The sequence below is a fragment of the Eumetopias jubatus genome, unplaced genomic scaffold, assembly GCF_037043125.1.
Source record: "Eumetopias jubatus isolate StellerSeaLion01/CBP00866 unplaced genomic scaffold, mEumJub1_p1.0 scaffold_11, whole genome shotgun sequence".
Taxonomy (NCBI): domain Eukaryota; kingdom Metazoa; phylum Chordata; class Mammalia; order Carnivora; family Otariidae; genus Eumetopias; species Eumetopias jubatus.
The window spans coordinates 120286327-120430505 of NW_028274817.1; the positions used below are offsets into that span (position 1 = coordinate 120286327).

At 48.9% G+C, this 144179-nt stretch overlaps 1 protein-coding gene across 1 annotated transcript; it reads right to left on the minus strand.

The window, feature by feature from the left end:
- Nucleotides 1-3291: 3291 nt before the first annotated feature.
- WWC3 (WWC family member 3) lies at nucleotides 3292-119065 on the minus strand. The gene is made up of 23 exons (XM_088028878.1): nucleotides 118779-119065; nucleotides 80345-80454; nucleotides 75140-75343; nucleotides 65069-65145; nucleotides 63877-63956; nucleotides 51753-51882; nucleotides 48776-48922; nucleotides 44981-45054; nucleotides 31041-31283; nucleotides 28345-28434; nucleotides 26209-26774; nucleotides 20694-20814; nucleotides 19841-19915; nucleotides 19299-19385; nucleotides 18070-18262; nucleotides 16751-16921; nucleotides 16224-16375; nucleotides 15207-15372; nucleotides 10997-11161; nucleotides 8465-8557; nucleotides 6600-6827; nucleotides 6022-6149; nucleotides 3292-4405 (listed from the first exon to the last, which is right to left on the minus strand). Exons 1-23 carry the CDS (start codon nucleotides 119063-119065, stop codon nucleotides 4339-4341), a joined length of 3654 nt encoding a protein of 1217 aa, XP_087885004.1. The 3' UTR covers nucleotides 3292-4338.
- Nucleotides 119066-144179: the final 25114 nt, after the last annotated feature.

A 144179-nucleotide genomic window follows, 5' to 3' on the forward strand; every position in this document is an offset into this window, starting at 1 on the left:
TCCAGTATTTATTCGTTGAGAACAGAATTCCCAGGAACGTGTTAAGCTCCACCACAGGGAGCCGATCAGCAAAACCCAGAACACGGGAGGCTCTGAGAACATGCAGTCTTGTTTCTTCAACAAATTGCCCTGCCGTGTTACTATAGATCCTGTAGATTGAAGACAGACACAACTACACTGCGGGACCACGTCCCGCCTACACGGGTGGCCACGATCGAATGGACACGTGGTGGTCAGGATGTGGAGAAATTGGAACCCTCGTGCATTGCTGGTGGGGATGGAAAATGGTGCAGCTGCTGTGGGCGAACAGCCTGGCAGCCCTTCAAAAGGTTAACCACAGAGTTACCGTCCGACCCAACAATCCCACCTTTAGGCCGAAGAGAAATGAAAACATACATCCACACAAAAACTTGAACATGAATGATGGTGGCAGCATTATTCATATCACCCAAAGAGTGGAAACAACCCAAATGTCCATCGACTGATGAACGCATACACAAAATGTGCTCTATCCACACAATGGAATATTCTTCAGCAATAACAAGGAATGAAGTCTTGCCACCAGCTACAACATGGATGAACCTGGAAAACCCAGCGCTGGAAGAAGGAAGCCCGACACAAAAGGCTACATATTGCTTGATTCCGTTTATATGCACTATCCAGGATAGACAAATCCACAGAGCCAGGGAACAGGTGAGTTGGTTGCCAGGGGTTGGGAGGGAGAATTGGGGGTGACTGTTGATGGGTCCGGGGTTTCCTTCTGGGGTGATGAGAAAGTTCTACAATTGATTGTAGTGACACCTGCATAATTACAAATATCCCCAAAACTGACAAATTACATGCTTTAAACAGGTGAACTATATGGTATGTGAATTCTATCTCAAGAGAACTGTTACCAAAAAAACCCCCATAGGCATAAAAAATCCCCATAAATATATATTTGGATTCTGTTCAGTGAAAAAATGACACGAGACAGTTGGAAAAGTGAACCCTGGATATTTAACGACATTAGAAGTTATTAAATGTTAAAATGTGAGGATTCCGTGCATGCTTTTCTCTTTTAGCAATACATACTGAAAGTATTTACAGCTGAACTGAGAAGGTGTATGGGATTGGCTTTGAAACACAGGAAGGGAGACAGGTAGGGGTGTAGACCAAACAGTCAGCCATGACTGATCCATGTTGAGAGGGGGGAGGGCTGCATGTGTGTTCGTTTTACTATTCTACTCTTATATCTTTGTTTTTATGTTAAAAAAAAAAGTAGTACTTCTAAAAAAAGATTTATTTAGAGAGAGATCACATGCACGGGGGATGGAGGGGTGGAGGCAGAGGGAGAGAGAGAATCCCAAACAGACTCCACACTGAGCACAAAGCCCAACACGGGGCTCGATCTCACGACCCTGAGACCATGACCCGAGCTAAAACCAAGAGTCAGACGGTTAACCGACTGAGCTACCCAGGAGGCCCGAAAAAACTGGTATGTTCTTATATATTTAAGTCCACGTAATTACATTTTTCTTAAAAAGAAAAATCACACATTTCCATTCTGTTCTTAAGGCAGGTTAGTTTAATTTTATAGAAGGAATACTTTCAAACAATACAAATGACACAATTAGGGAAGAGTTGACAAAAACAGAGATGAATACTGATTATAACTTATTCCCACGACAGGAGGTTACTTATTTCAGCAGTGACAATTTAGTGATCGGATGACGTGAAGACCAAACTCCCTTTGACTCATTGCACTGCTTCTAAAGAATCCTGGTGGCGGACTTGGGATTGTCTCTGGGCCAGAAGTGCTGGTCAAACACGGCAGCTTTCTTATCCCAAAGCACGGTTATGGGCAAATTCAAACAGACGATGGAAACAGCCCTTCCGACAACAGGACTTCACTTTTCTGACGTGTGGGCTATTCGCTGGGGGGTGGCGGTCTTCACTAGAAAGAAGTTGCAAAACCAGGTCGGCAGAGAGAAGCCAATCATGGGACTTCTGTCTGCCCGCTGCCGGCTTGGCTGTGTCGCTGTCCACGGGCGCTGTCAGCCCGGCCGGCAAGCAGCACAGAACCCATCACCCTCTACCTCCCCCATCTGTCTGGCTTTTCTCTCCTGCTCACTCTGGTCCCATTTGGGTGCAAAGGCAGACCCTTGCAGGGAGGCGGGAGAAGTCAATTAGAAGTGGATCTGGTGGCAAATCCAAGTACTCCTCAGACTGCCACTGGAGTAGGGACTGTATGTGTTTCTGGTGGGGCAAAGAGCTTTTTTTTAAAACAAAACAAAACAAAACTCACACACACACACAACCAAACTCTGGGGTGTGGGGGGCGGGGGAAGCACCCCAGACAGAAGCCTAGATCTACTGGGCAGTGAAGTTAATTGAAACCCCTGGGTGGAGGGCCTTCTGTATTGGCACAGTGGATGCCACCCCCCCCCCGCCCCATTGCTGCTAATAGGGGTCGGCAGAAAAGTTGCCTCGAGCCCCCATCCCACGCAGAGAGCGCTCCACGTGGCAGGTGCTAAGGAGCAGCCACCAGGCAACGGTTCCCGGGGACCTTTCTGTAGCCAGGGGGCAGGGCGCCTGAGAGGTGCATGATTTGCCCTCCACACGCCCAAGTCTGGTGGCAGTTCTTCTTTGGAGTTAAAGGTATCATCGGCTGGGGGCACAGAGGAGGCCTGCCATTGTCCTCACCTGCTTGGCAATGCGCTCTGCTGGGGGGGCCGTTCTGGCAAGCTCTGGGACTTGGCGCATCTCTACCTCTGTTGGGGGTTACGTACCCAGAGAAATTAGCCAACAAGAAGCAGCGCGACTAGAGGCGGAAAGAGAAAGCCAGAGCTGTGTGCTGTGAGAGCACGGTGTCTTCAGTCCTCGCGCCAGGGACAAACCCCGTCTGTGACAGGCCCCGTGTCAATGAAACGCTTGTACAAAATTCAGTTTTAACAATGTAAAAAGGCAGGCAGGTTATACGAGGGGGCGGTTACAGACTAATGAGGAGAGAGAGAGAGACCCTGATTCAAGGTGGGCATTTCCCAGGGAGGGGCAGAAAGATCTAGGAAGAGAGTTCCGTCTTCTTGTACGGTTCGTGTGACCCCCTCGTTTCCTTGTCTGAGGCCTCGGAAGGGCGAGTGCATTTCATATATAATAAATAGGCGTTTGGCAAAATATTTAGATCATTTGACAATTTAAAAGAATATTGGTATATTTTTATTACATTTTATTACATAAAATTTTTTTCCCTCAAGAACTACTTCTAAGATTTCTTAGGAAATACTGGGTAGACTCCAGTATGGGGGGGGGGGGGGTGGAGTTTGATTTAAATCAAATACTCTCCTGTCAGTGACTCACTGGGTAACTGCCGGTTACCCGCGCATGCTTGCCTCCTTCCACAAACAAGCGCCTTCAAAGGCCATCACGTCTACGTTATAAGCACTACGTCCATCCGTGGACTCAAGGATTCTCTGAAAACACGCGCTCCTAGTTCTCGTCACTTCCCTTCATGACAGAGTCATAGTGCAGGAGCTCCACGCTGCCTCGCTGGTCATGATCGGATGGGGCAGACTCAAAGCGGGGGCTGCCTGTGGTCTGGTGAGGGCAGGCAGTGTGGCCAGCCACGCTGGACCGGCAGGCTGAAGGCCGGGGGCCTGCCTCAGACTCCCAGTGAGCACACAAAGACGCACAAGACAACAGGAGAGGCTGCTGGTGCGCAGTCCGCGTGGGAGACAGCTCGGCAACGCACGCGTGGCAGGTGAGCGGCCCCTGGGGCCGCTGCGGGTGGGGTCAGAGGCGAACGCAGAGTGCGGAGTGTACAAGATACATGGTAAATACACATGTCGGAAACCGATACAAGTGACGAGTTCAGCAGAGTGTTTGCGTTTTGGGCGTCAGAAACAAAACCGGCCCCAAAGTTCCATTCTACTGCATGACAAATACTGAAGCACAAAATTTTAGTCTTAAAATACATCTTAAAGTCAGTATTTTCCTTCAAGGAAAAAAAAAGTACTATAAATAAATTACAATACAGTGAATTTGCCTGAACTCACTTTGTTTCTGTCTTCCAGCCTTTAAGTCAAATAAATCAGCGTAAAAACTGTACACTCTTAACACGATAGTTGATCTTTTATAAAATAACCTGTCTTCAGAGATGTCAATTTCACAACAAGGAAAAACCAAGCCCTGTTGCCGTCACTATTATAAAATATATATGTATAGATATATGTGTGTGTTTTTTACAAAGTGTGTATATTAATAGCTTTGCACAAATATTTTAAGGACAAATTTAGCTAGTCTAAAACTTCAAGAAAATAAACCAGGCAGATAAATACTTCATGTGTACAAAGCACTATATCAAACATCGTCGGCAGGCAGAGGAGGTACGTTAATCCTTGGTCTTGTAAAAAATGCTATCTTCTCCCTGGGATTGGAAAGAATTACAGGTTAGAAGTGGATATAAATGCAATGAAAGCTCTCCTATCAATGACAGCTTCTCTTACTCATACAAAAAAATTGAACTTCAATTCCTAACAACACATCTGTCTGGGTACGGATTCTCTGAATTTTAACAGACGTCAGGAAGCCCCATGAGGGCAAGGGTTTGTCTGCAGTGCCTGCCATATAGTAGGTGCTCTACAAATATTGGCTTTGTTAACGAATGAATATGAAAAGCTATACAAATGAAGGAGTTCTAAATCATGACTGAAGGAAGACAGTTACAGTGTTGTAGGTTCCTTTATGATGGGGATGTGAAAATTCAGGGTATAAAAAAAATTTAGGCTAAAAGACACGTATTATTCAGCCATAAAAAGGACCGAGGTTCTAACACACACTACAACACAGATGCACTTCGAACACATTATCCTAAGTCAAAGCAGCCAAGCACAAAAGATCACATGGTGCGCCCAGAACTGGCAAAGCCAGAGAGAGCGAAAGCGGCCTGGTGGGGGCCAGAGGCTGTGGGGACGGGGAAACGGGGAGTGGCTGCTTCATGGGGATGGGGTTTCCTTCTGGGGTGAAGGAATGTTCTGGAACTGGACAGGGGGGCGGTTCCACATCACTGTGACTACACTAAACGCCATGGAGTCACTCGCTCTATTGATTTATTTATTATTATTATTTTAAAGATTTCATTTATTTATTTGACAGAGAGAGACAGACAGTGAGAGAAGGAACACAAGCAGGGGGAGTGGGAGAGGGAGAGGCAGGCTTCCCGCCGAGAGCAGGGAGCCCGATGCGGGGCTCGATCCCAGGACCCTGGGACCGTGACCTGAGCCGAAGGCAGACGCTCAACCACTGAGCCACCCAGGAGCCCCGAGTCACTCACTTTAAAACAGTGACTTGTATGCCATGTGAATTTCGCCTCGATTTTTTAAAACGTCAGACACAAAAGAATATAGACGTCGCTGTTAATTCTCCTCATACGAAAAACAAAAACAGGGAAAACTAACGTATGCCATTCAAATTCAAAACTGTGGTTATTCCGGTGTGGGAAATCAAGGGGGGGGGGGAGGCGCCGATAATGTTCAATTCTTGCCATGAGGAGTTGTGACGTCTCACCGAACTTTCATACGTACAAAACGCACGCTCTCCTGTATGTCTGTCATGCTTCAATAAAAAGTTAAGTAAAAAGGCAAAGGTGATACGCGTGAATATATATATGTAAACCACTGTGTTGTTCACAATAGCAAATATTTGGAAAGAAGGTTATAACATAGAGTAGTTGGGCAAATTATATCTTAGATGAAACATTACGGCCAAAAAAGACAACAGATTATGTGGAAACACAGGATATTTTTATTTAAAAAAAAGCAAAATGCAAACTCGGACCCACGTTATGATGACAAGCAGCATGAACAAAACCAGAACCAAAAAGGATCAAAAGAAGAGAAAGTCAAAATGCTAACAGCAGTGGGGATTCTGCTTTTATTCTGAACTGCCCGTGGGTTTTTTTAAATACTCACTTTACTTTTTATGACCACAAAGGTATGACAGTATAAAAGGGAAGCAAGGAAGTGGGCCTGCGGCCTTCCCTACCTGAAGGTCTGCACCTGGACGGGCTCTCTGCGCTTCTGCCCACGCAGCTGGCAGACCCCTCTGGAGGCCTTCTTCAGCATCTTCTCAGCTGCCTGTTCTTGATGGAAGTCAAGTTTGGTCTGTCTTGTCTGGAACGGCACCATTGGATGAATGAGACATTTTTACTTCTAGTTTTAAGGAAGAAGGAACAAAGCTACTCCCAGCCCTGGGCTCCCGAGGGGAGAAAGGCCTGCCCCATCCACACACACGCCTGCTACAGGGAATCTTCACAGGAGCTACTGGGGTCCTTGGGGTCATGCCTGGCAGACACCGGACCCAGAACATTCCACTACAAAGCAGAGGGTGGCCATGCCAGCAGGAGGGTCTGGGGATCCTTCCCTCCAGCAGCCCCCCAACCTGAGGCAGCTGTTGGTGCCACTGGGAACACCAGCTGCCGGGCCCACGGAGAGAGAAACCCAGCTCCTTCAGACGAGCACTCGGAGTGTTCACGGTACAGCTCCATCGTCATGACCAGGCGGGCCCAGGACGCCAGAGGGACTCCGTGGCAGGCCCCTCCAGGCAGGGCCCCGGCCTCTCACCTGCCTCTCTGCTTCCTTCAGCAGGCTCCGGAATCGCTCGTCCCGCAGCACCCAGTGGGGGAGGTCTGTCTGGCCCCGGTGCTGCGCGTCTTCTAAGCGCTGCCTCAGTTCACGCAGGGTGCAGATCTCCTCATTCAGCTGCCTCTGCCGCGTTCTGGAGGCCTGGAGATCCAGCTCCAGGTCCAGGGAGGTGCGGGCCATGAGCTCGGCCAGGGAGGACCTGCAGGGCTGCGGGAGACGGCAGCTGTGAGCACACACGCTGAGCCGGCACCGGGGCGCCGCGCAGCCAGCGAGCTCGGCCGCCTGCGAGGTCCTTCTGCAACGAAGGCGGACGGGTGTCTCTCTACACGTGGCCGGTGTCAAACAGATTTGGGCGAGATTAATAAGTCTCCAGTTCAATATCAAGTTAGTGACGCTAATGGTCTGCTTTAATGGTGACCCGTGCATTTGCAAAAGTGTGGAGAAAGAGACCATCCCATATGGAGCTGGTGGGGTCAAAAACGGGTATAATCTTACAAGTAAATAAATAAAAAATGGGTACAGTCTTTCTGAAGTTCTACTTGACAATAGACATCAAGCCACAAAATGTGCATTTTCTTTGGTTCTGAAATTTCATTTTGACTTGCCTTTGAAAGGCACTACTCACGACATGCAAAAGTGATCCAATTCAAGTTTAGGACAGAGAAAACCTAAATATATAACAAGAGAAAACGGATTAAGTGAATTATAAGGTCAGCATAAAATACAGCCACTGTAAAAAGTAGAAAAAATATATTGGAAAATCTTAAATGATCCATGGTATAAAGGGGGAAAAGCATGTCGTAAGCCATCTGAGTACTTTTTGTTTAAGATTATACATTCACACACACAAGCTGTCAAAACCTCTCCTCCCCATATAAGCCTCAAGGAAGCAAACCTGCAAATGTTTAAGAAAAGTCCTAAGATGAGAGAAGGCTTCTTTGTGTGGCACTGAGAAAAGTATTTCCCATCCACCGGGAAACGACCTCAGGAAAGGCAGTTAGTGTAACACACACCAGCGTTGTTCAGTGGGCTGGAAAACTGTAGGCTTTTTACACGCACGTGACACTATTCTGCCCACGTACGGAACTGGAATGCAAAGATATGGTATGATTTAAGAAATACAAGTTCACTTAAAAGCACTGCTCAATTCATAGGAGAGCTCGGCGGTTCTCAACCAGGGATGGCTTGGGCCTCCAGGGGGCGCTAGGCAGTGTCTGAAGACACGTTTGGCCGTCAAGGGGCGGGGGGCGGCGGCGTGCAGGGAAGTCCCCACAACAGTGACCCAGTCCGAGGTGTCAACAGTGCTCTAAACACAGGCACCACACGGACAGCTGGATCCACTACTATCTCTTTAAAAGAATCTTAGCCTGAAAAAGACAAGGAACTACTCGCTTACAAACAGAAAGCAGCAAAACTCTGTAAAGTGACGCCGTGTGGAGAGAACACTCGGTGGGTAAAGTAAATGCAAGCAGCAGGAAAGGCCTTTGTAGAAGACTGCTCTATGCTGAAAAGCACCAATTTCTCAACTATACATACTCCCTCGTCAAAAGAGAACCTTTTTTATAGGTTGGTTGGCTGTTTGTTAATCTATTATATTTAAAAATGTAAAGATCATGAGTTATCTTAGATCATGATGTTATCCTAGGAAATTAAGAGTGGTAACATTTTGACATTATATAGGCTTCTAAAAATTATATCTCAATAAACAAGGAAATAAATACCTTAAAAAAAAAAACAACATATTACCTTTAAATTAATGTTACCTAAAATATTACCTTAGGAGTTCTGTAAAAATAGCTCCCAGGGTAAGTCCAGGCTCTGTTATTAGTTTACGTGGCACGCACCTGCTTATAGCGAAGGGTCCGTCTTTCCAGGGTGTTTCGGACAAACGGGGACTTCCGGGGCAGTGTCGAACTGTCGCTGTCACTACGATAAAGCTGTGCCAAAAAGAATGATGTTCAGAAACACTTTCTCAGAAGTGCAACCTTCATTCTCTCTGTGTAGCTGAACTGCAGGATTTCGCTCCTCCTCGCGGGTCCCCGAACGCGCGGACGACGGCGGGCACCTCTACCAAGCCTTCCGGCCTCAGTGAGGACGCAGCGTTCCCCACGCCAAGCATCAAGTAAAACTAAAGACAACCCCGAACAGACCAAATACGCAAACCGACGCCCCACCGCCCCTCACGTTACACGTCCTTCTCATTCACTCTGTTCCTGGCTTTGCCAAGAGCTGGGGAAAAGTGACTTTCCAAAAAGAGACCCCGCTCCTGGTAGGAGGACAAGCCAGCACCACTAACGCCCACTCTGCCAGTCAAGGGAAAAGGTCTGCGTCTAAAAAGACAAATAAATAACACCTCCTTTATGGGAGCCAAGACCTTCGGCGGCTGGTTCTTGCTTCCAGATCAACGCGTATCTGTGGGAAAGGCAAAGTCCTTGCCTTCGTGGCCTTCTTTTCCACGCCAACTAACCCCAAATAGCCCGGAAACGCCGTGGCACGGCAGCGTATATGCGCCCTCACGCCACCGTGACCGACAGACGAAGACTAAGCCTCTACCAGCGTCCCCTGTACATGCAGGCTCTTACGCAGGGCACAGAACCCCGCACAGGAGCCGGAAACCTTCCTCTGGGGAAGTAGAGGACTTCCTCCTCCACGCACCACCCTTCTGACCCAGCGGACCCGAGCCCACTCGGTGGTGGGTCGGCAACAGCCCACAGTGGGGAAGGGAGCTGAGGGCAGCCCTGGGTCTAGCGCCTCCAGGTAGGTGTCTGGTTAAGCATGAGCCCCCCATGGGGCTGCAGCCTCATGGGGCAAGGGTGCCCGAGCCGGATGCCGTGGGACCCAGGGCAGCCACGACGGGACACCTGGCTTCTGTGGGGAGACGCGCAGCAGGTCTTGGAAATGACCCAGGGGCAGCTTGGGGCCCCCCCACTCCCGCCATGGGGTAAAGGATTAACCTTGCTCCAAGAAAGGTTTGGTCCTTGCCCAGCTCCTGGGAAGTGACCCGTAACCCCCTGGGATGTCCTGCCTGACTGTTTACCTGGGGACCTCGAGCCAGGCCACACAGTCTCTGCTAACAATGTGACTTATAGTGGGGGCCTTAGGCCCCCAGCTTGACCTCTAGAGACGAAGGTTAGGCATGCAGGCAATCAGCTCTGCCTGTGTGACCAACCTCCCACAAAACCCCAGGCTGGCAATACTCCATGTGCGGCCTCTCCCAGCAGTGACAGGTGACCAGAGCCGTCCGCACAATCCCGCTGGAAGAGACCCGGAGGCCTGCGCCAAGGTCTCTCCTCAGTGTTGCCCGATGTGCCTCTTCCCTCTGCTGACCTTGGTCTATATCCTTGCACCGTAATAAACCACAATAGCGAATCTAACGGCTTTGCCGAGTTCTGTGGGTCCTAGCAAGTTCCTGGGCCTGAGCACGGGCCAGGGGACCCCTGAACCATACTCCCGGTGTGTCTTGCACACGTCTCAGCCCGTTTCTCTCGTATGACCGAACTCTGGTTTTGCCCAACCGGAGCCAGCTCCTTGGCAGTCCCCGTCAAGGGAGCCCAGATCGGAGGCGGGAAGGGTCAAAGCTCTCCTCGATCCAAACAGTCCCATCAGGCCACTGTGTCATGACCACTGACCCTTCCAATTGCCTTCTCTTTCCTAATCCGTCCTGTCACTGTCACACCACCACTGCCGGCCAACCTCCAACCTCCGTCCTGTCCTCAAGGACCACAGCGGGGTTCTCAGCATCAGAATCATCAGGGGTCTTCCCCGAGCTCCGATGTCCAGGCCCCACCCTGACCCACAGTGAATCTCGGGGGTGGAACCCAGGCACCAGCATTCTGTGAAGCGCCCACCTCCACTGCCCGGCACAGCCCAGGCTGAGAACCACGCAGTGTCTCCTGCCATCACCCTTGGGGTGAGAATTTACGGGCTGGGGGGGTCAGAACCCCGTCTCAGTGCCCCGAGTCTTCAAGGCTGCCGTCCACCCTGGGACCCGGCTAAGCTACACTTCAGGACTTCCAACCACTCAGTGGCCTGACTTAACAATCTCCACCCGATTCGGGATATTCCCTGTTCCAACCTGTTACTCCTATTCGCCCAGTTTCCCGCGCATGAGTTGGTACACATACAAACCGAAAATCCGGGGAGAAATGTATCAGAATCTTGAAGAAACCCAGAGTGAGATACGCACGGGCGAGGGGTAGACGGGCCACCATACTGATCGCATAGCCCCCCACGCGGCGTGCGCATTATCGGCACTTGGGGGAACACACAGGTCTTTCAGCATGAACAGTAAAAATAAAACATGACAAAGGGAAAAAAAAGAAGAAAAAAGAAAAAAGAAAACGTTCCAGTCAAGAGGCAAAGGAATTTCAACTTACTCTGCAAACGTACTGGCTTCGTGCTCCAGGGGAGAAGGTCTGCGAGCGCACAATTGTGCTACTCCGAACGAAAGGCGACCCGCGGGCCCTGCGGCTGGGCCTCTCCTTCGGAAGACTCGCTACTTCTTCTGGGAAGACATCTTCTGTGTTGGTTTCTTTATCGACCTAGAGAGGAGTTCATTATTACCATGACTTTTTCTAGAACATGAGCAATAAGCTTCACATGAACCTCCCTGGCCTTTCCCACTCAGAGTTCTAACTGGCATTTCACGCTGACGTCCAGAACGATTTTTGATACCCCTCCCCACTACACACGCATCTCCTCCTATAAGAATCATCTCTACTCTCCAATTGCTCGAGCCAAAAAAAAAAAAAAAAAAAAAATCGTCGTGCCATCCTGGACTCTGCTCTCTTTCATACACACTGTATCTGGTCCGAGATCAAATCCTTCTGGCTCAAGGTTTATGATGAAGCTTGTTTTTTTGTTTTTTGTTTTTTTAATTTTATTTATTTATTTGACAGAGAGAGAGAAAGCACAAGCAGGGGGAGCAGCAGAGGGAGAAGCAGGCTTCCCGCTGAGCAGGGAGCCCAGTGCAGGGCTCGATCCCAGACCTGAGCCGAAGGCAGATGCTTAACTAACTGAGCCACCCTGGCGCCCCATGAGGACGCATGGTTTGACCACTTTTCACCAGACTTCCCTTTGGGTCACCATCATCTCATGCCCAATTGGCACAGGAGGTTTCTGGCCAGTCTCCCCAATTCCACACCTCCTTCCCCCCCTTCAGTCTCTTCTCAATCCAGCAACACAGGAGATCCTGGTAAAGCCGAAGTTAGACCCAGCAATTCCACTCCTAGACATTCACTCAAGATAACTGAAAATAGGTGTTCAAACAAATACTTGCATGCAAACATTCACAGCAGCATTATTCAGGTAGCTAAAAGGTAAAAACAGTCCGAATGTCCATGCATAGATGGATGGATAAACAAAGGGAGGCATACCAATCAAGGAAATACTACTCAGGCATGAAACAGAGAGAAGCTCCCAGAACAGGCAAATTCCTAGGCAGAAAGCAGATCGCTGGTTGCCAGGGGCTTGGGGAGTGACAGTCTCATAGGTGCGAGGCTTTACTTAGGGACGATGGAAATGTTTTGGAACTAGACAGAGTGGTGGTTGCCCACATTGTGAACATACTAAATGCCCCTGAACTGTTCACTGTGAAATAAGTTCACTTCATTTACTGTAAATTTCATGCCAAAAAATTATTTTAGAAAAAGAAAAATCATGGGGCACCTGGGTGGCTCAGTCGGTTAAGCGTCCAACTCTTGATTTCAGCTCAGGTCGTGATCTCAGGGTCAGGAGATCCAGCCCTGCGCTGGGCTCTGCGCTCAGTGTGGAGTCTGCTTGGGCTGTTCTCACCCTCTCCCCCCCACCCCACCCCCACCCCCTCGCACGCACACTCTCTCAAAAAAAAAAGAAAAGAAAAGAAAGAAAGAAAGAAAAGAAAGAAAGAAAGAAAGAAAGAAAGAAAGAAAGAAAAGACAGAAAAAGAAAGAAAGAAAGAAAAAGAAAGAAAGAAAGAAAAGAAAGAAAAGAAAGAAAAAGAAAGAAAGAAAGAAAGAAAGAAAAAGAAAGAAAGAAAGAAAAGAAAGAAAGAAAGAAAGAAAGAAAAGAAAGAAAGAAAGAAAGAAAGAAAGAAAGAAAAAGAAAGAAAGAAAGAAAGAGAAAGAAAGAAAAAGAAAAATCCACAGAAAACCTTAAGTCAGATCACGTCAACCCTGGGCTCAAAACCACCCACCACTTTCCCAATCATCTCAGAGAAAAGGGAGAGTCTGGAGCGGGCCCTACATGATCTGGTCTTTTCCCTTCCCTCCGTCGTCGGCTCTGACAACCCCCTGCCCCACAACGGTCTCGCTGCTGCTCTCTCAGCAGTCGCCCACACCCCCACCCGTGGGTCTGCACTTGCAGCTCCCCGTACCTGAATGCTCTTCCCCAGCCCCGCACAAGGCTCCTGAGACTCCTGCCTTAAGGCTTCTGCTCAAAAACTGCCTTCTCAGTGAGGCTTCCACGACCTTTCATTCTTTTTTATTGTAGAAAACACGTGAAATTTACCTTAACCATTTCTCAGTGTATCGGTCAGTAGTGTTCAATACATTCACGTGGTTGGGAAACAGAGCTCTAGCACTTTCTCAATCTTCCCAAACTGACTCTGAGCCCATGAAACAACCCCCATCCTCCTGCCCCCTAGCGACCACCCTTGTACTTGCTGTCCACATGAGTCCGAATACTCAAGCGACCTCCTGTATATGGAATCACACAGCACTCACCCTTCCGTGGCTGGCTTATTTCACTTAGCACAGTGTCTTTAAGGTCTGCCTATGTTGTAGAATATAAGAGCATTTCCTTCTTTATATAAGGCTGAATGATATTCCACTGTATGGACAGACGACCTTTCCTTATCCATTCATCCGACGATGGCTTCTCGGGGTGCTTCTACCTCTAGGCTATCCTGAATAATGCTGCTAGGAACGTGGGCGTGCAAATATCTCTTGGAGACCCTGATGTCAATTCCTTTGGACACATATCCAGAAGGGGGATTGCTGAATCATACAGCAGTTCTGTTTTTAAATTTTTGAGGAACCTCCATGCTGCTATCCACAGAGGCTGCACCGTTTTACAATCCCCATCTAAAATATTAAGTGCAAATCTAGATCTCTAAATATAAACCCCTTCTAAAATAGGAAATCTTTCTAAAAACGCAAACCCCACCTTCCCCACCGACTGGTCCTCCAGCAGCCCCTCTTCTCAAGGCTGCTGTGGGTTCCCGAGTGATGCTGTTGCCCGCCTCCCCCCGCAGGGCAGCATTTCCCGTTTATTTTCTTCACCATCGCATCCGCACGGCCTAGCGCCTACCCACGTGCGCACGCAGAGAGAGAACACAAACGTGGTCAAGAGCGAACAGCTGGGGAGCTCCGGTGACGGGCATGTGGGTATTTGTTCTATTACTCTAGCAACTTGTCTGTAGATTTGTTTTTTTTTTTTTTAAAGATTTTATTTATTTATTTGAGAGAGAGAGAGAGAATGAGAGATAGAAAGCACGAGAGGGAAGAGGGTCAGAGGGAGAAGCAAACTCCCCGCTGAGCAGGAAGCCCGATGTGGGACTCGATCCCGGGACTCCAGGATCATGACCTGAGCCGAAGGCAGTCGCTTAACCAACTGAGCCACCCAGGCGCCCCTTGTCTGTAGATTTGAAGTATTTCAAAATTAAAATCGGGGTTGGGGCTGGGGATGACAAACTTGCCTCCCACAGCCCCTTCCCCCATCTGAGCCCATGCTTTTAAAGGTCTTAAAACGCTGACCACCAGCAACCACTGGGAGGCTGGGCCGCAGAACAGCTCCTCTAGAGGGCTCGCACGCACGTGTGCAGCTTGGGAGGCTGATACCACGTCTCTCGGGACGTGTGCTTTGGGGTGACAGTGGGGCCCATGGTGATAAAACGTTTCGAGGAGTTGAACAGTTTGGGGAAAAAACGTCCCACAGAGCACGGATTCAGCGTCTCCCAACCTCACAGGCTTCCTCAGACCCCGTCACGGCAAACATGAAAGACTTCCTCGCTGAAGATGTGGCCGTGAGCACAGCTAAGATTGGGGGAACAGAGGGGGCGAAGGGGCACTTTGTAGGCGCCTAATGTCGCAAAGGGAGCAAAGAGATGAGACGCTTCCAAGCGATCACACATGAGACCTCCTGAGCCGTGTGGGACCCTGAAGATGGGAACGGGCCATCACCAGGACACGCGGAGTACCAATCTGCCCTTTCCAGCTCTAGCTGTCCTTTCTTTTCAATTGAGAGTGGAGAGACAGGTCTATGGCACGTGCTGTGCCCATCTTGAGCCATTTACAGATTCAGCCCTTCCCTTCCTTCCCTCGGCTCTCCATGAAATGCCCCCTTGTCTATGGCCCCCCGATCCAACGGCACGGTCCGTTTCACACCACACCGTCGCCACGGCCACTGTCACGGGGAGTGTCTGCAGGTAAACCACAGCGTTCTACTCTCACATTGGAGCCTGTCAGCTTCATCTCGTCCATCTCCTCCACCCATTCCCCTCCCGTTTCGCGTGGGGGGGGTGCACACGCCCTCCTTCCAAGGCCGTGCCCGGGGTTGGGTGGCAGAACATCAGGGGGCCCGGGAAGTCCCCTGACCGTTTCCACTTACCTTCAGAGGTGGAGGCTGAAGTTTCTCGGGGCTGTAAGGATCGGCCTGGCCAGCAAATGCATGTCCATGGAGGGGGTCGACGCCAACGCAGCAGGGCTCCGGGTGCGGGGGGCTGGTCTGGGCGCAGCTGCTGCAGCCGCTATCCACCGAGTCAGCTTGCCAACTCCTAAAGGCAGACATTGCAAAAACCCACAACACGGGTGTCCAGGTGGCCTTCTTTCCCTTCCTCTTCTCCTCCCCAACTTCCCCAGTCCACGCTGCCTTCTGTTCTCTATCAGGAATTCTCCACTGAACTGTACTAGAGTGTAGCGGAACCGATGCTAACAGCTCTCCAGGATTTCGTGTTTGTTTTGCATTTTGTGGATCCTTCCCTTTCCTCCTCCTCCCGTGCATAAAACGTTCTGCCTACCCTCCACTGAATTTGGTCCAAACCCCTCTCCAGAACTACAGTGTCACAAAAATAAAATATTCTGTTTCTTACAAAACTCAAAAAAACAAAGTGCGCATCACGGAACCAGGTGCCCTGCCGCACGCCACGCACGGCCGCGGACGCACCCAACGAGACCCACGTGCTGCCAACGATCGCACACAGGCGCTCTTCCCATCGAGTCAAAGGGCCTGTTTTCTAGGGGACACCACGTGACAAGGCCTTCAGTAAGACGGTCTGTGTGTCTGTACCAGCCAACTGCAGCTGCTGAAGAGGTCAGCGTCCCGAGCCCTGGCTCCCAGCCCCGCCTGGCTTCCCGCCAGTCCCCGAATACCATACTCCACCCCTCGGCCATGCCCTTTCCCTCCCTGCAGTAAATTCAGGCAAAGGTATTCAGAAGCAGCAGGAAGCTTTGGGAACAGGACGCACTCCGTGGAAAAACGGGGAAGTAAAGCAGTACCACGGTGCCTCCAGAAGGGATCAGACAGAAGTCCGTTCCCTCGAGGCGCTCGCCCATCTCCTCTATGCCGCCGCCGCTGCAGGGCGGCCTCTACTGAGCACAGGCTTGGCCGACGGGCCGCTTCGGGTACCTCTCGGACACGGCCTCGGCGAGCTCCTCCTTCCGCTCCATCTCGAGGACCTCGTCCTGCGTGTACTCCAGCTTCACCCGCTCCTCGGCCAGCTCGCGCTCCACGGCCTGCAGCTGGGCGGTGGTTCTGGCCAGCAGCGCCGTCACCGCGTCCTGCGGAGGGGACAGGGGCGCTCCTGAGCCGTGGCTGGCCGCCCTCGCGGGCTCTCCAGGGCCAAGAAGCACATGCCGCGTGCCAGCAGGACGTGGCCGGGCCACCTCGTGCAGCTCTGAGGGCGCAAATTTTAAAACCACCCGTGTGTCGCTCCCAATCACTAGCTCGTCTGCATTAAAGCCACCATCACGAGCGGCCATATATATATCGAAACCTCCCGCTCCCGTGCCTTCCCTTGAACCTGCCTCTTGGACACCGCTACGCTCCCACACTAAGTGTGCAGAGACGCTCGTGAGAGACGAAGCCCCGGGACAGTGGGTGGCGGCGGCGGGAGCGCAGCGGCACTCAGCGGCGCGCGAGGCGGGCACACGTACCGTCTTTCCCGCGGCGGCGGCGGCTTCTGCGGGGTCCCCGGCGGCACCCCCCGCCCACTCGCTCTCCCTCGCCCTGGGCGGCCCGCAGCTGCTGAACACCTGCACCGCGTACCAGTGCAGCTGCATTTCGCTGGACCCGTCGTAGTCGGCCAGGTTGATCTGAGCAATGCCCTGCACAAGTGTTTAGGGGAAAAAAAGGCAGAACTGAATGATTTCACCTTAACAACCGAGGGGAAGCTTGTAAAACATCGACGTCGCCCTTCAGTCGTAACCGGAAAGGCAGAATGTGTCACTGCTCTTCAAAGGACTGCAGTAAAATGAAAGTGGTAGCAGAGGATCTTCTTGAGGGAGGCTCCTGGCCCACTGCTTCGGCCCCATGGGGAGGTGCCAGGAGGCGGACAGGGGCAGAGCGTGGACACCCTGGGGGAGGGGGGGAGGTCAGGCTCAGGGTCTGCCCACTGATGAGCTGTGCAGCCGCTCAGGGATTTCTGAAACAAGACAGGGCTGGTTGAACGCCACCATCTAATTCTACTGCCAGGGGTGAGGCCAAGGGGAGAAATTCCAACCTCACAAAGAAACCATCCTGGTCTCCAAGTCATGGACCCGGCCAGTGCATGGCTGGGGCACTGAACACAAGCTGCTCGTGCTCTTAGTTCAAGGAGTACCAGATAAAATACATAGCAGCCAGTAAACGTGAACTGCAAATATACAATGGATTTCTTTAAAGCATTAAGTATGTCCCAAATATTGCATGGGACATACTTATATTAAAAAAGAACCCATGGTTTATTTGAAATTCACATTTAACGGACCATCCTCTATTTTTATTTGCCCAATTTTTCAACCCCACTTAGTTCCCTCAACTGGAAGCAATATAGGGCGATAGAGAAGTCTTGCAAGTATTAGTTGAAATAATATATTTAAAGTACACCGTACTTGGCAAGACAAATCCCTTTCTGTACTCTCAGCTACAAAGATCGCTTCACGTGATGACAATGTCTAAGCAACCCACCACAGGAAAAAGGCAGGAGGGGAGGGAGGGCAGGAGGGAGACAGGAAGGAATGAGGGGAGGGAGAGACCGAGACAAAGAAGAGAGAGAGGCAGGCAGAAAGATAAAGGCAAAAACAAAGAGAGGACAAAAGATGGAGCGAGAAGAAAGAATGAGAGACAAAAAAAAAAAAAAAGACAGGAAGACAAGACGAGAAGACAAAGGAGAGAGACAAAGACTGATGGGAACACAAGGAAAGGAAGGGGGGAGGAGAGCAGAAGGGAAATGGAGGGGAGGGCGAGGGGGGGGGAGGGAGGAGGAGGGACATACCAGCAGTTCTTCCTGCAGCTGCTGATTCACCGAACATATATATAATTGAAGTGACTTCAACGTCAACATGCTTGAATGCACAGGGATTCTGAAAATTTCATTAAATACCAGGGGGGCCTGGAATTCCAGAGCCTTAGAGCAGTAAGTGTTTGGGGTGCCAGAGTCGATCGGCGGCAAATAGACGCGGATGTGTCTGGAACCAGAAAGGGGGAAGAAAAAAGAGAGAGGTGACACTTACTGACGGATCCGTGCGATGAAATGCATGAACCACACACACATATACACATGTATGTTTCCCTGTTCGGACGCCCACGGGCAGAATCTTAAAGTCTTTTGGAAAAAGTCCTTTTCTCAACTAAGAGCAAGCCCAAAGAGTTTACGTGCCCCTGGAGATCAGGAGGGAAAAACACTCACAAAGAGAAAGGCTTACAAGTCAGTACTTAGGACTTTGGAAGGAGTCAAACAGGTCTTGCTTTCACCAGCTTTTTGGGAAGCCACCTGCACTGCACTGATCTCTCTCCATGGCCTCTTGGCTCCCTCTTCAAGCTCTGCCTGCCTTGCCTCCAAGACCATTCACACCAGCCTGGGCTTCCTGCCCTGTCCACTCTCAGCAGGGAACAAACGAGAAGCTCAAACACTGGCGAATCCCTCAAAGGACGCCATCAGGGTGAGCAAAATCCCAGGGTGAGCCCTCAGCCACTTACAACCTTGGGTTGCTCCCAAGGCCTCTGGCCAGGGCCCTCTTTAGAGGACAAGTTTGTAAAGACTCATGGGAGGGGACTGCACCCTTGGGCTTGACTGGCCCATGACTGGTATGCTCTGCCGCCTGGTGAGTGGGACCCGCTGGGCAGCCCTCTTGGGCCACGGAGCTCACAGAGGTCGCGCCCTCCAATGGCAACAACGCGATTTTCCTTCTCCTTCGCTCAGACAAGGGCCCCTGGTCCCGGCCAGAAGCCTTTCCGTTCACTTCCCAGGATCACAGAGCGGGGCGCCACTCCATCACCCACTCTTCTTAAAACTTCCGATCCTGTCAATTCAGACACTGCCTGGTATTTTATTAGGAATAAACTTTGGACCTCAGCTTCCCAAACGGGCTTTGCCCTCCCGCAAGTGCCGAGCGGAACAGGTGAGCGAGCCGCGCCATGTGGAGGTGGCCCAGGAGCTGCCACTGCTGACCGGGGGTGGTCCCCGGGTCCCCGAAGCGAACCGCTGCCACCAAGCCGGCTTACATCTTGCAGTCTTCCTTCATGACCAGCCCTGCAAAATTCTTTAGTTGGAGCACGTTCACAAGAAGACACTCGCTGGCGCTGTCGAGCCTAGGAAACAAAAGAGAAGCTCGTAGGCTGTGCACCGCCCCCAGCGGGAAGCTCCTGGTGACTGAGCTCCGGCAGCGGCCCTCCACTGCACGTGCTCCGTGCGGCCACGGACAGAGGCAACTCCAGGCCGGATGTGCGGCCACTGCCCGGGGCGTCCCGTGCCCCCTGCTTATGGCCCCGGAAGCCCAGCTCCATGAGGGGACAGCTCCCAGCCGTGACCCTCGGTGTTGGAGGACGGCAGTGGAGCCGCTCTTCCCCAGCCCTCCTTCCTGCCACCTCCGTCCCCTCACGTGAGCCACCGAAGCGGGCAGCGAGGGGCGTCGTCCAGGCCGGGAGCGCCACCCAGACCGCGGGGGTCCCTGCATGCCTCCCGGCCTGCAAGTGTGGGTCACTGGGTGGGCGCCGAGCTACCGATCATCTGTAGGAGCGACAGGGTAGGAGTGGCCTGTACTCACAAAAATCCAACGTGGATCTGGGGCCCTTCATTCCCACAAGCGTCTCCGTGTGCAGACTCGTCAGTATCTTCACTCCTGAACAAACCAGAGAGTCACCGGGGTTACTCCACAGGGAGCCGATGACGGCCGGTTTGGCAGAAGCTCTCTCGTGCCGGGGCGCTTCTTACCGAGAAGAGCTTTCTTACGTTGCGACTTAAATAAATTCTTTATGTGACTGAAAGGACACAGCAGGCCCACGACCTACCTCCGTGGGTACCTGCCTACAAAGTGCTGTTGTTTTTGAGAAAATGACTCGGGATACCTTTCAAAACCCCATGTGCTGCTCAGGACAAACTTCCAAACTAACTCTTAAACCGTGTGCAGTAAGTGAGATGTCTGACAGACACCTGAAAGGAAACGATGACATCAAACTTATGAAACCGAAATAGAGCCCAGAGTCCCAAAAGGTGTTTTGTCGTTACAAAGTGATTCCTCTAGCTTAGGAAAGAGGGGAAGGAGGGAGAACATTCAGTTCTAATGAATGCCCTTTCTAGAAAGGCAGGTCTCTCTTGTCCACTGGCTCTCCTTTTCCGGCTCTCATGGGCTTAGGCCTTCAAGTGACCAGGGCCAGACAGGAGGAAGTCATCCTCGAACCACGGAAGGAGGGCCAACCTCCAGAGGCCACACAGAAGCCAGAGGAGTTTTCTTGGCGGGTCGCTAAGGCCCAACCTACCAAAGTTGAGAGAAGCCAGGAAGAGATTCTAGCCTTGGAGCCCCACACAGTTTCAATATGCACAAGTCCCAGTATGCATACATTTTGTGCTTAACAGCAACACTGTGGGAAGTCTGCGGAGGGAGAAGATCAGCTTCTAACCTTTTGGTTGGAGGCTCAAATACCCCGCTATCGCTGGCTAGTGAATAATCCGACAGGCATGCAGACACTCGGCGCGCTCTCCTCTCCAACCTCTTGGCACTGTCTTCTCGAAGAGTCACTGCTATAAACAAGAGACACACCTGGGGTCAGGAGGTGACAGCATGGGAGGCCGGGGACCGTGATGCCAAGAAATGAACACTCTAAGTTACAGCACATACAGAGTTACTAAGTGTTTCAGAGACACGCCATTATATATACGTACGTCATATACACATGCATATGTTTAAATATGCTGCGCTCAAAATTTTTTTTTAATATTGAAAAATTGGAGAAATAGACTTCTGGCTACTTCTTCAAAAGCTCCTTACTTTTTTATTTTTATTTTTTTTAAAGATTTTATTTATTTATGGGACAGAGAGCGAGCACAAGCAGGGGGAGCGGCAGGCGGAGGGAGAGGCAGAAGCAGACTCCCCGCTGAGCAGGGAGCCCCACGTGGGGCTCGATCCCGGGACCCTGGGATCATGACCTGAGCCGAAGGCAGATGCTTAAACGACTGAGCCACCCAGGTGCCCCTAAAAGCTCTTTGGACAGTCACAAATCTCTCTTCACCTCCTTAGTGAGCACAAAGAACAGAAGATGATGGGGGGACGCCCCTTCATGTCACACTTTGAGAAAGACCACCAACCCTGAAAGACCGGGAAAGCAAGGTTACCCCAAATGCAGACAGCACCTGTTACCTAAATGTATGCGAGTGGTAGGTAGGGGTATTTTTCATTTCCTTCTTTATGCTGCTTGGTATTTCCCATATTTTATACAATAAACATAGACTCTATATTTTATAATCAGAAAAAAAAATTTTTTAATTATCCAAATAAACCCTAACAAGACATGGTGGCTTTCAAGTCAGAGGACACGGCTGATCCCAGACTCAGCCTTTGGAAACAGCTCCTCTGATGGCAGTATCCTCCCAGCAGCCCTGGGGCCAGTTCTAAAATTGCTTTCCTGGGGTTAGCAAACCGCCGTTACTAGGCAGCTTGTTTTTGCCTTGTAGCTCTTTTAATCGAGAGCCGAAAATAACCGTCGACATTCTTCCTTTTAGCATTTCATCCACTGTCATCGCTCCTTCCCTCACAAGTTCCTTTTCCCAGAGCCAATAAAAGCAGGCACACCATCCTCCCGGGCTAGGTGTGAACGTGCACACAGGAGTCTCCACGCTTTCCAGACAGGCAGACTCGGTGAGAAGACAGAAATTAACCATGGAGCCCCGAACCGAGCCTTCCTCTGACATCGTGATCCCTTTTGTTAACAGCGCGGGTCCCTCTCTGTTCTCTTCGTGCTTCTCTTTGGCCATCTAAGCTCCGAAGACAAAACTCTAGGCACCTGTGCATCACTACGTTGAGGGAAATGTCCAGGCCACTGATGACCGGCTCGCTTTTCAACCAAATCATTATTCACACACCGATTAAATCCAAACACGCTAGACAACATACAAACAGACGGGGCTGCGGTCCCTGGTCTCACGATCTCAACTGCAGACAAAAGCTGTCCTTCCAAAGGTCTGCAGTGCCAAGGGTGGGCAGCTACAGACTCCTCCCTGACCAGGGACTGAAGCTGGCTCCATTCGGGGGTGGCTGGAGGCGCGGACTCTCAAAGTCCAGCACTTCCTGTCACTCCTGCCACATGGGAGGACCCAAAGCCCCCAGCTCGGAACCGCAGACGGAAGCTTTTTGTTGCACGGATCTCCGGCCAACGAGGCCACTCCCTATCTCCATCCCTAGCCCTGACCCTCAGCCCGGCTCCTAGGCCCAGCCTTGCATTCCTTCGAGGAAATACCACCAAGCGATGATCCCAAGCACTTCCGGTGAACCCGACGGTGCAACGCTCACAACGTTTCTCTCTCACTGCAATGGCAGTCTTGGAGGAGAAAAAGGAAATGAAGGAATTAATCCTCAGTGATCCCAGGCTTAGTTACCGCATTCACGGAGCAAGTCGCACCTGGCAGCAGGTGTCAGAAGGGAGTATGATCAGCAGTTGCCCTGGGTGAGAAAAAGCGCACAGCAGATCCCACGCTGCACCCCCTGCCATCTGCCCCGGGGCTTCAAGACGGCGAGATGGAGCACGGGGGGTGGGGGGGTGGGTGGGCAATGCCAGGGAGGGAAGGAATAAACAGTCCTCCAAACATTCATTTTAAAAATCTCTGATCTTTCCATCATTAAAGACAGACAGACAGACACTGAGACCTAAGGACATCAGCACTGCTTGACGAAAAGAAAATATAATGAAAATCACATTTTGGGCAAAGCTGCCAGTTGGCATATAGTAAAATAATAAAAGCCACTAAAGTCTGGGAAATCATACACAGGAGTGAGTACTTCAAGCTTTTAGAAAAGTTCTTGTACAACTTTAGTAGCCATAAGTATTAATGCTGAAATAATAATAATAACAATAATAACAATGGTAAGTAGCGAGCTACGTTAAAGTACAACTATGCGATATGCCCTTCTTGGCCACACCCCTCCTGTCCTGAACACATTGATTCATTACACAAAGATGTGCCTGCTGCCTGACCAACAAGGTGAAGGATTCCAAGGTCACTTACAGTGAACGTTTCTGTCGAGCCGCATGAGAAAGGAGATAAAGAAAAAAAGCACAAAGTGAAAAAACTGCAGAATTTAAGCCAACAATTTTAAACAGAGTACGAATATCATAAAAACGTCAATAAACGGATGAACTAAATCAAGGTTTTCCCAGATTTAGATTAGCAAATACTAATGGGAAATGAAAACAGGAAAAGATTTCAAAAATCATGACACATTTGGCTTTTTTTTAAGATTTTATTTTTAAGTACTCTCTACACCCCACGTGGGGCTTGAACTCACAATCCCGAGATCAAGAGTTGCACGCTCCACGGACTGAGCCAGCCGGGTGTGCCGACACATTTGGCTTTTAAAATTTGCCTAGTGCTGCTCGTCGGCCGCAAGCACCCTGGGGGTGCGGGAATTCACAGAGGCCCCAGGACCCCCTTAGCAGCCTCTGACTACGGGTAGTAGTAGTCAGTAGTAAAAATATTAAAAACATTAAAGATTATAGTCTATTTTCCCACTCCCCTGTCCCACCTTCTGCCTCCACAGATCGATTTAAAACACAATGGAAGAAATTATTCCTAGAGCTTCCTTCGTAGGTTTGGGCAATTCTGAATTTCAGCTTACCACAATTCTATCTTTCTAAAACTTGCCGGAGGTCAAACTTAGACTGTGTTGTTCCTAAGGAAACTAGAAAGTCGGGGGGAACTACATGACGGCAGGCATCGCAAACGAGGGGTGGAGTAACATAAGGAGTACAAAGATCCCTGATGACTCTAGGCTCAAGCGTTCCCACAAACATCAAGAGAGGCAAGAAGTCACTCTGTGTCCATGCCTGAAGCTGGTTACCCAAGCCAGCCTTCTGGGAGCACCCACCAGGACCAGCGCATTCACTGAGTTAATTATTTCGAGTTTATAAAGACCCAAGTCAACTGACAATGTCATACAAGAATTGACCACGAGGTGGCAGTAGCTGAACGTAGCATAACCAAATACCGCCCCGCCTAAGGAGTCTGAACCATTGTAATGTCACTCAGAGTGGGAAGAAAAAAGTAAAGCAATCAGGATCAGAAATTAAGTCAGCTCTTCTCCCTCTCATCCTGTCTTTCCCCTGGCCCAAAAGGGCTCTTGGGCCTTGGGGTTTTCTGCCTAATGAGACTGATATTCTTGTGTCTCAGCCTTTAAAGACAGGCGGGCAGGGAGGTGAGGCATTGAGGGCAATCAGCTTAAGCAACAACAGATGTGCAATTTGGTCCCGATTTTGTGTTTTCTTTTTTGAATTAAAGGAGTAAACATGGAGCACTGACCCTGTGATTATAAAGAAGAAAGGGAATGAGGGGCACCTGCGTATGTGAACTCCAGAAACCATATACCTGGGGATGTGATAGGCGTGCTTGTAAACACAGAGAAGAAGACAGCAAAATCACCGATGCCAAAAAGCCACAGGGCTGGCCTCCCGACCTCAAAGATCTCTGGTCCGGCATGTAGGTGCTAACAGAGACCATTCTTCTATTATAACTACAATAACCATTGTGGTCATATACATGAAACTCAGGCTAAGAGAACAGTGGTGAGTGAAGACCGCCTTGTTCACGGGCAGGGAAGCCAAGACTCAGCCAAGTCCGGGGATGCACTCAGGGTCACACGGCTAGCCAGTCAACAGGCCAGGGAACAGGATCTGGGCCTCTAAGCTGCGAGTCTGAAGCCGTTTCCACTACACCGCCCTGGCTTGGTCCTCACATTTAATTTCTGCCCCCTGCTGCTGAACCGCTCACCGGTACGCGCGGCCAGGTTTCTCAGCCTCGGCACTGCTGACATGTTGGCCGGATGGTTCCTGGAGGCGGGGGCTGTGCCGGGCACCGCACGATGGTGAGCCGCATCCCCGGCCTCCACCCACCAGATGCCAGCAGTACCCCCTCCCACAGCCTTCACTTGTGACAACCCAACACCGTCTCCAGCCATTGACAAGGCCCTTCCAGGGTTCAAAATCTCCCCTGCTTAAGATCCACTAAGCTACACAAATATCTAGTGTTTGCCTAAATGGAATGTCTAAAACCTTTCTGCTGTGTAAATAAAAGTTCAGGAACTTCAGGAATGAGACCTTGCTCTTGGTCCTCTTGGAAACCTAAGGGAGTTAAAGTTGCTGGAGCTTGGCTCAGAAAAGCACATGGGGTCAAGATGAGGACGGTCGGAGCCCAGGCCCTGCTTTGTGCATGAGCCATCAGCTGGAATATTCTTTAGAACACCAGTTCCGTTTTCTACGTGGGCTACCACCGGACAGGCCCAGGCACCAAGGAGAAGCTGATTTAACACGGACCAGATGCACGAAGTTCGCCTTGCTCGATTTGAGGACCACCAGAGAAATCGGTTGGGTAGAAATGACGGATGCTTACTGGCATGTCTTTTGAAATTACACCAATCATTTTCATTCCCATGTTTGATAAATTACACCTTTGAAAACTGTAAGGACAAAGGCTAAGAGACGAAGTCACGGGGACAAAGGAAGTAGAGGTGCGCACCGGGGCGACAGGCAGACCCAGCCTAGTGCTGCTCGTCGGCCGTAAGCACCCTGGGGGTGCGGGAATTCACAGACGCCCCAGGACCCCCTTAGCAGCCTCTGACTACGGGAAACTGCGGTGCTTACCGTCCTTTTCAGCGATGAAGCACGTCCTGAAAACAAGCCAAAGGCCTGGGAAAGATGACTTGGCCATCTCCGTGACCTCTCCAGGCCCCAGACCCCACGGCCCCACGGAGAGAGCACGCAGACAGCAGGCGTGCCCTGCTCCTCACCCTACCAAGGCTGAAACCTACAGCTGGCCATGGAATTGAAGAGGCGGTGGGCTTCAGTGCAACTGCACGCGATTTCTTCCCCGAGCCCCGAAACCCTTCTTCTCCCGGGATGGAGAAAACCCACAGCACTCCTCGGTACTTACTTGCAGCCGTGGGAGCGGCGGTCACTTGGGGTCCTCGCTCGCGAGGTCCTTCCCCATCCCCGGGGAACCCGTGCGGCTGAAGGGATGCCGTGCCCTGCAAGTCTTCGTCCCCCAAAGCACAGGCCTGAGCCCGCAGTCTGTCGAGGGCGCCCAGGCCGGGCACCTCGAAACTGTCCCCCAGTTGGGCCAAGGGGGAGTCGCGCGAGGCCGGGAGGAAGGGCGTGTCCAAGGGCGAGCTCGGGGGAGACAGAGAGGACAGGGAGGAGCGAGAGGACAGCGATGCCAAGGACTGCGGCGTGTCCAGGGAGCGCCTCTGCTTGTGGAAGCCCGAGGGGACCGCGGGGTCTGAGAAGGGGGCATCTCGTCCCAGGGAGTCGAAGGGAATGAGATCGAAGCGCAGAAGCTGGCCACACTCGGTGTCGGGTTTCTCGTACTGCGGGAGGCCGTAGATGTCGGTGAAGCTGACGGAGCTCAAGGACCCGCGGCTGGAGGCGAGCGAGCCCCGGCTGGAGGCCAGGGACCCGCGGCTGCTCCCCGAAGACACAGTCAGGGTGCTGGCGGACAGGCTGAAATGAGAGATAGCCCACGCTCGGAGAAAAGCGGCCTGAAGACCTGTGCTGGAGCCCCGCCATTCTCCACGGCAAAGCCGAGCATCTGGTCTGTTCCAGAGGGAACGAAATCCTGCCCCATCCTCCCATTAACCAGAGCACGTCTTTAACCGCTCACAAGCATTGATGAGGCACCTTGACTACTACTTCCTTTGTTTCTTTTGAATGTCAGTAGAGAGCGATAGGTAACATCAGAGACTCACGCCTAGACGTCAAGTTCCAGCTCAAACACGGACTAGCTGAGCCCACCGCGTCAAGCAATTTGCCCTTTTGGGAACCCCCACTTTCTCCCTGGGGGCAGGGAGATAATCATTCCTACCTCGTGGCATTTTTAGGAGGAATCACCGAGAAAGTACATAGAAAGCCGTTAATATTACGCTTCACAATATACTAACTACTTGAAAATGAAGCTATTACTGAGCATCCAGTTCTTACTTTAAAAATATTCATATCAGGCGCCTGGGTGGCTCAGTTGGTTGGGCGACTGCCTTCGGCTCAGGTCATGATCCTGGAGTCCCGGGATCGAGTCCCGCATCGGGCTCCCTGCTCGCCGGGGAGTCTGCTTCTCCCTCTGACCCTCCCCCCTCTCATGTGCTCTCTCTCTCTCATTCTTTCTCTCAAATAAATAAATAAAATCTTTAAAAAAAAAGATTTTATTTATTTGACAGAGAGAGACACAGCGAGACAGGGAACACAAGCAGGGGGAGTGGGAGAGGGAGAAGCAGGCTTCCCGCGGAGCAGGGAGCCCGAAGCGGGGCTCGATCCCAGGACCCTGGGGTCATGACCTGAGCCGAAGGCAGACGCTTAACGACTGAGCCACCCAGGCGCCCCTTCCTATCATTTTTTAAAAAAACAAAATAAAACTATCCATGTGCATAGGAGATGGATATATACACTTCAGAAGCTGTAAATTACAAAATCATTAGACGAATTTGACTTCAGACTCGTTATTCTGCAGCCAAGCTCGGTTCTCCTCATGTTCCCTGAATCAGACATTAGCAGCTCCTCTGAAAAACACAATGTAGCTGCTTTCCCACTGTGTGTGTACAACCACCTCCGGTTCTAAATTCTGGTAGGAGAAAAACAAGCTAAAGGGAATAATGAAGCTCATGGACACACCACTATAACATGATAATTAGGTATAGCTTTCTCTTTTAAAGTTACCTGCCTTTTTAGGGGTGCCTGGGTGGTTCAGTCAATTAAGCACCTGACTCCTGATTTCGGCTCAGGTCATGACCTCATGGAGCCTGCTTCACATTCTCTCTCTCTCCCTCTGCCCCCAACCCCCCAAAAATAAAAATAAAGTTACCTACCCTTTTTTTTTTAAGATTTTATTTATTTATTTGACAGAGACAGAGACAGAGACAGGGAGAGAGGGAACACAAGCAGGGGTAGAGGCAGAGGGAGAAGCAGGCTTCCCGTGGAGCAGGGAGCCCGATGCGGGGCTCGATCCCAGGACCCCGGGACCATGACCTGAGCCGAAGGCAGACGCTTAACGACTGAGCCACCCAGGCGCCCAGTTACCTACCTTTTTAACTGGGACTGGAGATAGGACGTTAGGCGGGTAGCTTCTTCCAGCTGCATAAGTAGACAATTTCTTTTTTCTTGAAGTAGAATCCTGTAGGTAAGAAAATTGTCCATTGGTGGATTTCAAAGAGAGTGAGTTTATATTCCCAGCAAGAAATTCAACTGTACATTTCCCCAAGTGATTTAGGTTTGAATGACTCAATTCTAGAAAACACATGTAGGCCACAAACACCAAGATAACAGAGACTGTTTTTGTCTTGCTTGACACTGTCCCCCCAGCACCCTGACCAGTGCCTGATACGCCGTAGGTGCTCCGCAGATGGGAGGGTGGGTGGACGGACGGGTGGGTGGGTGGGCAGGTGCATGAACAGACAGGAAGGATGAGAGACTAGACTAGAAGATGGCCTCAAATGCAGAACACGCAGTACTCTGCTGGAATTCCTTAGAACAAATCAGAGTCGCTCGCTTAAGCCCCACTCCAGGCAAAAATGCATGGGTCCTAAAATCCATAGAATTAACATTAGACACAAATAAAACAAAACAGCAACTGTCACAGGGTTGAAGGGCATTTTTTTCTCTTCTTTCCACTTTCTTCGACTTTAGGACTTCTGAAATGAACTCTGTTCACTGCACTAAGTCCCCTGCCTCGAATGGAGCCCTACACGTACAGGCACTCAACACTTCCTGAATGAATGAATGAATGAATGAATGAATGAACGAATGTGTTTGCCTCAGAACAAAACAGTCCTTGTTTATAAATCAAACGATGGCATTTAACATGTGACCAAGTAGGCACCCTTAAAACAGTCACTCTGCCCTTTGACCGGGGAAAGGCTTGACACGGTGCCAATCCCCAGTGACACTCACTACCCCAGCACAAAGCTCCTACCTGACGATGAGGGCACCGGGGTCGAGACAGGCAAAGACTGGCCAAGCAGCGGGCCCATCTCAGCCCCAAGACGCCACTCTCAGTCGCTTTGTTCCATCTCGACACCGGGTCTCTCTAACGCCCCTCAGCCTGCTCCCAGGGAAAGCCGCCCACCTCAGGGGCCCATGCTTCTAATTCAAGCATGCATCCGATGACAGGAGGCACACAGAGAAAGAGGCCTGCCTCTGCCAGGCCCAGAACAGCCCGGCGGCAGGAGCCCTGGGGGGCACTTGGCCCCCCTGCCTCACCGTGCAGCACAGTTGCAGACAGAGACCATTTGCAGAAGTGGCAGGCACGAAAGTGCTTGTCAGCACAGGGGGACAGCCCTCCCTGCCCAAGACCGTTTAGTGGCAGATTCAGGAGCCACACGTGGGCCAATTCAGTCCCAGTGGAGGGCTCTGCATCCCAGGACTCAGCTCCTGGGCTGGTCCCACAAGAGACTCCATCAGCTGGACGAGCTTGGCTGACCCGGTCCCTGAACCCGGGCATCGAGGGTCACACCAGCTCCACGGGGTTCTGTGGATTTGTACCCTGGGACCCCAGCACTCACATGTGCTGGGATTTCCACGAGGCAAAGGCAAAAACAGTCAGGGGTGCATGGGTGTGGGGTCCTGAGAAGCAGGGGGCATTCATGGGACAGAGTCCACCCCCCTTTAAGAGACAACCAACCCAATGAACTCCCAGGCCCTTCTACCCAGAACATATACAACAGAATACCAAGAGGAGAGCAGAAGCACAAGAGCACAGACGAAAACTTCAGTTCGTGGTCCCTTTCCAGACTCAGGATCAACTCCACGTTTATTCTGAGTCAAGTGACAGGGCACGCGATCATCCCAAGCAAACTAAAGTTCACTCCAGCTATTTCTCTGAGCTGGGCTCTCCCAATGCCACCACTTCCGGCCAGCACTGACATCAGCCGCTAAAGTCACCACACAGACCTCTATCTATTAAGGATGACTATCCAAGCACTGATAACCCCAGCAGTACCTCGGTTGGGTAAGCTCCCATGTGATTAAATGACAGGCCTAAGGGCATCTGTACAGATGCCCTTCACCTATTAAACTCTACATACAGAAGGCTCATACAGACACAGTGTATGGTCCTCTTAACACACTGAATTTGAAGGTCCAGTAGATTATCACATGGGGGGGGCTCTCCAAAGCTCAGCTGATACCCATAGACACTCCTGACAGCCGTGACATGGGGAACACAGACCCAGCCTCCGACGCGGCCCGTGACTGCACGTGGCCAATGGAAGCCGGCAGCCCGGCATGCGCCAAAAGGCCGGGCAACAAGGGATTCAGGCTGCTTGGCTGGCCTCACACCTCCGAGGCCAGCGGAGAGCCCAGGACAGAGTGTGGAGAGGCGCCTCTGGGGGCGGACGCATGCCAGGCTGCCGGCTTCGTGCTGCCACAGAGCCTCTCCCGGGGCAAGGGAGTGGCGGGGGGGAGGCCGGCGCTAAGCAAGGGGCTCCCAGCTTCCCTCACTTCCTCCCCTTCTCCATCCTGTCCTCCTTCTGAACAGGGAACAGGAACCCCGGGAGCCCTGGGCAGAGCCGGCACCTCCCACAGAAGGGAAGGCACACGCTCCCTCCACCTTCTGCCTTCCCTCTACTCGGCCAGGAAACACACCAGGCGGCCGATGCCCTGCGTAACAATGACCAGGACCAATCTCAAGTCACGTGCAAGTTCTCCGAGTTAGCTTTTCCGGGTGGTTCTTCCCCCGAAGCTGAGCCCTGCATGCTCCTGGACCCGCGGAAGCCAGCCCACCTTTCCGTGGCGCCCTGCGCCGACGTGGCCCGCGCTCGCTGGATCTCCTCCTCCAGGCGCCTCCTCTCCTCCTCCAGCCGGGCCACATCTTCCACCGGCCTTCTCTGCTGAATGATGAGCTGCAGCTCTTGAAGCAGGGCTTCCTTCTCCTTGAGGAGCTGCAGCCGGTCCCTGTCGGCCTCGGCCAGGCCCGGCCACGACTCGTTATCAAGCTGGGCCAGCTGCTGCTGGATCGTTGACACTCTGCAAGAGACGGGCCCAGAAAAACCCGTGAAGTCAAAATATCACCACCCATTCTCCACACCATCGCACGGATTCTAGAAACTCACTCAGCTAAGTGGATACTGAAATTATTGAACCAAGTGAAACTTAAATGACAAAAACAAAACACCAGGAAAGGATGGGTCATAAAAAGAACGTGGAGGTCCCCTACATAACCCCCCCCGGGCCTAGGAGATTTGGGATGGCAGTAAGCGTGGCACGCTTGCTTCAAAGGATGGACAGGAAGGCTGGCATCCTCCACACCCCTGCACTGTGTTGTTACAGATTCGTGCTTTCCTCCACGGCACTGTCCCAGAGCAGGACGGAACCAGCTCCTCTCTCCACATCCCCCATCAGCAGCAGCTAAACACAGTGCTGGATACACAAGAGAAGCTTCTGGCTTCCTGCCTGCTCTGCTGTACCTAACTGCCAACACCATGCGGACAAAATGACAGGAGAGAAATGCACCCATCACGGGACTTCTGAACAGAAACCCCCCAAAGCCTGGCGATCCACGTCTTCCAGCTCTGTTTGCTCTCTCCAGCACCAGGGACCTGGAGCACAAGTGACATTCAAAACGCCTTGCAGAGAGCAGACACTCAGCAAAAGCTGAACACGTGAAACTGTGAACAAGCACGCCAGCAAATACACGGGAGCATGAGAGTGAGCCCTGCTAAGCGCGGCCACCGGGGGCGTGGGGGGGTGCAAACCAGTCAGCCTCACCAAACGTATCGGCACAACCACCCTCCAGGGGTAGAAGTACGGGCACTGCTGTCACCTTCCACGTGCCTACACTTCCACGTGTTTGGCACACAGACTGCATCGCTTTGTGCCCTTTAATGCAGATTAAATGGGACGGATGTGGCTTGTATTTGCAGAGCAGCCTTTCACGGGTGGAGTAGTACGATTTCAGCCCTTCAAGTGTGGCTAACTAGGAGGGCTATCTGTTTTCAGACAGAAACGAGCGACGCCAGACTCGCCCTGAACCCAGCACTGTGGAAGGCAGATGTTGGTACACATGCCCCAAAAATGAAATCCAGAGACTCCTCTGAGGTCGCAGAGAGCTGTGAAGACAGGGAAGTGGCAGGGACACATAGCCCTGCATCCTCCAAGGCAGCGATTCTCAAAGTGGGGTCCCCGACCGGCACGCAGCCTCTGCATTACCAGGAGCTTTGTTACAAATGGAAATCTCAGGTGCCACCCCAGAGCTGTTGAATGCAACATGCTGGGGATGGGGTTGGGCGACCTGGGTTTTAACAAGTCCTCCAGGTACTTCTGATGCTCACTTCAGTTTGAAAACCCTCTGCTTTCAGGCAGCCCGGCCTGGTCTGGAGGATCCTAATTGGCCATGGAGCTCATAGGGGCCTGCATTAGGCTCCAGCGTGATGATCCTCACTAATACAGGAACGGCAGGAGCACTCCTGACACCACCCTGTCCCCTGCCCAGGACACACAAACTAATCAAAGCTGGCATCCTGCCCACTAGGTCCAGACCTCAGAATCCTTCTCAACGCTGTGTTCCCTGCAGATACTGCCAATCAGCTGGTGTTGGCCCACATGTTAGAGCCTGTTGGCCAGCCCTGCACCGGGTCAGGCTCCTCTTGAGCTACACATGAGCATGGGGACTAGTCAGCCTGGCTGGAGAGCTGGGTAAGATGCCTTCTTCAAGTACCAAACCAATCAAAAAAACCAACAGCTTAAAAAAAAAAAGTGTAGGGGCACCTACATGTGATGCTTAACAGCATCCCCTAACAGATGCTGTTAAGCATCTGCCTTTGGCTCAGGTCATGATCTCGGGGTCTTGGGATCGAGCCCCGCGTTGGGCTCCCCATTCAGCAGGGAGTCTGCTTCTCCCTCTCCGTCTGCCCCCATCCCTGTTTGTGCTCTCTCTCTCCGTCTCTCAGATAAATAAATAAAATCTTAAAAAAAAAGTAAATAAGTTATAGTTTAAACGTGCACATTTTACTCAAGTCCAATTCCCCGAGAAGGTAAAGAAAATAGTTGAATGTCAGTCGCTGTATTACGCAAGTTCTTTTCCAACTTAAAATTAATTTCCTGAAAATCTGTTGGAAAATGGTGCCAAATCATGTCACTGAAAAATACTACAGGCAGAGGTGGCTGACCAGGACTACGAATCCAACCGGGCTTGAGCGTCCATCTATGTCTAATTAGTGTGATGGAAATTTATGGCAGTCATATAACTGAAGCCCAAGGAAAATACACTCCAAGTCGGCCCATCAATAAGTTAGTGCCAAATCAGACATTATACCCAATGAAATTTCCGGAACGTTCTACCGGAGATCAAGACAAGTCAAAAGTAAGAAATAAATATGAAAGAGGCAAACAACACACACTGAGCAAATCCATTGTGTCCTCATAATTTTTCATTACATTAATCTGATCAAGTCGCAGGAAAGCCTCTCTGAACCCAGCTGAAGTTCGCGGTATTACTTTGTAACATATACTAATTCTCATGCATATACTACATGCACCCACATTTTTTTTAAAGATTTTTTATTTATTTATTTGACAGAGGGAGACGGCGAGAGAGGGAACACAAGCAGGGGGAGCGGGAGAGGGAGAAGCAGGCTTCCCACCGAGCAGGGAGCCCGATGCGGGGGGGAGGGGGGGCTCAATCCCAGGACCCTGGAATCATGACCTGAGCCGAAGGCAGACGCCCAACGACTGAGCCACCCAGGCGCCCCCAAGCACCCACATTTTTAAAAGCACTCCCTCTGAGTTTTCCGAGGTGTACATGGGAGGTGATCAAGATTGCATCTGAGTTGGCCAGGTGCTGGTCAGCTGGAACTCCACAAGCATCCAAGTTGCTGAGGGGGCAGAAGATCCGACCCTAGATAACCCTAAGGTTCCCAGGCAAATCTCAAGTAATGTCCGCTACCAGAAAACAGAACAAGGGAAGAAAAGAATTATAGGCGGGAAGAGAGGCAAAGGGCCGACTTCAAAAAGTCTGTCCACCGAAGGCATAAGAGTACAGCGGCCCAAGTGCCACACAGTACTGTGACTCTGCTTACAGGACAAATATGCACAGACACACGACATGGCAAGGGACAGCCTCTGCAGCACAGACAAGATCGGGATAAAGCTGACTTCTAGAAGTCCATCTAGAAAAGGTGTTTGGGCGATACTGAACACGAGGCAAGCGTTTCTACGCTGAAGAACAGTGCTTTTTCACATAATTAAATTTCACAAGGATGTAAATGACTGCATGGTCGTCTTAGAGCTATCTATGAACCCAGAAGAATATGGATATATAGTGCCAAGTGCCATTTCTTTCCCTATATCCACATTCCAGATGCAGACATTCGGGGCCTGCTCTCAGCCAGGTTGAGAGTGAGGCACATATGTCTTGTCTGTCTGCACTGGAAGCCAAAAGCTCTGGAAGGATTCCTCCAGTGATTTCTTGTGCATTCACCAAGGGATAGACAAGACGGCTTTGCCTGTGCTGCTGGCCTAGAAACAAGCCGTCTGCAAGGAGGATGCTTTGTGTGTTAGGTTCAGTGGAGGAGACAGACTTTGTGCCTAAGGCTAAACACAGACGTAGAGTTACAGTGCCCCTTCCTCCACAGCCACACCATGTGGCTGACCCGGAGGCTGGGACCCCACTCCTGCGAGTACCATCATTCCAATTCTGAGCAATATGAGAAAAACAATCGAAAGGCGTTTTTTTCCCCCTGAAATATCATTTCAGTGAAATTAAATACATGAAAGCAAAGTAAGGTCATGATTAAAGTTGGCAAAAAAGAAACTTCCCCAAGGTCATTTTTATTTTTTTACTTTTTTATTTTTTTTTAAAGATTTTATTTATTTTTTGAGAGAGAGAGAGAGACAGCGAGAGAGGGAACACAAGCAGGGGGAGCGGGAGAGGGAGAAGCAGGCTTCCCGCTGAGCAGGGAGCCCGATGCGGGGCTCGATCCCAGGACCCCGGGATCATGACCTGAGCCGAAGGCAGACGCTTAACGACTGAGCCACCCAGGTGCCCCACCCCAAGGTCATTTTTAAAGAAAACCTGAGAGCAACTTAAAATTGGCGAGGGTTTTTTTTTTTCCTATAAGTCAACCGTAATCTGCACTGATTCTAATTTTTGACAGGTAATACATTTTATGGCCTATATATAACCTCTCACAAATGCCTTTAAAAGCGTTAAAATATATGTCCGTGTGCTCATGACAGAGAAGAAACAAAAGGGAATCCTCAAATCAAGCATTCAGGTTTCATATTTATTATGTGACCTCCAAATTCTATTCCCTGAACAGGTCTAATGCAGGCAGAAATAAGATATGAATCATTTTTCCCTCACTATTTTTGCCCGAACACATCTTCTGTTATAACCCAGGCACCATTAAACCATGCATGGAAACCTGCACTGATGCTGCAGAAACTACTGAGACCCTCACAATTCACACAGAAATCCTAAATGTGATTTGCATTTTTATTGCAAAAAACGCACTTCTAATATAACAGTTTTGAGGTATATTTTACATATCCAAAATAATCCTTAATTATTTGCATTTATACGTAAAGCCTGCAGTCTACCATATAATTTTGCATGTTCCTAAGATATGGCTGCTTTCTGGAAGGGAAAAGGAACTCCAGGCAAGCCACGGTCCCATCTGATGGTTATGAGACATGACGGGACCCCAACAACCACAGTCTGGGGCATGATGTCAGCTTAGAGCCTTGTGCCTTCAGATTTCAATTGCAGCTACAGACTCGATACTTCTGTTGTTTTCTCTCTTTAGTTTTCTTTTTGTAAATATCCATGTAAGTGAAAAGCAAAAGTTCAAGAAAACCTCAGCTGAGATCGAGGCCAGATGGGTGATAAAATCACTTCAACTGATTGAGCTAAATATTGATAAACCGGTGTCCATTTGGCTCAGCTCTCTCTAGTCTACATTAGAAATCCGAGAAATCTGAATCTAGAATATGTGATGGAGGAAGGGTCTACTCACACCCCCACACCCCTGCCTGCCCTCACGTCATTTCCCCTTTGAGCATATAGACCTTCGGAGAGCGACTTCCTTAAATGAGAAGCAGAACACCTGCAGGATTCTTCCCCTTGGCCTGAGTGCGGAAGGAGCCACAGTGGCAAGGATGCATGCCCGTATTTCCCCCAGCTGCGCCTCACCCCCAAACCCAGACACACGGTCACTGGAAAGATGCAGGAAGACTCTAAGCGACTGATCAAATCCAACTGGAATCCTAACGCGACACTGATTCCTGACACCAGAGAACAGCAGGACCCATCCTGGCAACGAACACTAAGACGCAGGGAAACTGGACGGGGCAAATGTTTTGTTCCTATCTGGACTGTGAGTGTTTCTATGGAAACAGCAACAGTTTGTGCACAGTTCTGGAACAAGTGCTCTTAGGTTAAAAATAAGGAACTATCCGCGTCACCGGGATTGCTTCAAGACTTGTTCTTCCAAACTGGCTTTGAAAAATTCTAAAATTTTGGGGCGCCTGGGTGGCTCAGTCAGTTGAGCATCTGCCTTCGGCTCAGGTCATGATCCCAGGGTCCTGGGATCGAGTCCTGCATGGGCTCCTTGCTCAGAGGGGAGCCTGCTTCTCCCTCTGCCCCTCACCCTGCTCTCATGCTCTCTCTCTCTCTCTCACTCTCTCCCTCAAATAAATAAAATCTTAAAAAAAAACATTCTAAAATTTTTAACCAATAATGTGAAAATACTCCTATCATAAGGTCTGCCTTGAGAATCCAAAGTAATGTTCCTGAAGGGAAACAGAAGCAGTTGTTTGGGTACATTTCCCATGACCCGGAGTTGAAATCACAAAACTAGTCACCATGAGAGTGGTGGTTTGGTCTAGGGAGTTCTCTAGCAATCACACCACCACTTGGACTTACGAGTCCCACTTCCATAACTTCCTTTAAATCTGAATACGTCCTGCTACTTCTCATTGTCCAGCACTGCATTTCGACGATTTCCCGACTCTGAAAAACAATCTCAAATCTAGATATGCAAGACAAGACTTCTCTGAAATACACACACACACACACACACACACACACACACACACACACACACACACACACACACATTCTCCCCCCACTCGTAAGTGGTAAAGCTCAGGAGTTTTTGCAGAAGGTAGGCAAGCTGAGCTGAACTCGGGGTGGAATGATTTTGGGAACGGGAGCTGGGGGACTGATGTCCACAGGTAAGGTAGCAGAAATGACAAAACCAAATGCCGAACTGTAGCACTAAAATAATGCAAGTCCAGCAGCAAAAGAAAAGGCCACCTGCCATTCCCAGCCTCAGAGTGAAAGAGCAGGGAAGGATGCATTGTGTTCTTCTTTGCTAACACTGCCATTAAAAGTGATGCACTTTTGGGGCACCTGAGGGGCTCAGTCGGTTGAGCGTGATCGAGCCCACATCGGGCTCCCAGCTCAGCGGGGAGTCTGCTTCTCCCTCTGTCTCTCCTCCCTGCTCAAGCTCTCTCTTGCGCGCACTCTCTCTCTCAAATAAATAAAATCTTTAAAAAAAAAAAAAGTGATGCACTTTTCCATGCATTGGTGGGTGAACGAGGTACATGCTCTCTTGTACGTAGGCCACCCTCCTTCCAGGGATGCTCATGGGGCTGTCATGGAGGTGGCCACGTGGAGCGTTGTTGCACAGAACATCAAAGCCACTGCTCTTTGACTGTGGTCTTTGCTGCTCGGGTTCTGAAACGTTAATGCTAGTTCTAGATTTAGTTCTTGGGGGAGAACTGCTTGCCACCGTGCAAGCAGTTCGGTGGGACTTGGGAGGACCCAAGTCTATACTGTGCTCATCGTGTATCTCATTTGGGGGCAGTCTGAAAAAACAGAAACGGCAACTGGAATAAAATCCCTGTCATGGCTCTGGATGATTCCACCCCTGGGACCTGATGACACCGACCCCTCCCTCAATTCACATGTCTACTGCGGTGGAGACGTGAGGCTGTCCTGACTGTGACTCCAAGCTGTGTCCAGCCGAGCGCCTTGCCAGGTGTGGCTGGCAATCACATGACCTACGGCTGAGCAGGTTACAAGTCAGGCCCTCACTCGCTCACCAGATCTAGAAGCCAGATCTAGAAGAATTGACTTCAGTGACTAGAGGCAAAAATCAAATTACTCCGCGGGGACTGGAAATGTACCCTGCAGCCACCTCAGGGGACCAGAACCCCAAGTGCCTGACAGAGGGCACCGCTATCAATGGCTCGGTGAACAGAGGTTGAGGATTCTGCCGACAAGAATGCTTCACATTTTATTTTTTATTTTTTATTTATTTTTTATTTTATTTATTTGACAGAGAGAGACAGAGACAGAGAGAGAGGGAACACAAGCAGGGGGAGTGGGAGAGGGAGAGAGAGAAGCAGGCCTCCCGCGGAGCAGGGAGCCCGATGCGGGGCCCGATCCCAGGACCCCGGGATCATGACCTGAGCCGAAGGCAGACGCTTAACCACTGAGCCACCCAGGCGCCCCGCTACACAGACATTTTAAAGCAGCTTAAAATCCAATGAGAACAGAAACTCATTATCAAAACTCAAGGTCCACCTTCTAAATGATCCTCGGCCATAAAGGGAGCCTCTGAGAACTCGCTCTTCGGGGCCATTCTCCTTCTTTAGCTCCGGTGAGGGCTATCTAGGTCACACTCCTCATGGCCCATGCCACTTAAGGAAGAGGGAGGGGCTGGTGTAGGGCTGCCAACTTTTTATTTTTCCAAGTAGAGATTTTGAAAAAACCTACTCACATCAACTATCACCATTATTTTGTAAAAGAAAGCTATTTTAACAGAAAAAAAAAAAAAGAGAGATCGATCAGAATAAGAGTTCTTTAAATGGAAAAAAAGCAAGTCAGCATGATAAAAACCTGGTCCCAGGACCAGGGGCACTGTGGGCGGGTGGTGCGGGGAAGCAGAGTTCTGCCGGCCTACTGCTGTGACTTCTCGAGTATCTCCTCCTCTGCTGTGGGTCCCTGGAGGTGAGTGTCTTCTGAGGTTTTACTTCCTCTTCTCTTTTCTGCTCACTCCTAGCCAGACTCTCTCGGACTTTTTACTTCCCTCCCCCGGCCAGCCTCACTCTCGCCAAGCCAATAGCTATGGGGCTTTCTTACGACTCAGTCCTGAATTCTTTTCCTTTCTCAGTGCATGTTCTCTCCCAAGGTGAGCTCAGCCACTCCATGATGTCCGTACCACCTCCAACTGCCCTCCTGGATCTCTCACCATTTGGATGGCTCACACTGACCACTCCCGACTCAAAAGTCCTAGAATGCCCGGCATTTTCAACTCTTTTCCAAGGTGCTTGTGGTCCCCCGTGACGCAGACCTGCCTCCCTGCTCGCGGCATCCTCCATCCCCCCCGCCCCCCCGCCCCCCCCCCCCGCTTCATTCTGCAACTACAGGCTGGTCCAGCTGCCACAGACGGACCCCCCACCTCCTCAGAAACTTGCGATCACACAACTTTCCACCCTGATCCCTGCTCCCCTCTTGGTTGAGAAAGCCCTTCCCAAATGCACGGGCAGCCGTAATCCCAGCATCCTTCAGGGTGCAGATCCAAAATGGCAGCCGTCTTCTCCAGCATCCAAGAAGAGAATTCATTATAGAAAGATTCAAGATCATGAGCCTTTTCAAATGTCCATGAAGGCCCAAGAACTGTAAGCTGAGCTTGGTATGATTATGTATCATGCGAACACAGTTCTTGAAATGAAGAGACCATGCCCTGCCTCTGTTAGAACCCTAAAGACATGCGTATCTTTGTTGCCTTTTCTGTCCTCAGGTCAAGGGGCAATATCCCAAGGCCCACAGCGGGCCCTGGGGAAGGGAGCCAGGAGGAGAGCCAGGACCTGGGCCCCGAGGACTCCTTCTGCTTGCCCACTGGCAGAAGCAAGTGCCAAACAGCAAGTGTGACCAAATGGGGCCCTCATTTACTCATTCAATAGATATTCAGTGGGTATTTAGCTCCTGGAATTACAGCAGTGACCTAAACGGACCTAAATCCCTGCCCTTGTGGGGTTTACGTTCTCGGAGGGAAAAACAAGTGATAAAGAAGCAAACACGTATATAGAGAATGGGTTAGGTGGTTACATTTGCTGGGAGGATTGGGGTGATGGGGGCGGGAATGGGGCATGCTACTTTATTCTGAATGATCAGGGAAGCGTCTCTGACAAGGTGACCAAGAGGAGAGCAGAAGCCATCTGACAAATTGAGGCAAAGCATTCCATTGTTGGCAGAGGAAACGTCAAAGGCCATGGCCACTGTACGAGTTTCCTCTTGTTGCTGTAACAACAGACTCGGTGGCTTAAAACAGCACACATTATTCTTTTTTTTTTTAAGATTTTATTTATTTATTTGACAGAGAGAGACAGCGAGAGAGGGAACACAAGCAGGGGGAGTGGGAGAGGGAGAAGCAGGCTTCCCGCCGAGCAGGGAGCCCGATGCGGGGCTCGATCCCAGGACCCCGGGATCACGACCCGAGCCGAAGGCAGACGCTTAACCGACTGAGCCACCCAGGCGCCCCAAAACAGCACACGTTATTATATTATAGTTCCAGAAGTCAAAAGTCAAAAATGGGTGGGCAGGGCTGTGATCCTTCTGGAGGCTCTAGGGAAGAATCCATTGCGCTGTCATTTCTAGGGGCTGTCCACAGGCCTCGGCTCGTGGCCCACACCACTCTAATCTCTGCTTCCCTCCTCACATCCCCTTCCCAGACTGTCCCTTTCTAAGGACCCGAGTGATGACACTGAGCCCCCTTGGATCATCCGGAATCACTGCCCCGTCTCAAGGTCCTTAACTTAATCCCATCAGCAAAGTTTCTTCTGCCACGGAAGGCGACACAGCCACCAGGTTCTGGGATTAGGACGTGAACATCTTGAGGGGCCATTATTCTGCTGACTCCAGGGACTAAGTCAGGAGTGTGCCTGGCAGGTTTGAGACCCGGCGTGTTTGAGGAACACCGAGGGGTCAACCTGTCTGGAACAGGGCAAGGATAGACACGGGGGAGTGGGCTAATGCCCTTAGTGGAAAACCGGCTCCTGTGGGTCCTTGTCCAAACACAGTAGGGATTTAGAAGCAAAATAAGAAGGCCAAGAGTAAGGTTTCTCAGCTGAGGCACTGCTGACGCTCCGGGCCACCGCAGTCTTTGCTGTGGGGCCGTGCTGTGCGCCGTGGGCTGGTCAGCAGCATCCCTGGGCTCTGCCCTAGTCATGAGGACCAGAACTGTTCCCTAGGGAGCAAAAGTGGCCTCCTTCAAGGTTTGAGAGCCATGTGGAACAGGGGAATGATAGCATCTAACATTTTCTGAAAGGATCACTTGTCTGGAAAAAAAAAAAATTCAGACACAGCAACTAAAAGAACCAAAAGTCACACAAAATTATGTTGAACAGCACCAGGAAATGTACCATTCACACCAGGGAGAAGCACATGACAACTGACAGAAGGCCTTTGCCTGTTACTCTAGTAAAATTGACCAAAAAATGAAGATGTTTAATGATGCTCAGCAGATGTGAAAATCAGGGCTCTCCATCGGCGCTGGTGGCAGCGCAAGGTGGCTAAGTCATTCTGGAAGGCAATGTGGGGGTATCTATCAAAACTTTTTTTTTTTTTTAAAGTAGGCTTCATGCGGGGCTCAAACTCAGGACCCTGAGATAAAGACCTGAGTTAAGATCAAGAGTCAGATGCTCAACCGACTGAGCCACCCAGACGCCCCTATAAAACCTGTCAGTGTATGTGTGTTAAGATCTGTACATTTCATTGCTAAGTACTAGTCCAAGGAAATAGTCATTTCTGCAAGGCGGGGGCCTAGGAAAAGACGTGCACTGTTTGTGAAAAGGAAAAACTGCAACCATCTAAGATGTCTATCCACAGAGGGATGCTTATGCATCCTAAGCTATGCATCACATACTACATTTAACTATACTGGGCTTACTTTATTTAAATGTTTAGATAAAAGCCTGGAAGGTGTCACGCCAAACCATGAATGATAGGAAGTGGGATCAGAGAAGGGGAAAGTGGGTGGTCTCTACTGATTGTGCCTGTGACAAAAACAATGTATTCGTGTATTATTTTTGTAATAAAAACAAAGGGGAAAATACAAGTGTGCATGCACGCACGCACGTCTGTAAACAGGCACATGCTGTATGTGTGTGCACATACACACGCACACAACCCCAGCAGGTACTGCCCGGGTGGGGTAGGGAGAGGTCCTCACCCTCAGGCAGAGCCACTGATAAACCGACATATTTCTGTTAGTTGGGGAGGAATTTATATCCCAAATAGGTTAAAGAGCATATGTGATCGCATCGCATAACCCACACAGTTTTTTTGAAATGTCCAGAACAGGGCAGGTATTGCGTAGAAAGAAGTACAATGTCCCATTCTCCCAGCAGCTTCTGCCCCCTGCAGAAGCTGGGGTGGGGTGCAGATGACACCACTGGGGTCACCCATGCAGACCGGCCGGCAGAAAATCCTGCAGGGATGGCCCCGCTAACACACCACAGTCCTCCAGCCAGAGCAAGGGTTCTCGGCCTCGGCACTGGTGGCATATGGGGGAGTCACTCTCTGGGTGGGGCCGGCCTATGCGCCACAGGATGTTGAGCAGCGGCCGTAGCAGGGCCCCCAGAGTCGTGACAACCAAACCTGCCTCCAGACATGGTCAGAAGTTCCCTGGGGGTGGTGAGGTCCCCACTCCCCAACTCTGCCTACTGGGAACCACTGTGGTAGTGGGAAAAGGACAAGACGGTCCGGGACATCTCCACAACGTGTCCCTGATACTCAAATGTGGCTGGTGCGGCCCAGAACGGCGTTTCTGGCCCACAAAGGCTGAAGCACGGGGGGCAGGGCTCCCCCCCCCCCACCCCGCCCCATGTAGCTGCAGTGTGTCTCCTGACAAGGTCCTGGCAATCTTGAAATAGTACTGTCATTTAAAAGATGCCAATGAGGGCGCCTGGGTGGCTCAGACGGTCAAGCGTCTGCCTTCGGCTCAGGTCATGATCCCAGGGTCCTGGGATCGAGTCCCGCCTCGGGCTCCCTGCTCCTTGGGAGCCTGCTTCTCCCTCTGCTTCTCTCTCTCTGTCTCTCATGAATAAATAAATAAAATCTTTAAATAAATAAATAAATAAATAAATAAATAAATAAATAGTAAAAGATGCCGATGAAATGCAGTGTCCTCCCCTGAAAAATTTTCTTAAATACTTGCCTTTTCGCCCAAATGTCTTATCTCAACATTTAAAAGGTTACTCACTGTGTACCAATACCATCTCTAGGAAACAAAGAAATCACTTGCTATGTTTAGTAAATGTCGCAGCAAAACATGTAACAATTATGTCCCTAAGCGCAACAACCAACTATTTTCTGCATTTTACTACAGCCCAGCAGATTCCAGCACCCACACTGTGCGGTCCAGGAGAAACACGCAAGAATGAGCAGAGGAATATTCAAAGGGGACAACAGCCCCTGACAAACGGCAGCGAGCCCAGGAGAAGGCATGCACGACAGACGGAGAATATGACTGCAGAGACAAGCAGCACGGCTGAATGCGCTCGGCAGCGGTCGGTGTGGAAGCGTAAAGCCCACCGCAGATACGTGGTGAGAAGCCAGGAAGAAGCAGGCATACGAGCTCTGAGCAAACAGAAAGCCCATGTCAGCTCATGTCGGCCCTCTAGCAGGGAGTCATGTGATCCGCTTTTGTTGCTATTTTTACGTTTTCTAAAAAGGCGACAAAATGGATTTCCAGACATCATGAATGATAGAGTATGTGGAGCAGAGCCAACTATTTCGCTTCCAGAAAGGACCCCCTTACCCCACCTGGCATTCCACTCCTTCTCCCCGACCCTCCAAGAAAATAGTTCATATGTGACTAAAGAAACTTTTTTTAAAATATGCTTCATAGCTTTCTCAAGCACATATCTGGAAATAATTTGGTTTTAAGGCTCTCTTCAGAAGACACAAAAGAGAGAGGGTCTCCAGAAAGGGGACACAAAAGCCAGGGCAGGGTCAGAATCCTGAAACCAGGGTCCTGCAAACGTGGGGAGGGACGTGAGCTGCTAAAAATACTGCACTGCCTCTCAGTTCTGCCCTTGTCCAATGCTTAGGGCTGGGAGAGGGCGACAGAAAGACAAATCCTGAACAGGTACAGACAGGGTCAAGTCTTGATTTTCCGAGGGCAGATGATTTACGGCAAAGGTCCACACAAAAGGCTGTGCTGCGAGTCTCTCCACCGAAATCCAGCGGATGAGGTACCGCCAGCACTTGTTGACCTAGTCCTTGTGAAACTGTCTTTTAAACCAAGATATGTGACTATTTCCATTAACCTCTGGAGTTGGAAACGACACATGTAAACGATAAGGCAATTGTGTTGAAGCAGGTCTGAGGGGCTACTGCTGGTTGGGAGGCGGAGTGGGTGGGAGTCCTGAGCTATCTGAGAGGAGAAGGAAGCCGGGAAAGTCTTTGTCTTTATTAGCTCATGGCTTTAGAACTGGTCACAACAGTGAGACATTCACGTCTTAAATGCACATGAAATTCTATCATGGGCATTGAGAGGCTTACCCAGAAAGGAAGATCGTGGATTTTGTATTCTAGCAGACACCACTTTCTGATGAAAAGTGGACAGTCCCACACTGGAGCGCCACAAAACCTCTTTCCGTGGAAGAAAGGAAGGAAGCAGAAGGCAAGATTTGAGAAAGGAGCTTCTTACCTCTTTCTGGCTTCCTCATACTGCCAATTAAGCCTGACTCGGTCTACAAGTCTTGTTTTATCATCAAAGACAAACTTTCCGGAACAGAAGGAAAAAAAAGGGGGGAAACATATTAAACACATATTTTCAAAATCGAAAATTCATTTCAACTTTCAGCGACAATGAAGAATATTTTAATTTGTCTTTAAATTTCCATTTCTCAAGGGTCTGGAAGGAAATACACCAAACAGTGCTCGGCCGCCACCTCTGACTGGTGGAAGCTGCAGGTGGGGCTGGGAAGACTGCCTCCCAAGCACTGGTGGATTTGTTTAACAGTGGAAGTGTATTCATCTGTTGTGTAATTCCTAACAACAACAACAACAACAACAAATTAAAATTTAAAAACACAGGGAATTATTTAGTAAAAGCTGACACAAAGGCAAAAATATTCATCCCATTTTGTACAGTATGTTCTCTCATTCTTCAGTGAATGCAGAAGAATGATGTTCTCTTAAGAAGTCGCAAGATCTGAAGAAGGTGGACTAGTTCTGTGAGGGATGGGCTACAGGCCTCCTTCGAATGTTACGCAGCATGTTAAAGAACTAAAGGTCTAAAGGAAAGAAAGCAAGGTGTGGAAAAGCCTGAAGGCGGCCCATCACCCTAGGAGTTAGAATTGAAATGTGGCGCTCCCATGTGATCACTAGCTGTACTTAAATGTTTCCATACCAATTACGCTGAACTAAACAAATTCCTAAACAAAACCAAAAAAAGACCTGTATGGGAGGTAACCGTAGCTCACCTTGGTTACTTCTTCCTTCATTCCTGGAAATATACGACATTAGTTCATTGAATCAATTGTCTCTGTAGATCTGACCTTAACTAGACCCTATGTTATAGCCACTAAGTCTTCTTTTTTTTTTAAATAACCTCATGTCAACAAACATTTGAAAATACTCTATTTGAATGATTAGAGCTGAATTTATTGATACCAGTTTTGATATATGTCAATAGGAATTTCTTTATATCTCTATTGCTTTGAATGAGGGATGGAGCGAGCATTCTCTGATGAGGCGTGTCACCACTGTGGGCATTTTAATAGCCTCATCCAAAGCCCCTCTCCACGGTTTCCTCAATATAAATACATTAAGGCTATAGCATCACATCTCCAGAAACTGTCTACACTGGGAATGAGCTATTTGTCACCTCATCATCTTGTTTGTTAGAGACGCCTGCAGCTGACCCCTCATCAAGACAAACAAATGTCATTTCCTAAAACCTCTTCCCGATGCTGTCTACAGATCCCTAAGCTCTGTTTCTGCACTCTTCCTTGAGAACAAAATGGACATCTTAATCGAAAAAGGAGAAATCTACGGCCCAATGGATTCAACAGGTTCCTGTTGCACAGTTCTTATGTAGCCTTAGAGCACGTAAGTGATAACTAAGTCAGGTGTGCAGATGTCTAAGATGGTCCCCAATGGTCTCCACCTCTTGGGATTCAGCCCAGGTGAAATCCCCTTGAGAGTGCTCTAGAGCCATGATTTGGCCGTAACCAGTAGAACACAACAAAGATGATGGGAAGCCATTTCTGCGATTACGTTACAAAAGACGGTGACTTCCACCTTGCTAGCAGACTCTCTCAGTCTGCACGCTTCGATGAAGCAAGCTACTGTGCTGGAGAGGTCTGTATGGTAATGAGACAGAGCCCTGAGTCCAACAACCTATGAGGAAGTGAATCCTGCCAACAGTCACGTGAGCTTCAGAGTGGCCCCTTCCCCAGTCGAGTCCTCAGACGAGACTGCAGCCCTGGGTGACACCTTGCTTGCAGTTTCAGGAGAGCCCCTGAAGCAGAAGGCCCTGCCAGACTCCTGAGCTACATTATAGGTCTGAGATAATAAAAGTGTGCTGTTTTAAGATGCTAGGTTTTGGAGTAATTTCTTAGGCAGCAATAGCCAACTAATCCAGTTCAGCCCTTCAATATGCTTTTTTTTTTTTTTTTTTTTTTTAACAACTGCATGAGGTAGTAGAAAGCACAGGGGTTTAGGCATCAGAGATGTTGATTCAAACCCAGGCAGGCCTGCCTCTCCCTGGCTACATGACCTCCGGTGACTTGGCACCTCGAACCCCTCACCTATCAAACAGATATGGAAACAACTAACAAGATAACAGCCATGAAGCTGTCAACCCAAGGCCGGCCCCAGTAACCTCACAAACATGACAATTTGTGGCTCAAGTTACTGCAACAGCATAACCAACCACTCTGCACCTGACATCTTTAGAAAGCCTTACCTAGATCATTAGAGAACCTTTGATCTTACCTGTTTCTCTCAACCTAGTTGAAACCTATGATAACAGCAATAAATTATTCATGGAATTCAATGAGTCTTACACTTCTTTCCTTCCTGCATGCCAAAAATCTTTAGGCAAAAATGGCAGACATCTCTGACTTACAGATTCTTCTCTGTGTGTTATATAGATGGGGACCATATTCTTTAAACCAAAATCGCCTGGTCAAAAATGTCTAAGTGTAAAAAACCAAACAAAAATGTCTAAATGCACCTTTGAGAGTGACAACTGAAAACAGGACTGTTTCAGAACGTCCAAGACCAAAAGAGTCATTATTTACCATATTATACTCAAAGAGATACTATTTATCCAAATTTCAAAATATTAGCTAATTATTTAAAACCCAGAGTTTTTTGTCAATGGTTTTTTCCTTTTTCTCTACTTAATTCTGGGGAGGACATTCCACATTCCATTGATGTCTCCTCTTTACTTAATAAGCCCTAAGAAAAAGAAGCCATCTTTTTTTCATTTGTTTTCCTTTTGTAATAAATTTCACTCAATAACATTATAACAGTAGTGTCTTTAAGCATTCACTACCCTACTTCAGATGATGACTGCCAACTTTGTTTTTATAGCTAACTCAAGGCTTCAGTAATTATCAAAAGGGGCATTATGAAATTCTTCCAAGTTCCAAGCAAAATTAATTTTGATTCAATTCAATTTCCTGACATTCTTTTAGAATAAGAAATAGCACCAAAGTATAACCTAAGGGTGAAACAGACACAAAGCCTCTGAAAATCACTGGTCTAAGTCAAAGATCAGTAAACTATGACCCCCACAGGCCAAATCCAGTCCTGTTAAATAAAGTTTTATTGGAACACAGTTCTGTCCATTTGTTCACATATTGCCTACGGCGGCTTTTGCACTATAACAACACAGTTAGGCAGTTATAGCAGAGACTGCATGGCCTGCAAAGGCCTAAAATATTTACTATCTGGACCTTTACATAAAAAGTTAGCTGATCCCTGCTCTCAAATGTCCTATGTTGGGGTGCCTGGGTAGCTCAGTCCTTTAAGCGTCCAACTCTTGATTTTGGCTCAGGTCATGATCTCAGGGCCATGGGATCGAGCCCCAGGTCAGGCTCCATGCTCAGTGTGGAGTCTGCTTAAGTTTCTCCATCTCCCTCTGCTCCTCCCCTCCTCACACTCTCTTTCTCTCTCTCTCTCTAAAATAAATAAATCTTAAAAAAAAAAAAAAAGAACACATCTAAACTCAACTCTCAGAAGGATTCTGTTGTTTTAAAGAATCCAAATCACAAGGACAGAGGTACTAAGCAATTCAATTGTCTTCCATGCCATGGAATCTTCACAGCTGGATTTTTCCTTCAAACTTAATGGCACAAAAGCCAAAACATTTCTGAAGAGAAAGTGGCAAAGTCAAACAAATGAGTGATGGCAACACGAAAGCAGCTCTTTTCTCTCTGGGCACACTCGGCTCTCGGCGCCCCCCCCCCGCCCCCCATTCTTGGCATACCTCTCCAATGATGTCAGTCTGAGACCCAGCATCACAGAACTGTTGAGGTAAAGAATCGCCAAGCACACCTGGATTGTGAGGGAACTCTTGCGGAGGGTCGCTAAGAGAAAAGCTGTTCTTGAAGCCATCGGTCAGCTTGGCCAGGCTCTGCAAGAGAAGGCAACGAGTTACTTGGGCAGAGGTGGTAATGCTTCTCTTCCCTTTAGAAGCAGTCATGTCATCGGCTCCAGGGCGGCCGCGTCAGCACCGGGGAGCTGGCCCGCCCTGCGTCCCATTCCCGTGAGACGTAAAAGACAGGACCCTCACCACCTGCACCTTTAATCCAATGCACAGTCATCTAAATCAGACAGTGACGGAGTCCTCCTGGCAGCATGAGAATAATAGATAATAGTAGGGAACAACTGTGGTACCATTTTTACTGTTTTTTTTAAACCTTTCTGTTTCCTAAAGAAAAAAACAAGCATTCCCTCCAAAAAAGCCAAACTCAGAGAAACAGAGTGGTATGGTGGTCGCCAGGGGCTGAGGGGTCAGAGGGCACAGACTTCGGGTTATAAGATGAGTAAGTTGCGGGGCTGGAATGCACAGCACTATACTTAGCAATATTGTGTTGTGTATCTGAAAGCTGCTAAGAAAGTAGATCTTAAAAGTTTTCATCACACACACAAAAAACAAGGTACCCATGTGAGGTGATGGATGTGTTAGTAATCATTCCACCTTACATGTGTCTATCAAATCACCAGGTTGTACACCTTACATTTATAAAATTTTACCTGTCAATTGTACCTCAATAAAATGGGGGGGGGGAGCACTGCCGTCCAAAATGTTGTATCAATAAATGAGTCTGACAGAGATGAATGTTGCCTTGAGATTTTAATAAACCACACAGAAGGAAAACCACTCCCAGATGAGGTTTACATATTTATATAACCTGATTTTTCAGTCATAATTCTACATGGTCAAGAGTCATCTCATACAGATGTTAGTTTGCCAAAAACTAGAGCAACTATGTCTTCTGGTGTACGTAACTCCTTTAGGGGGAGGCCAAAAAGAAATGAGATTTTTCTCCAATTTTTTAGAAGACTTTTGAATGTATTTCTCTCCAGCAGACACCAGAACGCGCAGGTGCAGCGTGACACGTGTAGCGGGGGGCTCTGGATCCAGACGAAGGCATGCTGGAATGGGCCAATATTGTTAAGGTCATAAAAGACAGACAGAACAACTTCTTTCCTTTTGCTAGACAGGATGTTGCCCAGGCCTCTCCCTGGAGCTTCTCAGAGAGGATGCTGGGGTCTGAAGTTTCTTACAGAAATTCCATCTCCACCTCTGTGGTGGGGAACCCACCTGAGGCAAGTGGGCGGCTTGCCCCAGCTCGGCACACCGGGAAAGGCCGGGGCAGAGAAATGAGCTCAACGTCCTGGGGCAAGGTCTCCAAGGCCCGATGATGGAATACCACGTGGTCCACCCCTGGGGGTGGGGCTTCGATTAGATGCGGCAGGTCCACACGGCACCTCGTCCAATGCTGCACTCAGAGGCCCCAGGCAATGGCGGGAGCTGTTCCTGCCACCATGTACCTCTCATGACCTGGGAGAGCACCTGAAAATACAGGTTGGTGGGTCACATCTCCAGAGCCTAATCTAGCAGGCCTGGGGTAGGGCCCAGTAAGGGGCAATTGAATGACCACTGTGGGGACACTCCACAAGTCTCCTGAATCCTTGACCTTCGGGAGCGCTGCCGTGCAAGTGTGCACCTGTCTCATCTGGCCCACAAGTCCGAGCTCTGCTTCAGACGTGCTTCTATCCTTACATTCTGCAGAATCCAGACACACGCCTGCCAGGCACTCAGTGTGTTGAGCAAAAAAATGAAAGCCGTAACAGAAACATCTGAATGCACCCCAGGACCAGGCAGAAAGACCAGTGGGCATCCATCTGCAAAAACTCAAGCTTTTTCTAAGTACAAGAAAATCTACAGAAGTTCAAGGGACAAAAAAATAAAGCAGTATAAAGCTCCAACGATCCCAGCCATATAACTAAAATCTATCCACGCAGCCATACCAAGGAATGAAGTAGCTTGTGCACAGATCCAGAAAAGGGGACGGGGTGTTACTGTCCCGTGAGGAAGCCGGGGCAGAACAGCGGCAGGCACAGCCCTAGCTTTCTGTGGGCGCAGCTGAACATGTGCTCACCCTCTCCTGTGTCTGCAAAAATGCTGGCAGGGTATACAAGAAGCTAATAAAAGTAGTTACAGGGCAGGACAGAATGGGGTGGTAGCAAGACTTCTCATCACAGACCTTTTAAGTTGTTTTGATTATTGAACAATCTGTATCACCCGTCGTTACGGCTTAAACTGTGTCCTCCCCAATGATCTGTTCAAGTCCTAAGAATCGGTGAATGTGAGCTTATTTGGAAAGAGGGTCCTTGCAGGTGGAATCAAGTTAAGGTGAGGTCATACTGAATTAGACTGGGTTCGAATCCAGTGGTTGGCATCCTTATAAGAGAAAATGTAGACACAGAGACCCAGGGAGAACACCATGTGACGACATGGCAGAGATTAGAGCAGGGCATCTACAAGCCAAAGAATGCCAAGGATCGGCAGCAGCTCCCAGAAGCTGGAAGAGGCGAGGAAGGGTCCGCCCCTAGCGCCATCAGAGAGAGCGTGGCGCTGCCAGCACCTTGTCTGTGAACTCCTGGCCTCCAGACTCTGAGAGAATCGATTTCAGTGGTTCTCTACCAGCTTGTGGTACTTTGTCATGGCAGCCCTAGGAAACTAACACCCATACTTTCAAATATTTTAATACACATATGCAGAAATATATACACATATGGCAGGGACACATGTTTTAAAATATATATGAGCTGTATACATAACAAATACATAATATATACTGTAAACACATATTTTCCTAAAATGTTAACAGACAGATGGACACGCAGGCAGGCAGACGGACGGACACGGGATGTGAAGAGTGCCAGGCCCCTACCTGCATCAGGTCCCGCCTCTCCTTCTCGCCAGTGCAAATGGCTTTCTTGATGGTCCGGAGCTCACTCATTATCGCCTGGGCCTCATCCAGTTTGTAGTTGGTGTGAGCACTTGACATCTTACGATCAATCCTGGTTAAAAAAGAAAAATCAGAGTCATTCCATGCGAGAGCCTAACAATACACGGAACAACAATGAAAAACTCAGAAGCTTTATAGAAAGGTGGGAAACAGTTAAACACATTGCTTCGGCAAAGAAAAATAAAGATCCCATAAAACCTTCCTGGCTTGTGAGTATATACGCAGAGATGAGACTTGACCGGTGGACGACTTCCTTTGCTCCAGGAACATCCAATGCAGGTGAGGACTTGCGAATCAGGATTCCCACGACCTCTAGTAACGATTAGGCAACCAAGAGTGGCTTAAGTAACTTCCTGAGATTTTAAACTCCTCTCTGAGAGGAGGATCATCTCATATTTGTTTATCCCCCGCATCTGGGTTAGTGGTCAAAAATGTCTATTAAATAAAACATACGAGGGCGCCTGGGTGGCTCAGATGGTTGGGCATCTGCCTTCGGCTCAGGTCGTGATCCCAGGGTCCTGGGATCAAGTCCCGCATCGGGCTCCCTGCTCGGTGGGGAGTCTGCTTCTCCCTCTCCCTCTGCCTCTCCCCCTGCTGCTTGTTCTCTCTCTGTCTCTCGCAAATGAATAAATAAAATCTTAAAAAAAAAAATATGAATGACATCTGTGTGCACGAACACATGGGAAACAGCAAGAAGTTGTGAACAATGCAATAATGATGCCTCATATAAAACTGCAAACTCTATGTCTCCTCTATCTTTCTTTTATCTCATTCCGGTTCTAATTTCTCTCTATCTCCCCCTACCATGCACCTCTTCAATTCTTTCCTTCAATCCAAACATCCATTCATCCTTCCTTCCATCCATCCAAACTTCCTCCCTCCCTCCGTCTCTCCTTCCGGCCAGTCCGCCCCTGTGCACACAAGGCCTGGTGTGGGTGGTGGAAGCGGAGTGCTGACCAAACCAAGGCCTGCCTCCAGCCCTCACAGAGCAGGCGGCCTCCTACAGCACACCCTTTGTCTCACCTCCCCTACCTAGGTCGTGAGCGTTGGAAGCCCTCCGGGCTAAGGAGGTTTGAAATACTTTGGTCCAGAAATGGCATGAACTCCTTCTCTGGAAAGCCATTAGCAGGCCTTTCAGATTCCAGCTCCGCCATTACACGGGTCCTGGGGCTAAACTGTGACCGGGGAATCTGGATCTTTAGCGGCCAGCCCAAACTCCCTGATTTTCCACTCACGAAAGCATCCTGGCAGGCTGGTGAGTACCAGTGACACTCCAGCGGTACAGCGGGACCCTGGGCAAGTCCCTTCAACTCTTTACACCTCAGTTTAATGATTCCCCCATTTAATGAGAAAATGTCAGGAGAAGGCTTACTTGGGAGGGCGTCTGGCATGTAATGTTTTCGGTGATTAGTCTGATTGTCAGGACAATGCTGAATCTGCGTACTCATGGGAGACAAAGTAAAGAATTCATCAACTCTGGTACTCTAACCCCAGACCTTGGAATAAGAGAAGGACAAATAAAACACGCAGGAACCCATTCCTACCCTCTGGAGTCAGGCCTCAGGGCTCAAGAGCATCTCTGTGACTGCATCAGCTACAAAAGATATATTTATGAAAACTGGTGGTGAGTCCTCTCCCGTGGAGTGGATGCAGGCGCATCATGGGTCCCCACACATTCCAGGGTGACACCCCTACATCCCAACATGGCCGGGCCACGTGTTTTCCCTTTTTAGCTGTTTTACAGAGAACCAAGAGTCTCTAACGGAAGGCAGAAATAGAAGGTCATCCGTCTCATAGCACATCAGCCAAAGAAGTGGCCCAACTTTTCTTGCAGAGAAAATTTAGACTCATTCACATAATAATGTCTCCCTGTAGTCATCTTCTCATAAAAGGCTTTCCAATACATCTCATTTAATGTCACAGCCAACAACCCACAAAGGCTGATGAAGTCGGTAGAAAAGGGTTACATCATTCTCAGACAAAAAACCTGGGGCCAGAGAAATCGAATTTCTCTCTAACAGTCAATGATCAGCCCCTCTGCTAACCAGGTCTACTGCTCCAACAAGTACAGCAAATAGATCATCATCTGACACTGACACCCATATGGAGAAATGAAACTCCACTACATAGAACAAAACTTTTTCAATTGCTTGAAAATCAAAGCTAATCAAACAGCCACAGAAGTACAGACACACACAGCCAGTGTCAAGGCTGTGATGCAAGCCGCTACGCATGTCAGCCCCAGCTTTATACTTAAGTGTTGTGACTTCCTTATGGCTTTTAGTAGCGATAAAGCCTAAGTGTGGCCACCAGTAAACCCAGGGATGGGGTCAGCAGCCTGTCAAGGCACCAGGTTCTATGATTAGGCCCCAAGTCCCCTCAGGGAGGGGGATCAGCAGCCCCGTAATTCATCCCACCGCAGACACTGCAGAGCAACTCGGAGAACGAGAGTTCAACGTCAAGGCCACGGACCTGCACTCTGAGCTCTACCCAAGTGGCTCTGAGACCTCGAAGAGAAAGCAGATTGGCCTAGAACAGCTGTTTCCACTCTGTTCTGAGGGTGTCTTGGTGTGGAGAGCAGGAGCAGCTAAAGGGAGAGCCTGTCTGGGCTTGGGGACCCTCACCCCTGCTTCAGCAAGCACCTCCTCTTTGCTCCATCTCAGACAGGAGATGTCTGAGATGCGCAGATGTCCTTTGCAGGAACGGAAAGGGAAAAAGATTCCAGTGTTTAAAAAAAGTGTGAAAGCTACTAGGGAACATGATCTTCTTGAAGTCCTAGTATTTCAGAGAGAATACTGTTATTTATTTATATTTTTTAAAGATTTTACTTATTTATTTGACAGAGAGAGACAGCGAGAGAGGGAACACAAGCAGGGGGAGTGGGAGAGGGAGAGGCAGGCTTCCCGCCGAGCAGGGAGCCCAGTGCAGGGCTCGATCGCAGGACCCTGGGATCATGACCTGAGCCAAAGGCAGATGCTTAACGACTGAGCCACCCAGGCATCGCAAGAATACTGTTATTTAAAAACAGTTATATATTATTATTATATAAGTATACATTATATATTATGTTAATAATATTGTATATTATTATATAAGAGTACATAATCATACAAAAGGATTATTCTATATTGTGCAAATATAACCTTATACAGACATTTTATATAGCATATATTATTTGTTATATAATTATAGGGTATAAAGCATATATTAAAATAGTTCGATGCATCAAGCACCTACTAGGTGCCAGGGTCTGGCTGCATGCTTTGCATTTGTCACCTCCTGGAATCCTCTCAACAGCTTTATGGGATAAGCATAACCTTCTCGGATTTTATAATAAAACACCTGAGCCTCAGAGAGATGAACTAAGTGGCCCAAGATGACAAGCTAAGATCTGGCAGAGCTGCCAGGGTTCAAACCCACCTCCCCCAATTCTCAAGTCTGTACTGGCTCATCAAGCGCAGAGAAGCCCCTTGATACCGTAGGCGTGCCCCTGCTCACAGTGGCCAAGGTTGGGCCCGTATGCTTTTATAGGGACAAGCAATGTTTCACAGAATTCACACCACTTCCAATTTTCAACTATGATAAATCTTCATCTAATAAAAACTTCAAAGAGTAGGAAACCCCTTCCTTTACATCTGCAAAATTCATTTCTTTGGGAGTGTTCTCCCTTTGCTCAAATTCCCCCCTCTAGAACTTTGGTCAAATTCAGAGGATGTGGTCAGTGATTCGGGATTTTCTAAAATACCAGTATATTCCATTTCATAAAGAAAATAGTAACATCTGTGACTGCCAAAAGAACAGTCTTTTCTTAATTTTAATTAAGAGCCCAAGTGAGTATTTATACATCTGAAATAAAATGGTAGAAAAGCAATAACCGCTCGATGCAAGGTGGTACTAATAAAAACATATGTTATTATGCAATGTGCTATGATCTGAATGTTTAGGCTCCCTCCTCCACCCTCCCTCCCACTGGTTACACGCTGGGATCCTAACTCCCAGTGTGATGGTGTTCGGTGGTGGGGCCTCTGGGAGGTAATCAGGTCGTGAGGGAGAAGCCCCCGTGAACGGGATCAGTGCTCCTATAAAAGAGATCCCCCAGAGTTCCCTGCCGCTCCCATCATGTGAGGACAGAGCAAGAAGATGGCTATTTAGGAGCTGGGAAGCTGGCTCTCAGCAGACACAGAACCCGACCACGCTGGCACCTCGATCTTGCACTTCCAGCCTCCAGAACTGTGAGAAATAAATTTCTATTGTTTATAAGCCACCCAGTCTGTGGTATTTGGTTATAGCAGCCCGAGTGGATGAAGGCACAGTGTAAAAAAAAAAATCCAGTACACAGACCAGTCTTTGCTTTTCACTCCTCAACATCTTGCGGCAGCTTCCGGGAGATTAGGTGACTTGCTCGAAGTCAGAGAGCCAGGAAGAGGCACAGGGTGGGGTTCACGGCGAGGCCCCTCACACCGGCACTCATCGTCTTCCTCACTGGGTTAGCAATACACTCAAAGTCAAGGCCTCCAAACTCACACTGCGTCAAACCCAAAGGCCACCCACACGGCCCGTCAAATGTCCCGAAGTAAACTGATGCTCTTTGTAGTCTGCTTTTGAAAGGATGGTTAGAGAGGAGAGGAGAAGGTGCAGCTTCACGTGACGATAGGAGTGCACTGAGAAGGCAGCTTAAAGCTGTTAATCAACCCCGACCTCCTGCTGCCCTGAAGTCTCCGTATTTGTTGTTCAAGTTAAGATGTCAAGGGAACTGTACTGGCAAAAGTAAAACCAAATGGCTTCTTTATTTTATTTTTTTCACATTTATCCATTTATTTGAGAGAGAGAGTGCACGTGAGAGAGCATGTGTGCAAGTGTGGGGGGAAGCAGAGGGAGAGGAAGAGAAGCAGACCCCCCCCCCACTGAGTGTGGAGCCCGACGACATGGGGTTCGATCCCATGACCCTGAGATGGTGACCTGAGCCGAAATCAAGAATCAGACACTTAACCAGCTGAGCCACCCGGGCGCCCCAAACCAAATGGCTTCGTAAACCCACAGCGTGAAGGAAAGGGCTAGCAGGCCTCTAGAGATATTCCATGTTAATACCACACATTACAACCCAAAAGAATGAGAAGTTTTGTTACACCTCTACCTTTTACATCCCCAGCTCTGGCAGGCGGCCTTGAATGCACCTCAGACAGCTTCCGGCAGCTTTCTAGCAACAGCAGGTCCTGTGCAGGGCAGCAGACCTGTCCCACAAGCAGGACCAATGCTCGTTTTGTTTCCACCCCCAGCGTACGCTGTACAGTTAGCGGCGTAGAGCAGGGGCTGCACACGGGCCGCACCTGACGTGCTAGGTTCACAGGATACTGTCGGTCTAAGCCTGTTCCAACTGTGAGCAATCCCACTCTCTTCTGAAAACCCGGAATCCCCTCGGACAGAAGCCGCTAATCTCAGTCTCTCATAGTGCAGCATTCTAGTCGAGAATGCTCAGGAGAGGGTAGCCGCCGCTCTTGTTGTAGGAGACACACGGGTTTTGCTTTATTCGTACCACCCGAAAAGGGAAGAGGTTCAGCAAGCAACTACGAGGCTCGAAGCACAAAGGCTGACCTCATGGCGAAGAGAGTGCCGCATGGAAACTGGATATCGGAACATCTAGCGAACACCCCTTTCTGGGATCTGAATAGCAGCAACAAGGAACAGGATTTCTTAAAACACAATGGAGCACAATATGTAGAAGGGAAAAAGTGCTGGAGGGCAGTTAGTAAGAAGACAACAGGGCCGATTTACAGACCCCTCCACCCCGCCGTGGTACGGGGCAGCCCAGGCCCTCCCCCAGAGGATGCCAGTGTCCAACAGTGCCATGGACCACACAGCCACGAGCCGCAACCTTAGCCACTCGGCACAGCACCCAGGGCAGCATCCCTGCGTGCCACTCGGCCCTGCCCTCTGCCTGCAGCCGTCTGTGTCCTGAGGACCGTGCAGGGAACAAAGTGAAGTCCTTCTTCTCGGGCGGTGGTATGCTAGTCAAGGAGACAGAGTATATCACTAGGACAGGCAGCGATCAGTGCTTTAAGGAAAAGGAATCCAGTTTCCAGGACAGAGTGTGACGGAACGGGGTCCTTTTTAGAGCCATTGCTTAAGTGAGGATCTTGGTGAGACACCATTTGTGCAGAAAACTACAGCAGGGAGGGAACAGGTGTGTGGACTTTGGGAGAAAGAGTGTCCCAGGCACAGGGAGCTACACGTTCCAGTGGGGAGAGCCACAGGGTGGCCGGGGGCGGACGCAGGTGAGCGGGGCTGATGCCGGGGGAAACAAGGTCCGGACAGGGTTCAAATCACTCTGTACTGGGGACTGTATTCTAAGTGAAAGCCCCAGGGAGCCGTAAGCACAGGAGACACCGTAAGAGTCCCCATGACTACAGCATGAGAATAGTGAGCTACCGAAACAGAGACAATGGCAGAAGCTGCGGGAAGGGAACGGGGGCCAGGTGTGGCACCAACGGTTGCTAAGAAGGTGGGCAGGATGGTGCCCCCTTCCCAGAGTGCTCTGGGCCATCACACCAGCACGCGGGGACCGTACAGGTGTCCTGGTGGAAAGAGGCTTCAGTGGCACGTAAGCGTGGGAAACTCAGGGTGAAGCAATGTTAAATGAGCTTTCTGGCTGCGGGACAACTCCAAATCTAACACGAGGTGCATTCTGTATCTCCAGGAGATCTAGAATAACTAGAGAGGGAAATCTCCCACACCTATTGGCACACTCAGCACATTCTTGTGCATCACCCATTTGGGAAACTGCGCACATCCTGCTCCTGAGCCCTCCGCCTTTGCCCCTGGAGGTTGCTAACAAGTTACATTAAGATCATTTTTCCAAACAACCTTCAGAAACTTGAAGGCAGCGCAGCCCAGCAGCATTTTCACTGCAAAAGATCGATTTTTCTAAAGACTTTTGTACTCAAAAATGCTGCTCCTATTTTCTGAAGACTTTTATAAAGGGCCTCAAGAGAAATGTAAATTACAACTACACTGAGATACCATCTCTCACCTATGAGACTGGCAAAAATGCAAAAGCGTGATAACACATTCTGTCGGCACGGCCGTGGGAAGAGAAACTCCTCTGTTAGTGGTAGGAAGGCAACAGGGCACAACCCCTAGAGAGGGGGATTTGGCAACATCTCCTAAATACAACCGATGCATTTACCCTTTGACCCAGCAAACCCACTTTTGGGAACTCATCCTGAGCTCTTTCATTTGTACACGTGCACAGCATCGGGTGTAAAAGCTGATGGGCATCGTTGTGAATGGATGGATGAGGCTGACCACGCCAGGATCCACTGAAACTCTCCACGTCACAGCAAGAGACAACCGGAGAGTCTGCAGCTCCCGATGGACGTACCACCAACCACCGGCTACGAAAGAGACTTTGCCCCCAAAAAAGAATAGAAAAAGAACTTGAGCTCAAATCAGATCAAGCCTCTCGAACTAACTGCACTAGTCTGCATAAGGAGCGGGGGCCGGAGGAACATGTGAAATATGCAGTGAAGCGGCAAAACCCAGTATCAGGGAAATTCTATAGGAAGAGCAAATTGGTTTCCTCAACAAGTAAGTTGTCAGAAAGGGGGGGGAAAAAAAGGACAGGGGAGTGGAAATTCAGAGACACACCAACCAAACATACTGTGCGGGCCTCATCCGCAGCTGGACCCAAACGCGCCGGAGAAATGGGAAAACTTGCTGGAGAAGGGATGATGTTAAGAGATGACTATTAAGTGGGGCACAGGCGTTATAGCTATGTTTTCGAAAGGGATCCCTAACTTTAGAAGAGCTATTTGTGGATTCAAAATGATTCTGGGATTCGCCTCAATAAAGCAGGAAGGCTTTGGGGGAGGCGACGGGCTGACAGACAAAACACGACTGGCCCCCGTGTGGCTGGTGGGTGAAGTGGGGTGAAGGGCACAGCAGGGCTCCATGCTACCATTCTTTCTACTTTTGTGTATGTTTGGCATTTTCCATCATTAAAAGTTTACATCTATTACACACATACACACACACACACGTACCTATTCTATCATTAACCCAGAAACTGTGTTCATGGCCAGCTCCCATTTACAAAAATTAACAACATACACAGACCTTAAAAAAAAAAAAAATACAAAAGGTTCTTTTTCCTTCACTTGGACCCAAGCATAATGATGGATTTCCTTGCTAGCCAGGAAAGTTCACCAAGATAAACAAGTAAGAGTTTAAAATGTTGTAAGTGGCTAAACTCCTGGCGAGGTGCTCTGGAAAAGAATATCCTGGATATTCTGGGAAGCAAGAACAGCAGAAAATTTTCTGGAGGAAAATCTAGGGTCTCTGCCCTAAATCAACATTGGTAATAACATCCAAGAAGCCCTTTTCTGTACCACGGCTCAGGTATTACCTGTGCTTAGAGTTAGGATTTTACAGTAGGCGTAGGGTAATCACATTATCAATGCTCACAGAAGGTTTTCAAAATTTCTCAATAATACCACCAAGCTGGCATGATTTGATGGAAGCATTAAGAGGCAGTCTTCAATACCAGAAAAATAATGAGGCCGTTTTCGTCTCCTACACAGCCTGTGCAATTCAGGGGAAGGTTACGAGATTATTTTTTACTGGCCAAGAATTTTAAGCATGGCTTATGTGCCCCTGTTTTGTCTCCTTCCTGGGAGGACAGAGTGAGCACATACAGTTAAACAGCCGGTTAAACACTGCCTCTCGGGGCAGCTCTAGCTGGAAAGCTTCAGTGAGTCCCCCAGGCCCAAGGCTGGGTCCAGAACCTTCTCCCATGCCACTCCTCGGCCTCCCCCGGGGAGGGCGGGCATCCCCACAGGCTCTGGCAGCGAGGGAGAATGGTCCCCTGGGCAGGGACACGTTTACCCCTGCAGGGGTCCGGTCAAAGCTCTCCCTGCACTGGCTGCCTCCCATCCCATAAACCTGGACAAACCAAGGCCGCCTCTGCCTCTTCTTGAAATTTGTTCCACTACAAACGATGATGATGAACTGACTTCCTAGAGCTGTCGAGGGCAAGGGGTTTCCTCGGCCCCCTGAGCCCCAGCACCTTGGCTTTTCTAGCCCCCAGCCTTCAGTTGCCGGGGCGGGAGACCCTCTATGTTCAGGGAAGGAAACGGCCATGGCCAGAGTGGCAGAGGCCAAAGGGACGGGCCCCGGGCCCAAGCAATCTTGTTACTGAAGCCAGAGCAGGCAGGGAAAGGTGCTGGGCCGGGCTCCCCTCTGAGGCTCGGGGGTCCTGTGTGGCTTCACAGTGTTCCTGAACCGCCCCAAACCTCCATCACCTTCCCCAGAGCTTCTACAAGGGAGAAAGGGCCTACCCGGAATGTGCAGCCCGCACGATGCCTAGCATTCAGTTACGTCATATGATCTGGAGACCCTAGGAAGTGTCCGCTCTCCCTGGTAATGAGAGAAAGCTACTGTGTGGCCAAAGGAAAGGATGGAATCAATCTCCGATTCAAGCAGACAGCCCTAGTAACTTTAGAAGACCACCCAAATTAAGTGATTTGCTTCTGCTTACTTCATATCTGGCCCTTTAGCAGAAGTGACACGGGGAAGTGTGGCCACAGCACACACGGACATAGCCTAGCAGGCATCTGAGCACCTGGAGGCAGGCTGGCCATGGGGGTAAAATTACAGGACACGTACCGGTGCGCTGGGAAGCACCGGAGCAGATGGACAAGATGAGCAACAAAACCAGTAGCCGATACTGAAAACGAAGATTGCTTTGCCTAAGCAAAACTTTTTAAAGAAGCTGTACTGACCAGGACTAGTTACAGGAACCCCCGTCATGGACTGAAATCACAGGCGAAAGTGCGCGAGCACACGCACGTGCACGCACACCGCTGGATAATGGCAGAAAAGCAAAAAGCTGACGGTAGGGTTAAAAGACTCCAGGTCACACTAAGTATGTGGACGGGATTACCAAAATCCACCATGTGGCGGGACCTGCAGAGGGCACGGTTAGGTCTCAGGGCCAGAGAGAGCCAAGTCCAAGTGCCCCTCGGCAGGACCCAGCTCCCCTTTCTATTGTGACTCCCTTGGTGCCTACAGATAAGCCCTGAAATAAAAATGGGCAAACAAATCATCAACCAAAACAATCCTGGATGATTAAGAAAGTGAATCTCAACCTAGTATTAAACAACAGGGTTTGACATGCCCGGTAATTACCCTTTATATGAGGCTGAGATAATTATGCCTGTCAAACACTGACATTCTTCTATCACTTCCCTATAAAGAGCAATACTTTGGTCACATGTGGCACACTGTGTTGCATCTGCACACAGGATTCAAGAGAGTGGCATGCTGCCCACCCTTCCCGAGAAGACTAACCACACGGACCCCGGCCACTTGCTGAAGGCTGACTAGAGCAAGCTCTGGTGCTGCCCTCCGGACAATTCGGCCCAATGATCGCTGCCCTGGACTGAAGGGGCCTGGCCCCCCACAGTTCACAAGGTGAGCCCTACCTCCCAATGTGATGGTATATGGAGAGGGAGCCTTTTGGGGGGGGGCAATGAGAGTGAGATGAGGTCATGAGAGTGGGGTCCTCATGACAGGGCGAGTGTCTTTAAAAGGAAGAGACACCGGAGACCGGAGCTCCCCACCAGCAGCACGTAAAGAAAGGGCCAGGAGGCAGGAAGCAGGCCCCCGCCAGATACCAAATTTGCCAGTGCCTTGATTTTGGACTTCTAGCCTCCAGAACTGTGAGAAGTCAATGTCTGCTGTTTAAGCCCCCCGGTCTCTGGGATTCTGTCATAGCAGCCCTAGCTAAAACCATCCCCACTGACTGATGAGAAAAGTAGACACAGAAGGTTTCATGAAGCGCATGCTCAAGTTCGGCAAGTGAAGCCAGGCTCTGAATCCAGAGAGAACGGACTCTCGACCAACCGACAAGCACATGATACCCTTTCTCATCCAAGTACTAACCAGGTCCGACCCTGCTTAGCTTTCGAGATCAGACGAGATCGGGCACGTTCAGGGTGGTATGGCTCGAGAAAATCAATTCTTGGCCGCCTGGGTGGATCAGTTGGTTCAGCGACTGCCTTCGGCTCAGGTCATGATCCCGGAGTCCCGGGATCGAGTCCCGCATCGGGCTCCCTGCTCGGCAGGGAGTCTGCTTCTCCCTCTGACCCTACCCCCTCTTGTGCTGTCTCTCTCTCACTCCCTCTCTCTCTCAAATAAATAAAATAAAATCTTAAAAAAGAAAAAAGAAAATCGATTCTTTTGTAAGAATAAGATCACCATTTGTAAAATAACTTTTGTTCACTGAATTTGCTGACTTAATGTAGCTCACAAAAAAGAAATTCAACCCCAGACTCTTAGTAGGGAAAAAGTTCTAACTGTAAAGATGCCAACAGGAAGAAGACCTATAGACCAGACTGTCCAATAGGATGTTCTGTGACGATGGGCATGTTCGAGTATCTGTGCTATCCAAGGCAGTGGCCACTAGCCCAGTGGTTCTCAACTTGAGGCTCATGTGCCCTCCAGGGAACATTTGACATCTAGAGGCAAGTTGTGGCTGTCACAAGTGAGAGGGTACTACTGGCATCCAGGGGGTCAGAGCTAAACATCCCATGATGCACAAAGAGTCATCTGGTCCAAAATGTCCATTGCGCCAAGGTAGAGAAAATCTACACTAGCCACAGTGACAACCGAGCATTTCAGATGTGGCTATGTAACTGGGGTTCTAAATTTTTTATTTTATTTCATTTTAATTAATTTAAATTTGAGTTCTAGAATAAACAATTTTGAGGCTAAAACGAACAAGACTGGAGTTCAAATTTAAACAGCCATGTGTGTCTTGGACAGTGCAGCTACACAGAACGCGCATAAATAGAAAATAAAGGTCTCATTTCCCGAGTATCTTCAAGGAAAAGGAAGATTCTGAGGCTTAGGATTGGGGGAAAAGGAGCATAAATCAAAGCATAAAAGGGAACGCCCACACAGCTTGAGGACACATGCGCAGACACCACACAGGTGAGCACAAGAGGAAGTCGCAGGAAAAGCGCCCCTTCCGGGATCACGGGCAACTCACTCTTGCAGGGTCTCCACCCCCTTCTCCTTGTACTGCAGTTCTTGCTTCATCTGGGTCAGCTCTCGTTTTAATCTGGAAAGCTAAAGACAAATTACGCGGTTTTTTTTTTTTTTTTCCCCCAAAAAAAGCTGTGGTGAAAATGACTTCTACAGTTGTTAGCACTGTCATCTAAGTTCCTGATCGGCTTTCGACCCACTGGATCATCTATCCTCTCCACGAATTTCCATCCTCGCGCATACACAGCAGCCATCCTGGAAGGAGTGTCTCCTTAGATACAAGAATCCCAGATCACTGACACATTCCTGCCTCTGTGGAACCGGCAACTGCTTGCTTTCTCAAGGTAGTGATTTACACATTCCAGTCAGCAAACTACGCAATACTCGTTTCATCTTCCCTCTGCTTACTACTTGGATCCCACACGTGAAGCGCTGCTGCTGAAAGCACGCTGTCCCACTAGGGAAAGTCAATCCCCTGAGTGCTTACTTCAACAGATTCTAGCACCCACTGCAGGCCTGTGTCAAGACTCAGGGGCTGGGCCTGGCGGCTCGCGTGTTTCGTCAACGCCGCAGGTGTTTTTCTCAGGTGCACTAGATTCTGAGAACCCCTGCACTGAGACACTCTGGTTTCGGGAATGAGATGCCAGAAGAGGCGGCTTCGTTTCCAAGATGTCCCCCTTCCCACACAACCAAGATAAGGGACTGAGGGATGAAACGGGGTGGCACATAACGAATTCCGGTGTCACTGGGAAGGAGCATCAGAACCGTCTGGTCAAATGCCACTGCAGGAAGGATTTCCCTAGGAATATAGCAACCAGGGAAGACCGGCAGCTGCCAAAGCTGCCGAAGGTCAAGGCTGCCATCCCGCTAATAAAGGGAAGCAGTCCTTTGAGATCAGGGCCTAACGTCACCAAATCTTTCCAAACTGGGTGGGAGGAGTCTAGCTTTCTGAAAAACACAGAGGGATACAGGCGATTTTTTGTTAGATGGGCTGTGGTTTCAAAAAGAAACTTTCCCCCTCCTCTTAGAAAAAAGTGAAGAGTAAAACCAAATGTAATTAATAATCCACAAAATTGAAAATCTTACCAAAATATGAGTGTTAGACACACTGACCACCATTAAGTGAACCATGATAAGCAATATTACATAAAAATACATATGGGGCTTCTAGTTGTGAAAGCACTCATTTTACTCACCCTATCCCGACGACTTGCTATTTCTGCTTTAATTTGGTATGGGTCGTACTTTGTATTTGCTGAATATCCAGAGAAGGCTAAACAGAAGGAAAATATTTTATTTTATAATGGATCCTTTAAAATAAGTAAATACACATAGACAGGAACTTCTAAAATCGATAATTAATTCTAAGTCTCCGATTTACAAGTTGGCACTGGCTCCTAAGGAATTAACATCTCACAGCCTCAAATCTGGATGTTTGATTTCTTCATGAGGCCTTTCTACATGATTCCACACGAGAAAATACATGGCTGTCGATAAACCAAAACTCGACTGCAAAATTACTAGGGTTAAAAACCAGAGATACACTCGGCGGGGCTGGGGGGGGGGGGTTGATTATGGTATGGAAAACTGCTCTTACTACAGAAATAGCACATACGGTATGAATCCATTTGGACTTCCTTTGCAAATGCGTACACACACAGGTGCCACCAAGGACAGAACCCAGAAGCTAACGGCGGTTATTCTCAACAGTTTCATCACAGAAGCTTTTATTTCTATTTTCGTCATATCTGTATTCTCCAGATGAACCATTTTGGACCTAAGAAGGGAACAACTACTGAAGACTCATAAAAGCAAACAGACGACTTGGTAGTAGCGTGTCAGTATCTGGCGGGCTTGAGAAAAAGCTGTTCTCGCCCTGTACTCGGGGCACACGGCAACGGCGCACGGCCGCTTTTCTGCCCGCAGCGTGCTGTGCTGCGTGTTTAGCTAGAACACACCACACAGCTAAGTGCTTCCTTCCACAGCGCAGCACGCGGGGCTCCAACTCCCGAAGAGCCACAGCATCGTGAGTACGAACAGCCGGTACGTGGGGGTGAACGCGACGCGGAGGGCCGCCGAGCTGTGTGCCGAGCACAGTCAGCCAGACGACAAGAGCCCCGCCAGCGATCCGGCAGCTCGAGCCGTTAGCAGCTGCTTCCCGTGGCTACCGCCCCGCTCGCCTCCCTGCATTGCTTTTTTCTTGATGCTTCTGTCTCCTCTCTCTTAGGCTGCGGAAGCCGTCCGCTTGTGTGCGGCACTGACGTGGTCTAGCCCTGCCCTAGCTGGTGGGGTGCTCCCCTGTCTTCATCTGCGGCCACCCCATGCTGGTGTGACCTGCCTCCGGGTCACTGACAGTAACTTCACGTGCTCAGAAGACCCATCTGCAGCGCCAGCATCTTTCCTTGACTCCTTTGATCTGGCTACTGAGGGGTGACTGTCATTCAGGCAACTAGGTGCCAACGGCTAGAAACTAGCTCAAAATCATTTCCTGCCTTTGTAACAGAGAGGATGGCTCAAAGTCATCAAGCGGCTTACACAGCAAGATTGTTTAATAGCCTCAACTAGAACTACATCCCAAGTGAATTTGAGCAATCCGGACAGCTCTTTTAAAAAACAGTTCTATAAAATACTTACTACTGAAGTCCCTATCAGTCCAAATTTCAAACCATTAGAATCTACTAGAAATAAATATCTGGAGGCGCTAAGCATTTGCCAACTTTATCCCAAATGTTCTTATATTTAGAATCGTAATCTCTCGAAGACATGGAATAAGATATTTTTTAAAATAGAATTCTTTCTCAGACGAAGACTATTTCCAAACCCTACAGCCTCCATCTTGACAGACTCTTTGGCTTCATTTAAGATCAGTACTGAAAGCCACACCTTATACAAAAGCCCTTAAGAGTCAGAAATCATTTCTGTAAAATCTCCACATTAAACTCCTGGGACTTAAAGCTTTCCCAGACCCGAGCCGAGGGGACTTCCACTTGGACCCGGATAAGAAGCCAATGAGCCCAGGGCTCGCTGACTCCTCACTTCCCTGTGTGTCACCCTGCATTTGGGGAAGACAGTGCCCACAGTTATCACCTGGGATTGTTCCCATTTGGGGTAGAAAGGAACCCCATCACCCAAGTCCAGGGAAGTTAACTGCAATGTTAAACAGCAGTAACCACGGTCTGAAATCGTCACCACAAAACTCCTACGCAATTTCATAGGGAAAATTAGCAGAGAGACTTGAAATAACAGAATACAGCTGGACAAGCACACAGCAACCTGTCCCCCAGTTCTCCTTCCTAACTCACAGGACCCTGAGCTTGTCAGGTACGCCCGCCCCTCTCCCCTGGGAGACTCGGCGTGTGCCCAGTCCTGGAGGGGTAGGGAGCCTGATAAGCCACGGCCTCACGGAGCGCCGAATCCAGCCCACTGCCGGAGGATTCAGTTATGGGACAAGAGATGTCCTTTGTCCGGGTCCGTGGGGGTTAGCCTTTTGTGTTACTTACAGCTGAAACCATCCTAAACGACAGAATAGGTTTTACTTATGTAGGTAGCATTCATGTTAGCTTTGCTACAGTCTCTAAAATTGTAAAATTCAAGGACTGGGAGGAGGGAAAAGGCAACTCAAGTACCTAAAACAGTGAGTGCATTCATCTTCACCTACTAAGGAGAGTTGTGGAGACTGGCATAACTTTTAATAATATAATTCAACCTATAAAGACAAACTCTTAGTTCCTTACATCTGCCAGTAAGTCTAACGTAACCCATCTCTTGAGTCCAAGGAATACCTCAGGACTCCAGGCTCCATTTTTCACGGCACATGCTCCACAACATTTAAAAAAAGAATTATCTGTCTCTGTTAAGACATGTCTCCAATCTCAAGGTTTATGATAAATATCAGACTTTCACCTCTAAAGCTTTCTTCTCTCTTGAAGACTTGAGAGTGGGCACTACTATTAAACAGCTTAAGGAGTCCACTCAGGCATATGGTAGTACTTTGGGGGATGTGAGACCAAGGTTACGGTCTACCTGGACCACAGCAACGTAAACTATTAGACCTTGCTATTAGAAGGTGCCTTTCACATTTATTTCATCTATTCTCATAAAATCTGTGTGAGAGTGGGGCGCCTGAGTGGCTCAGTCGGTTGGGTATCCGACTCTTGATTTTGCTCGGTCGTGGTCTCGGGGTTGTGGGATCGAGCCCCACATCAGGCTCCGTGCTCAGCATGGTGCCTGCTTGGGATTCTGTCTCTCTCTCCCTCTGACTGTCCCACCCCACCCCCCGCCTGCGCTTGCTCTCTCTCTCTCTCTCTCTCTCTCTCTCTCTCTCTCTCTCCCTAAAGTAAATCTTTTTTTTAAAAAAATCCTTGTGAGAGACAATGATTACATTTCCCCACTTGACAGAGACTAGGTTTGTAGTGACTCGATCTACATCAGTCAAAAAGGGACTTCTGTCTGAAACTTGGGCTCCTGTGGGCCAGCTGCCCAAGATTCTTTAATCAGATCAGCTTTCCCAGCGGGAGAAGGCATGGACCTCCGGCGCCCCAGGGCCGACTGTCCAACAGGTGAAGGTGACCTGTGCTTTTAGCACTTAGATGCTGCAGACCCCAGTACTGACGTTGGATTTCGATTTTATGGCATATTGAAAAGGGAAAACACGTATGCTGGTGTGTCCGTCTGTCTCTGCCTCCCTGTTTCTCTGCTCCACACAGGCCTCCTCTGTGCTGTGAGAACCTGAGATCACCTGAGGGCACGACACGCTTCAAAAGACCAGCAGTCCTCCGAAGACGTTCTCTGGGCAGACCGCTCCTTAGGACCAGGTGTGCACCTCCAGGCATCAGCACTGTAGGGAGGTGCTCAAGGAAGCCAAAAGAACTCTGGCAGAAAGAACGGCAAGCCCTGACAGTTCCCATGCTGACAGGTACTAATTACCAGAGCAGCGACAAAGGCACGCATGTAAATAACTCAGGCCAACAGGGGACATGACGTGTTTTTTTAAAGGCACCATAAGCAAAGGAAGAAAAAAAATCGAACAAGCCCACTCAGAGGTGACCTAGAGAAGTAACACAAGATGCCACCAAATTCAAACCAAGCGTTCTCTCAGAAATGTTCTCTCGGGCGGACTAGGGGATTATCTCTCAACAGACTCGGATGCTCTGCAATCACCTTCAAGACTGAGTCTTACCAACTAACAACCTGCGAAAAACGCTGCGTGATCCATTTTTCTCCTGCCAGCTCCAACATGCTTGCATGAAGGAAAACAAAAGGTTGAATGGATGAACTGTGGCCATTATCCCAACCTAGACAGTAGAGGAGAAACCCTCTCCAGGATAACCAGTGGAAGACAGTCTTTGTGGGATGGGCTTAAAGCCTCAGAAAGAATGTTGGCAAAACTGATAACTGATAAGGTCAAGCTTCACCACCACCTAACCCAGGAATTCAGGGTGGGTCAGCACTTTCTCATGGGAGATTAGGCCAACTCTCCCAACCACCCAAAGATACTTTTGGTGCAGACTTTTGGTAGTTCCTTGGAGCTAGGATAACAAAGTCATATGCCTGCTGCTGGAAGAGACCATCACAAGTCAATCTAGACTCCTGGATTCCCAACTCTGGGAATCACCTGGGATGCTTTACAAACAAATGTCTGGTCCCACCCAAAACCAATCAGATCAAAATCTCTGGGAGTGGGGGCCAGGCAGCAGCTTTTAAAAGCCCCTCTGGAGATTATACCCTGTAGCCAGGGTTCGGAGCTATTGGTGTAGACCAGGGGTTGGGAAACTTTTTCTGCAGAAGGCCAGACAGTAAATACTTCTGGTGTTGTGGGCCACATGGTCTCTGTCTCAACTCCTCAACTCTGCTGTTGTAGCTACTACAGACAATAGGTAAGTGAGTGGATGTGGCAGTGTTCTAATAACACTTTATTTATAAACAGCCAGAGTGAACAAGAGTCAGCCCAGAGGCCATACGTAATTTGCTGACCTGTAGATCAGACTATAATTTACCCTGCAAATGGTCATGTACTTCATCCGAATGCATCCGGAAGCTGAAGTTTCTCAGGAAGACTGAACGATTAGCTCCAGAATAAAAGCTTCCGACATAACAAACGTATTCAGTGGAAAAGGCAAAGAGAAGAACCCATTACAATGAAGAAAGCAGGACATCATCTTCTAGATGAGGAATCAATTCATTCTTCACCCAGAGAGAATTACGCTCACTGTATGAAATAAATGCATGCAACTGGAGACAAATTTTAAAGTAAATTTAAAAAAAGAAAAAGACTTCGCTCTTTCCACCTCTAGATATGAGCAACGTTAATAAGTTAATGAAGCAAAGTGTACAAAACAATGACTTAATGCAAAGCAAATACAAACGTAACCACCCAGGTCAAGAAACACAAAGGTCTCCAATTGTCAGGTAGTACTTTCACTTTTCAATTTTTGTAGCGATCCTGAAGGCTGCAATATATTCCTTCACTACGACAATTTCAATAAAACGCCTTTGCCAGCAACACAACACAACACATGAAGAAAGTAGGAAAAAACTACAACACAGAGCTGCAGAGAAGTAGCGGCTGAGCGTCAGAGAGAGTGCGTCCGCGGCCGAGCAGCTCCCACCCCATGCTCTACGGAGCATAAAATAGGCCTGGCTACCGAGCAGCCCCCAGAAATAAAGCAGAGTAGGGTTCTTAGTCTCACGGGGACATGTACGCTCAAATCCAGCCAGCATCTGAATCTGTTTTGCTCAGGGACAAAAAAAGGTCAAGGCTTGGATATTCTTAGATACCAGATGGCCCAATGTTGACACAAAATCTCTTCTCTCCAGTGAATGGAGTTTTATTCTGGTGATTTCCAGAACTCGGGGAGAAATCAGTGAAGGGTGTGGGAGAAATGCACCTCCCCTCCTCCCACCCCCTCCCCTGTACCCTTCTGCTCCAATATTAAAAATGGCTGTTTTAGTTCATTCCTCTGTTCACCATCATTGCCTTATTCTTCCCCGCCATCCGCCATTAGGGATAAACTATGTCCCCAACATTTAGTATTTACCAACAGCAGGTGCTAAATAAGTATCTGTTGGAAACTAAATGAATAGTTTGGCAATCCTACCATGGGCCACAGGAAAGCCAAGAAGCAGATGGTGCTCTGCCTTCCATTTGCCCCTTTTAGTGTTGCAGAATTGCCAGATGACTTGTCCATTTATAATCGGTCTTTATTTCCAGATAACTTGAACAATGAGAGGGCAAGGTGTTTCAAAAGCACGATTAGCTCTTTTGCGCTGCCTCTCCCATGTCTAGGAAACAGTACAAGGCACCAAAGGCCACGTACACAAACAGGTCCCGGTTCAAGTCCAAGTTCTACCATTTACTGGGTATGTAAACTTGAAGAAGTAACTTAGCCTTCCCAATATCATTTCTATCATTGTGTACAACAAAGATAGCATCATGTACCTCAGAATGTTGCAATCCCAACAATGCAGAGATAATAACACTAGCCCACTGAATACTGGCTCTTTTCCCTTCAAGTCACTGCCAATGAAGGAAGTAATGAGAAATAAGTCCAGATGTTACTCTGCTCCCAGTACCAGAGCGCGGAGACGCCTCCCTGCTTTAGATGACTAGCCCTGACAGCAATCTGGGCTGTGTGAGACCGGCGTGCCCAGAGAGAATTCCTTTGAGTCATCTAAAAGAGTTTTCCTCATCGTAATTGGTAGTTCAGGTTAAATGGCAAGCTGAAAAGAACTTGGTCAGAACCCCAGGGACAGCAGCAACCTGGTAAAGCACTTAGATTAAGTTCTAGATTCCATTCTGAGTCTTTTCCCAGATGAGCCAAGAGGCCCTGGCAAAATCCACTGGCATCTCCAGCCCTTTATGAAAACAGGCAGGCCCAATGTGGCCCCCGAGGCCACTTCCACAAGTGGATGCAGAGACCGCGCCTACATAGACACTTCTAGCAGGTCGGGATTCTGATAAGCGTGTCAGAATCTCAAGTCAACACTACAGAGTCATCTGCTTCCTCTACTAAAGGTTTCCTCATGCACCACTCAGGACAGCATCTTGAGTATCGCCTTTTCACTAGGCAGTCATTAAATTCTATGGAGCACAGGAAGGAATATAACTGAGTGCAATTCCCTACTTGCCCAAATGCCAAGGGAGAGAAAAGCCCACGGAAATACAAACACTGATGCTGAGGGATGTCCCAGCATTAAAGGACTACAAGTTCTCAGTGCTCTTCATCTGCGGGCTCAGCTTTGTCCCGGGACTCCTCCTCTCTTGCTTCCCCCAGGACTGGGTGTGGAATCCAACGGGGTGCTCGATGGTCCTCCTACCCCTGCATCCGCAAGGGCTCAGGTCCCGAGCCCCCACCTTCACTGCAGCCGAAGACTTGGAGGCACAGGTAGTAGGCAATCTTCCCTTGAAGCTATTTTTCTTTTTCAATCACTGGCAAGGAACTTCCTGCCAAATTTTTCTGATACGTCTTTCTCCCATTCCATTCTTATTAGAAAAACCAACTGGAGAGCCTTTGGAGACTTAACCAAACCCAACTAGGGGACAGATATGGTCCCTAAAGGCTACTGGGAAAAAAACATTCTATTAGGTTGAATCATATGAGACTGCCAATATTCAGCCCTTTTTAAGCTACAAAAATAACAACTTCATATGGTTCAACGTAGCTTCTATCAAGTCACTTTCTAAAAGGCTTCAAATCGCTAACCCTATGCTCTCAGAAACAGTTATAAGCCACTGCTGCAGCTAGGTGTAACCTCGGAGGTACCAAGTCCATGGGCTTCTAACGCTATGAGGCCACTGAGAGAGACCATACGCTGGGCCATAAGTCATCTCAGTAGAATCCCAAAGACTGAAATCTTACATGTGTAGTTTCTGACCACAATGGAATTCAATTAGAAATCAACAGCATGACATCTTTAACAAGTGTCAATAACTTACTTTTAAAGAACCCCTGGGTCAAAAAAGAAACTACAAAGGACATGAGAAACCATTCTGAAATCACTGAAAAAATACCAACATTTGTGGCATGTAGTTAAAGTTGCACTTAACGAAGAATTCATACCTTTAGAGGTCATGTGAGAAAGTAAGAAAGCTCTAAAATCAATGATCTAAGTTTCTACTTTAGGAAGCTAGGAAAGGAAGAACAGAGTAAAGCCAAACTAAGAAGCAGGAAGAAAATAATAAAGAAGAGAAACCAATAAAACAGAAACGGACAAGGAACAGGAAAAGAAAAAAAAAAAAAAACCCAAAAGCCAGTTTATTGTAAAGATAAATACAATCAATAAAAGTTTAGCCACGCTGATTAAAAAAAAAAGACACAAATTATTAATATCAGGAATGAAAGGACACCACTTTGGAGTGTCTAGATATTAAGAAAATGGTGAGGGAATTCTACAAACAGCTTTATAAACTTGACAACTTAGATCTGCAGTTGGCAAATTCCCTGCAGGCCGAATCAAGCTTGTTACCTGTGTTTATACTTTTCTCAGAGCAAGCCACGCACATTGGTTTATGTACTGCCCCTAGCTGCTTTTGCACTATAAAGACAGGTTGAGTAGTTGCAACGGAGACCATATGGTCCACAAAGCCTAAAGTATTTGCTATCTAACCCTTGATTAAAAAAAAGTTTACTGACTTTTGGATTAGATGAAATAGAGAAATTCTTTGAAACACACAAATACCACAATTGATTCAAGAAGAAACAGAACATCTGAATAGCCTTGTATCTATTAAAGATACTGAATTTATAGTTACAAACATTCCCACAAGGAACTCAAGGTCCAGATGGCTTTTCTGGTGAATTCTATCAAGTTCTATCAAATACCAATCCCACACAAACTCTTTCTGAAAAGAGAGGAAAAGGGAACGCTTCCCATTTCATTCTCTGAGGCCTGATACCAAAATCAGAGGAAGACATTATAAGAAAAGAAACTCTGGAGATAAGAAACCAGCCTCTAAAAACTAGCACTGGGCTGACCACTGCATTCTGACGGATAGTTAAAAACAAAAACCAAAAACCAAAAAAAATCTCGTAGATAACGATATTTGAAGAACAAGAGATAAGACGACCTGGAAGCAACCATTAAACCCGGGTCCTGACCTTCTCCCAGGGAACGCGATGCAGAACTCTCTTCAATTCCTGTTACAGAGGGGACACCCCACCCCTCTCCTCCCCACAGCTTGTAAGGCGTATTCACCTTCAACAGTAGTTGCAATAAGACCGACCTCTGGCCCCTTGGCCTTAAAACTCCATTCTGACTTGCAACACAGAATAAAGCTCTGACCGTGTCTTTAATGCTCAAGGCTGTGTCGCCAGAGCCAAATACCCGGCAATGTGACAGTCATGTCACAGTTAAGTCTCTCCATGTCTCAACTAGACTTAGGTTGTTGTAACACAAAACCTAGCAGTAGCACCTCCACACATTCTTCCCAAGCTCACTGGCACCCACAACACTCATGGCCCTGTGCACCTGTGATGGGCTGTTCAGCGTGGCAACTCTTGTTGGGAGGGGACAGGCTCCAGCTGACTGTGGAGTTACTGTTACTGACTGACTGTGTCAGTAACAACGTGCCTTGTTTTCTGAGACTGGACCAAGGGTTCCTTGAACACCTGAGCATCTGCTGAGTACTAATGAAATGGGGGCCCACGTCCAGCAGCCTCGAAAACTAAGAGGGATTCCCTCTGAGAACATCAGTGTGCGTCCGTCTCACTGAGGGTGCGGGAAAGAGCGTCCCGCCGACCCCCTGGGTTACACTGAGTTCCTCCACCTTCAGCGGACTGCCCCAGAAAGAAACAGGTGCTCGACAAGGGCGATTGCTCCCGAATCTCTCCAGGCAGGAGGCAGGATCACTGAAACTGCTCTGTGGCCTTCCCAAGGTGATCTATTCACGGCAGAGATCTCTGGGGGAAGCCCCTTTCCGCACTGACAAACACGACACGTGAGATTGTTTCATGTCGCTACCGGAAACTCGCTTGTCTATTTTCTCCCTTCCCCACCCGAACGGAAGGTCTTGGGGGCAGGGACCTCTGTGTTCCTGGGCTCCACCGTATCCCGGGGCCCGGGCACAAGGCAGGCACTTGAGAAATCTTCGCTAAAGCAGTGGCTGCGGGGTACACCTGACTCCAGAGCACAACACTGATTCCCTAACAGTATGTGCTCAGAAACTCTAGGAAGCGGTCTTGCCGAGTCAAGTTCGGGTTTGCAGGTAACCTAGTGCAGAGGTGGCTTCTCAAGCCATGCGTGTGAGCCCCAGGAGGCGGTGAACTCACAGCTAGTGTAGGAGCGGCTGTCGTCCTCACACATTTTGTGCAGCTGCCGGTATTCCTCCTGAGCCAGCTCGAACCGCTGCTGCTTAATCTGGTAGATTTCTTTCTTGGCATTGAGAGCCTCCTGGGCTACAATCAAATACTCCTTCAGCATCCGTTCCTGCTCTCGCCGCCACTGTTCTCTGGGATCCTCAATCTGGGTAAGCTCTGAAATGGAAAGGGTAAGAACGTAAGTGACTTAAGAGTAAAATCTTTAGGTCGACCAACAGTCATGCAGTCACGCAACTAGTCGATGTGAAAATTAATTGCCAGGATGCACATTATGGAAGCATCTACGTAACAAAACTTCCTATAGTGCAGAACACCTTCTGTTCACATACCCACAGTTGAGATGAGAAGAAAACTCTACGGACATGAAAAGGTTGGCTGCAGGGGGGCTGAAGGCCATACCACACAATTTTTCACACCGTGAATAAACACTGGCAGAGATGAAACCAAATGAGCTCACCATGGTCAAACTAACGGCTATTTCCAACCTTCTTCTCGCAGACTTCTTTGGCTCGGGATGCCCCTCTAATCCAGCTTGCTCCCCTCCCCCCTGCCTCCGCACCACACCTGCAGCGCTTCTGCGACGTTTGCGACCTTCCTCACCTCCTCCCACCTATAAATCCCCCCCTTTTCCACTCCGGCTTTCTCACTCTACAAGGGAGGCTCATGCCTCCCTCTGGCTCCAGCTTCTCTCCTGGGCTCCCATTTTCCTTCCAACTGCCCCCTACATGCATCTCCCCCTGGAAGGACCCAGAGTAATTCTAGGTCATCCGTCCAAAGCAGAACTCATTCTCACACAGCGTCCTTTTACTACCAAAACCGGAAGCAGAGCAAACAGCGACACCGCAAGCACGTGCTTATCCTTCTGCCTCACCTCTCAAAGTGAGCGGCATCATCTGGATCTACCCACTCAGCCAACCTGGGGCTCATCCCCAGAGAGTGCCTGCTCTTCTCCCTCACCCAGAATATTCCATGGGTCATCAAGAACTGGTGACTCCTGCCCCTAGATATAATAATGACTGGCGACACACCCTTCACTCCCTCTCCCCTGAGTTCGCTCGGATCCTCATGACCCCTCTCCAAAACCGTGCAGGCTTCCTGCCTCATCCCACCAAAGGCCATGCTCAGTGCACTCACCGAAGTTGCCTTCCTAACTCTGCTTGCAATTCTTTAGCACATGAGTATCTTTTATTAAAGCAATATCCTCCGCATGATGTAGGAGTCCCGAGACTAACTCACCAGCTTCATTTCTACTTTCTGTCCTTTCCCCAGGATGAATTTTTCCAAAGTGCTGCAGCTTCTGTCCTTTTCCGCCCACCAGGAAACCCTACCACCTTCCAAGTCTCTTTGTGAAAGCAGCTCCTTTTTGGAAGCCTCCTCGGCCCCTGCAAGCACATACGCCTCTGTGCCACAGGGAGGACTGCAGTTCTTGCCGCTGGGTGCCTAACTGCTTCCATGTTTCCGTTTCCCTCCTACTAAACTGCAAGCCCCTCAAAGGCAGGCACGCGGCCTCAGTCGGTGTTCTAGTCTCAGGAGCTTGTTCAGTCATCCAAAAGCCAGAAGCAATCGGCAACTGTTGACTGCAAGCTCACTGAATGTGGAACGGACGGGGCAGCTGCCTCTGCAGGCAGAGGACCACAGTCCGGAAAGCTGATCCTGAGACTGAGGAGGCAGACTGAGCAAACGCGCCAGACACCCAGACTCGGAGAAGGCTCCCCTCCTTCACTGCGACAGATCTTCCTAAGGGACATTTCAACACAAGTGTTGCCTCCATGAAGTAAAAAATGCAAAGCCGTGTCCCTGTTCCAAACCTCAAGACCCCGGGCTGTGCTGGCTATTTTAACGATGACATATTGGTAAATACATGCAAAAGTAAGGGAGAGCTCAGAGAAGTGCTGGCAAAATTCCCCCAACCCAAATTCCAAATAAATATGCAATACACCATATGTTAACTAACTAGAATTTAAATAAAAATTTGAAAAAATAGAAAGCAAGCAAGCAAGCAAAATAACTCTTTTAAAATGTACCTGGGGAGCTCTCCTCTATTTGCTAGTTGGGATGCTACCTGACTCACAAATCGTTTCATAAAGCCAATTAGATCTTAATAAATAAATAAATTTAATTAAGTGTGCTTGGCCAAGACTATAACAACAGCCAAAGGGTGGAAACAGCCTTAATTCCAGCATCTGATGAGTGGATAAATAAAACGTGGTCTATCCATACAATGGCAGGTTATTCCACCGTAACAAGGAATGAAGTGCCACTTCATGCTACCACACGGATGAACCTCACACACGTCATACTGAGTGAAAGAAGTCGGACACAAAAGGCCACACAGTGTATGATTCCATCTATATGAAATGTCCAGAAGAGGCAAATCCAGAGAGACAGAAAGGAGATTTCATGGTGGCCGGGGGCTGGGAGGCTGGAGGGGAAATGGGGAGTGATGGCTCATGGGTTCCAGGTTTGACTTTGGGGTGATGAAATGTTCTGGAACCAGACAGAGGTGGTGGCTGTACAATGCAGAACACACCAAATGTCCCCAAACTCTATACTTGAAAATGGTTAATTTTATGTTCTGTGGATTTCACCTCAAAATGGTTGAAAAAGTAAATGTCATGTCATGTTTACCTTAGCACACACACACACACACACACACACACACACACAGTGCTTGCTAGGATGTTTCGAGGAAGTTCTCCCTTTAAACCGCCTTCCGCCAATATCCCCTACCCCCCTTCACACTGCCACCCCAGGCCCCTACTGGAAGGCCCCTCCAGGCCTCAAAAGCTCACACCAGGAAATGAGAAACCAAATACAACAACAAAAATCAGGGTCCTGAGCTAGCCCGGAGCTCACATTCCGTGGGCCTGGGGCGGGGCAGAGTCACGGCTGTGTCCACAGCACTGAGGACCGCCGTGGCCTGCGGCCATGGCCCGCACTCTGCCCCGTGCACCAGACGCTCTTGGGGGCCTTGAAGGCGGTCAACCCAGGTCCCTCTGGTTGACCTGCACGGTTCCAATTTAATATCTGACTCCCCTGCATGGTTCCAATTTAATATCTGACTCCTCAGTTTCCGTGCCTTTAAAGAGTTTTAAAGCTGTGCTATGAAGCCTTGGGTTCTCAGGAGAAAGTCTTCTGGAACTCGGTGTTTGGCCTCCACGTACATTTTATTACAACAATAATAACCTTTCTTGTTCCTGGGGAAAAAAAAAAAAAGTTGGGTTCTCTGATGTCTTCATCACCCGCAGTGCTGAGTCATCCCACTTACACTCAGTGGCTAGAAGAAAGTCCTTGGTGGCTACTCAGTTTTGGGGTTCATGGCCATGTCTAGAGTGTCATGTGGGATCCTTGAGGGTAGACACTGGGTCTCACTTCCCTGCGTCCCCAGAGCCCAAAGAGTGGCCAGCACAGAGAGGCGCTCTCAAACAGCCCCTGTGACAGCGAGCAGGTGAGCGAGAACGCCCACAGCGAAGAAGGGGGCACAGAGGGATGAGGGCGTTGGGTTTACAAGAGAGGCGAGCCAGAACGGGTCCAGGACCTCAGTGGCAGGCAGACTTTCCAGAGAAGTTGTGTAAGGCAGATGCCTCTGCCATTCAGTAACACCACCTGGGCTCGGAGAGGCCAAAGACTGCTGATGAAGCCCCGGTGCACATGTGCCCAGGCCCATGGGGCAGCAGCCCTCACCTGCGGGGGCTGCCCACCAGCAGCCGGGAAGGGAGGCCCAGACAGCAAGACACCTCGAACACCCACAGTCATGAGGCACCAGGTCAGCTGGGGCTACAGGGAGGGCCGCCCTCCGGGAGCCTCACTAAGCACCGCTCTCTGTCCGGTGGCCGGTGGATTTACCCAGAAGCCCTCCTGCCCCTTAGATAACTGCCTGGGAGGGCAGATGAGCCAGGGCAGCTCCTCTCCCCACTGCCCAGTCTTCAGGTAAGGGTTGCAATCAAGTGCAAGGCTGACCACCGCCTATCAGAAATCCCACTGCCCCAGGACGAGAAAGGAAGTCTCGCCATTCAGCTTTCCGAATGCTGACTCGGGAGGCTGGCCAGGAGGTGCCAATGCAGGAATCGGCCCCAAAGACACCAACCTGGGTCGACCGCACTAAGGGGACGTGAGGAGCCATGGGACCGGAGTGAGCAAAGAGCTTCAGATCGCTCACGGGCTCGGCATCGTGAAGCCCCGGGCCCTCCCAGCCTACCCCACACTTAATGCACTAAAGGACAGAAAACCCGCCGACGGGAAGCCACGCTTCATGTCCCCAGGAGTGAAGAATGATTAAATGACATAAACACTGAGGGTAGCTAGAATGAAAATGGGAGAGAGTGCAAAAGTGGGAATCTGAGAGAGAAGTGGAGCCCCCCGCTGGGACCAGATGGAGGAAGGCGGAGGAAGGGGTGACAAGCCAAGAGTGAGGGGCAGAGACCAGCATGGAGCCTGTGAACCAGGGTGTGCCAACGTCGGCCCCACGGCCACTCGGGGCGCAGCGCGTTCCGTGGCAGGAGGTCCCGCGCAGTGCACGAAGTTCCGCAGCAGCCCCGGCCCCTGCCCACTCGATGCCCACTAGCTCCTCTCCCGGGCGCAAAAACGGAAAATGCCTCCAGACGCTGCCAAGTGGTCCTGGGAAGCAAGATCAGCCCTGGTCGAGAGCCACGGGCTCTACCCAATTCTTCCAAGAAAGCTGGTGTGCTTCAAGGACCCACTGTATTATTTGAGCTGTAGTCTTTACACAGTTTTCTCCCTTCACAAAGATCACAAAGGCTTGGTATATTGAAGCTGAAACTGAATGTGTAAGACAAAATGAAGTTAAGGTAATCACTTGGACATTTATTGTTCCAAGAACTTGTAAGCTCCACTTTGCAATAAACCACCTTCTCATTATGAAAGATATTTCTATTTCCAGACTGCCTGGGAAATGTATTCCTTTTATTAGGCACTAAAACCATCCATTAAACATATCCCGTGCAATCCTGGGCAACACACAAGCAGAGTAGCCAGACAACGGCTTCACTTTTTGAAGAACTCCACAAACGACAACCTCAGGTCACATTTTTAAAATCCAGCTTAATGCTGCATTGGATAGTAACGACTGCCTCAGCTCTACAAAGAGAGTTCTTAACTCATTCACATATAATAACTCAAATGTGGGAGTCTACTTACTATTTATGTGGTCCATGTAATAAATTCCAATTTGTTTATCGTATACAGTCTCCCATCCTAAAGGAAGTTCATCCCCAACACAATCGGCAAAGGTCAATGGCTTTGTTATCCTGCAAAATAAAATTAGAAAAGCAAATCTGAAAGGTCAATTTCGTTAAGTTTGCTGAATCGACTCTAGAATTAGGTCTTAATACAAAATTAGGTATTATCTCATCTAATTGACTGCTTCTGCTCCAACTATTTAGTTGGGAAATTAATTCACTGGCTTTGCGTGAATAATATTCAGCAACAATATCAGTACACTCGCAGTTAAAAGCATTCCTATCTCAAAGTGCAACTTTAAATAGCAGCGAAAATCGATATGGACAGTTACAAAACAGGTCAAACCAGCATCTTCCTCCTATGCTTAATGAGGTGATGGCAACAGAACACCCGTGTTTTGTTCTCATTCCCTTACAAATGCCCCCCCCCCCACCAAATGTTTCCGTACATGACAGCTTAAATCTATCTAAAACGTATTGGTTAAGTTTCATCTACCAGAGGTCATCAGTTAAGGAGTTAAACATTACCCCCTGACCAAATGCAAAAAGCCCAGCAAAGCTGGCACCGATTCAAGGAGTACCTACTCCACACTGCCTGCGGTCCTTAGACAGTAAGAGTCGGAAACTGCAAAGGGTCCTTTTTGTTTTCTGGAGAAAAACAACAAAAGCACATTGTCTACAGACCTCTCTCTTTGAAGTAAATGTAGCTAAGGAAACCTTGGCTTGACATAGATCGATAAAGGGTTTCTCCCAGATAAAGGGAGAACCGCCCCCTCCCCCACATACCATGATCACATTGATTGACAAGACAGCTGTTGTATAAAATAGGCCACGCCTTGTAATTGTCTGAGTCTGGGCAGCTACCTCCTCGCCTGTCTCTATAAATGCACACTGACTGGTATGCATGGGAATCCGATAACCTAAATTTCACCAACTCAATCCTCCCACATCTTCTGTTCAAGTCCCTGGCCCCAGGAAAGTGAGATACCGCAACCAGAAGCCAAACCTCACAAGACCAGTATGAATTCTGAACATGTTATTTCCCCAAACTGGTTAGACAACCAGGCTCTGTGTCTCCCAGTAGCATTTAGGAAACCGATAAACACCATCAGAGTGGCATAGATTGTAATTCGTCTTCATTTTACACATAGTTTTAAGATGTTAGAGTCAATATCAAAACAGAAAAATATAGAAGGTAAAATCCGCCACAGACAGCCTGCCAAATACAAGGCACTCAAAAGTGCACAACATCACAGGATGAGCCTTGGGCATGCCGTCTGTCCCACCATCCCGCAACACCAACGTCCACAGCACGATTCCCCTGCAGGCCCGGAATGGCGTGATGGTGGCGCGTTCCTAGTCAAGCAAGTAACAGCAGGGTATTGTGCATGATTCCAGTCCCGAAGGGGACCAAACCACAACAAAAACAATGCTACTTTAAGATAAATGGAGTCCTGAGCACATCTCTGCCATTCTAGAGTCACATATAAGATTAGAGAAAAATGCCCAAGCACTGGTACATTCTAAGCAAGTTCACATCTATGATCTCATTTCATCAACAAATAGAGGTGGGAAACCTGACCTTACAGCACTACGGAGCCCAATTCACTTCATTAATTCAGAACTGCTATAAAACTAGAGGCGCCTGGGTGGCTCAGTCGTTAAGCGTCTGCCTTCGGCTCAGGTCATGATCCCAGGATCCTGGGATCGAGCCCCGCATCGCGGGGAGCCTGCTTCCTTCCCCCTCTCCCACTCCCCCTGCTTGTGTTCCCTCTCTAGCTGTCTCTCTGTCAAAAAAATAAATAAAAATGTTAAAAAAAAAAAGAACTGTCCTAAAACTATCTTAAGTTCCTATTTTCATTTTTCGATCCAATAAACAATGCAGGTAATTATAATAACACTTCCATACTTGTTCTAAAAATAAACAAAATGACACATCTACTGTCTCGGTGAATTTTACTGTGGCTTGATACAGAATCTGTATGTCTCGGATTCCACTTTCTTTCCAAACAAAGCATGGAGTTTGTACAGTCATCCACAGAATCAGTACTACAAAGCTAGCCGATGAGGAGGCACGCCTCTCACAGTCCAGCTCACGTCAGAAGCAAGGTCTCTCTGCACCCACAGAGAAGTTACCGAGTCCTCACTGTTGGTCTCATCGATCCACAGGGCCCACACTTTGAGCCCATCTACTCACCTGACAGTAAGTAGTCTCAACAGGCTCAATAATGGAAGTTTCCAACTCCCAAAAGACAGAAGTGGTAAGCTAGAAGGCAAAGACAGGGGTCCCTTGGGCAGGCAGAACGCAGCAAAGGGGCCATCGAACCATCGAACAGCAAGGAGAAGCACATAAACCTACTCCCTGGCTTCACCCATCGCACTGTGAAACACGCACACCTGCGGCAGGACACCCATGACGGCCAGCTTCTAAAATGGCTCCCAATGCTTCCTGCCTCCTGCTGTTCATGGCCTCATGTGCTCCCCTCCCCCGCTGCATAGGGTGGAGCTGTGCGACCAACAGGATACCGTGGAAATGAGTGTGTGACCTCCGAGGTGGGAGTCATAAAAGACACTGTGCTTCCACCATGTTCTCTCAGATTGCCGGCTCTGGGGGAAACCAGCAGCCATGTTGTGAGCCCACTCAAGCAGCCCAGTGAAGAGACCCAAACGGAGAAGAACGGAGGTCTCCTGCCAACAGCCAGCACCAACTTGCCAGCCACCTGAATAAACCACCTCGAGAGTGGATCCACCAGCCCCAGTCAAGCCTTCAGATGACTGCAGCCACAGGCAGGATCTTGACCACAACACCTCATGAGACCCAAGCAAGGCCCACCCAGATAAACTTCTGAATTCCTGTGCGACAGAAATCATGCGCTCGCTGTCATTTGAAGGCACTAGCTTTCAGAGTTTAATTTGTGATGCAGCAATAGGTAACCAATAAATACTAAGCCCTCACATCCCTTTCCCATTTTATCAGATACTGTAGTGGACATTTGTGGTGATGACCCAGGCTGTCCTCTACTAGGAGGCAGTGAAATGCAGAGAAAGTTTCTTCGTCCTATTTAAGAACATTAAAATAAACATCTACACTGCTCTTCTGATTCATCTATCTATGAGGATGACACACCCTCCAGATTTCCAGACAGCTGCAACTTCATCGCATATAGACACATTTTGGCATGACTTTCAATAACAGCATTGAGAATGTCTAAATTTATTGTCCTAATTATCATTCCAAAATGCTTACGGGACAAAGACTTCATGGTTTTCTGTTGCACAGCACATGCCTCCATGAACATCTGAAACTGGACCAATACCAAAATGATGTTTTTTTCCCAAGAAAGGTGTTGGTGAGTAACATTACTTCAGTGATGAGTAAAGTGCTTCAGATGAGTTGTTCAGTTTTCAAATGTATTTGATCACACTGCTACAATGAGGAGAGCTGAGTAACTTGGTTCCCTTTTCATTGTCAGAAGGGCAAGGTCTGGGAGTCTGGAACAGTGGAGTTCTTTTGGTATTAGTTTTTCAGCAAGGAGTGCTTTCTGGCCATTGTTGGCTAAAAAGCATGAGTCCTGCATGTCAGGCTGAGGCCGGAAGCCACCTGGGCGCGATCTCATCCATGGCCAGAGACAACCAGGACCCTCGGCACGGTGGGGGACTTCCTCCCGGACAATCTTGTGACCCCTCATGCTGCTAGTGGTCATCCTTCCAACTGGGTGGAGACCCTGATGTCCAATGGCTCTTCCTCAAGAGCATGTGGTTCTTCTGCAAGAGCCCAGCACCAAGGGCCAGGCAGGGCAAAGCCCTGGGCCAGTGTTCCGAGTCCTCCCCAAGGCAAGCCCAAGGTTCTGTCTCCACTCACAGGTATGCCGGCCCAAGTTCCTAAGTTCTCATCTCTCCAGAAACTTAATGTTAGATTTTTCCAACTAACTCCTTCCCCACAGTCACCACACGCAGACTCGCAGACTCGGGCATTTTTGTTTCCATTACAAAGGGTTTAGGAACTACACCCACATAGGAGAAAAATGTCCATTCATACCACCACTCAAATACAACCATTATTCCTATTTTGGTGTGTTTTCCTCCAACTTTCTTCTGTGTTCTTTTGTTTGTTTGTTTTTTCTGACATAGGCATGATCGCACAGTATATACAATGTTTTATCCTGCCTTTTCCACTTAACTTTGTAACATGTATACTTATTAATTCATACCTTGAGTCTCTCCCAAAATTCCTGGAGATGGCCTAACATTACAGCCTAAATATTCTGCCTCCCTTGTTATAAATTCTCTGTAAACATCACCTGGAACAGTTGAATAGATTAAGCTCCTGGAGAACAATTATCACATCTCAACTGCCTTTGACCCCTAGGACGTGATCTAGGAATAAAGAGCTTGCATTTTTACCAACAGTTTGCTAAGCACTCTCCTACTATTGACACCTACATTATTTCCTAATTTCTGCTAATATAAAATATTCATAATCTCTGCTTTGGAAAACAGTGCAGCAATTTCTCAAAACAGTTAAACACTGGGGAGCCTGGGGGGCTCAGTCGGTGAAGCGTCTGCCTTCGGCTCAGGTCATGAGCCCAGGGTCCTGGGATGGAGCCGCTCATCGGGCTCCCTGCTCGGCGGGGAGTCTGCTTCTCCCTCTCCCTCTGCCTCCTGCTCATGCTCTGTCTCTCTCTCTTTCAAATAAATAAATAAAATCTTAAAAAAAACACACGCACACACAGTTAAACACCGAGTTTCCGTATGACCCAATAATTCTACAACTAGGTGTATACCCAAGAGAAATGAAAACAAATATCCACACAAATAGAATGTCCATACTGGCATTACTCCCAATAGCCAAAAGGTGGAAACAACGAAGGGCCATCAACCGATGAGTGGAAAATAAAACACTATCTACCCATACCATGGCATATTATACAACCATTAAAAAAAGAACGGACTACTGACACATGCTACAACGTGGATAGACCCTGAAGTCGTTGCACCGGATGAAAGAAGCCAGGCACAGAAGGCCTTTGTGTTGTGTGGATCCATCTATGAGAAATGCCCAGATTAGGCAAATCCACTGAGACAGAAAGTGGATCAGTGGTTGCCAGGGGCTGGGGGAGAGGTGTTGGGGGTGACTAGTAATAGGTACAGGGCTTCTGTCGGGAGTGATAAACATGTTCTGAAGTGAGACAGTGGTGGTGGTTGCCCAATGTGAATATACAGAAAACTAATAAACTGTATGCTTTAAATGGTGAGTTCCACTGGGGCGCCTGGGTGGCTTAGTCGTTAAGCGTCTGCCTTCAGCTCAGGTCATGATCCTGGGGTCCTGGGATCGAGCCCCGCATCGGGCTCCCTGCCCAGCAGGAAGCCTGCTTCTCCCTCTCCCTCTCCCACTCCCCCTGCTTGTGTTCCCTCTCTAGCTGTCTCTCTGTCAAATAAATAAATAAAATCTTTTAAAAAATAAATAAATAAATAAATAAATGGTGAGTTCCATGTTATATGTGAATCATACCCCAATCTTTAAAACTGTGATGAAAGAAACATCTCTGCTTATTTTAAAGCTCATAATCTGTATTTATAATTATTTTCCTCGAAAGGGTTCAAGAAGTAAATTTTCAAGGTTGAAGAATATGAAGCTCTTTTCTCCGTATCTCAGATTCAATGCAGAACCCTCACAGGAAAGTATAAGGAACAGGAAATGAAATCACCTAAAACTCAGAAGCCCTGGATTCATGTTTTCATTTGTTTTCCCTTCTTCTTTGTCCTACAGCTCATTTTTCCACAGCAGAAGTCATGCTACATACAATTTCATATGCTGATTTTTTCATTTGCCTATTTCCCCGTGCCCTTCACCTCCTTGTCAGCGCCACTTTCCATCACGTTGGCATCTTCCATCATTTGCAGTAAACCCTAATTCATTTACCAGGGACCTTGGGTCATCTCGTTAGGTACGTTCCAATTCTCTGCTCTTTATTGTGAAGGATGAATATGAGCTGACAGTAAGCACTTGATATAAACGGCCGAAGTGCATTACCCTCAGCATGCACTCCTACCGGTGAAGTAAGAGATGGCTTTTTCATTACCCTCTGGGGATATCTTCAGTGCACTTGCTTGGGCGCTCAGAATAAACTCTACGGCACAATCGTGCTTTACTCTCAAGGAACACGTTGGTAGGGAGTAGAGGGTAAGTTAACAGCATTCTCAGAATGCGGGGGAGCAGGGAAACATGGTAAGCGATGAACTGAGAAGCGGGGTACCCACTGTCCCCATGCTTCAAAGCGTGCGCTCGCGGTGGCCAGCTCTCACCAGCCCCCCCACCCCGTCCCCTGATCCGAGCAACCCCAGCCAGGAGAGGCGCTCTCAAGCCCCCTCAGAGAGATTCCCACTGCAGAGTCTCCCCTTAATGAACGGCTCTCCTTGGCCTCAGCAGAGGTAATGAACACGTTCTGCAGGCCAATCTTACCAGAGCTGGTCCACGAGAAGGGAGAGAATGACGGATGGCACCGATGCTGGCTTCTTCTTGCGTCCACTTGCCTGTCACGTCCTGCAGGGCTTGCGGCTCTGGACCATCTCAGTCAGTGCTGGCTCCAAGAGAGCCATTTATTGCCGCGAAACCCTGGATGAGTCATTCTGTTTCTCCCTGGGCCTCCGTTTCCCAATCTTCAAAATGGGGATGAGCGAGCAAACCTGCCAGGGTCGTGCTAGCCGGGCGTGGGCGTCACAGCGCGGAGCCAGCTCCGTCCACTCCCCTGCCCGCCTCCCCCTCAGTTCTCCAGGAGACCTGCTTCAGACTCTATTTGTGTCCTTTTGCTGCTGTAACAAATCACAACAAACTTGGTGGCTTTAAACAACACAAGTGTATTATCTTCCAGTCCTGGAGATCACAAGTGCCGCTGGGTTTCACAGAACTAAAACCAAAGTGTCAGGCAGGCTGCATCCCCTCTGGAGGCTCTAGGGAGGAAATGTATTCTCTTGGCTTTTCCAGCTTCCTCCATCTTCGAAGTTCGCCACGGCCAGTCGAGTCTTTCTCAGGATGCCATCTCTCTGGTTTTCCCTCTCCCATTTACAGAGACCCCTGTGATTACACTGGGCCCACCCAGATAGCTGGGATAATTCTCCAACCCCCCCCCCCCCCCCCCCCCCCCGCCGCAAGATCCCTAACTTGTTCACACCTGCAAAGTCTCTTTTTGCCACGTCAGGTAACACAGTCCTGGTTTCCGGGGATGAGGACGTGGACATCTTGGGAGGCCACCATCCGGCCAACCACAGCCTGCCACTGGGGAGGGCTGTGCGTAGCGATCCAGTGCCTCCAAGATTGTGCCCTCCCTCCCGGCCAGGCTCAGGGCGCTGGAATCTCTGACAGCAACTACACCAAAGTGCAGAAAAGCGGGGGAGGGCAGCAGAAGGTGAAGGCGGAGAGAAAAGGTTAACCACAGATCCTTCGCGTATTTTCCTTACCAAAAGGGAGACCAGGATGACCCTAGGGCACCTGTATACTGCCCGTTCCAGTCTTCTGGAACAAGATCATCTTTATATTTCCAACTCGTGCTTGTTTTTAATATGCTATTCAGAGGGGATACCAATGTTTCCATTTCAGTTCCAAACCAATCCTCAAGAAATTATAATGACTTCCCTTCAACTCTTCTGACCTACCTGGCTCCCCGTGAGCTTTACGGCTTGCTGGAATAGGGACATCAACTTAACATGGAATCTAACACGTCACATCAACTTAACATGCAATGGTTATAAAGATTATAAACAGATATTTCACTTTTTTTTCCTACAAAGTCTACGTTTTGCACTCAGAGCCCACCTCATTTTGGGCTCGCGATGACGGACGTGTGCAATCGCCCACGTGGCTGTGGCTACGGGGCTGGACAGCACAGCTCTAGGGTCTCGCCTCACTCTGTCATCGTCTGGTTCTATGAAAGATCACAGCAAAACCCACCCACTGAGACTGAGAGCCCTTAAGAAGTATCGAGCCTGAAAAGCCACCTTCCATAAGCCCCTAGTGGGGATCTTGAGAGATTTCCAAGGTTTCTAAGACCACAAAACCTCATGCAGGGAACTCTTTGCTTCCCTCCGGCCCCTCGCTGTCCCCCTGCATTCTCAGAACCCTCGGGAAATGCTCTTCCCCAACTTGGATTGTTCCTTCCCTTTGCCATGCTTCCCTCCCATCCCCATCCTATTTAAATCCCAGTGCGTCTCCCAACACGTGGCCCAGATGCCTCCTGTCCAGACCCAGCCCCATCCCAGCGGGAAGTAAGCTGCCCTTTCTGTGGCCAGCCTCAGCACTTTCTCTCTCCTCCTGGGACATCTATTAAAACCATAAGCAGACCGTGGTTATTTGTTCACACAGCCTCTCTTCCCAAGTGTGTCTGTTCCTTCCGGACAAGAACGGCATCTCCTCCCACTCTGACCTGCCCCACGGAGCTCCAGGGGGTGTCCCATAGGTGCCACAACTGCACACACACAGCGGGAGTCACAGACTTGACCTGATCAATGGTGAAGGCAGTCTGCCACCACATGTATGTCTATGGTAGCTCTAGAGCTATTTTTAGATGTCTCTGCCTCGACAGAATACGCTCAGGGGCAGGTGCGCAGATCTGAGGCCAGAGAGACTGGATCCAAGGGAGTGGGCTGCAGCACGGCGGATGCATCTCTTCCTCTTGGGGATGGGAGTAACAGGTGCTCAGGATCTGTTTACTAGCGCAATAGGAATTGCGGGCTTGTCGAGTTAGAAATGGCATCCTGGACCCATGGCACTAACTGAGGGGAGCCAGTGCAGACTGAGGGGCCCTCACAAGTAGACCCAAAGTCAGCTCTGGGTCCTCCAATATTCCCCGGCTGCCTCGAAAGCCCACGCGCCCACCCCATGCCCACACAGACCAGCCCTCGGTGCCCAACTCCTGCAGACGGACCCGAGCTGGTCCTCCCCTGGGCTCTAGACCAGGCGGCTGGTCACAGGGGAGAAACCCAGCCCCGGCAGGTCTCAGCAGGGAGGGTGGACAAATGACGACTTCCAGGAGAGTCTGACTTCTGGAATCTGTCTTTTCCAAAGAGGAACCAGAAAAGCAGGCATTCCAAAATACACACACAGACAGAAAGCAGATCCGTGACTTTGAGGGACTGCAACAGGAAAGGGGCACATGCTGGGGGTGGGGAACAATGGGAGATGGGAATATTCGAAAACCAACTCAGTGATGCTCATACAGCTGTATACATTTACTAAAATGCATCGCACAACACTGAAACGGTGACGTTTGTGGTATATAAATTACACCTCACTAAAGGTCATTTACAGTGGGGAAGAAACAACTTCGGGATTCTGAGTCCTATGAAACACTCTGGAAACACTTTATTGTCATCTCACCTTAAGTTGTCACACGCATCTGGTACTTCTGATCCACAAATTCCAAGTTATGGCTCATCAATGTCCCAGAACGTCCTCCAAATGGCTGGACACATGCTGACACATTGTCTAAGCTAATCATTTCCGATCCTCTGCACGCGTTCGTCACATTACTCCGGATCGGGCACTCATGCTACAGTCATGACCCATTAGTGAGCGGTGAAATCCACTGAGTAGGTCCCAATCAGTGTTTTAGTTTAAAAAGAAAATAGGAAAGCACATGACACCTCGTGGGGGTGGCATGGCACATGTTATAAGACTTTTCTTTTGGTTGTGCGTGTGCTACGGAACAGTGTCCTGCCTTTCTGCAGCAGTCGGCAGGGCCTGGAAAGGCAATGCTCCGGGACACACTTCGAGGTTAGTGATAATCGCTTTACCGCAGTGTTCCTGAACCCAACCCAAGGTGTGTCTGTAAGCATGTATGCACCACAGTCCACTTCGAAATAATTTTTATCTCCCTTACTCTCCTGACAAACTTCTAGTGATGAAGACTCTGATGGGAGTACAGCTATGGAGGTGAAAGACCACCTTCTTTTTAATATGGACAAAAGGCTACATTAAGTGCTTAGGGGGTAGGGCACCGCCTACCTCCTTGTGCATCTTGCAGACACAACTGCAAGTGTGCAGCCACACCCACCAGCCCCAGGGCCAACCCACACAGTGCGCTCTGGCCACAGAGGCAGAACCTCCTTTAATCAGCACAATTTTAAGAGATGAGTCCATTATCATCACCCCCATTTCACCTAGGAGGAAACTGAACTCAGGGGTGTGCACCTAAGACGTGGCCAGACCAGTCCCGGCCCTGGGAAGAAGCCCTTGAGGGTCACCAGCTGGCTCCCTGCGCGCCCACTGGGCTCGGAGGGATTCCAAGCAAAAACGAAAGGGCTCCAAGAGCAGATCAGGCAGCAACCACCATTTCTGGGGGGAAAACGCTAGAAATAAAGATGCCGTCAGAATACAGGTATACCTCCTTTTATTGCGCTTCGCGAATACTGTGTGTTTTACAGATTGAAGGTTTGTGGCAACCCTGCACAGAATAAGTCTGTTGGCACATTTTCTCTAACAGTATTTGCTCACTTCACGCCTCTGTCACATTTTGGTAATTCTCGCAATATTTCCAACTTTTTCATTATTATATTTGTTACCGTGATCTGTGATCCGTGATCACAACTCACTGAAGGCTCAGATGACAGCCAGCATTTTTCAGCAATAAAGTATATTATAATTCAGGTATGTACACTGTTTTTTAGACATCATACTACTGCACACTTAAAAGACTACAGTAGAGTATAAATATAACTTTTATACGCACTGAGAAACCAGGAAGTTCATTTGGCTCACTTTATTAGTGATAATCGCTTTACTGCAGTGTTCTGGAACCCAACCCAAGGTGTGTCTGTAAGCATGTATGCACCACAGTCCACTTCGAAATAATTTTTATCTCCCTTACTCTCCTGACAAACTTCTAGTGACGACGACTCCGATGGGAGCTATGGAGGTGAATGACCACCTTCTTTTTAATATGGACAAAAAGGCTAGAGGAGGAAACTTACTCCTTTAAAAAACAAAATATACTGTTACAGAAGCTTGATGCTTACCTTCGTACCAAATACAACTGACAGGAAGGGATATTTAAAAATCAAAAGGGGAGGTTTTAAGGAAGGATTTGGGGGGAAAAAAAAAGAAAGAAATAGTAACAATTGACGGAAGTAAATTCAACTGAAATGGGAGAGGAAAACCTCACAGGCCGAGGAGAGCTGGGAGGCCCAACAATAACATTCTTTGGAAATAGCATCACAGGGGGAGGCGACCAGGGAGGGTCCTGGCCCTCAGTTCAGACAAGCGGCACACAGTGGTGACGTCACAGTCCTCTGGGCTCTGTGATCTCAATTTCAGCTTTGCAAATCGCGCCCACATCAAGCTCACCCCTTCGCATTGTTCCCAGCTGCAAAGGTCCTGCGCCAGGCTTTTAAGAGCAAAAGGATTTTATCGTGCATCCTTTTTTGCACTAATTACCTCTCCCCCCACCCAAAACAGCCAACTTTTCTGCAATCTGTTTTCTTTTTGGCATGAGAATTCCATTCTTTTTCTAAATGCATCTTTGCATATATTACCAACTGAATCCACGAACAAAAGCAAAGGGAAAAATGCCTGAACATCTAAGACATTCAGTCATCCATCAAGCTCCTATGAAGAAACACAGGCCAGGTGAGGCTGCAGAGAATACTTAAGTTCTCAGAGACGGTGGGTCTTTCAGGTCTTGGAGCTCCTTGGGAATCTGAGATAAGCAAGCCATTGGTCTCCTCCCTAGAAAAATGTGCCTACATAGACACCCAGAACGCTGCCCTCAGATGTATGCAAAATGTTGCCAGTCCGGGCAGTCCAGTTTCAGGATCCCGGTTCCCAAGGCTCCCCACCCAGGGGGAAGAGGCAGGTAGAGTGCAGGTAGAGAGGTAGAGAGTGCAGCTCCTGGGGGAAGGGCCAGATTCACCAGCCAGCGGTAGGTTCAAAGCCGGAGAGAGGAGCCCTAGGCGGCTTCTGACCTACCTGGGGAGGGCACAGGAGGCTGCTAGAGCCACGGAGGCCGGTGCCAGACGAACCAGGGACCTGCCCTGGCCCCCGGCAGATGTAGCAAGGGCGGGTGTGGCAAACGGAAGCCTCCCCAAGAAGGCGCAGGCAGGCCTGACAAAGCAGGGCTGCAGTCTGTAGGCGGTGCCAAGTCAGGAGGAGTGGAGGAGGGGCACGCAGGCCATCGTCAGATCAGCTGTGTGGAAAGATCCCTTGGGCTGCAGAGAACGTGGACCGCAGGTGGAGGGCCCGGAGGGGTAGGCAAAAAACGATGAAGCCGGAGGAGCGTGGGGCCAGGGGAGAAGCGACAGGGACAGGACCTTGGCCGGGGGGCCGTGGTCTACAGGGAGAGGAACAGGGACACCGGCACTATGCTGCCACCGCCGCCGTTCGCTCCCGTGACCTTGCCGGGGTCCCTCAGAAGTCACATCGGGAAGGTGCTGCGTTTGAGGTCTGTCGCGCACACCCATCCAAGGGGTCATTTGTTAGCGATGGGAAGCTTTTTACAAGGACAGGGCCGCCCCCCCCCCCCCCCCCCCCCCGCTACTCTCCAAAGAGGCGGGAACAGGTCGCTGCTGCCCTGAGAGCATCCCTAGCCGGGGGCCCAAGGCGCGGGCCGGTGAGCCCGTGACTGAGTGAGGCAGCCCAGGAGTTCCCGAGCTGGGGTCAGGACGGCCTGTACCACAAGAGGCTACCCCCTAAACAGCAGGGGCTGCAGTCGGGAATCCATCATTTTGCCCAATTTCGAGCTCCAAGAATTGTAAAAAAAAAAAAAAAGTGCTCAGAGCAGGACTGCGAGCAACAAGACTTGAGCAGCCCCATGAAATGGCTTCATAGTGAACCCCAAATTCTCTCCGTCAGAACGGAACAGAAGCTCGAGTTTCCCCACCTGGAAGCACAGAGTAAATACGCCGCGTTATAACAACTACTTGAAATGTGACTCCACTTGGACCCGAGCCAGGGCACGTCACCCCAAGCTCGCCAGCTCCAGTGCCTCTTCCTCGCATGCCCCTGCCACCCTGGCTGAAACCTCTGCCCCCTAACGCCTCCGGAGGACCCTTCATGTCCACAAGTACAAGCGCGGGGACGCGCGCGCCGGCCCGGGGAGCCCTGGGCGAGCCCCTACGGCTGGGCGCACTGGATTGGAGTCAGTTCCCTCGGAGGACACACTCCGGGCCCGCTCCAAGGCTTCCTCCCAGCTTTAAAACCACCACCAGGAAGCCTGCGGAATCGTCCCTTCGGCCCTGCCAACAACAGGGACAGCAGCGGCGGTGCCCTGGGCTCGTCTCTGGGCGGACACACGTCCCCACGTGGGGCACTGGCCAGGAGAGCTGGGCAGGACTGGCCACTTACACAAAAGCACAGCAGCCGGCTGTCTTCAAAACAGGAAGCAACACTTAGAACAAGTAACTGGCTCTTTTTCTGAAATACACTTGTTCTGTCAAACCTGTGGATGCACATCTCCAAGACCGGGCCACGAGCACCTGGAGCCTGAGCCCATCTCACAGTTCAGTCCTGCGGGCGAAGAGCACAGTTAAAGTAAATCGGGCCTGCTTAATCACACGCGCAGAACTGCCGGGGGGCCCTCAGAGCCCCGGAACACTGCCTACCAGGACCCGACAGCGAGTTCCTTTTGCTGAAGCAAACCTTGTGTGCCTGAAGTCCGCTTCGTGGTCTCAGAGGGGACACGAGTTATTCTCAGGACCAGAAACCAAGGAAGACAGGAAGACCAAGGGGCTTTCAGACATTATGGCCCGACAACCCAATCACAGAGACTGAGACTGCAGGGACACAGGCCTCTGGTCTTTGTTATCCTCACCAAAACCAGCCCAATGCTCTAAACCTGAAATGACCTTAACTCATCTTCTCACTCCGAGCATCGGCAGCGCCCTTTCCCTGGAGAGGCTACCTCACCGCAAGCCCAGGCAACCTTGCTCCCAATGCTCTGCTCTTTCTGAATCCTCATTGAAGGGCGAGTGTCTTCAGGCGCCCCCATTAGTCTGTGTACACCACAAAGTCAAGGATCACATGGGTCTTGCCTCCCTAGTACCTAGCACAGACCCTGGCCCTATAGCAGGAGTGCACTGTGCTCAGATGGATGAAGGGAGAGAGGGAAAGCTGGAGGGATGGAATGAAGGATGGACAAAGAAATGGAGGGAGGGATGGAGAGATGGATAAATAGTCGGATGGGGGTCGACGGAAGCATGGATGGATGGATGGAAAAACGGATGGATGGGAAGAGGGATGGATGCATAGAAAAGCATGAATAGAAGGATGGACGGGGTGGAGGGACAGATGAGTGGACAGAGGGATGGAAGGAGGAAGAAAGGGAGGGGTGGACAGATGAAGAACCCATCTATATAGGCCAGTGGGCTTGCAAAGATCTGCAAAAGGAGGAAGTGAATAGTATGAGTCAAGGGGAACTGTAAGCCGGAATTCCCAAACCAGGTCCATCAGGATTCATAGGCAAGCACATTGCAGGCAGGCTTAGGGGGCCAAAGGGCAGCCCAGTTCCTTCATATCTTAATCAGGCTTTATTTCTTTAGATGGCTTCCCTAACCAGGAGGCTGGAACATAAGGAAAGTGGGAGCCGAACTCAACAGTAACCACACACCGACCACAGAGAAGTTGCCTCAAAACTTGTTATTGATTTGATTTTCAGCCTGGCCACATTGAGAAAGGGTGGGTTATTTGGGGTGCCAGAGAGAGGTTTTCCTGCACTGTCCACTGTGGCAGCCACGAGCGGCACATGGCTATTTAGTATTAAATAAATTAAAATTAAATAAAATTAGAACTTCATCCTTCCGTTGTTACTAGCCACATTTCAAGTCCTCAAGAACCACAGGTGGCCGGTGGCTACGATCCCAGACAGGGCAGAAGCTGACCACTTCCATCATCACGAAAGGTTCTATCAGACAGCACTGCTCGGGTCAAAGGGCAGGGGGAAGACACCGCTCTCTCAGGGGAAGGAGACTGGGTAAAACAAGGGAGTAGAGAAAGGCAGCAAACAATAGTTTGCTGAAAAAGTTTTTCCGAGCAGCGTATATTTTAAGGTTCAAAATCTTAAAATCCGTTGACTCTTTGCTTCGCCAGTCGCACTAGCACAACGGCACTCAGCCAGGAGCCACTTTTGCCTCCCAGGGACACCGGGCAGTGTCTGGAGACATTCTGGGTTGTCACAACTGTGCAGGGGACGTTCTACTGGCACGGACTGGGCAGAGGCCAGGGACGCTGCTAAACAACCTACAATGTACCGGGCAGCCGCCACCACAAAGAGTGACCCAGCCCGTCATGTCAATAGTACCACCTATGAAAATTACCTGACATATGTGAAGAGCTTAATGTGTAAAGAGGTGCATCGCAGTACTGTGTACAGTAACAGGAAAAAAGGAAACAAGCCAAATGGCCAACAATAAGAACAGGACCCAATGAGTTACTGCACACCAGCAATCATTCAGGGGTTATTCACTGAGTACCTACTACATACCAGAGTTCGCTTAGGTGCTGTGGATGGAGGGAGCAAAAACCAAAACAGCATTCCTGTCCCTGGGAGTTCTACCTGGGATAATTTTTAAAGTGTGTTTAATAACACACTGTAATAGGGGCGCCTGGGTGGCTCAGTCGGTTAAGCACCAACTCCTGACTTTGGCTCAGGTCATAGTCTCAGGATCCTGGGATCGAGCCCCACATCGGGCTCCACGCTCAGCGGGGAGTCTGCCTGAGGAATCCCTCTTTCCCTCTCCCTCTGCCCCTCCCCCAGCTCGCATGCACACGCACTCTCTCTCTCGAATAAATACATCTTAAAAAAAAAAAAATTAACACACTGTAGTAACTTGGAAATGCTCTGGTTATTGTTCAGGGAGAAAGAGTGGCCACAAAATTAGTTAATATATGATCACGTTTTGGTCCCTTTGTTTACGAAAACAAAAATCACTAGAGAAGACACCCGAGCACAGCAGTAATTGTAGGGAGAGGGCTGGACTGAATTATGGTGCATTTATACAAATAAATCATTTCTTTAAAGGGAGAGTTTACCAGAATCCCACATAGCCCAGTCTCCCCTCCTCTTCCCATGATCCCTCCAGACAAGTGTGGCCACCAGTGCACTCCTCTCGGGTTCCCGCTCCTCTGGCTAGGACAAGGGCAAGCCAGGCAGCGAGAGCTGGAAGCGCACGACTGCAAAGCCGCCGGGGGCCAACGGGGCCTGCAGACATGCTCTGTCTGGTCTGCAGCACTGGCCCTCAGAGTGTTTTACCAAAACCCCCTCGGGTTGCCAACATTTAAACTCAGAAGATCTCATTTCAAACACCTGAATTTCTAACTTCTCGAACATCAAAGAACTGGCACACAGGGATCACAGTCCCCAAAGAGAAAAGATGACTAAAGCCGATGAGGGCCATCCCTGTTGAAGGGACCACTCGCTAGCTTGCCACACTCCCCACCGCTCGCGGTCGCCTCCGACATCTGGCCATTTGGTTGGGATCCCAGCCCTGGTGGGTGTTTGCATCTGTAATCGCTGCACCAAGGTGAGGCGCAAAGGTGGGAAAACCCTCTCCGGAGAACAGTCGGGCGAACAGGGCATGCACGAGGGGCTCCTGCCAAGCAGAGGCAGACACAGAGCTTGGTAGAGATGATGCTCACCGTCTCAGGGATGTAACGTTGGCTAAGGATGAGAGAACCTGGGGACCCCACACCCTAGGACAAGCTGTGTGGAGACAGTAAAGGGCTATTCATTTGTTTAAATATTCACTGCACGAAAGCTATTTGAGATGCTAGGTGCCAGGAGTTTCCTCAAGGACTTCATCTCGGCCGGGAGCAAATAAATAACAAACAGCCACAACCTGACAAATTCCCTCGATGCTGGGGGCAGAGAGTGCTCCGGAAACTTCGAGGAGGAAGCGATTCAACATGAACTTAAATTATTTTTATGGTCAGCAGGACATCAAACCCTTACCCCGCCCTCACTGCTCCAAAACAGCAGCACAATGGCAACTGTAGCTCTTCTACCTTTCTTTCCCTTTTACAAACCTCAATGTCTCTGGTTTCCAAGATCGAGGCTTAGCGGCCCAAGTTTCACAGAGGGGTTGAAACCATCAACGAATACTCCCTCGCCACTGTGAACAAGAGGGAGCCCGTGAGAAAGTGGATCTGCACCCTGGCGGCAACTGGAATCATCGAGGACATTTGGATTTACCCAAGAAGTTGGACTTAACTGACCTGTGGTAGAGCATGAGGAACAGCAGCTTTTAAATGCTCTTTGGACCACCGCGGGGGGGGGGGGTAAAGTCTGGGTTGAGACCCGCTGTAGAAGTGACGCTCAAAGGCAGGCCGCCCTCCGCCCACTGCGTGTGTACTGTCTCCACGGAGAGGGAAGACTGGAAGCGAGCAGGGTCAGGAAGCCCATCCGGAGAGCGGGTGATCAGTGATTTTCACAAGCATCTGCCTTTTGAACTGAGAATTCCACCTTGAATACTGAAGATATCTTTCGAACTGTAATCAAATAATTATTTCTTCACCCACCCCGAGCATGGCATTGCCACACTTGCCGAGCAGGAAAAGCTCGAGGAGACCGATGAGGGCAAGCCCCCGACAGCATACAGTCTGGCAAAAAGGAAAGAAAGGAAAGCGCCAACCAATTACGTGGGCTCCCTACGTTTCACGAGGATAGGCTTCTGCACGGAGTCCACAGTGAAATGCAGGGCTTACCCCAGGCCCAGCTTCTCCTTTTTCCGCAGGAAGACAGTAGTTCTAAAATAGTCACTGAAGTTTAACACTGGTACAGAGAGCACGTGCTAATAAGCAGGAGATGTATGGCTGACCAGACGATTATTCAAAACAGATTTCGTTGCCTTCTTCCTCTAAGGTTGAACGTGACGCAGCACATAAGGATCCTATAAAAACTGCCCAGCAAAACTACCTTTTGTGCCCTGACTTGGAATTTAATAAAACACCTGCAGTTCCATGGCACCGAATCCCTTTGAGGCGATCTTTTTCTCTGTGCTTCCCAAAGTTGGTATGGAAGTAAGTCATCTCAGGCCAGCTGGAGACATGGGAGGAGCAGGGCAGGGGGCAGCCTGGAGCAGAAGGTACAGGAAGGAAGAACCATGCCCACAGAACACGGCAGGCTCTCAGCTCCTAGGAACCCGGGAACGAGAAGGGACCCAGCAGGGTGACAAAGGGTGCCACAGGACACACTGGCAGATCAGCAGGAACTATCTTCTCTTAAGAGATTCCTATGAAGCAGAGCCCTGGGGGTCCTGCCCTCTCCACCCATGCCCAGCTTCCTACCAGATCTATCAGATGAGAACTTCTTTCACCAGAAAGTTCCACCAACTGGCCCAGAACCAGCACACCTTCTCGGTTTTGAGCCAAGCCTCCAGCCATCCTGTGGAATTAAGGGTATACAAGGTAGGGGGAAAACGGGCGGATAACGTATTCCTTTAGAGTGGAAACAACATTCCACGTTAACATGATTAAAGGGATGTTTCAAGGAAGCACCAACAGTGCTCTGTCCATCAGAAGAAACTGAAAAGAAATACTAAGTGCCCAGCTCCATGGCCTACATGCAAATGCTGAGGTGCCCTGCCCCCTGGCACAGAAGAAACAGGCAGACGAAATGTAACCTCCTGAGAGGCCAAACAACATGGCAAGTCTTGGTGCTGGTACTTCAGGAGGGCCAGGCCATCCTGCAACGTGCGTGAGCATGATGAAGGGCAGTCTACTACACATTTAACAAATGCCCTACACCGAACAATCTGGCGAAGGGGGAGCAGGGAGCTGAGGCTGGCTGATTCTCTATGGAGCCGCTGGATTCTCTGTTTTAATGACACCTGTCCATTTGGTCAGGTCATCAGTCACCTCTAACTACTGCTCTGTCATGTAGTTATTTGTTTTTTGGGGAGGAGGAGCTTATCAGAACCCCTGGGTAGCTTGAGGGTAGGGGTCTGCATTTTGGAGGGGTTTTGTTTGTTGGTTTTTAGAAAGCTTTCTTGCTGTCTTGCAGGATGCCTCAAGAATCACTGGTCCAGATCTGTGGTTCTTGAGCATGGCTGCTAATCAAACCCACCAGGACTGTAAAAAACAAATGGACACCAGTTGCGAATTGTCATGTCTGCTAAGGGTCCAGTATCCAGAATGTAGAAACAAATTGTCAAATTTAACAACAAAAAGGCACACAACCCAATGTAAAAACAGGCAAGAGACTTGAATAGATATTTCTCCAAGGTATACAAATGGCCAACAAGCACATGAAAAGATACTATCATTAATCATCACGGAAATGCACATCAAAACCACACTAGGGGGCGCCTGGGTGGCTCAGCCGCTTAAGCGGCTGCCTTCGGCTCAGGTCATGATCCTGGGGTCCTGGGATGGAGCCCCAAGCCCTCATCGCATCGGGCTCCCTACTCAGCAGGGAGTCTGCATCTCCCTCTCTCTCTGCCTGCCACTCCCCCTGTTTGTGCTCTGTCAAATAAATAAATAAAATCTTAAAAAAAACACCACCACCACAATAGATACCACTGCATCCCCCCTCCGCCCCCAGGATGGCCATTTTTTTAAAAAGCAAACAAAAAACAGAAAACAACAAGAACTGAAGTGGACATGGAGACACCGGAACCCTCCTACACTGCCGGTAGGAATGGAAAATGGTTCAGTGGCTCCTCAGAAAGTTAAACATAGAATTACCATACGACCCAGCAAATCCAATCCCAGGTACATGATCAACGATACTGAAAGCAGGCCTTCAAACAGATACGTGTAGTGTGTGTTCACAGCAGCCCTATTCACAACAGCCAAACGGTGGAAACAACTCAAATGTCCATCATCGAAGGAAGGGATAAACACAATGTGCTCCTTCCGTACAGTGAAATGGTATTCGGCCATAAAAAGGAACGAAGCCCCCACACGTGCTACAACACGCACGAACCTTGAAAACAGCCCGCTAGACGCCAAAGACCATATATTCTGTGATCCCATTTCTATGCAATGGCCAGAATCGGCAAACAATAGAGGCAGAAAGCAGCCTGGGGCTGAAAGGAGGGAGGAATGGGGAGTGACTGCTTAACGGGTACAAGGTTTTCTTTTCGGTGGTGAAAATATCTTGGAACTAGATAGATATAGTGGTTGCACAACACTGTGAATGTACTAAATGCCACAGACCTAACCATTTAAAATGGTTAGTGGTTAATTTCATGTTATGTGAATTCTACCTCAGTCTTTCAAAATGGGAGAAAAATGGGTTAAAGGGGCTTCGTGGGCCCTGCTGATCAGAATCTCCTAAGGGGGACCCGTGTGTGTGTGTGTGTGTGTGTGTGTGTGTGTGTGTGTGTGTGTGTGTGTGTGTGTGTGTGTAAATGCCAATATACACAAATATACAGCTCCCCGTGTGTGTGTGTGTGTGTGTGTGTGTGTGTGTGTAAATGCCAATATACACAAATATACAGCTCCCCAAGTTAATCTGGCATCTAGGATTGAAAAGCACCAGGCTGGGGCACGTGGATGGCTCAGTTGTTGAGCGTCTGCCTTCGGCTCAGGTCATGGTCCCAGGGTCCTGGGATCGAGCCCCGCATCAGGCTCCCCGCTCCGCGGGGAAGCCTGCGTCTCCCTCTCCCACTCCCCCTGCTTGTGTTCCCCCTCTCGCTGTGTCTCTGTCAAATAAATAAAATCTTTAAAAAAAAAAAAAAAGAAAAGAAAAGCACCAGGTTAGGATACTGGATATGTAAATGTACAACTCTAAATTAACACAGAAATGAGAGAATTTCTGTGGCTAAGACCGCAGGGTTTTACCTGATGTTACACTCATCATGGGTAAAGAGTATGACATGCTGTCCCTCCATCCTTCTGGGAAAAAAATAAAATCAATGCCTTTTTTTAAATATAAATAGATATGTAACACTTGGAAATAAAAAGCGGTGACAAAATCACAGCTACGAGGCACTCGAGAGCCCCATAACCAGGACAATGTGTGGATTTAAAATCAGGCCCCCAGAACAATGGGAGGACCTGGAGTTTAGTCTGTGTAGACGAACGCAAACAGGAGAGGTGTCCTCGATAAGCACTGAGCATGGTGTGCTCATTATGAACACGAAATAAGGGCAAATGTTAATGGCTCTCTTGGGAAGCAACTAAGACCCAAGGGGGTAGGAGAGCCTGAAGCTGCGGCCTGGGCCAGCCCCACGAAAGACGGCTCTCACTCTGAGCCGGCTAACCATCCGTGGCTGGAGATGGCGCCAGCCAGAAAAGGACGTGGCCCCCTGACTGTCGATGGCAACACGCAGTCTGAGATTCCAGAGGAAACCTGAGGAGCCGCCTGGAAACAGAACTATGCCTGTGGCTTCAAGCCTAGGCTGCTCCAGTCCTGTGCACTGCAGGTATTTCAGAAATCTCGTTTTACTAATACTAATCGGAGATGGTGAGACCCTGTTTTATTACACAATTCCACTAGCGTGGAGGTACTTACCATGAGGGACCACTGCACAGAGTATTCATTTGCTCCTTTATAAACAAACTGCACTGCAATTGACACTTTCTCCAGCACTTTCTTTTCCTGCTTCTGGAGAGTTCTGACTTTGATCCTATCTTTCTAGCAAGTATAAGACCTAATTATCAAAAGAGCGATGGCCTGAAGGTCACACTTCTGTCACCTTTACTTGCACAGGAGGAAAAAAGAACTTCACTTCAGTTTCTTTGAAATCCATTCATTAAACACAAAAATGTGTATCAAATTTACTGTAGGGCCACATTTTTGGTGAGGAAAAAAACCCAACCACTTCTTAAACCTCCCAGCTTTGCAAACATGAAAACATGACCAGCCAACTGCTTTATAAAACCAATTCCAGTAACTCATATGCCTGTGGTACCATTATGTCATTGGTCGGCTTCATGGAAAAATTTCGATTTTTTGTTTATTTTCCTAGTTTGGAATATACCAAAGCACCTTCTTCAACTCTGGGTGGAGAGGTAAAGCAACCAAACACCAGTGAAACATGAAGAAGACCACGGGAGGGGCGCCTGGGTGGCTCAGTCAGTTAAGTATCCCACTCCTGATTTCGGCTCAGGTCGTGATCTCGGGGTCATGGGATCGAGCCCCGTGTCGGGCTCCGAGCTCAGTGCAGAATCTGCTTGTTCCTCTCTCTCTGCTCCTCCCTCCACTCACTCTCTCTCTCTCTCAAATAAATAAATAAATAAGATCTTAAAAAAAAAAAAACCACATGGCAAAAAGAGGAAAGACTCAGAGGCACCATCACTGAAGAGCTCACTGGCGACACTGACTAGCTCCTGTGCAATCCAAGTTGTCTCTGAACTACTATGAGTTTGGAGAGTGTTCCAGGAACTGATCTCGCAGCTCAGGGAGGTAGGAGAACCAGCTTAGCTCTTGCCCCTTTCCCCACCACCTGGCTGGGATTAATCCACATGGTTTTATAACCCTGAAAATGACAAAAACAGCCTTTGTCCCCAAAGTGGCATGCCAGGTTGTTATTTTCACTGGTGTAAAAAAGGGATGACAGCCACTCCAACCAATGAAAACGTGGTTACCAAGCACCCCAAAACAGATGGCAAAAAAGTGACAGGTTTCTTCACTTTATACAAGATAAAAATCAGCCCAACTGAAGGAAACACAGAATTTGGATCCCAAATATTTACTGAGCTGGCACTAGATTTCAGACTGAGATGCTGACAATGACTCAGGGGAATCGTGTGTTTTACCAGTTACATGTCTATATCAAACTTTAGAGTGTTTCGTATTTTTAAAGGAGCTGGGTGATATATGGCATAAGAAAAATATTTATAATTTTAAAGGCATAATAAATAATAAGTACACAAATTTGTATTTAAAAATTAAAAGTAAGTATGTCGAAAGCTCCAAGAGAGAGCTGAGTGTTGAGAGTTGCTCAAAGAGGAACTATTGGTTCTGGCCACTGCGGTGGCACTTAAAATGGAAATGCTGCTCTGTCCTTCTCCCCCAGATACACATGTGAATGCAAGAAGCTATTCTTGGTAATCCTCGACATTTTTGTCAATATGCCATCTGCATGGTGACATTTGGGAGGTTTATGATACTGGAGGAGGGAGGGTTTGGTTTCTGATGTCTCGGCTTTTAATACTGAGATTAAGGAGATGACAATCTTGGGTTAACCTGGGCCAGATCAATCACAGAATAATCTACGTGAGATGCCTTCTGAAGCAGCCTACATATGGCAAACAAAATGGCACCACAGTGCTTCTAAAGAAAAGTCACAACAGGAAAAAACTCTGCAGAGTTGGCCACCACGGGCTCGTACCTTATCATTTTAGATCCCAAACCATCCAACCATTAGAAAGCAACTACCCGCCACTTTTTTTAAAGTAATAATAAAACATCAGGTCCTCAACACAAGAATTTGTGACATGAAATGGGCATTCCAAAAGCATATATAAATCTTCTCTAAAGACATACTCTTTAAGTCCACACACAGCTCAACTGTTAAAATAACAAGAACAAAATACATCTGCTGCACAACATTTCCTGTTCCACAGAATTCCTCGTGGCCACCAGGAGCAAAGCTAAGCAACAGCACAGGCCAAAGGCCCAGCTCCTTTGTGCCGATCCAAACATGACAGCCACACTCTCCATCCTGGCCGAACCCTGCTCCTCCAAGCCTGCAAGGGCTCTGAAGCAGGGCCTCAAGAGCAGGGGGGATGCTTTATCAGTGAGCCCCTGGGGCAGGTTCCCAGCCTTGGCGCGGCTGACACACGGGCCAGATCATTCTTTGTGGTGCCGCTGCCCTGTGCACTGTGGGATGCTGAGCGGAGGCCAGCGGGCACGACCGCACCTGTCTCCGGACATTGTCACATGTCCCGTGGAGGGCAAAACCGCCCCTCGCTGACATCCCTTGTTTTAGTGGAGTTGGTGAATCTAAGCGAGGGTGGAAATATCTTTTACAGCTTTGGCCACATGCTGCTAGGAAAATACGTTAACTGTTGAAGTGACTGTGAATTGTTTTTCACTGCCTTCCTCTAACCCCGTCTCCCCCCACTGACATGTGAGCCCCGCAAGAGTGAGAACTTTCCCGAGGCGCTGGGATGGACGTGGACCCGTGCGCTGAGAGGCCCTCCCAAGGCCCAAACAGCACAGTGATTTGGGTAAACTTAATTTTATCCCAAAAGTAAGTTCATCCGTTCAATGTACAGCCAAAAGCTATTAATACGCATACAAAAACTATCTTATAGACATTACACAAGGTTGCTGGGAAGGTGTAGCTGAACATCTTGACCTTGAATCAACTTCACCTATTCTTAATACCTGTTCAATATTAAGTATCCAACATTAACTACGGAACGAGGTCTAATCATATCATGTGAATTCTCTCAGGGTCTCCGACATCCCTCAGTGCTACGAATACCAAGTTCCAGAACCAGATGATACCAAAACCTGGAAATGAATAATTCCGTACATATTTGGGGTACTTTCAGATTTGTATCTAAGCTAACGTGACAATAACAAAAGTTAAACATGAGAAAGCTTTGGGTGTGTTAACACAGTATACAAACAAGCATGACGTCACTCTCGGATTGGCCAAGTAGGGCCCGTGGTCCCAACCTGGCCTGCTTCCCATCTTTATCAATAAAGCTTTACTGAAGCACAGCCAGGCCCATCCACATTTCGGGATTGTCTCTGGCTGCTCCTGAGCTACAACAGCAGAGCTGAGTGGTTGCAACAGACACCCCGTGGCCTGGAAAGCCTAAACAACCTTTTCTCTAGCCCTTTGCCAAAAAAGTTTGATGGCTCTGCTCTAATCTGTTAATTCTCTTCAGTAACATTTCATTTCCAGCAACTTCACTTACCCAGCCACAAAACCAAGAGAAGGCAAAGAACAGCTGCAAGCAGAGAGGAAAAATAGCTATGATGACCTCTGAGCACCTGTCTGTACACTGGTGGGCCTGCAGGGCCACAGAGCTGCGGGGAAAATAACGAAGCAACTCAGAAGCAGAAGTGATATGACGGAGGGAGGAAAGTTTGATAGGCGAAAGAAAAAAGATACCAAAGACTCACAATGCGGAATGACCAATATGATCACAAAAACCAATTAAAATGTGTCTATTATGCACTAGACATTGATCCAAGTGCCCCCATTTTATGGAAGAGGAAACTGAGGCTCAGAGAGTCCAAATACTGCCTTAGGGCACAGATCCAATGGCAGAGCCAGGAGTCAGACTCAAGACCGTCTATGGCTAAAGTTGGGGCTCACCACACTTGGGCGGTCCCTATGGTTAGTGGTACATTCCGGGGCATACCAATGCCCCTGTTCACCCATCCAAACCCTATCAAGAAAATGTCACATTTTAAAATATCTAAGAAACGAGGGGCGCCTGGGTGGCTCAGTCGGTTAAGCGTCTGCCTTCGGCTCAGGTCATGATCCCAGGGTCCTGGGATCGAGTCCCACTTCGGGCTCCTTGCTCAGCAGGGAGTCTCCTTCTCCCTCTGCCCGCCACTACCCCTGCTTGTGCTCTCTCTCTGTCTCTCTCTCTGTCAAATAAATTAAATATATATATATGAAATAAAAAGCATGTACTACAATTTTAAGAGGTTCTTCCAAAAATGTGTGAAAGATAAGAATGCTGATATTTAAAGGCCCAAGTATCAATTGGTCCTTTAGCCACAAACTTCATTTTACTCCAAACACTGCCACGTCATCAGCTATCACATCAACTATTCTAAAACAAATAGCAGTGCTAGTGAGTTATCTCAGAAGATAAATTCCCTTAACCAACTGAGCCACCCAGGCCCTCCAAGCTTTTTAAATTTTATTTTATTTTAAGATTTGATTTATTTATTTGACAGAGAGAGAGAGAGAGCACAAGCAGAGGGAGCGGCAGGCAGAGGGAGAGGGAGATGCAGAGGGAGAGGGAGATGCAGGCTCCCCGCTGAGCAGGGAGCCCGACACAGGGCTCGACCCCAGGACCCCGGGATCCCGGGATCATGACTTGAGCCAAAGGCAGATGCTTAACTGACTGAGCCACCCAGGTGCCCCAAGCTTTTTTTTATTTTTAATGGAAGTATAGTTGACATACAATATTATATCGCATGGACATTCTGAGGAGCCCAGAAGCCCTTTGCACAGTTAGAGGCTGCCAAGTCCAATCTACATAGCCTGGTCTGTCCAACCACCAAAGCAAAGTAACCACTTGAATGTAAAAACAGATTCACTTTAAAAGATTTTTTTTTAAACAATTCTACTGAGGGGGCACCTGGGTGGCTCAGTCAGTTGAACGTCTGGCTCTTGATCTGGGCTCAGGTCATGATCTCCGGGTCCTGGGATCGAGCTCACATCGGGCTCCGCACCCAGCGGGGACTCTACTTGAGGATTCTTTCTCTCCCTCTCCCCGCCACCCTGCTCACGCACTCACTCTCTCTCTAAAATAAATGAACAAATCTTTAAAGTAAATAAATAAGACAATCTTATTGCGGTATAATCTGCATACCATAAAATCCTCCCCTTTTCTATGTGTACAATTCAATAATTTTTAGTAAATTTACCAAGTTGTACAAAACATAATCCAGTTTTAGAACATTCTCATCATCAGGGTAACATCCCTGGTGCCCACTGGCAGTCACTCCCTTTTCCTACCTCCGGCCCCAGGCGACCACTAGTGCACTTTCTAGCTCTATGGATTTGCCTTTGGGGGACATTATGTTGTCCTGTGTCTTTGAGGTTCATCTACCCCTTCCCTTTTCATGTGAAATCTAGCCAGTACTTGGGGACTGTAGTGCCTGCACACCACAGTTTAATGGTGGGATGGGTGTGAGGCTGGGGAAGAGCTGGAGAATGCATAGAAGGTTCTCCACAAATCACTGTTCAATGAATGCCATATGACGTGACTAGCGTAAATGAAATGAAGCCTCAGAGCACTTCTAACAAGTCTGTCAAATGCACAAAAGAAATATGAACACCCACAAAAGAGAGATACAGGAGAAACTTAGAAATATTAGGTTTGAGCTACACAAATACCAACAACTCAACAGTTCTAAAAACTCCTGGAACAGAAAAAAGACATTACTGGAAAAAACTGGTGTAAACCAAATAATGTCTGGAGTTCTAGTAACAGAACAAAACTGGCTACTTAGCGTTGACAAATATATATGGTGATATAAGATGTTAACAATGGGGGAAACTGTCTTATCTTCACAACTTTTCTGTAATTCTAAAACATTCCAAAATAGATGTGTATTAAAACCAACCAACCAACCACTGGTTTGCATTCATCCCATGCCTATGACGATCTCCTGAAGCAAACGTGGAAAAAAAACAGCACTACAGAGGAAACAAATGCACATAAGCAGCACTATAATTATAGTATTCATATAATCGTAAATATCAAGAGGCAATCTAAATGGTCAGAAACAGAGGACTATTTACTGAACGATGGTACAGCTGCCCGGGGGCGACCTACAGCCCCAACAATAAGAACGTGAACGATGGAAGCTACAGACACACATGAGTGATGACACCTCTGCTGGTTGCAAATAACAGAAACCCCAGTTCAACCAGCTTTGAAGGATAAGTAGACGTTGCCATTTCACATTTCATATTAAGAAAAGGTGCTGCAGGCAAGTAGCTCTAGAACCTTCAGTCAGCCACCACCCACCTTACCAAGGATGCAGCCTCTCCCCTCTGCCACCCTCAGCTTCTCAGCCAGCTCCCTCCCGGGTTTTGTGGCAGCTCCGAATTTTGGCGGAGATAGGACATCAATCAGCAGGGAGAGGAGTTCCTTCCATGTAGGTCCATGGGAACAAAGGGCCTTGTCCTCAACTGCGCCTGTCTCACACCTCCCCCTGTGCTCACTGCACAGCTCTGGGCTGTGTGCTCCTGCCCCAGCCAACCGCAGGCCTAGCTGCTCTCGGACAGGATCAGAGCGGCCTTAGATACCACTGGTATCTGGGGCCAAAGCACCGCTCATTGTGGTGGGGGCTGTCCTATGCATGGTAGGACATTTAACAGCATTCCTGGCCTCTATCTCCTAAATGCCAGTTGCACCCCATCCCCACCCCCAGTTACGACAATCAAAAATGTCTCCAGACACTGCCAAATGGCCCTGGGGCGGGGGGAGGGGAGAGGGGGACGGAATCACTCCTAGGTGAGACCCACTGGCTTTGAGCAAGCAGGACTTCGCCAGGAGCTGCAGAGAAGGTCACATCCCCTGAGTCAAGACAAGGGTGGCCACGCCAACAAAATGTGGGCTCTGAGCGCTGACCAAGAGGACCGCTCTTGAGAACTCCAGAATATATGAGAAAAACTAAGTGAAATACAGAAATACACAGATACGTAAAACCTGTTTCGACATGCATAATTGCATTCAACATTTATTGAGGACCCACAATGTGCTCGGTACCGTGTAGAAAAAGCAGAGTAAAATCTAAGTAAGTTAAAGGAAAGGAAATGGTTTAAATTAAAAAAAACAAAAAACAAAACTATAACTGCTTGGTCCCTTCACTCTCTGATTCGTTTTTTTTTTTTTTTCCTTTTTTAACTTTTTATTTTGAAACAATCATAGATTCACAGAAAGTTGCCAAGAAATGTATGGGGAGTGTCCTTCACCCAGTTTCCCCCCAGGGTCACATCTGGCATAATAACCACGGCACAAAGCCCGACCAGGTAACTGACATTGGTACACTCCACGCAGCTTCCTCGGAGTTCACGTGTGTGCGTGAGCGGCTGTACATATTACGTACTAGTTCCATGCCGTTTGATCACATTTGTACCTTCCATAACGACAATCAAGATCTAGAAATATCCCACAAGCCTCCCTCGAGCGACTTTTAGAGCCACATCTACCCCTGCCCCCCATCCCTAACCCTTGGCAACTACTGATCTGTTCTCCATCACTCTAACATTATTTTAAGAATGCTATATAAACAGAATCATACCAATTTCCTTCTGTGTGTTGTGTTGCCTGGAATCATATGGTGGTTTGGGGTTTGACCGCCTCTCAGTTTGCTCTGACAAGCAACAGGCTAATAAAGGGCTCTGAGTAATACTGGTCCCAGAGGGTCTTTTCTACACCTCCAGGTCTGCGAAGGGGGACGTGGAAGGGTAGGGAACAGCTGGATTTCTTCTTTCCATCTGCATGTTCTAAGCAGGCACTTATGTGCACACACACACATTACCCTTAATGGGCCTTCCTTTAAAGCCCACTGAAGTTCATAAAGTACATGTGGGGGGGGGGGAGCATTTACCCAGGAGCACAAAAGAACAAGTCCCTTACTCAAATTCTCCCAGGAACTAAATAAAGCTTTTTGTACCTTTAAGCCTTAGCTTTTTTTTTTTAAGATTTTATTTATTTATTTGACAGAGAGAGAGGGAACACAAGCAGGGGAAGGGGCAGAGGGAGACAGAGAAGCGGGCTCCCTGCTGAGCAGGGAGCCCGATGTGGGGGCTCAATCCCAGAATCTGGGATCACGACTTGAGCCCAAGGCAGATGATTAACCAACTGAGCCACCCAGGTGCTCCTAAACCTTAGGTTTTTTAACTGTGTATTCTTTCTAGCTTTACTGAGATATAATTGACATATGACATTGCGTAAGTTTAAGGTATACAATATGACAATTTGATACTTATATTGCAATATGATTATCACCACAGCATTAGCTAACACCTCTATCACATTACATATTTACCATTTTCTTTTTGTGCTGACGACATTTAGGATCTACTCTCTTGACGACATTTAAGATCTACTCTCTTAGCAATGTGAGGATACAATACGGTACTGTTAACTATAATCACAATGCTGTGCACTAGATCCCCAGAATTAAATGTGTATTTTTAATGAAAATCTTTTTTCTTTCTTTTTTTTTTTCAGAAGGAGAGAGAAACAGAGAGAGAGCACTGGGGGTGGGGGCAGAGGGAGAGGGAGAGAGAATCTTAAGCAGGCTCCCTAACACGGGGCTCAATCTCACGGCCCCGAGATCATGACCTGAGCCGAAACAAAGAGATGCTTAGCTGACTGAGCCACCCAGGTGCCCCTAATGAAAATCTTTCCAAATGTGGTTATTTTCCTGGCTCCTTAGTCTTAATTTACATATTATTTAAATGATCTCAACTAACTTTCCCTGGTTGTCTTACAACAGATACAACATCCTTTTTGAAGACGTTTCTATGGAGGGGTTCCTTGACTAAAACGTCCCCACTGGCTTTTATGATTCCAAGCCCCTTTCCTCTAGGTGGTTAGACTTCCCACTGGGGTCTTCGGGTCTTACCCTGTGCCCCACCCCCCTGCACACCCACTGACCAACGGTTACCTTAAATGAATCCTGTACTCTAAGATCTGGGGTCAGCAAACATTTTCCGTAAAGAGCCAGACGGTAGTATTTTCAGCTTGGTGGACCACACAGTCTCGGTCCAGCAACTTAAGTCTGTCCTTGTTCAGTTACAGCTCGAAAGCAGCCACAGCATGTGGACCTAAGCTCCAATAACACTTTATGCACGGACACTGAAATGTGAATTTCACAAAACACTACTCTTCTTTTTATTCTTCTTCAGCCACTTAAAAATGGAAAGCCCACTCTTCTCCTGCAGGCTGGATAAAAACAGGCGGTGGGCTACTGATGGCCAGCCCTGTCCTAGGATCTCCTAGGGCCAGCCATGACGCTCAGGAAACAATTTACACAGGAACATTGGTTCATCGACGAACAAGTATCGTCGTCCCCCTTGTCCGTGTGAGAAAATCGAGGCACAGGGACATTCGGGGCCTCGCACGGCAGCATGGCGCAGGGGGGCAGGAACTCAGCTGGGGCGTCGGCCTCTGGCCCCCCACCGCCCTCCGGGGAGGCACACTGGTAACCACTCGGGCCACTGGCTTCTTACTCCGCAGACACGCTCTCTGCTTCCCCGGCAGCGTTTGCAGCTCCTTGAGGGAAAGGACTAGGTGACGTTCGTTTGTTATTCTCCATGGCACCCGGCACAGGCGTAGCATCTAGATTATTAAAAAGTCTTACTACATATTAGCTTTTTGACTCCCCATCCCTAATGATAAAAAGAAATGTGGAAGATTTTATACTTCTCTCTTTCTCAAAGGAACGAATCAAAGGCTAAGTTAAGGAACAAACAAAAGCTGGACTCTTTTTTTGGATGGTCAATTGATTTTTCTTAGAGTGTGCTGGCTGCTCCCATGGGCACAGTTCACACAGCTGCCCTCAGTTAGGATCACGTGAGGGCATGTCCCTGTACTAAACCAAAAGAAGCATAAAACCAGACCCCTACAATGGGGATGAACCTCAAAAACATTAGGCTAGATGAAAGAAGCCCCACACAAAAGGCCACATATCCCACAATCCCATTTAGATGGAGCGCCCAGAACTGGCAAAGCCAGAGAGAGCGAAAGTGGCCTGGGGAGGTGGGGGGGGAGGGGCTGTGGGGAGGGGGAAATGGGGAGTGGCTGCTTCATGGGGACGGGGTTTCCTTCGGGGGTGAAGGAAATGTTCTGGAACTGGACAGAGGGGGCAGGTGCACAACACTGTGACCACTAAACGCCACGGAGTCGCTCACTTCAAAATGAGTAATCTTGTTATGTGAAATTGACCTCAGCAAAAAAAAATTTTCAAGAATGGTGGTAGATCTGTATACTCCAATAGTGGAAAGAACACCCAGTCATATTAAATGGAAGTGTCAAGTCACGGGGGAAAACAAGTTGACGGTATGATCCCATTTACGTAAAATCCCAAGACAGAGGTCCAGCTTTACGCACACGTATCTAGGTAGAGTGTAGAGAAGGGACGAGAAGGACACACAGCAAGCTGTTATGGGAGCTTCCCTCTGGGAAGGGGCAGATGGGGATTTCCATGTGTTCTGCATATTCATGCACTGTTTCCTTCTCATGTGGCAACAATGCTTCAGCGGGTTCCCCATGTCATAGAAAAAACACTCCAGGTCCCCGTGGACCTGAACATTTCAAAGGGCAGCTGTGCACGGGAGCCCAGCGCCAAGCGAGGACTAAGAATTGCCATGATGCCAAACCAGTAATTTGCACGGAGTTTCCCACTGCTTCGGCTGCATCTGTCAGTTGATCAGTCATATGAAGTGCATTACTTCACAAAAAAGTCCCACAGGCTTCGGAAGGACGGCATCCCCCCGTCCTTAAAAACGTCCGTTTTCTCTGAGAAGTGGGCCAGTGTGTGTGAGGGGCATTTCTGGACGAGAGAGAATGGAGGCGGGGCGCAAACGTGTGTAGCGGCAGCCAGGCCACCCCTGCACTGGTCTCGGAGGGCCAGGCCCCAGCACGGCCCGTCGGGCCACGAAGCCCCGAGCTCCCCCATTCCAAACCCTCACGGGCTTCACCTAAGCTCGCCCGTCCGTCCCAGGCTAACGGATACTGCCCTGCATGAACGGACACCTGGGGAAAAAGGGCAAGGAAACATTTTCACTAGAGCCGGGATAAGCAGTTCGCAAGCAGTTTGCAACCAAGAGCTATCTGTTGCAATTCTGCAGTGCCGAGCACAGGGGCAGAACTGCAAATGTCCACCTCAGATCAACATCGGAACCCTGTACTGAGTCGTGACACCATCTTTAGAAACCAGAATCCACTCGAGGCTCGTGCTAGGGAACAGAATCTGAAGCCTGAAATGCGGGGCTCCCTGGGCACCACGTGCAGAGGGCCCTGGGACTCTGGGGGACCCCTGGCGCCCGGCTCTAGCTATCGGGGAGCCAGAACAAGCAGCAAGCGAATGAGAACAGACAACAGCTGATCCGAGCCGCCCAAGAGCTCGTGTCGCTCACGGACTACACTAGGCCGTGTTTACATGCTGTCATTGTAAACACGGGAACGGTCATTTTTCCGTGAGTAGAACAGCTGGAGTTGACACAGTACAATTCAAGCCACGCCTGCTTCCTCTACTCCGCGCGGAACACCTGGACGAGGGGGGCACTTCGGGGCGGCTTCCAAACCGTGCCCCAGCCACACAGCGGAGCGGCACTTGGCAACGAAAAGGCATGAAGCACCAATCTACACTGCGACACGGATGGACCTTGAAGAGATCACGCTGAGCAAAATAAGCCAGACACAGAGGGCCACAGAGTATATGATGCCACTTAGATGAAATGTCTAGAACAGGCAACTCTACAGAGAAAGCACAAGAGCAGTTGCCAGGGGCTGAGGGGGGTGGGGAGTGACTGCTAATGGCTCTAGGGTTTCTTTCTGGGGTGACGGGAAAGTTCCGGAATTAGACAGTGGTGATGGTGGCACAAGCCTGTGAATACACTAAAAACCACTACACTGTGCACTTTAAAATGGTACATCTCATGCTATGGAAATCTTATCTCAATTTTTTTTTAAGTGAGGATAATTTTCAGGGCGAATCCAGTTGATCCATACACTCAGAGGCCTCCCCCACGGTGGAGACGGCCGCCTTCCCGTGGGACAGGGCTCCTAGCGGCAGTAAGAGCTCATCCGGCCCGGTGGCTCTCCAGTGTCCTGACGGAACTCCAAACGGCCTGCAGAGGCCGTACTCACCTTGCAGGGCTCTGTCTCCCGGTGGCGCCGCTCAGAAGCTCTCCAGGCTTGGGCAATGGCCGGCCCACCCACCCACCCAAGTGCAGGGCTTGCTGTCTGGGGGCTGCCCTAACCTGCTCCCTTTCTCCTTCCCTCTCATTTCCTTAGCCCCTTGGGCGTTAAAGAAATAAAAAAGAGGACCCGCCATTTAGAAGACACTGGAGATTCCACAGCTGCACAAGCACCCTTTGAAGATGCGAGGTGTGAAAGCCCCATGGGGCAGGGACTTGTCTGATGGCGCTCGCCGCTGGAGCCGAACCCTGAAGGAGCACCTGGGACGGAGGCTGTGCAACAGTTGTGGAAAGAATGAAAGAATGAATGAATGAACAAATACACAGAGGTAGGATACTTAAAAGTAGGTGGGATTTGGGCAGCTGAGTGGCATACCACAAAGAGTACCGGGTCCCAGCCAGAAGACTCCGCTCCAGTCCCTGTCCTTCCAACTGCCTGCAGGACGTCCCCATAGCTGTGGCCTGCACTGCAAAATGAGGAGCTTGCACAAGACAGTCCAAGCTCCCAAGCTGAGGGTTCCAAGCTCTGTGTGGTCTTGCCCAAGTCTCACCTCCCTCACACAAAGATGCTGGCTCAGTGAAATTGACCTCAGTGATTCCGAACAGCCCGCGGGCACTTCCTGCCTCCAGCACTTTCTTCACATTCCTCCTTCTCCTCCCCAGCTCCCAGAAAGCCCAGGAGAAACCCTCAACGGAGGAAATCGATGGAAGAAAATAAAGACACGCCCCCCCCCACTCAAATGAGCCCTCCCTCCTTTTCTCAGAAGCCATCACCACCTCATGACCACTGTCTTCATTTTGTATGTCTGTCTTCCAACTCCCAGAAAACCTGGGTTTCCATCCGCCTTCCCAGAGCACAGGAGGCCAACGATCTCTGTAAATATTTCTTCATTTTACTGGATTTAAATGGGAACAACTGAATTCAGGAGAATTTAACTGTGCTTTATTCCATCAGAGTAATTTTACTGAATGTACTGGAAAGGCAACCAACACTACCAAAGGACCTAGACTAGAAGAAGCTCACCAGGCTCACCAGGTGGCTTTTAACGTTTAACGCTTGAGCCGCGGGTTCCTGAGGCAGAACCTACCAGAGGAGGTGGAACACGTTATTTCCACTTCCAAAATCAGAGTGAAAAGGGAGGAAAGGAAACTTAGAGATTTCTAAACATCCGGGATCTATTTTCAGAAATGACTTTTCCATTCACTTTTCTTAAAAAAAAAAAAAAAAGATACTAGGCCAAGAATAGACCAAGAAATGATTGTTTATCATCTAAATGGACAAAGATTCTTCCAGGAGCCCACCCTTTATGGCCTTAAAAGCAAGACACTCCCCCATGTTCTTACAAACAGTACCAATAATCTTAAAATATGAAAAACGGAGAAATCATTGTCTGTTTATCAGAAAGTTTGTATAATCCAGAAATAGAGTCTGTGGAGTAAATATAGTAAACCTCCTATTAATTAATACTAAATAAAGGTCGCAAGAAGGTGGCAATGATGTCATCCGGCTCTGTCATATGGGGCTCCAGCCTGGCAAATTCCCAAACCATGGATTTGTTTTCTCCATAAAACAGCCTGTTCAAAGGAATAGTAATGTACCACAGAATTTCTCCAATTGGAGGTCAAATCCCATCTCGAGAACAAATGGGTCCCTAAAAGTTTATGTCATGATATAATGTGGGCCGTCCACCATCATCAGGATTATTTATATTCTGCTTTGATCTCAAATGTGATATGGTCCTTAAGCTGCTCGAGGTTGGCATTCCAGTATTGTAATCTCAACGGAGCTCCAAGAAGCAGAACATGAAGTTTCATTCAGTCCATCTATAGGGTAACATCAACACAATCGCACAAGAAGCACACATATGCCCAACTGTCAAAGGCACTAAATTCTTCCAAAGGAGGTAAAAATGTTCTTCCCACGTTTTCTGCCTAACTAGCAAATATCTTTGTATAGAGTGGTCACTGAACTACGAATTAATATACGTAGAATACATACATGCAACTAATGGAAACCACACAAGACTCACCCGAAGAAACTACCAGCCATAGGAACAATCAACTTTATATTTTCTTAACAAGGTCTTTGGGTACGATTCGCAGGAAACTATGAAAATTATACAGACAGTACTGATCTGTGGAGATAGTGAATTGAAGCCTAAGGCGGGTTCAAAATCAAACCAAAAAAACTTTGTTTTGAAAATACTGAGTTTTTTTATACATCTGTAGCCACATCTGTAAAGATTATTTCCTTAGGCTTGCAACCTTTTGGTTTTGACCTGAGAAAGAAATTACAACTCCAGTAATTCACCAATACACCCTGAGCTGCCAATATCAAATGCTGTTAAACACAACATTGAATGGAATCACTATAAAACTCTATAAGAGATTATTTACAACCCTTGGCCCTCAGTTACTTTCCTTATAGGAGCATATCTTACGCTATTATAGATTTTACTAAACTGTATATGAAATAATGTTTTAAGTCAGCAACAATTTTCGCCTCACCTACTACATTCATTTATTCCTTCCTAATTTCATTTTCTTTAAAAAACCTATTTATTTATTTATTTATTTGCCACTCTCCTATCATTTCTCTGTTTGGAAGCTGGAGAAAGTCCCTGAACACCGTCTTCCAGTTGTATGAATTAAACACAACTCAAAAAGGGTTTTAACTGTCAGATGCACATGGAGAAAATGTGCTCCGACAGTTTTTTCCATATAATAAAAATCAATTGCAACTTTAAAGGATAATCAGTCACCCATAAAAATCGGCAAGATTCTGTTTTGAAAGAGGAAGAAGAATGGCTATTATACCATTCGCCATTTACACCCTTCCGTAGACTCCACTTAAATGTTTGTGGCTTGCTGAGCATTCCATACATATTTCGGGCAAGGTATTATGGGAGCTGAAGTGCAAGCTGTCCCCTGCTGAATTTTCACTCACTATAAAAACAATGTCTCATAAAAGTATACACATGTTTTTACTTTATAAAAAATGTAAAATATGCACTTTTGTTCACTCCATCAACACTTTTAGCATTAGAAACGGGACTTTCAAAAAAATCTGTAACGTGAGTGATATCTGAAAAGGGTGAAAATGTGATTCAGTAACACAAACGGATTTCTGGAAAAAAGAACATAGGAAATGTGTATGAAACACACAGAAAAGAAGATTCTACAAGCTGGCTCCTGTGGGGTCTGCTCACCTATGTCCTGGGTCATACCATTAAAATGGAAAGTTGCACATTTATATTTTTCATCTTGAATCCCCACTGCAATGTAACCACAACTGTTTTATATTACTCTCATAAAATGAGCCTTAGCCTTTTCTAAGCCAAACAGGATTTTTAATTGGTTCATTTTCCAGTTGTTTGGGTTTTTAACAGACATACAGCATAAAAGGGCACTACGTTCCAAGCAGTTCTACCAATTCCAGAACCATCCAAGGCTTGATCAAACAGCTGTAGCTCTAGCCTTTGGTTAAAATTATATGATCTCACCTGATTTTCAAAATAACTAAGCATCTTTTTAACCCATAAAACTGCTAGGATTTATCTAAGTTTCTGAGCCCCGAAGTTAGCTGTGTTCAGGGAGAATGTCAGGGAAACAATCGTTTTGCTTTGTTTTGTTTTTCCCTATCTGAACCCAGAGAGATCCTTCAAACAATAATTCAACAGCTTCCCTCCTCCAAAGTTTATTTTCAAACGCCAGGGCCATGCAGCGCCGCCTTTCCTGTGCAGGTAAGGAGGAGGCAGGAGAAATGTCATCACACTGAGTCTTTTCAAGTCTTTAAAATCACTGGGAAGCCTGCAGCATTTCCTTTCTGGAACCCAGGCCCAGCGCAGGGAGAAGTTGCTCCCAAGAGGACAAGATACCAGCTAACCACTAGAAACACTTGGTTTCAACAGAATTCCCAATTACACACACACACACACACACACACACACACACACACGCATCTCTCCCAAAAAAGTGGAACCACTGAAACCAGCCATCACACAGAAAGCTAAGGAAAAGCATCATTACACGAACTTAATTAAATGCAATCTGGTAGTGCTAAAAGATTCCATTTTTTTACTCCATGGGATATAGTCACATGAATAATAAGACAACTTAGCGCCCTATTCACATCTTGCAAGAAAAGGAAACCTGAAATTCAACTTTTGTTTTTCGTTTACTCCAAAAGCATATGGGTCTAACCATATTCCATTCTGGCTGCAGTACACTAGGCTATTTCAATTAGAATTTTAACTCAGTATTTTTTTTAAAAGGTGCTAAAGAGCAACCATCATAGTCTGGGAGCAGGCTCTCCCAACTCCAAAAGAACTGGAAATCCCTGAAAGTGGCCCATCTGGCACCAGTCTTTGGATGGAAACTAGGCTGAGCCCGCCAGACAAGGAACCCACACCACGAAGCTGGAGCGCACGTTTACGCTCCAAGATGACAGCTCATCTGGCCACCGCGGGGCCGAGGGCGGTGGGCCGCTGAGGCCCGGGAGGGATGGGCGAGGCCGCGGCGGAAAAAGGAAAAGAGGGCCATCCGTCAGCCCTGGGAGAGGAAATTCCAGGCGCCCAGCTTCCAGGCGCCGGTCAGCGGGTGACGTGAGGGAACCAAGTCACTATCTCGGCCCCGCAGCGGGGGCCGGGAGGCGGCCGGGGCTCCGCACTCCGGGGGCTCGAGGCCGGAGAAGGGGCGCCTCGATCCTCGTCCAAGGCCCCAGGGTAGAGGCGTGGGGCGCCCGGATCGTGGCCGGCGCCCCGAAGACACGCGATCTTCGCCCAGACCCGGAGGCCTCCCGGCGTCCTCGATCCCCTCCCAGAGCCCAAGGGATGGAGCGCCCGGATCCCGGCCCCGGTCCGCACCCCCGCCCTTACCGGTCGCGGGGGTCGATCCACGACGTCTGGCGCGTGTTGTGGTCGATGTAGAAGACGCGGCCGTCGTAGTCGCGCGCCTCCTCCCAGCCGGCGGGCAGCGGCAGCTCGGCGCTCTCCCGGGCCCGCGGCGGCGGCGGCGGCGCGGAGGGCGCGGGGGGCGCGGGGGCCGCGGCAGGGGGCGCGGGCGGTGGCGGCTCCCGAGGGGGCTGCGCGGGCGGCGGCGGCTCCCGCGGGGCCTCCCGCGGCTCTCCCCGCCGCCGCCGCCGGCCGCCGCTCAGCCACGGCATGACCGCACGGGCCCCGCCGCCGCCGCCGCCGCCGCCGCCCGGCCGCCCCGCGCGCGCCGCCTCCTCCGCCAGCACTAAGGCCCGGCGCCCGGGGCGCGGGGGCGGCCGCGGGGAGCCGCCCGCCGCGCCCGGTGCATCCTCCGCCCGGCGCCCGCGCACCGGCGCCCGCCCGCCGCCCAGCCGGCCCTGCGCGTCGTCGCCCGCACTGCCCGCTCGCCCGCCCGGGTCGCTCGGATCGCCGCCACGCGTGGAGTCACAGCCCCGGAGCCGCCACCGCCGCCGCCGCCGCCGCCGCCGCCGCTGCCGGCGGCCCCTCGATTCTCGCGGCGCGCCCGGCCATCTTCGTTCCTCCGCGCGGCCGGGTGGGAGGGGCGGGGCGCGCGCAGGCCCCGCCCCCCGCTGCTCCGCCCCCTCCGCTCGGTCCCCCTCGGCTGCACCGCCTGCCCTGGCTGCTAGTCCTGCAGTCTCCCTCCGCTGCTCCGCCTCCAAGCTCCCCCGGGGCTCCTCTGCTACCCACTCCTCTACCCCCGGGGCCCCCACCTCCTCCTGCTGCTGCTCCTCCGGCTCCCCAGCCGGAGGCTCCTTCTCCCCCAAAGCCGCTGCTCCTCCTCCTTCCCCTCCCGCGGCGCGCGCTCCTCCCTCTTCCCATTCCACCACCTCCCTCCTCCCGCTTCGCCGGGAAACCGCGCGGGGGCCAGGATGGGCGCCGCCGCGTCCGTCCGCCCCCGGGCCACCGCGGAGAGGAAGGAGGGCCGGGAGGACGGCACCCCACCCGAGCTGCAGGCGCGGCCCGCCTGGGGCTGACTCCTGGGACCCAAACAATTCCCCGGGGGAGAGGGCGGTCACCTCACTTTACCCGCTCCCAGGCCTTGGAGGTCTGGGAGCCTCCCCTCCGCGCACTTGGGGTGGGGGGAACTGTGCCTTGGGTCTCCCGAATACCCAAGATGGTCCCGCAAAGTGGGGTAAAGCCCCGGAGGGGAGGCCGAGGGAGTTCGGGTAGCTGGAAGAGGTACCGGTAGCCAGTCAGCTTGGGTGACGCTGGGAGGACACACCTGGAAGCCGAGAGCTGGGCGGGTGGCCACTTATGCATCCCCGCCAGGAGAGCCCCAGAAGGGCTGATCCGGAGTCCCCTCTCTGGGCCAGGCCCCCTGACCTGCCTTGAGCTCTTCCACCTTCCAGACTGGAGGATCTGATAGTTTGAGCAGAGACCCAAGTAGGCCACTGCTGGGCAGGAAGCCAGGTCAATTCCTAAACCTCGAAACCTCGATGGTAATTTATGTTCCACTCGCATCTCAAGCTGGGGACACTGAAATCCAACTTCAGGGTTCTCTCTTGCTCCAAGTGTCCAAGCTACTTAGTACTCCAGTTCCCTGGCCACGAGACTTAAATGCCAGGAAATGCAGGAAAGTATCAGGAAGGTCTTAAAACACTATTATAGTGATATAAAAATAGCTAGTAAAAAGTCAAACAGTGATCCAAATCTAGATACATAGGAGAAGAGACTAAAGGAAAACCTTTCAGAACGCAGACGGTAGTTTGCATTCCTTCAGTGAGATGGTTTTTTTAAGAATTATTTACCCTCCAAATTGTAAAATGGTAATATTACTTTTATAAGGGGGAAATGTTTTTAAAGACTGTGAAGTGAAGGCATGGAGACTGCTACCTGGGACATACCCAAGGAAGGTCTTTCCTCCCCTCCTCCCACCACAACACAGAAACTGCCTTGCTCCCCAAGTATCTGCCCCCACCCAAAACTTATATGCCGGAAATTCCACCACTAGGGTCCAACAAAAGAGCAAATACTCCCTGATCTTGCACATTCCAGGGGATGCCCGAGCGCCAAGTCTCCCTGCTCTGACATCTTCCCTCCTAGTTGGCACGAGAGCTGCCACTGCCTTTTCTCTCTCTCCTCGCACCCACCCCGCAGTCACTTTGCCACCCACCGTGGCTGGGCTGAAGCTGCGTTCCTGCCCTCCAGGGCATCATGTCCTTTCAGAATTTCACAGAGCTGGGTACTGTCACTCAAATCTGCCCTGAATGGGGCTGGGGTGTGTTAGAGTGAAGCCAGGCTCTACAGCGGGAGGAGAACACCCACGCGTCATGAAAGGCAAGAAGAGAAAGTATCAGGTAAAGAGTAAGGGGGGTGGGGGGCATCCAGTTAGGAGCTGAGAGGCAAGCTAGACTGGCCTTTCCCTGAGGATGGGAGGCCTTGAGCACCGGGTGGGACTGTGCTGCATACCCACTGGGTACAAGCCCCGGGCTGGGTGTTGGCATGCTGCAGAGAACAAGATAGATTCTGTGCACGCCCCACGCCACGAGGCACTTACGACTGTGATTTGTCTACAGATGAAGCCCGAGTTCCAACCCCAAATTGAGGAGGCAGGGAGGCCCGTGAGACTCAAAGGAAGACGCCTCAGATGCGGAAACTGAGGCTCAGGTCTTCAGGTTCCCAAGTTCTGAGCCCTGTCCCCTTGGCACGTGGAGGGGTTGGCGCCAAATATTTGATTCTCATAGCAGATGCGGCATCCCACCCAGATCTCCCTGGCTGGGGCACACACCGTTCTTGGAGGCTCACCCTTGGCTGACAGACGTCTGAGAGGTTATGCCCACCCACCGGGGACTGATTGTGCAGCAGGACAGCCCTGCCTCTTGCCCTTGTGGGACAAACTCCAGGCCACCACACTCCAGAGCTCCCCGTGGGCTGCCGTGGCTTTGCTAGCCATCCCTGCCCTCGCCTGCCTCGCAACCCCCTTCGGTCAGCACACCCCCAATCAGTCACTCACACGACAACGGTCACCTCAGGCACTGCTTCTAGGGAGCCTGACCTAAGAGAGTCCGCCGTGCTTGCTCTCTTCCAAGCACTTAGCAAAAATATAAATCATTTGACCATCGTGACAACATCTACGGATATTCCTCATTTCATGGGCACGTTACTAGAGGAGAATTCAGCAAAAGAGGGCACACAGCGTGCCAGTGAAGACAGATTGGGAGACCCTCACTGAAAAAGCTTTATCCACATGCCCACTCCCCATGGCCCCCGGACCTCTCTGACTCGGAGAAGTGCAGCAGGCCTATTGCATTTCTCTTCCCCAAATGAGCTAACTAAAGGAAAAGGCCAGAACTTGGGGTGCCCAAGACCTGTTGACAGCACCGTTAGTCCTTTGTGACTTGTAAGGTTTGCCCTAGGCAGCTTCTGGTGGTCCCCGAAGACCTGTGCAGGGAGCTGGGGCGGATGAGAAGGCGGGGGTGGAGGAAGGGGGTCCTGACTCCCCAGCACCGCCAGGAATTGGGAAGAATGGTACTCGTGTGCTAATTATCAGGGAGAAGAAGGCCCGTCTTTCTTACGGTCAAGCGGGGCTTTCCATGTGGGACTAAAAACAGAGGCACACGCCAGACACTGGAGCAAAAGGGTCTTTGGTCTGAGCTGAATGCACAATTACGCATTTTGTACTGCCTCTATATTAAAACCACAGCCTCGCCAACGACAAAAGTACGAACATCGCCGTGACCTATCCTCTCACCAAGATTTCTGGTGGAAAAACAGCTCAAGAAAAATCCACTTAGGCTCTGGGTAATTGAGGTGCAGATGCTTGTTCGCTGCCCTGACCTTCTGGGAAATCCCTTTTCTGAAACGGTTAAAATGCACTCAAGTACGGCTTGCGGAAGATTTTCCTTAAAATGCTTGTCAAGGAGTAAAACCAGCACGCTCTTTGCGCGCCAGACGAGCAAACACGGAGTTTGAAGACTTTTACTCTTTCAATTAGATTCCGCGTCTGTCCCCACTCCTCTTTCCAAGGATAGTCTTTATTTAAAAAAAACAAGGTACAAAATTGCATCTAGGCACATTCGATGCTTGAGAAGCTTCTAGAAAAGGGAGTACCACGAAGGCCACAATCATCATGTCTAAAATGAGAGAAATAAATACTGCCAAAGGAGTCTTGCTTACTTGTGTAAACAATCAAGTGTTCTAGGAAATGACACATTGGCTAATTCTGCACATTGTGCTGAGAGGAAACCGGAAGTGGGCCAGATTGGGTCTGAAGAAGAAATGGCTCATTGTTTGGCATTCTTTAAATACTAGAATAATTACCCAATTATGGGCACTTCCCATATATTTAAATAATGCAAATCCACAGGCCGTGGAGGAGATTAGATGGAGCTCCTGCTCATTCCCGTCTCTCTGGTTTAGGGATTGCAAAGGAAGAGACAAATGCCAAAATCCCTGACTGGGACCCCTCTGCAGGCTCGGGGACTGGAATGGGGACAGGGTGGGGTTATTCCCTGATGTTTTACCTTGTGGCTTTATGGCTTTAACTTTAGACACTTATTCGACCTGTGATCAGAAAGGCTGTTGTTTAGATTCTGAGTGGGGACGGAGAGCCTGACAGCGCTTTTCTCAAATGTGTAGCTGCTGCCAGTTTGGAGATTCAGGTTTTTCTCGTTTCCTAATCTTCCACTCCAAAGATGGGCAGGGTCTTCTGGAAAAGTCAGCTGCGTGGATAAGCCAGGCGGTCTGTGTTTGGTCCATTTTAGTGCATTATTCTGCTGTGTGTCGGCTTCTCGGCACCAAGCGGTATTCTTGGAGTTGGTCATGGCTGTCGTATTGTAGGCGGACTCCATTTATACCTGAGTAATTAAAATTCAGATTTAAAAAAAAAAAAGTTAGACCAATTTCTCTCCCAAACTTAGAACACTCAGAACCACCCACTTCCTTCCTCTCCAAGTCTCCCCTCCCAAGGTTACATTTTTACCTCTTTTCCTTCCCAACCCGTGGGTTATGTTCAACAAAATGCTAACGAGTAAACTGAAAATGTATTCCAGGCAAACCATAATTTTAGGAAGACACACGGCTGCCATGAGCCAGCATACTGCAAGATGCTTCCTCCTGGCTGGATTCTCTGGTTCAGGATTATGACTCTGGTCCCCTGTGTATTTGGAAAAACAAGTTTCTTAAACTGCAGACCTCTGCCTTGTGAGCCAAGCCGAGCAGCTTGGAAGTCTCCCGCTTACAGAAACAAGAAGGAGGATTAATGCAACACAGAAAGGAGCAGCCTCTGGGTCATGAACCATTTTTTTTTTTTTCCATTTGACAACACTGGTGTTACAAATTAGTCTCTTCTGTAGCATGAATGGAACAGTTTTGGAACACAGTTAACCTCGCTAGATCCTGGAGCAACAACCGGGCAAATCCACAAGATGGTTGTTATGAATCAGTGATTCTCAGCCAGGGACGGTTGTGGCCCCCAGGGGACACGTGGCAGTGTCTGGAGACGGTTTTGGAAGGAGGTTGTACTGGATCCAGGAAGTAGAAGCCAGGAAGGCTGCTCAACATCCCACAGTGCACAGGACGGCCCCACCACAGAGAGGGGTCCCACCCCACGTGTCACTAGTGCCAAGGCTGAGAATAGGTGTGACTTAGGATAACCTCTGTACTGCCTAGGCTTTATGGTGGGGAAACCAAGGCTCAGAGAATGTAAGTAATGAGTCCAGTGTGATCTGGCCACTGCTATAAAGCATCAGCCCTGAGACGGAAGCTCTGCGTTCCCATCTGACCTCTGTATTACTCAGGGTTCTCCAGAGAAACAGAACCAGTAGGAGATAGAGAGATAGATGAAGACATTCATTCTAAGGAATTTGCTGATGTGATTATGGAGGCTGACAAGTCCCAAGATCTGCAGTCAGCGAACTGGAAACCCAGGAGAGCCAATGGTGTAGCCAGTCCAAGGCCAATAGGCTCGAGCCTCAAGAAGAGCTGATGTTTCGGGCACCTGGGTGGCTCAGTTGGTTAAGCGACTGCCTTCAGCTCAGGTCATGATCCCGGAGTCCCCGGGATCGAGTCCCACATGGGACTCCCTGCTCAGCGGGAAGTCTGCTTCTCCCTCTGACCCTCTTCCCTCTCGTGCTATCTCTCATTCTCTCTCTCAAATAAATAAATAAAATCTTTAAAAAAAAAAAAAAAAGAAGAGCTGATGTTTCAGTTCAAGTCCAAAGGCAGGAAAAGTGATGTCCCAGCCCAGTGATCAGGCAGGAGGAGTTCCCCCTTCCTCACAGACACTCATTCTTTCTGTATTATTCAGGCCCTCGACGAATTGGATGAGACCCACCTACATCTGCTTTCCTCAGTCTGTTGATTCAAACTTTCGTCTCATCCAGAAGCAACTTCTCAGACACACCCAGAACAACGCTTGACCAAATATCTGGGCACCACATGGTCCAGTCAGGTCAACACAGAAATTAGCAATCATGTCTTCCGACTTTATAGCCAGCCGCTCGGTGTTTCTACAACTCTCTCTGCTCACAGAGTGGTTCATAAACGAGCAGGGGCAGCATCGTGGGGGAGCTCACTGAAACGCCCAGCCCAGAGCCGTTGGTGTGCGAAGCACCGTGTCACACACAAAAGGGGATGGTATTGGGGGGGTTGGGCATTTCACAATATTGATTCCAAGAGCCATCTGGGTACTATTTTCCTTAACTTCATAATCGATAAGGATTAATTTATCATTTAAAGAGGTGCAAAGCCCAGGGTGCCTGGGTGGCTCAGTCGGTGAAGTGTCTGCCTTTGGCTCAGGTCATGATCCCAGGAGCCCTGGGATGGAGCCCCGCATCGGGCTCCCTGCTCAGCGGAGAGTCTGCTTCTCCCTCTGCCTGCTACTACCCCTGCTTGTGCTCTCTCTCTCTCTCTCTCTCTGACAAATAAATAAATAAAATCTTCTTAAAAAAAAAAAAAGAGGTGCCAAGCCCTACTCTGGCCACTGAGCGAGGTATGATCACAGCCACGTTCACGCTTGCTCTGTGTGGTAAGCACGTTTAAGAGCTGGCTCTGTCACTCAACTTCAGGCCATGTCTCCGTCAAGTCCAGCCAGACTTACCTGGCATAGAAGAAGAAATGGGCAGAAAGCCAGTCCCAAGCCAGCTATGCTGTAAACAACGTGTGACTTTTGCCTTGTTTCCTATGCCACTCACCGCCTGGTGTCCCTGCCTAGAACTGGTCACATCATTTGCGGTCTGTGTTGTGCAGCGCACAACAGAAATGTGATCAGGAGGCGTGGTCGGGTGCGGGTCCTCTTCTGGGTCTCTGTGTCCTCCCATGGCAGATGGGGTGAGGGGACTCTGGGAAGTCTCTTTTAAAAGAACATCGGTCCCAGGGCGCCTGGGCGGCTCAGTCGTTAAGCGTCTGCCTTCGGCTCAGGTCCTGGTCCCGGGGTCCTGGGATCGAGCTCCGCATCGGGCTCCCTGCTCCGCGGGAAGCCTGCTTCTCCCTCCCCCTCTCCCCCTGCTTGCGTTCCCTCTCTCCGTGTGTGTCTCTCTGTGTCATATAAATAAATAAATAAATCTTTAAAAAAATTTTTTTTAAATAAAAGAAAAAAACATCGATCCCATTCATGAGACTCTGGCACCATGACCTACGTACCTCCCAAAGACCCCACCTCCTGATGCCATCACACTGAGGACTAGGATTCCAACATACGAATCCGGGAAGCACACAAACATTCAGACCAGAGCAGATGCCTCGTTTAAAAAAAGAAGAAGAAGAAGAAGAAGAATTTCAAGATGGCGACAGTAGAGCATTAAATCGAGCACAAGTCTTCCGGAGCGCAGGGCCCTGTCCATACCATTGACTTCTAGTTGCTGTGTGTTTTGAACATTCTGCAGGGACAGCAATTTTCAGTGATAGCACAGCAGATCGTTTGGGGGGAAAAGACCCTGTTCCTGCAAATCAAACCACTTGTTCCCCAAGGCTTCTCTGCCAGGCCAATTACCTCCCCGAAGTCAGCATGACGTTGCTGGCAGGAGGAACGTCCACTGCTCCTATGCCCTGTGTTCCCTGGTCTTGTGGGTTGAAGTATGTCCCCCAAAAGATATGTTCAAGTCCTGGGGCGCCTGGGTGGCTCAGATGGTGAAGCATCTGCTTTCGGCTCAGGTCATGACCCCAGGGTCCCGGGATCGAGCCCCGCATCGGGCTCCCTGCTCCGCGGGAAGCCTGTTTCTCCCTCCCCCACTCCCCCTGCTTGTGTTCCCTCTCTCGCTGTGTCTCTCTCTGTCAAATAAATAAATAAAATCCTAAAAAAAAAAAGATGTTCAAGTCCTATGCCTGGTGCCTGTGAACGTGCCGTTATTCAGAAATAGGGTCAGATGTAATTAGTTAAATTAAGATGAAGTCACACCAGTGTAGGGTGAACACTTAACCCAATATAACTGGTGTCCTTTGAGGAAGAGAAAAGACACGGACACACAGAGAGAGAGAGCCATGTGATGAAGGAGGCAGAGACTGGAGTGACGCATCTACAAGGCAATGAATGCCAAAGATTGCCAGCAACACCAGAAGCGGGGAGAAAGACACCGAAGAGATGCTCCCCTAGAGCCTTCAGAGGGAGGGAATGTGACCCTGCCAATACCTTGATTTCAGGCTGCTAGCCTCCAGAACAGTGAGAGAGGAAACGTTGATTGCTTCAAGCCACCCAGTCTATGGGACTTCGTTACTGCAGCCCCAGGAAACTAATATGCCTACAAATTTGTCTCCAGGCTCCTGCTGTCGTTGGGGGGGCGGGTAGGAATCTATAGAAATCCGTCCACGGAGTCCCAACCAATGCCAAGAAATCCCAGAAAACAGAAACCCACCTTGACAGCCCCCCAAAATCCTACCAAACCCAGGAGCTCCAGGTATGTCACGCTTGACTCCAAGACCCCATTCCATAAACAGAAATGGCCGGCATGCCATGCAGACCAGAAGCCAGCCAGAAATACCCGTATTTGCCGTGTGCTGCCCCAAGTCCACAAGTACCTTGAACCCCTGGGTATCCAACCTGTAGATAAGAGAAGTGTCTCTTCGTGAAAACATTCGGCTAATCCTGAAGTAGGAGTGAGGGAATCAGAATTTGAATGAAGCCCCCACCCACCCCCATGGGTGGACTGGATCCTGGCACTGAGCTTCAAGGGCTGCTAAGATCACAAAAAGATAACCAGCCAGACTGGATGCACTTCCGTGGAAGAACACACCACCTAGGACGCAGTCTCGCCCAAAAGTCAAACCTGAATCGGATCAAAGCCTGCAGATCTGATTACCAGCTTCCAGGAAATATAGACATCACAGGACCATATTAACATCTTGGGGATGCTATCAGCAAAATCCCAGTTGGGAAACTCTACCCAACCAATGCCCTTCTTTCTTCAAGAAATACACTTCTAGGGGGACAAAAGAGATGGAAAGGGAACCTGTAGATGAAAAAGAGCCTAGGGGGCGCCCGGGTGGCTCAGATGGTTGGGCGTCTGCCTTCGGCTCAGGTCACGATCCCAGGGTCCGAGGATCGAGTCCCGCATCGGGATCCTTGCTCAGCAGGGAGTCTGCTTCTCCCTCTCCCTCTGCCTCTCCCCCTGCTTGTTCTCTCTCTCTCTCTCTCGCAAGTGAATAAATAAAATCTTTTAAAAAAAGAAAAGAAAGAAAAAGAGTCTATAGACACATAGCAACCAGTACCATGGTATGGGCTATATTCGAATTCTGATTAATAAACCAGCCGGAGGGGCACCTGGGTGGCTCAGTCGGTTAAGCGTCTGCCTTTGGCTCAGGTCATGATCCCAGGGTCCTGGGATTGAGCCCCGTGTTGGGCTCCCTGCTCAGTGGGGAGTCTGTTTCTGCCTCTGCCCCTCCCCTCCACTTGCATTCTCTCTCTGGCTCTCTCTCTCAAATAAATAAATAAAATCTTTAAAAAATAAGTAAATAAACCAACTGGAAAAACATCCGCGATATTTATGAGGCAGCCAGAAATGGGAACACTCCTTGAGAACTGATGGTATTAAGGAATTCTTTTTTTAAATTTATGTTGGATAATGATATTTCAGTTGTTTTTTTTTTAAATAGTCCATACATTTTAGAAATGCATTTGGAAAGAATTATGGGAAATGTGATATATCTAGGTTTTGTTTAAACATAATAAGGGTGATGGAGAGCAGGAGTGAGTGGATTTGAAACAAGGTCATCGTGAGTTGATAATTGGTGAAGCTGGTGATGGGTCAAGGGGGTTCATTATGCTGTTCTCTGTCACGTGTATATGCTTAAAATTTCCATCATAACAAAAAGATGTTTTAATTAATTCCATTAGAACTTCATAAAAACAGCCAAGGCATTAGAATCTGAATTTTGGATGTTGGATTAGTTTTCTCTAGCTGCTATAAAAATTATTGTAAACATCGTGACTTGAAAGAACAGAAACTTACTATCTTACAGTTCTGAAAGTCAGAAGTCCGGAATGGGTCTCTTGTGCTAAAATTAAGGTTCGTTCCTTCTGGGGGCTTCAGGAAGTTTCTGTTTCCTTAACCTTTCCAGCATCTAGAGGCTGCCTGTATTCCTTGCCTCATGGCCCCTTCCAGCAACTGGGTCCCCCTTCCACCCTCAACTTAACATTTCACCCCTCCTTCCCTGACACTGACCTCCTGCTTCCTTTATATGAGGACCCGTGTGACTCCACTGGGGTCACCCGGAGAATCCAAAATAATCTTCCCCTCTCGAGATCTTTAATTTAACCACATCTGCAAAGTCCCATATGCCATGTAAAGAAACATAGATTTGGGGAATTCGGATGTGTCTGGACATCTTTCGGTGGCCGCTCTTCTGCCCTCCACAGATGTGATTCAGACCGGGTGTTTCACATTGACCGAGACGTAACATTTTTTCATTCAAAACCGAAGCACCTTATTATGGTCCCTGCATACCTCAACAGGGGTGAATTTACTTCCCAGGAATATTCGGCGATATCTGGAGACATTTTTGATTGTCAACACGTGGAGTGGGATGGGTGCTGCTGGAATGTAGTGAGTAGAGGCCACGGATTGTAGTGCGGAGGCTGAGAAATTCTGGGCAAGAAGCAACGGAAGGAAAAGAGCATCTCATGTTCTCTCTTGCGTATCTACAAAGGTAATCGATAAATACTTGTTGAGTGAATAATTAGCCTGCTCATCATATACGTCACACCTTGTCAGTAAAATGACCTCAGATTTGGTGACCGCAGCTCAGACAGGGCCATGCGAGATACTAAAAATTGAATGTAATTTGGAATATCCAAAAAAGTATGCGTTCCTGCTGAAATAACAAAAAGAGAGGTGCCCGGCTTGATGTGCCTCTAGGGAAGAAAACACCCCCAGCTCTTAAGCAATCCTGCCCTAAAATCCAAACCCAGTCTGATCAAAGCCTCTAGAAAGATTCCATGGATTCCCAAGGTCTTATACGCAGATAAAAGGGTATTTACACATCTTAGGATTCCTCGAGTGCAAAGGTCTTTAGAGCTAGAGAGAAAAGTACATATGGTGAGAACCATGTAAATGCAAAATCCAGTCAAGGGATGAAGCTTAAAACTAAGGGACAGGGGGGCGCCTGGCTGGCTCAGTCCATGGAGCGTGTGGCTCTTGATCACGGGGTCGTGAGTTTAAGCCCCACGTGGGGTGTATAGGTTACTTAAAAATAAAGTCTTAAAAAAAAAGGAAAAAACTAAGGGTCAGGGTCTTGAGACCACCTCCCATGAAACACAGCATCGTGGACACAGCAATCATTAATAGGCTTCAAGTGTCCCATTAGGGTCACTGACAAGAATCTAGCCAGGGGCCAGCCCAAACCTTGGATGTGTGTGCAGGCTCGGTCATGGGGTGGTAACTCTTGGCTGTAATGGGGATGAATCTCTGAGCTCGAGAATTTAGGAAAAGTACAGAAATTTAAGAGAAGCAAAACTATGGGTTTCATATTTCGGGTGAAGAAAGAATCTGTGCATATTTGATATCTTATGCATTTGTGAAGTTTCAAAGATGTTCTGAGCTTTGGAAACCACTGTAAGATGCATAATTAGGTAATTAATCTAAACTTGTCATTTTAGTTGAAAACTAATTTTATCTACACTATTGGAACCTTTTTTTTCTTTTTCAGTACTGGAACATTTTTAAGAAAACTTGAAAAAAGAAAAATGAATGTTCCATAGTGTAGTGGTTATCACGTCTGCTTTACACGTGGAAGGACCAGGTCCGAGCCCCAGTGGAACCATAGGTGGGAAGTTCCTTTTCTCCGGGGTGCCTGGGTGGCTCAGTCTGTTGGGCGTCTGCCTTCAGCTCAGGTCACGATCCCGGGGTCCTGGGATCGAGCCCCGCATCGGGCTCCCTGCTCGGCGGGGAGCCTGCTTCTCCCTCTGCCTGCCGCTCCCCCAATTCGTGCTCTCTCTCAAATAGATAAATAAAATCTTAAAAAAAAAAGAAGGAAAACCTAAGCTTCACTATATGTTTCATTCATTAGACTTAAAAGTTATTTGCATACTTGGAAATGTATTTGTTAATTGAGACAGATGAAGTGATTAAAAAGGGAACTGCCGTACACTAGGTCGTGTGGGGTGTTTTGGGCCTTTTTTTGTTTTTGTTTTTTTAAGATTTTATTTTTAAGTCATTTCTACGCCCAGTGTGGGGCTCAAACTCACAACCCCGAGATCAAGAGTCGCACGCTCCACCGACAGAGCCAGCCTGGCGCCCCACACTAAATTTTAAATGTGCTTGCAAATTCGTGACAGTATTTAATGAACTAAGTTCACAAGTAGGATCAAGTATTTTCCAGAGGTCCCTTAAAAGTGGTTGCTACTATTTGCTGGACTTAAAAATGAATTAAGAAAAAGAATAATAAAGTTTCTAGGCTGAACTTAAAAGGTTAAGGTAAACAAGGCATTTGAACCTGTAACTCAAATAAATTGACTATCAAATCTGTGAAAATGAATAAATCTTTTTTTGCACACAACACACTGCTTTTGGGGGCTCTAATCACCACTTCTGAAGAGCTGTACAATGTACAAACTACAAATTACTCTGCTTACATTTAAAAAAGCACAAGTCCATCTTTGCAAGCCTATGGCAATAATATGAGCAAATACCAATATTGTTTACTAAATAAATTCCACCCAAACTCTCAGGAACCTTACTCAGCCCTCCAAATCCTGCTGAGAGCTGATAAGGTCTGATGTGAGTCAGGTTGCATTCCTCCTGATGTGCTTGTGTTTCTGTTCTTTTGAATAATCTAAATCTAATATTCTGCCCTTGCCATGTTCTCATCTATTATAGGTGTGTGTGTGTGTGTGTGTGTGTGTGTGTGTGCGCGTGTGAGAGAGAGAGAGAGAGAGAGAGAGAGAGAGGGACGGAGGGAGAGAGATTGGCTGTCATCTGAATAAATTATTCCACCCCTAGCCAGCTGGTTTAGGTTCCTCATAAAGGGCCAGCTTAGCTTTGTACTACTATTCCACTGTGGTCTGATTGTGCCCAAGCATACTGAGAGTCATACCCTGTGGTCCACAGGGCAGAACCATCACACCTCACTCCACACCGACGGAATCAGGATCTGCTTCTTAACAAGATCCCCCGGCGAGTCCCATGCCGGTGACAGTCTTGGAAACAGCTGCCTAGAGAAGAATCCAAAATAGCCGATGCTGTGATGTTGCCTTGCTTGAGTTTCTGCTCAACAGAGTACACGGTAGCATTTGTCTTAGTTATTTATTTTTTTTACAGTCTCTTTTTATTTTTATTTTTTTAGATGTCGAAGGTGATATCTTTATTTTTTTAATTGTTTTTGATTTAAATTCAATTAATTCACATATAGAGTATTACTGGTTTCAGAGGTAGAGGTCAGTGGTTTGTCAGTTATTCGTCACTAACACTCAGTGCTCATTCCATCACATGCCGTCCTTGATGTCCATCACCCAGTAGCATTTGCTTTAAATGAAAATTTAAATTTTCTGTAAATTTCGTCTATCAACCACTCAATTATGTTTATATTTGTTATTGAGTTAATGCAAATGGCGCTTGGGTGTTGGAACATGAGGTTCCATAGGAGGCTCCGGTGAGATGGAAGGAGGCAGGAGGTTTCTGCTGTAATCAGTGGGGCCCTCAGGCTTCAGGAAGTGTGCTAAGCTCCAGCCAACTCCAGTCCTATCACCCTAGATAAAGTTCCGGGTGGATTAAAGGTCACACATGCATTTCTGTTCCTTATATCAGGAGGAGGGAGTCTGTTTACCCTCTTACTTCGACCAGTGTAACTGGGTGGAAGTGACGGGCTCGGCCTTCCGTTCCCAGGCTGAAGAGAAGGGGGCCCTTCCACTTTCTCGCTCTTGGAAGCCAGCCACCATGTAAGGAGTCTGATTACTCTGAGACAGCTATGCTGCAAGGCCACCCCAGATAGCTGTGTGGCAAGGAACACCGAGGAGCCAACTGTCTTAAGTTCAAGGCTTCTCGAACCTTCCATCTCGGCCAGCAGGAATGCAGCTGAGGCCACATGCCGCAGAGCTGAGCCCTGCCTGACCCACAGAATCATGAACACACCCTAAAATATTGTCGTTGAAGCCATTCATTTTGGAGGTCATTTGTCACCTCCATTGATAAATATCTATGACAAACGCTCCCGCCTGCACACCAGCCACCTACTCCCTGTTGCCCGCAGAATAAGCCTGCCAGAGCTGAGAGGGGTTCCTCCGGCTCAAGCGGGGACAGAAGGGAGGAAACAATGAAGGCTGAGAGAGGGAAGACAAGCTGAGAAACAGAACGTGAGCACATGCAGAAGAAATTCGGGCCTGCCTTCATTTCCCAGACGCGACCAAGCGGCGGGGCCCCGTCGCGGGTCTCCTCCCGGCCATCCTTGTTGAAGCGTCGCTCGCTGCAGGTTAAGTGCGTAAGCCCTAAGTGTGGACCTCCGTGAATGTTTACAATGTGAACGCAGCCGCCGAGTCAGCCCTTGAGACGCCCTGTCCTGGGACCGTCCCTCCGGGTGACCAGCCTCCTGATTCCTAGCAGCGTGAATTGTCCGGTCATGAGGATGCGTTCCATGTGTACTTTTTCGTGTCTGGTTTCTTCTTCTCAACTTCACGTTTGTGGGATTCATTCCTGCTGTCGTACGTAGTCGTGGTTCATTCGATCTCGGCGAGGGTGAGCCTCTCGGCCAGATTCATTGCAACGTGTTTGTGTATGGGCTGATTCTACCTAAGCCAAGGGCCAGCAAACCTTTTTCTGTACGTGGTCAGAGTGTGAATCTTCTAGTCATCGCGGGTCGGAGGTCTGTCCCGACTACTCGTCTCTGCCCTTGTAGCTTGAAAGCAGCCACATTACGTGGTTACAGAACCTGTAAATGGATGCATAAGACTGCCTTTATTGCTGCTGAAATTTGAATCTCATATGGCTGAGTGTACATTTAGCCTTTTAAGAAACTGCCAAAATGTTTCCTCCAGTGGCCGTACCATTTCACATTCCTACCACTAATGTAGGAAGGGTCAGGGTTGGGGTGCCTGGGTGGCGCGCAGTGGGTTAAGTGTCGGACTCTTAGTTTCCGGCTCAGGTGGTGATCTCAGGGTTGTGAGGTGGAGCCCCGAGTGGGTCTCCACACTCAGCGCCGAGTCTGCTTCAGACTCTTTCTCCCTCTCCCTTTGCCCCTTCCCCAGCACATCTTCTCCTCTCTCTCTCAAATAAATACACAAAATCTTAAAAAGAAAGAAAGAAAGAAAAAGGAATGGCCAGGTTTCTCCACATCCTCATCAGCATTTGGTGTTGTCACTGTGGTTGCTTTTTTTTTTTTTTTTTTAGATTTTAGCCTCTCTGATGGGTGTGCAATAATATCTCATTGTGGTTTTGATCTGTATTTCCCAAATGGCTAGTGACAGTGAGCCCCTTTTCATCTGTTGCCATCTGTATATCCCCTTCAGCGAAATAGCTCTTCCTATCCTTTGCCTAGTTTTTAATTGGATTGCTTGGCTTTTACTGGTGAGTTTGACAATTTGGTCACCTGTAGAGAAGGCTTTGGGTTGCCTACCCAGCATCGACCTACTCTCCTTTCCACCTGACAAAATCCAAATACTGTTGAGGTATCCACCCCTGAACTGCACAGCAGGTCTCTCGAAGGGAAAGCCAACTCTTTCTCTTGCTCTGAGAATCAACTCAGCCTGAGTAACCTTATTATCTTCGGCCTTGTTAGGCCTGTTTTCAGGAAAAGCAGGGTGACTCTATTCTCGCCATGTGACGGGGAGTGGGATGGGAAGGCTTCCTGGAGAAGTCTCCTCGCTTTTTCAGAAAGAGTCATAGGACGGTATTATTTATCTCTTCCTCTTGACATTGTCAGGTTTGGTTGAGGTACCCGGAACTGCTCCAAATGTCTTGTTCCCAACATGTTGATCAGACGAGGATAGTAGAGAAGAGAAATGGAGAAGTCTAGGTCCATAATGACACCTTGAAGCTGAGGATTCAACCAACCTTGAAGACAGCTACATCTGGGCTTGCCAGAAGAGCTCTAGGTTTCCTTACTGTCTGATCCAGCTGAGTCATGGTTTCTGACACTTACAGCCCAGAACATTCTAACTCACAGAAACGCCTGCCCTCTTGCATGTGGTTATTGTCGAGCATCTTAGTTCTACTTTTTTTAAACCAACCCACAAATACACCCTGCGCCAGTTAGTTACTATGACTGTTGTTTTTCTTGAGCTAACGGGGCATACACAGAAGCTGACATACAATTAGTCAATACACACATGGAACATTTACAAATACAGACCTGTATTCGTAAAAGTATACAAAGCAAGTCTGAACACGTCCCCAAAATGTCAGTATCAAATAGACCATTCTTGTGGAGGGAAAGACAAGCCACCGTCCAAAAGAGAAGACATTTGCAAAGTGCAAAACCATTCACTGTGCTAGATGCCTTTCCTGGGCCCCTGACCGTTTCCCACCGATCCCCACTTTGCACTGTGCCTGCGAGGCTGGCCCGTACAAACTGGGGTTCTCGTTCCCTCTGGTTTCCAGGTGGAGCCTCTGGGGGACATCGGGAGGCAAGTGGTGTGAGCTTCTTGCCCTAGTTCCGGCCCTGTGGAGAAAGCTGGCCGTATCCCTCCACCGAAGCTTAGCTCCTGTTAGTACGGTCACCTTTCCCCAGGCTCTGCACATTCCTGTCCGGTCAGAAACCGCAAAATCTGACATTTTACCCTTCCGCAAGCTAAAGAGTCAGCCTGCCCCTGTTTCAGGTACATATCTTTTTTTTTTTTCCCTTCATGCGCTTATCTTGACCGAAAGCACCAGAGCCCTGGTCAGGGACACAGACTTCAATCCAGCAAAAAGCAGCAAGCAGAGCACTCTCTTGAGTTGGTACCAGCTCCCCAATTCCCACAGGGTGACGTGCACCTGCACGTGGTGGTGGTGGTGGGGGGCGGGGCGCATCACAAGAGAGGAATCCTGGGTTAGGAAACCGAGCTGTTATCAGGCTACTCCCATCCTCCCCTCCAGAGAGATGACCCTATCTGGAATGCAAGCAAAACTCCCCCGGGGGCCACACTGGAAGGTAAGCAAAGGTCTCAGGACGGCAGGATAAGGCTTCAGGATCCTGGAATGTCTCCGGGGAGGGCGACGTTCTTCTCTATCTTTATTACGTCCACTATCTCCCGCTCTGAAGGCTGGCTGCTCTCCAATCATCCTTGAACAAGCTCGCCAGTGCCCTTTGCTCGACAGAGCTGGACTTTGTGGAAACACCAGAAATCCAGGGAGAATTGTTGGCCAATGTTTGCCTGGCCGCCTCAGGCCTGAGGTGGTGAGCATGCCCACTGTCGCCCGCCTGGTGTGGCGCCCTACCCCTCATCTGTTGCCCCCAACCTGTCCATGCTTTTGTAAATAGTCCCTTCATTGAGATCTCCTTAAATTACTGGGTTTGCGCATTGCAGACTACATGCTTCTTGTAGAGACCCCGTGCGAATCAGAAATGGGTATGAAACATATACAAATCATTAAGAAAAAGACAAACAACCCAAGTGGATAATAAGCAAAGGCTGTGGTTAGGAAATTCACAAAAGACAAAACCTGCTGGCCAATGACTGTGAAAAGATGCTTAACCTGGAAGATTCTCAAAGCTACATGTCCTACCACGCAGGGGAGGTGAAGAAATGGGACTCTCACTCAAGACTGGCTGACCTGGGACGCCTGGCTGGCTCGGTTGGAAGAGCGTGCGACTCTTGATCTTGGGGTTGTGAGTTCAAGCCCCACGTTGGGTGTAGAGATTACCTAAATAAATAAATAAACTTAAATAGAAAGGGGGGGCGCCTGGGTGGCTCAGTCGTTAAGCATCTGCCTTCGGCTCCGGTCATGATCCCCGGGTCCTGGGATCGAGCCCCGCATCGGGCTCCCTGCTCGGTGGGAAGCCTGCTTCTCCCTCTCCCGCTCCCCCTGCTTGTGTTCCCTCTCTCGCCGTGTCTCTCTCCGTCAAATAAATAAATAAAATCTCAAAAAAAAAAAAAAAAAAAGACTGGCTGACCTGGAAACTGCAGTCATTTGGCAGTGCAATTCAGCAGTACCTAGTAGATAGAGCTGAAGAGGCTCACACCTTTGAATCGGCCCTTCTTCTTCGAATGCCAAACTCCTCAGCTCAGTACGTTCGAGCCTTCTCTGGGCCTCTAGAGAAACTCATGAGCACCTGCCCCATCACAAAAGCAGCGATTCTCAATAATTAGAAACAACCTAAATGCTTATCAATAGGGGAATGGGTTAATGCATTCTATTTATAAATGATAATATCTTAGAGCAGTTAAAATTAACTGGGTCTATATCAACATGAGTAAATCTCGAAATCATAACTTTTTTTTTTAAAGATTTTATTTATTTATTTGACAGAGAGAGAGCACAAGCAGGGGGAGCGGCAGGCAAAGGGAGAGGGAGAAGTAGACTCCCCGCCGAGCAGGGAGCCCGATGCAGGACTCGATCCCAGGACCCTGGGATCATGACCTGAGCCGAAGGCAGACACCCAGCTGACTGAGCCACCCAGGCGCCCCTCGAAATCATAATGTTAAGTGAATAAAGGATATACCCTCGTGATTAAGTTTATGTGTAGAATTTTAAAACTCAGAACACTACTATGTTGTTTATGAAACATACTTTTGCAATTAAAGTGTAAGACCCAGGATAGGAAAAATGAACACCAACTTCACACTAGAGGTGACTATTGGGATAGAAGGAAAGAAATTAACTGGACAGAGGTACCTTCAACTCTACCTGTAAACTTTTCTTTCTTAAAAATATCTGAGGCAGGGGCACCCTGCTGGCTCAGTCGGTGGAGCATGCGACTCTTCATCTCAGGGTTGTGAGCTCAAGCCCCACGCTGGGTGTGGAGATTACTTAAAAATAAAATGTTTAAAAAATATATCTGGAGAAAAGATGGCAAAAATTAACATGTATCAAATTTGAGCAGTGACTAATTGGGTGACCGTTCTTTTTCCATGTATATTTTGTACATAGGAAATCTTTTATAATTTAAAGATGGTTAAAACAGCCTAAATGACCAATTTAAGTCAGTTACGCAAGGCACAATGTGTCCACAGGCTGGAACACCATGCAACCTTTAAAAAACCACCATAGCGAGGGTTTTAGGGAAACAGGGAAATGCTCAAGAGACATTTATATGAAGGGGTAGATTACAAAACAATCGCATGGGTGGGCACATGTTATTCAAAAACCTGTACCTTCCTCTTTTCATCACATGTCTATAAACATGAAGATGAATGCCAGATTGTCAATTTTGGCTGTATCCGAGGAGTGTGACTATAGAGTACCTGTGTTTTCTCCTACATATCAATTTTTACAGTGACTACATAGTTGTTTTATTATACAAATAAACAATTTAATGAACAATTTTTTTTTTGTGCAAGTAACACATCAAAATGAACAACCGAACAATTAGCAGCGTTCAATTTCAGACCAAATAACCTTGAGAGCATTTTTGCTATTTGTTGTGCTTATGCCGCCCTCTCGTGGAGTAATGGAAGAACGCTTATGAATGTTGAGTAATTTATAAAATCCCGAAGTGTTCTTTACATAGTAACAGAGACACTGTATATAACTTTATTACCAAAAATTGATACATGCTCCTTACAGAAAATTTAGAGCACCCAGAAAAGTACAAAGAAAGGGAAAAAATCACACAGACTCTCGCTTCACCATTGGCTCAGGATTCTGAATCCCCAGGCAGGGGAGATACAAAGATGAGGGTATAAAGTCTACTTTCCTGCTACTTGGGGTGATAACCTTGAACTTGATTTTGGTATTTGACTCTTGCTTTGTTTACCTATTACCAGGCCTCTTCTTTTTTGCAAATACCTAGCAATTTGACTCCCATTCAGATACTTTGGTTGCTTCGAGTTCTTGGTTTTGTTTTTTTGGTTTTGTTTCATTTTGGTTTTTATTTTTCTATGATAAAAAATGTTGCGATAAATATCATATATATATAATCTTGGTGAAGTGATGTAAATATTTCTATAGTGTAAATTCCAAACAGGTCTTGCTCTATGGTTGCATGCATTTATACATTTCATGGATATTGTCAAATTGTCCTTCAGAAAGTTGAATCCCTTTGTGCTTTCAACAAGGTATGAGTACTCACTTCCCAATCGACCATCCTCAACACCACCGGGTATCACTCAACTTCTTCAATTAACTTCTGGCAATTTGCAAGGTAAGAAATTCTATTCCATTATCGTTTTGGCTCGCATGTGTTTTATTACCATGTCTTTTATTATTTTAACTGTAGAGGTACAACCGTTTTCTCCTGTTGGTGACTTAGGTTTCTTTGTACCCTTTTGTTTAGTTCGTCTTTTTTTTCTGTTGGGTTTTTCATTTGCTTTTCTTCATCTTTTTTTTTTTTGACTTGATTTTGAGCTCTGCGTAAATTAAGTAAATCAGCCCTTTGTCATGTATGTTGCAAATATGTTTTTCTCAAATGTCATTTTATTTATTATTTTTAAACTTTTTTTAATAAGGATTTTTTTTTAAAATTTATTTGACACAGAGAGAGACAGCGAGAGAGAGAACACAAGCAGGGGGAGTGGGAGAGGGAGAAGCAGGCTTCCCGCGGAGCAGGGAGCCCGATGCGGGACTCGATCCCAGGACCCTGGGCTCGTGACCTGAGCCGAAGGCAGATGCCTAACGACTGAGCCACCCAGGCGCCCCTCAAATGTCATTTTGTAAATTCTTTCTTTCCCTTCCTTCTCTTCTTTCTTCCCTCCTTTCTTTCCTGTGCAGAGATTTTACATCATCACATAGAAAAATTTGTAGATTCTTCCTTTTCAGTTTCTGGCGAAAGATCATTTAAAATAAGACATTTTAGGGGCTCCCGGCTGGCTTAGTCGGCAGAGCAAGCAACTCTTGATCTCGGGATTGTAGTTTCCAGCCCCATATTGGGTGTGGGGATTACTTGAAAATAAAAATTAAAAAAAAAAAAAAAGACATTTTAAATAACTGACAACAAGTATAGGGAAGCTACAGGGTATGGTTGGAAGAAGTGGTTGCAGTGGGCAGAGATGGAGACGGAGCGGGGCCGTGGCCTGAGAACTCAAAATAAACGAGTCAGCAGTAGGTTTGGCCATCGCCTGAGAAGCCAACGTGGACAGATGCCTAGGGCTGTGTTTAGAGGACTCTGGGAACTCAGGAGGTGCGCAAAGTCATGGGCATGGGGAGGGAGCACACCTGGGAGATGCTGCTGCCCAGCGGGCCTTTCTCCCTGGGCCAGAGGGCCAGTGGGTGGGCAGTGATACCCCTCGCATTATGTTGAAAGTAGTCCGTGGATATTGTAAAAAAAGAAAATCTGGTCACGGCATGGAGTATGAAAAAAAAAAACCACATATGATTTCACCATAGTTAATATTTTAGCCCATTTCCTCCCCATCTGTTTTCAGCTCATATTTTTAAAATTGGACTCATACTATGTATGCATTTTCGGTTTTGTTATTCTTTGCTCCGTATTTTTCCCAACCTTTTATTATGAGCATTTCCAAATATTCAACAAGATTGAAAACATTTTACAACTAACACACGAATACTTACCACCTCGATTCTATCTTTGCCATTTTACTAGAGTTCCTTTTTCAGATATCTGTCCCCGCGTCCATCCCTGTCTCTGTCATCAGTCCATCTGATTCTTTGATACATTTCACAGTAAACTGCACACATTTGTGAGCACGTCTCTCTAAGTATGTCGCCAAGCATGCCACTAACTAGTGATCCATATTTGTTAACGGTGGTTTTCTTTGCAATAAACGTGATGCATAGTGAATTGCGCCAATCTTGGTATGTGTGGATTTTCCCTTTTTTTTTTCTCATTCACTATTTATCATAAGTTTTTGCTTAGAATCACATTAAGTCAACCAATTAAACCAGGAAGGCTGAACAACTTTGCACGATACAGTCTCCCCCCCTCCGGGAGTGTGGCACGTCTCATGTCTTCTCATTGGCTCTTGGGAAAGCTAAGGAATTTTCAGACAGGCTCAGGCACTTTTTACGTCAAGCTTACTGCTAGGTATTTGAGAGTTTGTTGCTTTTGTGAAAGGACTTCGTTTCAATTCTAATTTCCAAAGGGCTATTGTAGGTACATAGAAAGGTGGTTGATTTTTGTGTATTTTGTATCCAGCAGCATAACGGAAGTTTCTGCTGGGTTGGAATAGCTTTTTCAGGCGTAATCTTGGGCTTTTTTAGGTATAGGATCAAGTTAGCCGAGCAATGATTTATGCACCCCTCTCAGATAATTTACCTCATTTCTCTGTCTCTGATTTATGTCACCCTGGCTAGGCCTTCCAGAACAATCTTACGCAACAGTGGTAATGACGAGTTTTCGAGTCTTGTTCCTCATTTTCAGGGAGTTCTTCCAGTGCAGCCATTCACAAGGAGGGACTCCAGCGTCAGCGGAGGGGTGCTTTGCTGGGGCCGAGTTGGAGCACGGGTGGTTTGAAGACGCCCCACTGGTGACTCTGAAAAGCAGCAGCTCCCCCAGGTTAGGTAAAACCACATTCATGTTTCACCAAAGATTTAAGTGTTCATTTAGAATAGGTACTATTGGGACGCCTGGGTGGCTTGTCTGCTTTCTGCTTGGGTCATGATCTCAGGGCATTGGGGGGGAAGGGGGGGAGTCCCTACTCAGCGGGGAGTCTGCTTCTCCCTCTGCCTGCCCCTTCCCCTGCTTGTGCTCTCTCTCTGACAAATAAATACATAAAATCTTTTTAAAAATCTTAAAAAAATAAAACAAATATCATCAAATGAAGTGTCTTTTGTTTCTTAGCTTACAAACAGTGTTTATCAGAAATTCATGGTGTGATGGTGTGAATCTTTCGGATAAATAGAACCACTTTAGAACCATAAGTAGAACCACATACCATACAATTCACGCATTTGAAGTGTTCAAGTTAATGATTTTTAGTATATTCACGGGGTTAAGCATCACCACAACGGTTTTAGAACATTTCCGTCCCCAGGAAAAGAACCCCCGCCCCAGCCCCTGACAGCCACCAGCCTCCTCTCCCTCTCCACGCCTGCTCTGGAGATTTCGTGCCACCGCAGTCAGATCCTGTATGGCCTTTTGTATCTGGCTTCTTTCACTTAACATCATGTTTTCAAGGTTCGGCCACGTGGCGGTAGGAGAAAAACAGTCTTTTCCTGATTTCTTTCCACCAAGTTCACGGGGCTCAGCGACGGGATGGCACCGACAGTGCGGCCGGCTACGAGTACCCTGGTGGCCGTGGCCTTCCCCATTCCTGGTCCCGCGGGGTCCTCGCGGAGCCCCTTTCACAGCCGGGGCTCGGTGACTTTACAGGATTTCTTGCCCATGCTTTTGTCTGGAATCTATAAATACGTCCTCTACCTACAGTGCATGGTTTGCTAGCGGCTCCCGCACAGTAGCCACGAAATAGAAGGCTTCGGGTGGATTTATCAGCCAAGATCTGCGAAGTCTAGCTGTGGATAGCCTCAGTCGCCCCCCGATGCCTCTGCTGCCCAAGGGCCATGCGTGGCTGTCACCTCTCGTCAGCGCACTTGCTGGTCCTCTCTTTCCCACCAAGCCCCAAATCCGGGCACTGCTGCGACCTTCAGCTCTCTCCCCTCGGCTCCTGCCGCCGCCTCTCCCGTGCGGTGCTGTCCCACCCTGGAGGCAGCCTCTGGGCCCCAGCCCTGCCCACCGCGGCCCCCGGCGTCCCCCGCCGCCGCCTCCCGCAGGCCGGCCCCCGGGCCCCGGCCGTGCACCGGCTCTCTCCCCGCCGCTGGAAACCTTCCCTCCCACTCGGCCCCTCGCCCCTTCCCCGGCTGACGGGCACTGCTTCCCCGGGCGGCCCTCCCCGGAGCCCTTTCCAAGCCGGCGGCGGTCGCCCGCGGCCCGCTCCAGGGCCCCTTCGGCGGTCTCTGTCTCCCCCTGGTGGCCCCTAGCGGGCCGAACTCGCTTGCCGGCCTATACTGTCCTCCCCAGGCTACAAAGCCTGACCCTGTCTTCCTCACCACCGCGCTCCCAGCCCCTCATGCGGGCACTCGGTCGGCTCGGCTCGCAAGAAGTATTTCTTTAGTCTGCGTTGCTCGACCTTGAGCTAGTGACACAGGGGGGCCCGATGATCCTCCCGGGGCGTGGGGGAGGGTTGTGGGGGAGGTGGGCAGGGAGGAGTGCTGTCCTGTGCACTGCAGGACGTTTAACAGCATCCCTGGCTTCTACCAACCAGAGGCCAGTAGCCCCCATGTGATCAGGACAACCCGAAGTGTCCCCAGGCATCACAACTGTGCCCCTGAGGGCCAAATGCACGCCAGGCTGAGATTCCCTTTTTTTTTTTTTTAAAGATTTTATTTATTCATGAGAGACAGAGAGAGAGAGAGAGAGAGAGAGAGGCAGAGGGAGAAGCAGGCTCCCAAGGAGCAGGGAGCCCGATGCGGGACTCGATCCCAGGACCCTGGGATCATGACCTGAGCCGAAGGCAGACGCTTAACCATCTGAGCCACCCAGGCGCCCCAGGCTGAGATTCCCTTTAAGACATCAGGGAGAGAGGGCGCCTGGGTGGCTCAGTCGTTAAGCGTCTGCCTTTGGCTCAGGTCATGGTCCGGGGATCCTGGGATCGAGCCCCGCATGGGGCTCCCTGCTTCGCAGGAAGCCTGCTTCTCCCTCTGCCGCTCCCCCTGCTTGTGTTCCCTCTCTCGCTGTCTGTCTCTGTCAAAAAAAAAAAAAAAAAAAAAAAAAAGACATCAAGGAGAGAATGAAGGAACCCGGTTGAGATGGACTCCACTGGTGGCACTGGTTAAACACCAGGCAGCCGCTTTTCCTTTGCTCCATCTGATTGAGTCAGAGAACACAAAA

What these genes read in the sequence shown, in the direction of transcription:
- WWC3 (XM_088028878.1), bottom strand. Translation starts at nt 119,065, where the DNA reads ATGCCGTGGCTGAGCGGCGGCCGGCGGCGGCGGCGGGGAGAGCCGCGG. An exon ending in TGGATCGACCCCCGCGACCG is followed by an intron (nt 80,455 to 118,778) that starts GTAAGGGCGGGG and finishes TTTATTTTGCAG; the next exon opens with GATAACAAAGCCATTGACCT. An exon ending in TAGCAAGTCGTCGGGATAGG is followed by an intron (nt 63,957 to 65,068) that starts GTGAGTAAAATG and finishes ATTTGTCTTTAG; the next exon opens with CTTTCCAGATTAAAACGAGA.